Raw genomic sequence first — 144179 nt, 5'->3', positions numbered from 1 at the left:
CGGCAAGACTTGTACAGCAGACCCTTCTCCATCTCTCACCATAGTTACCCAGTGCCCTGTCAGCGACATGTAATGCCCCTGTCCTTGCTTACTGGTGCAAGTATCTGTGGTGAAATGCACCCTGTCACACACAGTTTCTCAAGGAAACGGTGATGTGTGCGACATGCTGGTGTAGCGCAGGCACACCTTTCTTGGAGAAGTAGTGGCGACTGGGCATCTGGTACTGGGGCACTGCGACGGGCATAAGGTCTCAAAATCCTGTGTGTCCCCCAGGCGGAAAGGCAGCATTTCTGTAGCCAACAGCGTGCAGATGCTGAAAGTCAACCTCTTAGCTTTGTCATGGCTAGGAGGAAATGGTCTTTTACTTGTCCACATCTGAAGGACCGAGGGCTGGCTGCTGTGCTGAGACGGCGTTGAGTAGGGTGTCCCTGGAAAACTGCTGGTCTGTGAGGAAAGTGCAGGCGGAGACATAATGTTGCCTTCATCCAAAGGTGGTGCTCTCGATGTCTGAGAGAGCTCAACACCAGCAGCTGTTTCCACTTCCAAAACAACTGACGACCTGCCAATCACACTGCCTGTTCGGGTAAAAGGGTGGAAGGTCTGCGTCGAAAAGCATGTGTGACTGCTGTCCCCAGTCACAGAGGATGAAGAGTGCACGGATGCACTTGAAGGGGCAGACGGTGGTTGGCCCGCTCCACTAAGCCGCATTGTAGCACAGTGAGCTTCCCACTGCGACTTATGCTTCATATCCATGTGACGGCTCATGGACGAAGTACTCAAACTAGTGAGTTTTTGGTCTCTACTTAGAGATTGGCGACAAATCTTACAGATGACATGAGTTGGGAGATCCTTTGCGATGTCAAAAAAGGACCAGGCTAGGCAAGGCTTAGAGCCCATGCGACCTGCAGAGCCACCACAACTTCTGCTCAGAGGCAGAGTTGTGGCTGAGGATGCAGTTGTTGACGTGCTTCCAGTTCTCCGTCTCTGTCCAGAAAGATGCAACCTATCCTCGTCGTCAATAGCATCCTCCTCCACCTCCTCTGCTCACCTCATCGAGTGCCTGACTGTGGGTTGACAGTAAGTGGGATCTACAATCTCATCATCACCCTGTGTGTTTGCACTCCCCTCGTCCTCAAAGCCAACCTCTTCCTGCCCTGACCGAATACTTAAGTTGTCATTCCAATCAGGTATCTGAGTCTCATTGTCATCAGCATGTTCCTCATTGTCTCCACCAAGAGGAGTTACAGTTTGGGAATGAGAGTCTACATTATGCTCAGAACCTTCTTCATCTGGGCCTGGATCCGACTCACAAAGCTTATGGGCATCACTGCAGACCATTTCCTTGTCTGGACTCACTGCAGCTTTGGAGCAGACCTCTGATTCCCAGGCTATAGTGTGACGGAACAGCTCTGCGGACTCAACCATCTCTGTTACCCCATACTCTGCAGAGCGGGTGGAGACTTGAGAGCTGGTAGGAAGCAAGTGCGATTGGGGTGACAACTCAGAGGACTGGAGTCTTTGGGATGTTGAATTTCAGGTGGAGGAGAGGCCACTTGATGGAGCACTTGAGGCACAAAAACAGCAGATGCTTGAATGGATCTCATCTACCTTTGGTAGCAGTGGTCGTTTCCGTAACAAAGGGATCATATCGGATTGTCCATGGAAAGTAGTAGACATCTTACTTTGGTTGGAAGATGGTCTTTCTTCAGCAGATATTACTGTTGCTTTACCACCTATCTCACGGACATAAACTTTTTTTTCCCTTTCCAACACGCCTGTTCCCCTTTCCACCAGCATCTGTCCTTTTGCCACTCATTTTGTTTGTGAACAAATTGGACACTGTTTGTTGCAGTTAACAATCAATTAGATAGTAGAATAGTAGGATACGGTAGTAGAAATGGAGAGGTGGTGTAGAATGGAGAGGTGGTGGACAGCAGAGGTACGTCACTGACTATCACAGACACTGATACTATTCCCCAAGGAATTGCCTGAGCTGATTTAGACAGACGCTGTGAAAAAGCCTTGCACAGCACTGGCACAGACCTGCCTAGCAAAAATGGCTATGAACTGCTCTAATCTAGCCCTGAAAAGGGCTGAAATTACAAGTAGTCCCTAATCCCTAAACCGATGTGTAGATTGCACTTTTTAAGTCTATAGCGCCCACAGCAACAGCGGGAGTGGTGACTGACACACACCCGCAGCAGTGAGATGATGGCGGCGATGGGGAAAATGGCCGGGTCATATAGGGCAAGGACATGTGAAATGCACAGCCAATGACACATGCCCTTGCTTGTCTGGCAAAAATCCACTTAGCTGTGTGTGTCTGTGATTGGCTGACAGCCTGGCCCGCCCCACTGTACACGCGGTTAGGAAAAAAAAAATGGCGATCGCCATTCTTTTAGTGCTCAGCAGCACTGATCTAAACCCCGTCCTCCCCGCACACTATACGCTGAATTTTGATAATATCATTAGTAACAGTGACTGACAGTATTACAGTGAAAAGCCAGCTCGTAACTAGCTACACTTTTGGTGATCGAACCGTTATCGAACGGTAACTCGAACTGCCGAACTGGAAGCAAATCGTCCGAGTTCGTCAAACGACTCGAACGTCGCCCAAAACAACTCGAATTTGAAATTGGCGAACCTCGAACCTTGCTTATTTCACTTAAGATCGGATTGGATTAGAACTGGAGCAGACATGAAACACTCTTTCAATTCTTTAAAAGCCCAAATAGCATCTGGTGACCAATCCTTGAGATTCATCTCCTTACGTGTGAGGTCAGTACATGGGCCTGGTGAGACTTCAGATGTGGAGACAAAAAGATATCATCAAGGTAAATTACAATGAATCTTCCAATGCTATCAGAAAACATTTCATTTATCAAGGTTTGAAAAATGTCTGGCGCATTGGTTAACCCAAATGCCATGACAAGATGAAACCCTCGGACGTTAAAACTGCTGTTTTCCCACTCGTCACCCATCCTCGTGTAAGAGTCTGTACGCCGTGCTACGATCAAGCTTGGAAATCCACTTGGCCCTCATAGGCTGCGTATGTGAAGTGGGTATGTATTCTTAACCATGACTTTCTTCAGGTCTCAGAAATTGAAGCAAGGATGGAGGCCACCATCTTTCATTTTTTAGAATGAAAAATCCAGCGGCTAAAAGAGGAGGAAGGACGGATATGACCTTTACATTCACATACGTTTTCATGCCGGTGCATTCAGACCTAGACTTATTATAAAGGCGAGCTTTAGGTAGTTTGGCATTAGGGATAAGATTAAAAGCACAATCATAAGGACGATGGGGAGGTAGTAAAGTGTGTATGGAAAGTATTCAGACCCCTTTACATTTTTCACTCTTTATTTCATTGCAGCCATTTAGTATTTTTTTCTCATTAATGTGCACTCTGCACCCCAAGAAAACAAATGTAGAAATTTTTGCAAATTTATTAAACAAGAAAAACTGAAATGTCACATGGTCATAAGTATTCAGCCCCTTTCCTCAGTATAAACACATGGTCATAAGTATTCAGCCCCTGTGCTCAGACTCTCATATGTAAGTCACATGCTGTCCATTTCCTTGTGATCCTCCTTTAGATGGTTCTCCTCCTTCATTGGAGTCCAGCTGTGTGTAATTAAACTGATAGGACTTGATTTGGAAAGGCGCACACCTGTCTATATAAGACCTCACAGCGCACACTGCATGTCACACCAAATGAGAATCATGAGGTCAAAGGAACTGCCCAAGGAGCTCAGAGACAGAATTGTGGCAAGGCACAGATCTGGCCAAGGTTACAAAAGAATTTCTGAGTACTCAAGGTTCCTAAGAGCACAGTGGCCTCCATAATCCTTAAATGGAAGAAGTTTGGGACCAGCAGAACTCTTCTTAGACCTGGCCGTCCAGCCAAACTGAGCAATTGTGGGAGAAGAGCCTTGGTGAGAGAGGTAAAGAAGAACCCCAAGATCACTGCGGCTGAGCTCCAGAGATGCAGTAGAGAGATGGGAGAAAGCTCCACAAAGTCACCTATCACTGCAGCCTCCACCAGTCGGGCCTTTATGGCAGAGTGGCCTGACGGCAGCCTCTCCTCAGTGCCAGACATATGAAAGCCCACATAGATTTTGCAAAAAAAAAACCACATGAAGGACTCCCAGACTATGAGAAATAAGAATCTCTGGTCTGATGAGATGAAGATAGAACTCTTTGGTGATAATTCTAAGCGGTATGTGTGGAGGAAACCAGGCTCTACTCATCACCTGTCCTATACAATCCTAACCGTGAGACATGGTGGTGGCAGCATCATGCTATGGGGGCAGGGACAGGACGACTGGTTACAATTGAAAAAAAAAATGAATGCGGCCAAGTACAGACATATCCTGGAAGAAAACCTCTTTCAGATGCTCTGGACTTGGCTGAAGGTTCACCTTCCAACAAGACAATGACCCTAAGCACACAGCTAAAATAACAAAGGAGCGGCTTCAGAACAACTCTGTGACCATTCTTGACCGGCTCAGCCAGAGCCCTGACCAAAACCTAATTGAGCATCTCTGGAGAGACCTGAAAATGGTGTCCACTAACGTCCACCATCCAACCTGACGGAACTGGAGAGGATCTGCAAAGAAGAATGGCCGAGGATCCCCAAATCCAGGATTCCAAGAAGACTCATGTCTGTACTAGCTCAAAAGTGAGGGGACTTCTACTCAATACTGAGCAAAGGGGCTGAATACCTATGGCCATGTGATATACTGAACAAAGGGGCTGAATACTTATGATCATGTGATATACTGAGCAAAGGGGCTGAATACTTATGACCATGTGATATACTGAGCAAAGGGGCTGAATACTTATGATCATGTGATATACTGAGCAAAGGGGCTGAATACTTATGACCATGTGATATACTGAGCAAAGGGGCTGAATACTTATGATCATGTGATATACTGAACAAAGGGGCTGAATACTTATGACCATGTGATATACTGAGCAAAGGGGCTGAATACTTATGACCATGTGATATACTGAGCAAAGGGGCTGAATACTTATGACCATGTGATATACTGAGCAAAGGGGCTGAATACTTATGACCATGTGAGATTTCAGTTTTTCTTATTTAATAAATTTTCAAAAATCTCTACATTTGTTTTTTTTCTTTCAAGATGGGGGATGGGAAGATGGGGGATGGGGTGCAGAGTGCACATTAATGAGAAAAAAAATGTACCAAATGGCTGCAATGAAACAAAGAGTGAAAAATTTAAAGGGGTCTCAGTATTTTCCGTACCCACTGTATGTCTGCTTCTGTTTCCAAGAACACATCTCAGACGTCTTTCAGGTACCCCAGCAGACCCTCCAGACTAGCAAAGCATGATTGTACCGAACCTAGACATTTCTTATCATTTAGGCTCCCCCTAATCACTTCCTTTCATACATCAATCAATATCAGGATTGTTAATAAGCAGACAAGGAAACCAGTACCACCAGAGCAGGTAACGTATCCACTATAAGACAGGATTCAGCGTGAAGTGCACCCACCTGGAGCCTGAACTCCACCGTTAGGCGCTTGCCAAAGTTCTGACGTAGCAGTGTCGTTGTAATGGCACAAATATGAATGGGTTTCTCCAAACTAACTGTCCCTAATCCTAATTCCAGAACAAGTCCTGAATCAATAATGTTAGCTAAAGACCTGCAGTCGATGAAAGCCAAAGCTGGTAATACCTAGAAGCAGTACTTCATCAGAGGAGAAAAAAGGTACCTGGAAGTCTGGGAGAACCCCTCGTCAATCACCCAGACTTAGGCGTTTCCCGACAGCTGGCATGCTTGAGGGCAAGTTGGACAGTTTTTTAGAAAATGTCCACCGAGTCTACAGTAGAGACAGAGTCCAATATTGTGTCTACGTTTCATATCTGCAGCAGGAGAACTGGTCACGCCAAACTCCGTTTGATTCACCTCAGGTAAGTGGACATGTTCCGGGGTGTATACACTGTACCCATTTGCTCACCACGTCTCTCACAGATTATGCAGTCCTTCCTTATGGGGTGGGTCATGGCCTTCACCAAAGAACAAAGGGGAGCATGACGAGCCAGAGCGTCCTTAAGAACCTCAAAATTGGCTCTATGGAACTGGCACTTGAAGGCTGCATCGTTCCACTGGACTTTTGTGGACCACTGCCAGAATTCGGTGCCATAGTCCTCAGCTGTACATCTCCCCTGTGTCAGGTTTATGACCGTAGTCTCAGTGACCAAGATTGTCAGGCTCATTATGACTTAGTCCTAAGGCTGAAACAGCAACCTGTTCTCTGGCTTATGGGGATAGTGAAAATGTCCACGTCTGAGGACCCCCTCTCAGGAGGAGCATAATTATTACTACCTGCTGGGGTTCTACCCCTGAAGACAGAGATTGCAGGGTAACAAATAGTCTACAGCACTGCCTGGATATCCTAAACTGATTCTTTTCCCATGAAAATGTATCAGGAAAGGCCACTACAGGTTGGGAAGAGGGCAAGTGCACATCTGAAGGTACAGACATCACAGTCCCTGCCAACAGAGGAGAGCAATTAGGAGCTTTCATAAAGCTAGACACCTGGCCCTGCAGCTGGAGCTGCAATCATTCAACGTGCTGGTGCTCCTTATCCAGATCCTGACTCATCTGGGTCAGGTTATCCACCTGATCAGAGTGTGAATGACATTTATACTGGTGAAATAAAAATGTATCTGGGGAGTTATAATGTGATAGAGTCATTGCTCATGGATAAGTCATGGGACAAGAGTCAAGGAGTCCAGGATCAAATACCAGGAGAGCATGTCAAAGGCAAAAAGGTAAGGCAAAAGAATGGTCAAGGGCAAAGTCCGAATTCAGGCAACAAATATTAGTAACACTAAACACTAGGTACACACTACCGAGCCAGGTAATCACCCTGAACACCCAGAGGAAACCCAGCAGACCTGGCCAGATTGGGCAGCTGAGCTGTCTCTCACAATACTGAGAGCCTAGCATGCCCGATTCAATAGGTCGGCTGAGCTGTCACTCACTGAGTCCCTAGGCACCATGAGTGGTGAAATCGTGACACAAAAGAAGGAAAACTGTTATATGAGCAATCACACGGCTTACATGAGATCCTACATTATTCCCTATAACACAGATTTTTCCACAATCCTCTCCCAATATCGGCACACTGTAAAGAAATGTGTTCCTTGTGCAGTTGAAGCTGGAGCGTCACCATCCATCGAGGCACGAGAGGAGTAATTACCTGAATGACACCATTAATCGTTTGCTATTGTAAAAGTTCATAATTACTAAAACTTTGAGAATCGCTATTGAGAATTTGTTGTAGCTGCCGTTGATTTTGACTGGGACATTTGTCCGACGTGCACAACTGTATATAAATAGCACAAGATAAGAATGATCTCCAGTGCACTCAGCGTCTGCTAGAGAAGGCCTTCAGCTATTCTGTAATTAAATATTGGACAGTTGGGGTCAGGGGCTGCGCTCGGTCGTGGATGTCCACAGTAATGGCATAAGGAAATGAGGAATGTCCCAAATAAATAATGCGCCACTGAGAATCGGCTGTGCTCAAAAGGACCCCACACTCCATAATGACCCCACCACAGTGGCCTCACGTGTAAACAAAGTCCTTCATGGAGAACCGTGGAGGATGGTGGTGGAGAACCGTGGAGGATGGTGGTGGAGAACCGTGGAGGATGGTGGTGGAGAACCGTGGAGGATGATGGTGGAGAACCATGGAGGATGGTGGTGGAGAACCATGGTGAATGATGGTGGAGAACCGTGGAGGATGATGGTGGAGAACCGTAGAGAATGATGGTGGAGAACCATGGAGGATGATGGTGGAGAACGGCCTCACTGGTGTCAATGTCCATGGTGGATCGGTGGTTCACCTCCGATTACTAAAATTAAGGTTAACGTTTCACCTAGAATATCAATGGTCCTACAATGACAAGTAAAGACTTGGGGTCTGAGCTGCAGCTGACAGACACGTAAGACCCCAATTTTCAGACAGGTGGACTAACTTGTAGACATCTCCACCGTAATCTTCCCAATCCTGCCAAGCTTCAAGTTCATCTAATTTTTGCTACATACAGTCATATGTAAAAGTTTGGGCACCCCTATTATTGTTACCCTTTTTTCTTTATAACAATTTGGGTTTTTGCTATTTCAGTGTCATATATCTAATAACTGATGGACTAAGTAATATTTCTGGATTGAAATGAGGTTTATTGTACTAATAGAAAATGTGAAATCCGCATTTAAACAAAATTTGACCAGTGCAAAAGTATGGGCACCCTTATCAATTTCTTGATTTGAACACTCCTAACTACTTTTTACTGACTTAGTAAAGCACTAAATTGGTTTTGTAACCTCATTGAGCTTTGCACTTCATAGGCAGGTGTATCCAACCATGAGGAAAGGTATTTAAGGTGGCCACTTGCAAGTTGTTCTCCTATTTGAATCTCCTATGAAGAGTGGCATCATGGGCTCCTCAAAACAACTCTCAAATGATCTGAAAACAAAGATTATTCAACATACTTGTTCAGGGGAAGGTACAAAAAGTTGTCTCAGAGATTTAACCTGTCAGTTTCCACTGTGAGGAACATAGTAAGGAAATGGAAGAACACAGGTACAGTTCTTGTTATGCCCAGAAGTGGCAGGCCAAGAAAAATATCAGAAAGGCAGAGAAGAAGAATGGTGAGAACAGTCAAGGACAATCCACAGACCACCTCCAAAGACCTGCAGCAGCATCTTGCTGCAGATGGTGTCAATGTGCATCGGTCAACAATACAGCGCACGTTGCACAAGGAGAAGCTGTATGGGAGAGTGATGTGAAAGAAGCCGTTTCTGCAAGCACGCCACAAACAGAGTCGCCTGAGGTATGCAAAAGCACATTTGGACAAGCCAGTTACATTTTGGAAGAAGGTCCTGTGAACTGATGAAACAAAGATTGAGTTGTTTGGTCATACAAAAAGGCGTTATGCATGGACGCAAAAAAACACGGCATTCCAAGAAAAGCACTTGCTACCCACAGTAAAATTTGGTGGAGGTTCCATCATGCTTTGGGGCCGTGTGGCCAATGCCGGCACCGGGAATCTTGTTAAAGTTGAGGGTCGCATGGATTCAACTCAGTATCAGCAGATTCTTGACAATAATGTGCAAGAATCAGTGACGAAGTTGCAGTTACGCAGGGGATGGATATTTCAGCAAGACAATGATCCAAAACACCGCTCCAAATCTACTCAGGCATTCATGTAGAGGAACAATTACAATGTTCTGGAATGGCCGTCCCAGTCCCCAGACCTGAATATCATTGAACATCTGTGGGATGATGTGAAGCGGCTGTCCATGCTCGAGACCATCAAACTTAACTGAACTGGAATTGTTTTGTAAACAGGAATGGTCAAATACCTTCATCCAGGATCCAGGAACTCATTAAAAGCTACAGGAAGCGACTAGAGGCTGTGATTTCTGCAAAAGGAGGATCTACAAATTATTAATGTCACTTTTATGTTGAGGTGCCCATACTTTTGCACCAGTCAAATTTTGTTTAAATGCGGATTGCACATTTTCTGTTAGAACAATGAACCTCATTTCAATCCAGAAATATTCCTCAGTCCATCAGTTATTAGATATATGAGACTGAAATAGCAAAAACCCAAATTGTTATAAAGAAAAAAGGTTACATTAATAGGGGTGCACAAACTTTTTCATATGACTGTATAAAGGCCTTAAAAAAGAATCTGTCAGCAGGTTTTTGCTTCCTCATCTGAGACCAGCATAATGTCAGGTCACAGCCCCCGATTTCAGTGACGTATCACTTACTGAGCTGCGTGCTTCAGTTTTGATAATATCTGTTTTTTTTCTTCTGCAGATCTAGTTCTCTGAATGCTGAGCTCTGAATACCCCGCCCACACCACTGATTGACAGCTGTGTGTACATCAGTGGTGGGGAATATACCGAGCTCATGAATATAGAGGAACTATACTAGGTATATTAGGTATATGGCACCATGTTTATTAACCCTCTTGTGATAATCTCGTTTTGATAAAACAATAATTTTATAAAAAACTACAGCAAACAGCCTAGTAAGTGACTTGTCACTGAAATCAGGGTCTCTGTCCCTACATTATGCTGGTGACAGATTACGTCGTAAACCTCTGCTGACAGATTCCCTCCGGTCAACAGCCCCAATTCTTCACCACCACTGAAAAGGTGACCCAGGTTCTGAAAATGCTACGTGCAATTATTTCTGATGGTAAATTTCTTCAGTTCTAGATGATCTGGAAAAACACGTGACAAAAACGAGATGATGCGCCACATTTTTTTCCCTACTGTAATCTGGTCACTGGTTCTGATACAAGAAACTTGCAGCCGCGTAGAGGTGATGAGGAAGGCTGGAGATAACGCTGAGGAAACAAGGCCTTCTCTTCAAAGATCAGGGCCACCAAGCGTCCAGAGGAAAGCACCCTGCGTCCAGAGGAAAGTACCCTGCGTCCAGAGGAAAGCACCCTGCGTCCAGAGGAAAGCACCCTGCGTCCAGAGGAAAGCACCCTGCGTCGAGAGGAAAGCACCCTGCGTCCAGAGGAAAGCACCCTGCGTCCAGAGGAAAGCATCCTGCGTCCAGAGGAAAGCACCCTGCGTCCAGAGGAAAGCACCCTGCGTCCAGAGGAAAGTACCCTGCGTCCAGAGGAAAGCACCCTGCGTCCAGAGGAAAGCACCCTGCGTCCAGAGGAAAGCACCCTGCGTCCAGAGGAAAGTACCCTGCGTCCAGAGGAAAGCACCCTGCGTCCAGAGGAAAGCGCCCTGCGTCCAGAGGAAAGCGCCCTGCGTCCAGAGGAAAGCACCCTGCGTCCAGAGGAAAGCACCCTGCCCCCGGCTTATCTAGCGTGGAGGAAGATTTCAGGGGAAAATGTGTGAAACTCAAGTTTTGTTTTCTCCCTCACCCTAGAGATGTGATGACAAAAAGTCAAATCATCTCCCTCAGGTCAACCAGCAAAGGTCCAATGACCACCAGACAAAGGAGAAGGCTTTATCCGACCTCTAATGACTAAAATAAAACTGTTCCTACCACACGATAATAATCTGAAATTCAAGATTGTGATCAGAAGCTCCATACATCTCCTGTTATGGCCTCAGTCACCCTGACAGACGCCCATTACCATATAGTGATAATCTAACTTCTCAGAAAGGTCTCCGGTCTTCACAGGGTAGGTGCGCAGAGCGGCAAACGTACCAAGCCACCAACTTGCTTAATAGAGCTGAAAATATCCTTTATAGATTCATCCTTACCTTAATTCCTTCTAGTGATCCTGGTTTAGATTCCAGGTCTAAATATTTCAGCCACAAGAAAGGGAGGACAGCTTACTTTGCCCACGGATGGCTTTCTTGATAAGACAGCTTTGGTTGGGTAGATTCACACTTGACCTCTTCCATTAGAAATCCTAAAATGGAATCGAGCTTCCAAGAATCGGGACAGAAAAACTCATCCCCCAAAATCCTGCATTCTGAGCTGGAGGACAGAAACATTTAGGTCTTCGATGGCAGCTTTTCAGTGGAGGGAATAAGTGGCACTTACCCTAGAAGTGGAACGATGTTTCCTCTAATCCACATTCATGTCAAGCGGTCGGTGGGGGTTGCATGCCGGTGACATTTACAATTCGCACAGTGAGTAGCCCTTTGTTGGGCCTAACGACATCATGGCACCGGCACAGTCCACGTGTGGTCATAGGATGCCATCGTTCCATCTATATGAGGAACATCACTACAGACAATATTAAATAAACAGTTATCATCTGCTTCAGTATAGAATTTGGATGATAAGAACGCACTCATCATTTTTCTCATTTAGTCCCTGAGGTTGCACAGCATCACAGGTGTCTTCTCCATGAATCCCGGCTATCGCCAATTCCTGGTGGTGCAGAGACCCTGTGTAAAGCTTCAAATCATAGCATGTTACCTCCAGGACAATCTGCTCAATTACACGGGAGGGGTGTAAACCCGGCATCTACACCAGAGATGAAAATTAGAGAACAACTCACAATTTCCTAAATGTCGCAGTCATTGTCTCGTCCTATGTGATTATCTCCTAAGATGAGGAAACTCGCAGGATTTTCCGCTTATTTCATGAATTAAATTTATTGTAAAGCAAATAATAAAATGTAAATGAGATAAATGAAAAAGACATGGATCAGAATTAGAGAACATTTTCAGATACCTGCAAGGTGTGAGACTCATGTGGGATTAGTGGATGAGGGCAGGTATATCTCACCCCGGTATCGGTCCTATGTGACTTAGCCTGGCCAGGATCACCTGGCTACTAATGGATTAATGGGAGGTGAAGGACGGAGGTAAAAGGAATCTGGGAAGTTGGGGGAGGGTCTCCATCTGGGAACACAGTAAGCCTGGCTGTGTAGGAGACACTTGTGAGGAGCAGTGCCTGATGTTTGTATGGTTTAGCTGGAAGGGAGAAGCCCTCCAGTTGGTAGTTAGGATAACACCGTGTATAGTTAGTGCCGGACAGGCAAGGATTTATTTTGTTGGTGTTTTTTTTCTTTTTGTTTATGCTTCACTGCAATAAACCTGACCAAGCGTCAGTTACACCTTGAATTCGGCTGTCTGCCTGAGGTGAATACGTGCCCTTTGAACCCAGCAAAGGCGATCCCGGAGCGTGTTATCACATTGTGGTGGAGAACGCGGGCAGCACGTTACAGCGCATCATAATGGATGACGTGGTGAAAGCGCTGGTACAATCCGCAGCTGTGCAGCAGGAGGCTAATCGCTTGATGTCGGCACAGTTGAAGGAACTGGTGGAATCGACGGTTAAAGACCGCCAACTTTTGCAGCAGGTGGCGCAGCGTCTGGCGACCGTACCGGAGAATAATGCGGAGGCTGACCAGAGGGTGATTCATGTGAGTCGGTGCTGGCAGAAATTAACCACAGAGGACGATGTGGAAGCTTACCTGACCACGTTTGAACGGACGGCGGAGCGGGAAAAGTGGCCAAAGGAGCGATGGGCCGACTTGCTTGCACCGTTTCTGGCAGGTGAGGCCCAAAAAGCCTACTTTGATCTTGAGCCTGAAGCAGCGCATGACTTTGATAAACTAAAAGCCGAGATCCTTGCCCGGCTGGGAGTGACGACGGCCGTGCGAGCACAGAGAGTTCATCAATGGACTTATCAGCCCGATAAACCACCGCGGTCACAGATGTTTGACCTCATTCACTTGACCAAGAAATGGCTACAGCCCGAGGTTTTGACGGCGCCAGAGATGGTACAAAGAATCGTTCTGGATAAATACCTAAGAGCTCTACCGCCATCTCTGAAGAGGTGGGTAAGCCATGGAAACCCCACGACAGCGGATCAGCTAGTGGATCTAGTGGAGCGTTATTCCTTGGCAGAAGGACTTATGGACGATGCTACACATCCTCGCTCTTCCCCTTCTCGACGAGGATCTGGTAAGACTGTTCCAGGGTCATGGGGAGGAGGAAAATATCCTAAGGCAGTGGAGGAGGAAAACAGGACTGCTGGCCCTGTGAGGGCTAAGGTGCCAAACTATGGTCTCAGCAAGGGGCCCGTGAGGTGTTTCCGCTGCCAGGAGTTGGGCCACATTGCTGCAAACTGTCCAGTAACTGCAGAACCGATGCAGTGTGATGTCACGGACTTTGAAAAACGCAGGGCTATGGTTGCACGGGTAGTGTGTGTTGCTGCATGTCAAGGCGATATGAAAAAACACCTGTGTGAAGTGTCCATTGATGGCAATACTGTTGTTGCGCTGTTGGACTCGGGGAGTGTGGTGACTCTGGTCAAGGCCAGTCTGGTAACAGTCCCGATGGGACCGTCAGATAAATTTTCTGTGACATGTGTGCATGGAGACACCTGCTCGTACCTCACAACGGTCTCCTGCATTACTACGCCCTATGGGTCTGTGCATCATAAGGTGGGACTAGTACCAGCACTATTGCATGATATCATTTTGGGCAGGGATTTTCCCCACTTCTGGCAGTTGTGGGAGAACCAATTAGTACCCCAGGGTAGCCGCACGGATGATCCTTCTCCCACACCTTGTGTGGGCCCGGAGCCACTAGAGGATGCCCCACAAGAGGGTTCAGAGGAGGAATCCGCTGAAAACAACCCCCAGTTCCCCTTTTCAGTTCTGGCGGGTGATTCCGATGAACCCGGGGCAGAGGCGGACACGGGTGGCTGTCCCCCTTCCTCTTGGCTGAATTTGGAAGTCCAGAAAGATGACTTCCAAAGTGAGCAAATGAGAGATCCTACCCTTACTCAGGCTATAAAAAATGTTAAAATGATAAACGGGGTGCAGGTGGATGCAGGTACTAGGCTGGCTTACCCCTACATGGCCCTGGAGAATGACTTTCTCTATCAGATAGAGAAGAAGGGGGATGACACAGTACAACGATTGGTTGTGCCGAGAGCCTACAGGCGGAGAGTGCTGGACCTGGCACACGGACACATGATGGGGGGACACCTGGGGGTCCAGAAAACTACCGAAAGGATATTACACTGTTTTGTTTGGCCCGGCATGCATCACGATATTCGCACCTATTGCGAGTCTTGTCCCGACTGCCAAATGTCTGCGCCTAGGCCCCGTTTCTGTAGCCCCTTAGTACCTCTGCCTATCATCGAGATCCCATTTGAGAGAATTGGGATGGATTTAGTTGGACCCCTCCCCAAGTCTGCACGAGGACACCAGCACATCCTTGTCATCTTGGATTATGCCACTCGTTACCCCGAGGCCATCCCTTTGCGTAACACGGCCACCAAGACCATTGCCAAGGAGCTGGTCCATGTGTTTAGTCGGGTTGGTGTCCCAAAACAAATACTCACAGACCAAGGAACCCCCTTTATGTCTAAAGTAATGAAAGAACTCTGCAGGCTGTTACAAATAGCACAGTTACGCACCTCCGTGTATCACCCTCAAACGGACGGACTGGTCGAACGGTTTAACAAAACTTTGAAACAGATGCTCCGTAAGGCGATAGACAAGGACGGGAAGAACTGGGACTACTTACTCCCGTATTTGCTTTTTGCCATCCGGGAGGTGCCCCAGTCTTCCACCGGGTTCTCTCCTTTCGAGCTTCTGTACGCCCGACGTCCCCGTGGACTGTTAGATGTCGCTAAAGAAACCTGGGAGGGACAGGTCACCCCGTTCAAAAGCGTAATAGACCATGTAACCCAAATGCAGGACCGTATTGCGGCGGTGATGCCCATCGTTAAAGAGCATATGATACAGGCTCAAGGAGCACAGAAAAGGATTTATGATAGGGGGGCCAAGATCCGTACTTTTGCACCCGGAGATAGGGTGTTGATCCTGGTCCCCACGGCAGAAAGCAAATTTCTGGCAAAGTGGCAAGGCCCCTTTGAAATTAAGGAACGGGTGGGTGAGGTAAACTACAAAGTGTACCAGGCTGGTAAAAGGAAGCCTGAACAGATTTATCACGTGAATCTGATAAAACCCTGGAAGGACCGTCCAGCTCTGTCAGCAGGTCTGGCCCTTCCGGTCTGCAAGCAGACCATACCGGATGTCGGGACGGCGGAGACTCTGTCGGAGCGGCAAAAGACCGACGTCAAGCAGTTTGTAATCAACAATCACGAGTTTTTCTCGGAAAAGCCCGGGCAGACCACTCTCATTAAACATGACATCATAACAGAGCCTGGGGTAACAGTTCAGGTAAAGCCCTACCGAATACCGGAGGCTCGGCGGGAAGCTGTCTCCCGAGAAGTGAAGACCATGTTAGAGTTAGGTGTAATCGAGGAATCGCATAGCGCCTGGTCGAGTCCGATTGTGTTAATACCGAAACCAGACGGCTCCATTAGATTCTGCAATGACTTCAGGAGATTAAATGCGGTCTCCAAATTTGATGCATACCCTATGCCACGGGTCGACGAATTAATAGATCGGCTTGGAAAAGCCCGGTATATCACGACCCTAGACTTAACGAAGGGCTATTGGCAGATCCCGCTAACAGAGGCCGCTAAAGAGAAAACCGCGTTTTCTACACCGGAAGGTTTATACCAGTATGTGTATATGCCGTTTGGACTACACGGGGCACCGGCAACCTTTCAAAAGGTTGATGGACCGAGTCCTGAGGCCCCATAGGCACTATGCTTCTGCGTATTTGGATGACATAGTCATATATAGCCTGGACTGGGAGACGCACCTCCAGAAACTAGAGGCTGTGATTGAGGACCTGCGGGAGGCGGGTCTAACAGCAAACCCCAAGAAATGTCATATCGGGCTGGAAGAAGCCCGGTATTTGGGATACGTAATTGGGAGGGGAATTGTTAAACCCCAGATTGACAAGATACAAGCCATTCAGAAATGGCCGCAACCAGTCAACAAGAAGCAGGTGAGAGCGTTTTTGGGAATAGCCGGCTACTACCGACGGTTCATTCCCAATTTTGCGGCTACCGCTGTTCCCCTGACGGACCTTACCAAAGGGAAAGACTCTGTCATGATCAAATGGACCACGGCAGCCGAAGAAGCCTTCCATAACTTAAAACTAGCTCTTTGCTCTCAACCTGTGCTAATGACTCCTGACTTCCGCAGCGAGTTCGTGGTCCAAACGGACGCTTCTGATGCCGGTATCGGGGCTGTATTGTCACAACTGAAGGACGGAGAGGAACATCCGGTCCTTTATCTTAGTCGGAAACTTAATAAGCATGAACGCAACTATGCCATAGTGGAAAAAGAATGCTTAGCCATTAAGTGGGCTCTAGAGTCCCTTAAATATTACTTGATTGGAAGGAAGTTCCGGCTGATCACTGACCATGCCCCTCTCAAGTGGATGCACTTGAATAGGGAACGGAATGGCCGAGTGACCCGGTGGTTCCTTGCACTTCAGGCCTACCGTTTTACAGTGGAGCACCGCCCGGGGGTGCGGATGGGGAATGCTGATGCCCTGTCTCGTGTGCACTGTTTTGTGGGTGCCGTTGCTCAGCCGAGGTGGTCTGAGCAGAGGGGGGGGATATGTGAGACTCATGTGGGATTAGTGGATGAGGGCAGGTATATCTCACCCCGGTATCGGTCCTATGTGACTTAGCCTGGCCAGGATCACCTGGCTACTAATGGATTAATGGGAGGTGAAGGACGGAGGTAAAAGGAATCTGGGAAGTTGGGGGAGGGTCTCCATCTGGGAACACAGTAAGCCTGGCTGTGTAGGAGACACTTGTGAGGAGCAGTGCCTGATGTTTGTATGGTTTAGCTGGAAGGGAGAAGCCCTCCAGTTGGTAGTTAGGATAACACCGTGTATAGTTAGTGCCGGACAGGCAAGGATTTATTTTGTTGGTGTTTTTTTTCTTTTTGTTTATGCTTCACTGCAATAAACCTGACCAAGCGTCAGTTACACCTTGAATTCGGCTGTCTGCCTGAGGTGAATACGTGCCCTTTGAACCCAGCAAAGGCGATCCCGGAGCGTGTTATCACAAAGGTAATAATCTGAAAATATTAGGTGTTAATCTGCACCTGGTGGTAATTTCCTTAATAATCTGACAATCCCTATGTAACTGGCAGCATAATTTTCCAGTTTTCACTGACTTTGCAAAAATGGTGTGCCGTTCCAAAGTGACTGAAACCCTCTGGCAGCAGGTTGTACAAATTAAGGCCAAAGGAGTGACCCTATCAGCCATAGCAAGAGAAGTTGGTCGTTCCTAGTCTCTGATTGCAAGAATATTGCATCTTTACAACATCACAAACTCTCTCAAGTCCCCCAAGAAGGCTGGTCGCTCTCGAAAGACAAATGCAAGAGAGGACAGGATAATGCGGAGAATCTCCATGGGTAATCGTTCCCACACTACAGCTGGAATTGCCACCAGTTCAGGAATGAACAGGGTAAGGCTCTGTCTCGTCATACAGTGTCATGACGTTTAAGTGCATTTGGACTGAAAACCCACTCTGCAATGACCAAACCTCTCACTAGCAGAAAAAATCACAATCAGCTTTGGTGAGGAGCATGTTGTGTGGACAGAGGAGAAGTGTCCACAGGTCATTTTAGTGAAGAAAACAAGTTGGCCTCCATGCAGTGGTAGATACCGCGCTTTCCAAGCCAGCACTCACCCCTTAATGTGCAACTGATGAAGGTCCAGTAGGACCAAAAACATTTTATACACATAAATAAAAACACATTGCAGCAAATTTGGGAGTGCCTTGTCTGTATCTTGAAGAAACCCACAACAGTCAAAGAACTGTGGGAGAGACTGGAAGAAGAGTGGACCAAAATCCCCCCAGAGCAGTGTGAGACACTAGTGATGTCCTGTGGAAGAGACTGGTAGAAGAGTGGACCAAAATCCCCCCAGAGCAGTGTGAGAGACCAGTGATGTCCTGTGGAAGAGACTGGTAGAAGAGTGGACCAAAATCCCCCCCAGAGCAGTGTGAGAGACTAGTGATGTCCTGTGGAAGAGACTGGTAGAAGAGTGGGCCAAAATCCCCCCAGAGCAGTGTGAGAGACTAGTGATGTCCTGTGGAAGAGACTGGAAGAAGAGTGGACCAAAATCCCCCCCAGAGCAGTGTGAGAGACTAGTGATGTCCTGTAGAAGAGACTGGAAGAAGAGTGGGCCAAAATCCCCCCAGAGCAATGTGAGAGACTAGTGATGTCCTGTGGAAGAGACTGGAAGAAGAGTGGACCAAAATCCCCCCCAGAGCAGTGTGAGAGACTAGTGATGTCCTGTGGAAGAGACTGGAAGAAGAGTGGACCAAAATCCCCCCCAGAGCAGTGTGAGAGACTAGTGATGTCCTGTAGAAGAGACTGGAAGAAGAGTGGGCCAAAATCCCCCCAGAGCAATGTGAGAGGCTAGTGATGTCCTGTGGAAGAGACTGGAAGAAGAGTGGGCCAAAATCCCCCCAGAGCAATGTGAGAGGCTAGTGATGTCCTGTGGAAGAGACTGGAAGAAGAGTGGGCCAAAATCCCCCCAAAGCAGTGTGAGAGACTAGTGATGTCCTGTGGAAGAGACAGGAAGAAGAGTGGGCCAAAATCCCCCCAGAGCAGTGTGAGGGACTAGTGATGTCCTGTGGAAGAGTCTGGAAGAAGAGTGGGCCAAAGTCCCCCCAGAGCAGTGTGAGAGACTAGTGATGTCCTGTGGAAGAGTCTGGAAGAAGAGTGGGCCAAAGTCCCCCCAGAGCAATGTGATAGACTAGTGATGTCCTGTGGAAGAGACAGGAAGAAGAGTGGGCCAAAGTCCCCCCAGAGCAATGTGATAGACTAGTGATGTCCATCCTACTGATTGTTGTTACCTGCACACCATTTACTGATCATCTTTCTCTGTGCTACATGGCATGGTGCACACCTTACCCTGTGCAAGTGGCATGGTGCACCCTTTACACAAAACCTGTAAATTTTCCATTGCTAAAACGACCAGGTCCCATTGCATCTTTCACATTTGGATTGCTTTCTAGGCTTTACGAGGGGTGTTTGAAGGGGTTTTGTTTGGTCATTTGTCTTATCTGGCTCATTTTCAATATGGTGCCCATCTTTATAGGTAGGTGACCTAATAACCGCATTCAGATGGCCGGGGATATATGCGAAACAAAACGAGTTTTCTTTACCTTTTTGGGGCTGATTGAGGTCTCTTTCGGGATAACCCCACTGTTTCAATCTGTATGCCACCTGTTTATGAAAACCTTCAATCACTGCTGTCAATGCGGTGTAATCTTATGGCCCGGCTATACCGGATGGAACTCTTGGTATATGGAGGTCCCGTTGCTTTCCAAAGGAACTCTCTACCACCTGGTACCTTCCACCAATCTGACTAGGTCATCAGCATTCCGGAGATCTCCCTGGGCAACCCAGCCCTGCTACGGGAATGCGTGAACAAACTGTTCCATTACAAACCTCCATCTGCGCTGGAGGACTCTGGTGGCAACCCTATTTGGACCAGGTGCAGCAAGTCTGAGAGTGAAGGGGTTTGTCACCAACATATGCCCATTGGTGGTCCCGTTGTGCCCTCACAGTCATAGTGACACCCATGTGCAGCAAAATTTTAGTTAATTTCTCATACTCCTCTAGCGTCCTGTAATGGGTACTTTATACACTGCGACATCGCTAGCGATCTCGTTAGCGATGTGAAATTCTAGATCGCAAGTGCGATCTTTCGAGATCGCACATAGGTCATTTTACGCATGTGCTATCTCGAAAGATCACACTTGCGATCTAGAATTTCACATCGCTAACGAGATCGCTAGCGATGTCGCAGTGTGTAAAGTACCCTTAAGGCCAAAACGTGGGAGTCCTTTTGTGGCTTTCTACTTAAATATGGTGCCAGCACCTCCGCCCACTGTCCAAGCGGGAGTTTCTCCTGATCAGCGACTCTTTCGAACAGTGTCTAAGGCCTTGACATCATCCCCTGGGACCATCCTTTGTAATGCTCATCTTACAACCTTCCGGATGTGGGAGTCATCACCTGGACTTGGGGTAGTCGTCCTGTCACGGATTACCTCGGCTGGGAGATCTGTCTGCCACTGCTCCTGATTGAATGCCTACTGCATCTGTTGTATCATCAGCTTAAGGTGGTGTCACAAATAGCGTCGACGACAACGACGTCGCTGCTAAGTCACCATTTTCTGTGACGTAGCAGCGACGTCCCGTCGCTGTCGTTGTGTGTGACATCCAGCAATGAGCTGGCCCCTGCTGTGAGGTCGCCGCTCGTTGCTGAATGTCCAGCTTCATTTTTTGGACGTTGTTCTCCCGCTGTGAAGCACACATCGCTGCATGTGACAGCGAGAGAGCGACAAACTGAAGCGAGCAGGGAGCAGGGAGCCGGCGTCTGGCAGCCTGCGGTAAGCTGTAACCACGGTAAACATCGGGTAACCAAGAAGCCCTTTCCTTGGTTACCCGATATTTACCTTAGTTACTAGCGTCCGCCGCTCTCACGCTGCCAATGCCGGCTCCCTGCTCCCTGCACACGTAGCTGGAGTACACATCGGGTAATTAACTCGATGTGTACTCTGGCTAGGAGTGCAGGGAGCCGGCACTGGCAGCGGGAGAGCGGCGGACGCTAGTAACTAAGGTAAATATCGGGTAACCAAGAGAAGTGCTTTCCTTGGTTACCCGATATTTACCTTAGTTACGCTTCCACGCGTCCCTGCTAGCTGGGGGCTGGTCACTGGTGAGATCTGCCTGTTTGACAGCTCACCATGACCATGTAACGATGCAGCAGCGATCCAGATCGCTGGTCGTGATCGCTGCTGCGTCGCTATGTGTGACACCACCTTTAGTCATCTCCTACTGCACCAGGTGTTTGATCAGGTCCTCCATGCTGTCTGACCGTGCTTCCTGGCTTACTGCTGCCTTCACCCAGTTCCTCTGTAGCAGTCACAGGTGCTCTCTGGGAATCTTGCCCACACTTCTGCACCAGCTATGGTAGATCCACTCAGCGGCCGTTCGAGGTAGTCACAGGAATGTTTCTGGTTTAAATTTTTCAGCTGGTTTATTGTATCTTATAGACCAGCCCAAAAAAGTGAAACAAAAACAAGAAAAAGTCTTTCTGGCGCAAAGAAAATTAAAGATCATAATCACGGTTCATACAACGGCGCTAAACTTCGGGGTTCCACTCTACTCAATCAGAGCACCATGGTGGAGGTCTGCTACCTCCAAACACAGAGCTCAGAGGGTTTCCAGAGGCCTTACTTTAACCTGCTAGACCCCACACCCTGAGGTGGAGATATGATGAACAGCCATGTCACCCATCTCTTTAGCGGTTCACAAAAACACGGCCCTGGTAAAAGCCATTTAACCCTCTCAGTACCTAGCATACTAGAGCATACATTTGGGTTCACATCACTGAGGCTAATAATCTCAGCAATATATACCTCCCCTCTTGTATTTTATCAGTGATCACCTTACACTATCTTCATCTTATAGACAATCATCTTGGCTTCTCATACAGAAACATGACTTGCAGCTATTTAGCAGTTGTTTAGTTATGCAGATTCTGGTCAGGTCTCTGCATTGTTACGGTTTTGCTCCTGGTGGTGGATAAATCTTTTCTTCCTGTATACCACAAATCACAACCTGTTCTCATATTCCCTAATAGCTCAGTGTGTTATTAGGTTGATTCCCAAGTGAAAGTCACTGGTTCAAATCAAGGAACAGCCCTGAAGATTTCCCAAGAAAAGAGAAACCGCATCATCCAGCTCATCGATAGCGGTCTCTCTGCCAAGAAAATTAACAAACTGAATCATGTGAGTCCATGACAGGTGGAAGAATACAAAATGAAGTTTGTCCATCCATTCAAAAGCCAAGAGGTATCAGTTCTGGGGTGACAAACTCAGCCGTGTAGGCGGATCATCTGCTCCATAATAGTGACATCACAGACGTCCATGCAAGCAGCGTGCCACACGTTACACAAGTCTAGAATGGTGGCCCGAAAAAAGGTGAAGAAGCCTCAACATCAATATCATCATAATAAGCGTTGGGCCTGACAAATCGAGAAATTGAAGACACTTTGGAGGAAGCCGGATGATATGGGTGTGTTTCACAGCCAAAGGCGTTGGATACTTGACCAGGACGGATGGTGGTCTCAATGCTGAGCTATGTGTGAGGATCCTACAAGACGAGTTACATTAAACACAAAAAGTGCAAGTTTGTAATCGCCACATCCGAAACGGTCCACGCTATAAACAGCCATATAACCCTTACAATGAATTCCAAAATAAAATAAACAAGCGAAAACTGTTCAAAAACAGTGATGAAAGGTGCATAAAAAAAATATAGTATCACTAAAAATGTCACTGTGTCCTGCAAAGAACGCGCCCCCCCCCCCACCAAACTGAAATATTTTCTATGTGCGGCCTGTATGCCCTGCCGAGTTTGAGACCCCTGCCCTAGAGAGTAAAAGTTACACAATGAACGCCTCCATAACCAAGAAGGAATGAAAATCGTGTATCTCAGCTGTGACACGTGTCTCGGGGTAGAGCGGGCCAACATCTGTACACCATTACTGCACACGCCAGCCATACATTAGAAACAGACGGAGCTCTGACGAGACCACGATGAAGGTGACAATGGAGGCTGTGTGCCTGGAGGACATCCACTAGTCATGTATGAGCCTGATAATGCACCTAACATTGGGGAGACCATTATACCGACATCTTCAGATCGGAATATGATGGCATCGGGTAGGGTCTCATTGCAGGCCGGCGCTGTCCGGAGAACCCATCTGGACACAGGTCTCCATTGTATTTCAATCTTTTTGCATCTTCTTTCGAATCAGCGAGAATAAAATCAGGGACAATCAAACTGGCCTTGATGTCTCACATTACAGTGAGGGGAATCCACCGCTCTGTGACGTGGCACAAAGATGCTGTGCACCATTTATCATTTGGATTTACAAGCCACGTGTCATGTGCAGTGTCAGGAGCTGTCAGCACATGATCCGTGTTATGCAATCTCATCCATGTGTCAACATTCCTAAAAACACAATAACATGAATATCCCAGCCTGAGATTCCTAACCACAGACTATGAGACCGAGAGCACACATGTAAGGGCCAAAATACACGGTTGACCCGAGCCCAGTATTCACGTGATGGTACCAATCACTGCCGCCAGTGTATCCACGTATCACCAGTGTGCACAAACCACGAGCACCAGTCTATTCCAGCATCGATATCATACAGACACCACCACCACCAGTCTATTCCAATATCACCATCGTACAGATACCACCACCACCAGTCTATTCCAGTATCACCATCGTACAGATACCACCAACACCAGTCTATTCCAGTATCACCATCGTACAGATACCACCAACACCAGTCTATTCCAGTATCACCATCGTACAGATACCACCAACACCAGTCTATTCCAGTATAGCCATCGTACAGACACCACCAACACCAGTCTATTCCAGTATAGCCATCGTACAGACACCACCACCACCAGTCTATTCCAGTATAGACATCGTACAGACACCACCACCACCAGTCTATTCCAGTATAGCCATCGTACAGACACCACCACCACCAGTCTATTCCAGTATAGCCATCGTACAGACACCACCACCACCAGTCTATTCCAGTATCACCATCGTACAGATACCACCAACACCAGTCTATTCCAGTATCACCATCGTACAGATACCACCAACACCAGTCTATTCCAGTATAGCCATCGTACAGACACCACCACCACCAGTCTATTCCAGTATAGCCATCGTACAGACACCACCAACACCAGTCTATTCCAGTATCACCATCGTACAGACACCACCACCACCAGTCTATTCCAGCATCACCATCGTACAGATACCACCAACACCAGTCTATTCCAGTATAGCCATCGTACAGACACCACCAACACCAGTCTATTCCAGTATAGCCATCGTACAGACACCACCACCACCAGTCTATTCCAGTATAGACATCGTACAGACACCACCACCACCAGTCTATTCCAGTATAGCCATCGTACAGACACCACCACCACCAGTCTATTCCAGTATAGCCATCGTACAGACACCACCACCACCAGTCTATTCCAGTATCACCATCGTACAGATACCACCAACACCAGTCTATTCCAGTATCACCATCGTACAGATACCACCAACACCAGTCTATTCCAGTATAGCCATCGTACAGACACCACCACCACCAGTCTATTCCAGTATAGCCATCGTACAGACACCACCAACACCAGTCTATTCCAGTATCACCATCGTACAGACACCACCACCACCAGTCTATTCCAGCATCACCATCGTACAGATACCACCAACACCAGTCTATTCCAGTATAGCCATCGTACAAACACCACCAACACCAGTCTATTCCAGTATCACCATCGTACAGATACCACCAACACCAGTCCACACGCCCCCTGACGAAGGCATCTCGCCGAAACGGCCGTCGGGAAGGACGCGGACAACACCCACTGACTACCAATATTCAGGTATAGTGCTGTACCATATGTGTGCCACGATTGGGGTATGGTTTCCCTTGTATGTAGGTACTTGAGCTATAATAAGCGGACCTACATGATTGAGATACTTACAAATGTCTCTCTCTCTTTCCAGCACACATAGTGGTGCAGACCGCTTATATTGGTTTGTTATGGTTGTGTACCATCTATGATAGTTAGGATCACAGTCTATTAATAAGGCCAATTGTGGCTGTTACTAAGTAGAATTTTTTGGACTGTGTATACAGTATTGATTACATCATTCCTTCAGGCACTGTGGGATTCCCTTGTGAAACATTAACATACTGTTGTTAAGTGGACATCTTTGATGGCTGGGAGATGTGGGGAAATTTTTCCTCTTTTTTGTGACCATCAAATCTGTGGTACACATCTTTTCATTTTTCTATAGATCCTTTCAGCTTAGTTTCTGATACCCAGTATGTCAGTTTGAGATTGACAACAGCACATGCTATGTATATAATGCGATTTTATTAATTAACACATATCTGGGATATTCTGGATTCTATAATACATCCTGAGGGACATAATAGCAATCCTTCCCTCCCCTGTGACAATTTGTCCACTTTTTTGAATTTCATACTTCTAAATCTGTATACACAATCAAGGGTCTCCCATATGCACTAGAGATTGGAGTTATGTGATCTGTACATAGATGCTTCTACAATTTGTGTTATACTGTGCACATATTGTCAGTGTTTGTTGTCTGTGGTTCCACTTGTATTGTGCCGCCCTGCACCTACCCTCAATAAAGATCTCACTTTTTGCACTTTGGATGTTGGTCGTATTGTTCTCTCTCTTCTCAGTATAGACATCGTACAGACACCACCACCACCAGTCTATTCCAGTATAGACATCGTACAGACACCACCACCACCAGTCTATTCCAGTATAGCCATCGTACAGACACCACCACCACCAGTCTATTCCAGTATAGCCATCGTACAGACACCACCACCACCAGTCTATTCCAGTATCATACAGACACCACCACCACCAGTCTATTCCAGTATCACCATCGTACAGATACCACCACCACCAGTCTATTCCAGTATAGCCATCGTACAGACACCACCACCACCAGTCTATTCCAGTATAGCCATCGTACAGACACCACCACCACCAGTCTATTCCAGTATAGACATCGTACAGACACCACCACCACCAGTCTATTCCAGTATAGCCATCGTACAGATACCACCACCACCAGTCTATTCCAGTATAGCCATCGTACAGACACCACCAACACCAGTCTATTCCAGTATAGCCATCGTACAGACACCACCACCACCAGTCTATTCCAGTATAGACATCGTACAGACACCACCACCACCAGTCTATTCCAGTATCACCATCGTACAGACACCACCACTACCAGTCTATTCCAGTATAGCCATCGTACAGACACCACCACCACCAGTCTATTCCAGTATCACCATCGTACAGATACCACCACCACCAGTCTATTCCAGTATAGCCATCGTACAGACACCACCAACACCAGTCTATTCCAGTATAGCCATCGTACAGACACCACCACCACCAGTCTATTCCAGTATAGACATCGTACAGACACCACCACCACCAGTCTATTCCAGTATCACCATCGTACAGACACCACCACCACCAGTCTATTCCAGTATAGCCATCGTACAGACACCACCAACACCAGTCTATTCCAGTATCACCATCGTACAGATACCACCAACACCAGTCTATTCCAGTATAGCCATCGTACAGACACCACCACCACCAGTCTATTCCAGTATAGCCATCGTACAGACACCACCACCACCAGTCTATTCCAGTATCACCATCGTACAGATACCACCACCACCAGTCTATTCCAGTATAGCCATCGTACAGACACCACCACCAGTCTATTCCAGTATAGACATCGTACAGACACCACCACCACCAGTCTATTCCAGTATAGACATCGTACAGACACCACCACCACCAGTCTATTCCAGTATAGCCATCGTACAGACACCACCACCACCAGTCTATTCCAGTATAGCCATCGTACAGACACCACCACCACCAGTCTATTCCAGTATCATACAGACACCACCACCACCAGTCTATTCCAGTATCACCATCGTACAGATACCACCACCACCAGTCTATTCCAGTATAGCCATCGTACAGACACCACCACCACCAGTCTATTCCAGTATAGCCATCGTACAGACACCACCACCACCAGTCTATTCCAGTATAGACATCGTACAGACACCACCACCACCAGTCTATTCCAGTATCATACAGACACCACCACCACCAGTCTATTCCAGTATAGACATCGTACAGACACCACCAACACCAGTCTATTCCAGTATAGCCATCGTACAGACACCACCACCACCAGTCTATTCCAGTATAGACATCGTACAGACACCACCACCACCAGTCTATTCCAGTATCACCATCGTACAGATACCACCACCACCAGTCTATTCCAGTATAGCCATCGTACAGACACCACCACCACCAGTCTATTCCAGTATAGACATCGTACAGACACCACCACCACCAGTCTATTCCAGTATCACCATCGTACAGATACCACCACCACCAGTCTATTCCAGTATAGCCATCGTACAGACACCACCAACACCAGTCTATTCCAGTATAGCCATCGTACAGACACCACCACCACCAGTCTATTCCAGTATAGCCATCGTACAGACACCACCACCACCAGTCTATTCCAGTATCATACAGACACCACCACCACCAGTCTATTCCAGTATAGCCATCGTACAGACACCACCACCACCAGTCTATTCCAGTATAGCCATCGTACAGACACCACCAACACCAGTCTATTCCAGTGTAGACATCGTACAGACATCACCATCACCAGTCTATTCCAGTGTAGACATCGTACAGACACCACCACCAGTCTATTCCAGTATAGCCATCGTACAGATACCACCACCACCAGTCTATTCCAGTATCACCATCGTACAGATACCACCACCACCAGTCTATTCCAGTATCACCATCGTACAGATACCACCACCACCAGTCTATTCCAGTATAGCCATCGTACAGACACCACCACCACCAGTCTATTCCAGTATCATACAGACACCACCACCACCAGTCTATTCCAGTATCACCATCGTACAGATACCACCACCACCAGTCTATTCCAGTATAGCCATCGTACAGACACCACCAACACCAGTCTATTCCAGTATAGCCATCGTACAGACACCACCACCACCAGTCTATTCCAGTATAGACATCGTACAGACACCACCACCACCAGTCTATTCCAGTATCATCATCGTACAGATACCACCACCACCAGTCTATTCCAGTATAGCCATCGTACAGACACCACCAACACCAGTCTATTCCAGTATAGCCATCGTACAGACACCACCACCACCAGTCTATTCCAGTATAGCCATCGTACAGACACCACCACCACCAGTCTATTCCAGTATAGCCATCGTACAGACACCACCACCACCAGTCTATTCCAGTATCATACAGACACCACCACCACCAGTCTATTCCAGTATAGCCATCGTACAGACACCACCACCACCAGTCTATTCCAGTATAGCCATCGTACAGACACCACCAACACCAGTCTATTCCAGTGTAGACATCGTACAGACATCACCATCACCAGTCTATTCCAGTGTAGACATCGTACAGACATCACCATCACCAGTCTATTCCAGTGTAGACATCGTACAGACACCACCACCAGTCTATTCCAGTATCACCATCGTACAGATACCACCACCACCAGTCTATTCCAGTATCACCATCGTACAGATACCACCACCACCAGTCTATTCCAGTATAGCCATCGTACAGACACCACCAACACCAGTCTATTCCAGTATAGCCATCGTACAGACACCACCACCAGTCTATTCCAGTGTAGACATCGTACAGACACCACCACCACCAGTCTATTCCAGTATAGCCATCGTACAGACACCACCAACACCAGTCTATTCCAGTATAGCCATCGTACAGACACCACCAACACCAGTCTATTTCAGTGTAGACATCGTACAGACACCACCACCACCAGTCTATTCCAGTATAGCCATCGTACAGACACCACCAACACCAGTCTATTCCAGTGTAGACATCGTACAGACACCACCACCACCAGTCTATTCCAGTATAGACATCGTACAGACACCACCACCAGTCTATTCCAGTATTATACAGACACCACCACCACCAGTCTATTCCAGTATAGCCATTGTACAGATACCACCACCACCAGTCTATTCCATTATAGCCATCGTACAGACACCACCACCACCACCACCACCAGTCTATTCCAGTATAGCCATCGTACAGACACCACCACCACCAGTCTATTCCACTATAGCCATCGTACAGACATCATCACCACCAGTCTATTCCAGTATAGCCATCGTACAGACACCACCACCACCAGTCTATTCCAGGATAGCCATCATACAGACACCACCACCACCAGTCTATTCCAGCATCGCCATCGTACAGACACCACCACCACCAGTCTACTCCAGTATAACCATCGTACAGACACCACCACCACCAGTCTATTTCAGTATAGCCATTGTACAGACACCACCACCACCAGTCTATTCCAGTATAGCCATCATACAGATACCACCACCACCAGTCTATTCCAGTATAGCCATCGTACAGACGCCACCACCACCAGTCTGTTCCAGTATAGCCATCGTACAGACACCACCACCACTAGTTTATTCCAGTATAGCCATCGTACAGACACCCACACCACCTATCTATTCCAGTATAGCCAACATACAGACACCACCACCACCACTCTATACCAGTATCACAACTATTCCTGTATTCACACCATGCAGATATCAGAGTTGCCTAAAAATGTTTGTGGTTTTTGCTTAAATATTCTTAGATGAAGCCACATTCAATCATTTTATATACAGCGTCAAGAAACATAACCATGAGATAGATCACATCCGATTCCGACCCTCACCATCTCACTGCAGCCAGGTCTGCCTACTCTAAATGCTAACCTTTTAAGATGGATCTTCAAAGCATCCCTAGCTTGTATGTTTCATGAGCGAGGTTCCTATGTAACTGTTCTCTTGATGGTGAGGGACTTCTTTGAAGTCCAGGTTTGTTCTTTATGAGGCTGTGTTTTCACTAGTGTACTCATTTTCTCTGACTACGTTACTGCTCTCTTGGTGGTGAGGGACTTTTTTGAAGTTTTGGTTTGTTCTTTGAGGTTGTATTCGCGCTCGTGGACTCATTTGCTTGGACTACGTTACTGCTCTCTTGGTGGTGAGGGACTTCTTTGAAGTTCAGGTTTGTTCTTTGAGGTTGTGTTTGCGCTTGTGGACTCATTTGCTCAGACTACGTTACTGCTCTCTTGGTGGTGAGGGACTTTTTTGAAGTTCAGGTTTGTTCTTGAGGTTGTGTTTGCACTCGTGGACTCATTTGCTCTGATTATGTTACTGTTCTCTTGGTGGTGAGGGACTTCTTTGAAGTCCAGGTTTGTTCTTTAAGAGATTGTGTTTGTGCTCATGGACTCATTTGCTCTGACTATGTTACTGCTCTCTTGGTGGTGAGGGACGTCTTTGAAGTCTAGGTTTGTTCTTGGAGGTTGTGTTTGCGCTCGTAGACTCATTTGCTCTGACTATGTTACTGCTCTCTTGGTGGTGAGGGACGTCTTTGAAGTCCAGGTTTGTTCTTGAGGTTGTGTTCGCACTCGTGGACTCATTTGCTCTGACTATGTTACTGCTCTCTTGGTGGTGAGGGACGACTTTGAAGTCTAGGTTTGTTCTTGGAGGTTGTGTTTGCGCTCGTACACTCATTTGCTCTGACTACGTTACTGTTCTCTTGGTGGTGAGGGACTTCTTCGAGGGCCAGGGGGGCTTGTTGTAGTGTGTGTACAGGTTTGGTCGTCTTTGTGGAAATGTCTTTCCTCTCTTTTTCCCGATCTTCTGAGCTGAGCTTTGGTGATCATGCATTGGTGAATATTGGACTTTACATTTTGGGTCATGGACTTTATTGTTATCTCATTGTAGTTTCCTATATAACGCTGGCCTATTCTGCAGCGCTGTACAAAGACCATTATAAGTCGCTGTCCCAATCGGGGTTCACAATCTAATGGCCCAGAAGCACCACACAACTGGGGGTAACAGAGTAATGATAGACACCGTGCAGAGGTGGTCCTTGTTCAGATTCGATCCCCGGACCCCAGACCCGACCACTAGAAAGAAGTTGTGCTGCCCGCAGAAGAGTATCTTAGAAAAAAAGCGCATGGTAATATTTTTTAACGTGACAAAATAAGTCCCGTAGTGGATGAAAGAGTCCTCCCAGCAGCGCAGAGTATGTCAGGAGATAGGACGTGTAGGTATCCTCTGAGGGAGGGGTGACAGTGGCACAGAGTGTTTCAGGAGACAGGGAGTGTCACGATGTGTGGAGGGGGATCAGTGTCACAGCTGGAGCAGCATTCAGTGTCACATGGCCGCTCTTCATGTTATTTCTGTGCCTCGGCCCGGAGTCTGTGAAGTATTTATAAACCTGTAATCCATCTGCTCTAGTAGAAGGCGGACGATCCACATACATAGTGCCGCCATATGAAGATGTATAGACGTGCCCAATACTGCAAAATGAGGCTCAGGAGCAGCACCGTGTGGTGGACAGGATACGTCTGGCATCGCCCCCCAACACTGGCGCCTGGGACAGGAACGTACACAGGGGGGGGCAGAGAATATTATGTATCTTCTATATTACACATATCCGGGGGCAGGAGGTGTGTACTCGGTACATCCACCTCTCCCCTATGTGTGCATGGTTATATGGGGGGTGGACAGGATACGTCTGACACCTCCCCCCCAACACTGGCGCCTGGGACAGGAACGTACACGGGGGGGGGGGTATGCGATGGCAAAGAATATTATGTATCCTCTATATTACACATATCCGGGGGAGGAGCTGGGTACTCGGTACATCCACCTCTCCCCTACGTGTGCATGGTTATATGGGGGGTGGACAGGATACGTCTGGCATCGCCCCCCAATACTGGCGCCTGGGACAGGAACGTACACGGGGGGGGGGGGGGGGCAGAGAATATTATGTATCCTCTATATTACACATATCCTGGGGCAGGAGCTGTGTACTCGGTACATCCACCTCTACCCTACGTGTGCATGGTTATATGGGGGGTGGACAGGATACGTCTGACATCGCCCCCCAACACTGGCGCCTGGGACAGGAACGTACACGGGGGGGCAGAGAATATTATGTATCCTCTATATTACACATATCTGGGGGCAGGGGGTGTGTACTCTGTACATCCACCCCTCCCCCAGGTGTATGCGGTTATATCGGGGGTGGTCAGGATATGTCCCGCGGCAGGAGCTGCGTACTCGGTACATACACCCCTCCCCCAGGTGTATGCGGTTATATCGGGGGTGGTCAGGATATGTCCCGCGGCAGGAGCTGTGTACTCGGTACATACACCCCTCCCCCAGGTGTGCGCGGTTATATCGGGGGTGGACAGGATACGTCCCACGGCAGGAGCTGGGTACTCTGTACATCCACCCCTCCTCCAGGTGTACGCGGTTATATCGGGGGTGGACAGGATACGTCCCACGGCAGGAGCTGGGTACTCGGTACATACACCCCTCCCCCAGGTGTATGCGGTTATATCGGGGGTGGACAGGATACGTCCCACGGCAGGAGCTGGGTACTCGGTACATACACCCCTCCCCCAGGTGTATGCGGTTATATCGGGGGTGGTCAGGATACGTCCCGCGGCAGGAACTGTGTACTCGGTACATCCACCCCTCCCCCAGGTGTACGCGGTTATATCGGGGGTGGTCAGGATACGACCCGCGGCAGGAGCTGTGTACTTGATACATCCACCCCTCCCCCAGGTGTACGCGGTTATATCGGGGGTGGTCAGGATACGTCCCGCGGCAGGAGCTGGGTACTCGGTACATCCACCCCTCCCCCAGGTGTACGCGGTTATATCGGCGGTGTACGGAGTCTCTACAGCTGCACATATCGGATGATCTCGTTCAGGTCATAGCCGGTCACAGCAAATGCGGATCCCTGGGGGTCACAGAATCGCGCCCCACAGATCTGGGTGTCTGTCACACACTCCGAGTGCCGGTGCTCCACCTGCGCAGAAGAAAATGCCAGAATTAATGGAGGAGAGAAATGTCCCCGACCCAAATACCACCCAACACCTCACCTCAATAACCCCGGACTCCTCACAGCGACTCAACTGCCAGATCTGCACGAAGGAGTCCTCCGCCCCCGAGAGGAGCTGCAACACATAGCAGCGCCAGCATCAGTGCAGGCAGATTATACACAGCAGCGCCAGCATCAGAGCAGGCAGATTATACACAGCAGCGCCAGCATCAGAGCAGGCAGCTTATACACAACAGCGCCAGCATCAGAGCAGGCAGATTATACACAGCAGCGCCAGCATCAGAGCAGGCAGATTATACACAGCAGCGCCAGCATCAGAGCGGGCAGATTATACACAGCAGCGCCAGCATCAGCACACGCAGATTATACACAACAGCGCCAGCATCAGAGCAAGCAGATTATACACAGCAGCGCCAGCATCAGAGCGGGCAGATTATACACAGCAGCGCCAGCATCAGAGCGGGCAGATTATACACAGCAGCGCCAGCATCAGCGCACGCAGATTATACACAACAGCGCCAGCATCAGAGCAAGCAGATTATACACAGCAGCGCCAGCATCAGAGCAGGCAGATTATACACAGCAGCGCCAGCATCAGAGCAGGCAGATTATACACACAGCAGCGCCAGCATCAGAGCAGGCACTCAGATTATACACAGCAGCGCCAGCATCAGCGCACGCATGCAGATTACCGTATACACAAATATGTATATACACTACTGTGAGCGACAGATATCAGGTATAGTGTGTATGTAAACACACCACTGTGAGCGGCACATATCAGGTATACTGTGTATATATACACAACTGTGAGCGGCACATATCAGGTATACTGTGTATATATACACCACTGTGAGCAGCAGATATCGGGTGTACTGTGTATATACACACACCACTGTGAGCGGCAGATATCGGGTATACTGTATATACACACACCACAGTGAGCAGCAGATATCAGGTCTGTATAATGTGTCCCTCCCCCGCTTTCGCTCATGGTGTAATAGTCTGCCTCTCCTTGACTGTCCTGTATGTACTACTGGTGGGGGATTGTTTGTTCTTCTCAGAATGGGACTTCTCCAATCCACAACTTGGTAAACAAGAAAGAGCCAGGACTTCTAAAGTCCATTCATGTATCAAGTGTCCAGGCGGAGTTGGACTTTTCTGCCCACCTAAGGGGCTGATCCCAGGAGAGAAGAACAATGAGACCCATGTTAGTTCAGTTAGTTGGATCTCGGCTGGAGAAGGACTAGGATCTATTGCTGAGGCTGGATCCTAGAGCCTGTGTATGGACTGTTACAGACTGGAGATTAGTGGCCACATGGGATTGTGTTTTGTTGTTCACCCTGTTGGACTCAAGGAACTCATATAAGGACCATTGCCATATTTTCCCTGGCGTTTGAATACCGGGCGGTGCCCCTGGATCTTTTGTTTGTTGTGGACTCCTTGTAGACTTTAAGGATTTATATTTATGTTTGGTGCTTTATCTTTGTGGTTCCAATAAAGCCCTTTGGATTGTTCTTTGGCCTGGCGTCCCTTACTGCTCTGCCGCATACCCCGTCACAAACTGGTTGGCAGTGGCGGGATCAGAGCAGAAAGAATGGAGGGCAATGGCCCATTAACATCTGGAATCAGAACCTCAGGATACAGGAACTGGACTGTGGGGAGCCTACAAACAAAGGCCCGTGAATTAGGAGTTGGCTACAAAGGACTCTCTAAGGAGCAACTAATTGAGGCATTGAAAAATGCTTGCCTGCAAGATGGCACCGAGGAAGGATTTCCACAGCAAGGGGAGGAAAGACGGGAGCTGGAGGTAAATACCCAAAAAAGTCAATGGGTTGTGTGGTATGAGGAGGAGATCGCACTGCTTGGAGATGAGGCCACCATAGAAGATAAGAGGGAGGCCATTTGCAGAGCTCAAGAGAGGGCAGCATTGCTGGAGAGGAGGCTTGCTGTGGAAGCACCTAGAGGCTCCAGACAGACTGTAACCACAGCACCAACTATGAAGGAATCCTCCAGAGTGTCCCGCAAGGACTTTAAGCCATTTAATGAAGCTGCAGACAACATTGTGGGCTTCTTCCAGGACTTTGAGCATCAGTGCCTGTCACAAACCACCGGGGGGGTCACTCAAAAATCCCCCGCGCTGGCTACCAGTACGTCACAATCGGGGGGTAACAAGTGGGGGTCACCCCTCCTTTATACCTCCCGACCGACAGACAGAGCACGTGACGCGCTCTCTAGCGCCCCTCTTATAGTCAGGCCAATTATGGAATTGCCCGACAATAAGCAAGGAGGCCGCTATACTACTTATGCCGATTATTGAAGGGTCCCCGGTGAGAGTAGGGTATATATTCCCCCGACCTCCGCGGGCGGAATATATAATATCTTCCCGAATCTCACTGGCCTCCCCACAATAATCCTTGGCACAACTCGCTGCCACCAACCGCTTCACGGTAACTATTAGCCGAACACACAGACGTGGGATTCAAGATCGAGATAACAGAACAGCCCAAGATTAATTATATAATTTAATCAGCCTAAAGCACACTAGAAACTACAATATATACAATAGGGAATCTACAGAATATACATATGTCAGAGTACAGTTACAGATAAAGCATGGTTTACAAACAGGTATGCAATTCAATCAGTTACCTTGTGCGTCTGGCCACAGGGGGGCGCTGTAGACCAGGTTTCCAGGAACTCCCACAGATGTTTCCTACACGTGACCCCCAGCGAAAGAACACTGGAAAATGGCCGAAGTAGGGTTATCAACCTGGGCAAATCCAGGTCCCCTCCTACCTTAGTGACCTCAGAGGGAGCACTGCTCCACCCCTGGCTGGAGTTATGGACAATCCACAACATGGAATATGGGCCATAACTTTGCCTGGGAGCGTCGTAGGCGGACGCCAATGCTCTCATTGTGACAGTTATGAATTTAGCTACAGAACGAGGGGACTCATGACCTGTCTGCCAGTTCCCCATTGGCTGATATCACGCCTGGGGCATTTCCCAATGTCCTGCTCCCATAAAAAGGGTGTGCCGGCATCGTCCGCATGCGGAGACACCATTTTTATGGTTGCCATATTTATCGGAAATATGGCTTGCGAGATATGAACCATTTTTTACTGGAGTCGTTCTGTCTGGCTACTTCCAGAGCCTTGCTAATTAGATACAACTCTTGTTACAGGGTGACGGCAGGGAGTCATCCTGTGTCCATTGTTCCCACATCACCTCATCTCCATATCACAGGACATGGCCATGGAGGTGTAAGTGGAACACTGAGAACAAGAAGGGAGGGGGCACTGCCAGGGAGTGATGAGGGATTATGACTGGAGTCATAATTCATCTTCATATCCCGGGATTTGCCTCACACCTCCCCCCTTTTGAGGGCGCTAGGGGGCAGCACACTCCGGTGTTCCCCCGTGCGCCCGTCCGCGACCTCTCCTTGTCGGGACAGCCCGTCTGCGTTACCGTGGTCACGGCCCCTTTTGTGGCGAATGGTGAAGTTGTATTGCTGGAGCGCAAGGCTCCATCGCAACAATCGCCCATTCGTCCCAGAGACGGTGTGCAACCAGCTGAGGGGATTGTGGTCCGTCTCCACGATGAAGTGGCGCCCGTATAGATAGGGTTGCAGACGCTGCAGGGCCCACACTATGGCCAGGCACTCCTTCTCCATCGTGGAATAGGCAACTTCCCTTGGTAACAGCTTCCTGCTCAGGTACAAGACTGGGTGCTCTTGGCTCGCAGAGTCCACCTGGCTGAGCACCGCACCGAGGCCGAAGTCACTGGCGTCGGTCTGTACTACAAACGGCCGCGTGAAGTCGGCTGCCTGTAGCACGGGCGGGCTGGACAGGGCGTCCTTTAGGGCCCGGAAGGCTGTGTCGCAGTCCATTGTCCAATCGACTGCAGAGGGCAGCTTCTTCTTGGTGAGGTCCGTCAAGGGCTTTGCCAGGCTACTATAGCATGGAACAAACCTCCTATAGTACCCAGCGGTCCCCAAGAAGGACATCACCTGCTTCTTGGTCCTGGGGGTGGGCCAGGATGCGATGGCTTCCACTTTCTCAGGCTCGGGCTTCAGTGTTCTCCCACCTACCCGGTGACCGAGGTACTGGACCTCGCTCATGGCCAGCTGACACTTTCCCGGCTTGATGGTCAAACCTGCCCGGTGGATCCGCCTGAGCACCTGTGCTAGATGCTCTAGGTGGTCCTCCCAGGTGGGACTGAAGACGGCAATGTCATCCAGGTACGCGGCCGCGTACCCTTCAAGTCCCTTGAGCAGGGTGTTGACCATCCGCTGGAAAGTGGCAGGGGCATTCCTCATCCCGAATGGCATCACCGTGGACTCGTACAGTCCAAATGGGGTAATAAAGGCAGAGCGTTCCCTGGCCTTGCGAGTCAGGGGGATCTGCCAATATCCCCGGCTCAGATCCATGATGGTCAGGTACTGAGCCCCGGCCAACTGATCGAGCAGGTCATCGATGCGTGGCATTGGGTACGCATCGGCGACCGTGACCGCATTGAGCCCCCTGTAGTCCACGCAGAACCGAGTGGTTCGGTCCTTCTTAGGGACGAGGACTACAGGCGAGGCCCAAGCGCTGTTGGATGCCTGGATCACCCCCAGCTTCAGCATCTCGTCAATCTCCTGGCGCATGTGTTGCTGCACCTCCAGGGAGACCCGATATGCTGAACGCCGGATCGGGGGATGATCCCCAGTGTCCACGTGATGGACAGCCAAGTCAGTCCTTCCGGGCTGGTTGGTAAACAACCCCCGGAAGGGGTGTAGGGTGGCCCACAGCTGGGACCGTTGGTCCTCCAAGAGCTGGTGGCCAACCTCCACATCCTCAATGGATCCGCCTGCCCTAACCTGGGCTAGCATATCCAAGAGGGTTTCCGCTTCTCCCTCCTCGGGCAGGTTGCACACGGGGAGCGCACATGCCTCCCGCTCATGATGTGCCTTCATCATGTTCACATGGAAGGGCTTCCGCCTTCCACGGGCAGGGTCCAGGGTGACCAGGTACGTTACAGGGTTGAGCTGCTGGTACACGAGGTATGGGCCTTCCCAGGCTGCCTGAAGCTTGTCCTGTGGTACGGGGACCAGTACCCACACCTTTTGACCCACTTGGTAGGTCCTCTCACAAGCGTTCTGGTCGTACCAACGCTTCTGATCGGCCTGGGCTTGAGCCATATTGTCGTGTACCAGTTGCGTCAAGGCCTGCATTTTGTCCCGGAAGCGCATGACATACTCGATAACCGACACTCCAGGGGTGGCCAAATCCCCTTCCCAAGCCTCTTTCACCAGAGCCAGGGGGCCCCGCACACGTCGCCCGTACAGGAGCTCAAACGGTGAGAATCCTGTTGAGGCCTGTGGAACCTCCCGGTAAGCAAATAACAGGTGTGGGAGATACCGCTCCCAGTCACGCCCATGGGAGTCGACCAACATCTTAAGCATCTGCTTTAAGGTGCCATTGAACCGCTCGCACAGGCCATTAGTCTGTGGATGGTACGGGCTGGCCACCAGATGTCGCACCTGGACTTGCTTACAGAGGGCCTCCATCAGCTGGGACATGAATTGGGTCCCCCGGTCAGTGAGCATTTCCTGGGGAAAACCCACTCGGGAGAAAATCTCCAGCAATGCGGTGGCCACCTTGTCAGCCCGAATGGACGACAAGGCCACTGCTTCCGGGTACCGGGTGGCATAGTCCACTACCGTCAGTATGAAGCGTTTCCCGGAGCTGCTGGGGATGGCCAGCGGGCCGACCAGATCCACAGCCACCCTCCTGAAAGGCTCATCGATGATTGGCAGAGATACCAGTGGGGCTTTGGGGTGTGGCCCCGCCTTCCCCACTCTCTGACAGGTTTCACACGAACGGCAGTAGGCAGCCACATCGGCCCCCATTTTTGGCCAGTAGAAATGCTGGTTTAACCTGGCCTTGGTCTTAGCGATCCCTAGGTGTCCGGCCATCGGAATCTCATGTGCGATCCGCAACAACTCCGTCCGGAACGGATAGGGTACCACCAACTGTCGGTCCCTGGGCCACGCCTCCGGTGAACCCTGCTGGACCGTGGCCCGGTACAGCCGTCCTTGGTCCCAGACCACTCGCTCCGGGTCCGAGTCCGAGGGAGGCTGTGCCGCCTGCTCCTTAAGAGCTTTCAGGCTGTCGTCAGCTTCTAACGCTGCCTGAAACCCCTGACTAGATGTGGCCAGAATCGACGAGACTGTCACATCTTCAGTCAGTACCCCGGGACCTGTGTCCTGGCCTCCACCTGACTCGGCTGCCACTTGGTCAGAAGGGGAAGAGCTATCGGACCTCCGGGAGGCCCCTTGGCTTCCAGCACTCCCACTGCGGGTGACAGCGGCCACAGCCGCTGCGACCGTGGGTCGTGCCTGCTCCTCCTCCGTTCCTGACCAAGTCGCCGGTTCAGGCAGACCTACCTGGCTTCCTGACACCCCGGTTGTGGGGGAACCATGCACCGAGATCTTACCTGGGAGCACTTCCGCTCCTGGACCGGCCCCAATCTCACCTGCCTGTTCCCCTCCTGCAGCAACAGAACCCCGCTGTGAAATCTCTGGGGACCCCACATTTGCTGTGGTAGCCCCCACCCCACACACTGGTCCTCCCCCTGCAGCACCCTGCTCTCTGCTTATCCCTTCAGAGGGCAACAGATCCCAGCTCACAGGCTGATTACTTGTAGAGGCATTGTCACACCTTTCTCTGACCCCCTCCCCTGTCACAGCTGCAGCTGAGTGTGTGTCTATGGTGTCTATGCAAGCAGAAATATCAGAGTTCACTCCCTCCTCCCTTACATCATTCATAGATAACACATTAACATTGTCCGGAGGCATGTCAGTACTGGCTGAAGGTTCAGCCCTTGGTTGGGGCCCAAACTGGGAGGTTATCTGCCCCAAATCTGTCCCAAGTAGCACGTTTGCAGGGATCCGATCAGTTACCCCCACCTCCCTCACCCCTCGCCCTGCGCCCCAGTCCACATAAATGTCAGCAACAGGCAGCGCCGGGTCAGTGCCTCCAATCCCGGAGACAGCGAGGGTTTTTCCAGGGATCAAGTCTTGGGGGGACACCATCTCAGGCCGCACCAGAGTCACCTCCGAGGCGCTGTCTCGCAGTCCTATGGTCACAGACCGGCCGACGGTGACAGGTTGGAAGCTGTCCAGGGACCTACCACCACCCCCACCCACACAATACACCTTGGGCGGCCCTTGGGACGGGGACGGAGCCGGGGCCTTGGGACGCTGAGGGCACATGGCCTTGAAGTGTCCAGGTAGGTTGCACTGGTGGCACCGTCTTGGCTCTGCCACGGGCCTGGAGAGGGGAGTTGAGGGGGACACCCCCTGCAGTCTAGGGGCAGGTGGGGCAGTCGTAGAATTCATCTTACCCCCTCTCCAGGTGCTGCTGGTGGCTGCTCTCCTGGCCTCAGGAGCACGATTGTTGGTGTAGTCATCGGCCAGGGCAGCTGTAGCCGTGGACCCCTTTGGCTTCTGGTCTCGGATGAACTGGCGGAGATCCTCAGGGCAGTTCCACAAGAGTTGCTCCGTGATGAACAAGTCCAGGATCTCCGGTCCGGTGGAAAGCTGCAGGCCTTGGGTCCAGTGGTCGGCAGCTCGGGCAAGTGCCCGCCGGTGGTCAGCCCAGGAGTCCTTTGGTCCCTTCTGTAGGCTCCGGAACTTCTTGCGGTAGGACTCTGGAGTGAGGTTGTACTGTTGGATCAGGGCCCGCTTGATGGTGTCGTAGCCCTGATCTGCCTCAGCAGGCAAGTCCCCAAGGATATCCAGGGCCTTACCCCTTAAACGGGGGGTCAGGTATTTGGCCCACTGGTCCTTGTCCAGATGGTGCTGCAAGCAAGTCCGTTCAAAAGCAGTCAAGAAAGAGTCCAAGTCTCCATCCTTCTCCAGCACTGGGAAGTCCTCAACACGGACCTTTGGAAGTTTGGTGTCTCGAAGGTCACATGTGGCTGATGAGGGCCGGAGCTGAGCTAGCTGCAGCTGGTAGTCACGGTCTGCCTGTCGCTCTCGCTCTTCACGCGCTGCCTGCCGCTCTCGCTCCGCAGCCTCACGCTCTGCGTGCCGCTCCGCAGCCTCAGCGTCACGCGCTGCCTGCCGCTCTGCCCTGCGCTCTGCCAGGAGTTCCTTGTAGCCCTTCTGGTCTCCAGCCTGGAGAAGGGCCATAGCCATTTGAAGAAGGCTATCCGAGCCTCCCAGGCTCGGTGGAATGGCACGTGGTGATCTGCGGCACGCTGCAGAGCTAGGCGATTCACTGTCCCTTTCAGAGCGGAGGGCTGGCATCTGGCTCGTTGAGGAACCTTGGGTGAGCTCCTCCTCATCTTGTCCAGCAGTGCCAGGTTGCGCAATGTCCTCGGCAGAACGGTTTTCTGGCGTCGAGCTCCTGGAGGACTCGTGGGCAACCTCCTCATTGCTGTCCACAGCACCGTCCTCCCTCTCTTCGGCTCCTGCCTTAGCATTGGCCAGTTGCATAGCTCTGCTCCTGGTGCCATCAGCCATTCTTGCAGACTTTTGGTCACTGACACAGAACTGACACCTGATGCCTCCACACACCTTACAGTATCTGCACTCTGACACTCTAGTGTTGAGCTAGTCTGAAGACCCCAGCAGCCACAGCTGCTGCAGGCAGTCTTTAGTGTCTGGGAGTATGGGTCTCACACTCACACACACTATTATCTCGATCCCACCGCTATGCCACCAATATGTCACAAACCACCGGGGGGGTCACTCAAAAATCCCCCGCGCTGGCTACCAGTACGTCACAATCGGGGGGTAACAAGTGGGGGTCACCCCTCCTTTATACCTCCCGACCGACAGACAGAGCACGTGACGCGCTCTCTAGCGCCCCTCTTATAGTCAGGCCAATTATGGAATTGCCCGACAATAAGCAAGGAGGCCGCTATACTACTTATGCCGATTATTGAAGGGTCCCCGGTGAGAGTAGGGTATATATTCCCCCGACCTCCGCGGGCGGAATATATAATATCTTCCCGAATCTCACTGGCCTCCCCACAATAATCCTTGGCACAACTCGCTGCCACCAACCGCTTCACGGTAACTATTAGCCGAACACACAGACGTGGGATTCAAGATCGAGATAACAGAACAGCCCAAGATTAATTATATAATTTAATCAGCCTAAAGCACACTAGAAACTACAATATATACAATAGGGAATCTACAGAATATACATATGTCAGAGTACAGTTACAGATAAAGCATGGTTTACAAACAGGTATGCAATTCAATCAGTTACCTTGTGCGTCTGGCCACAGGGGGGCGCTGTAGACCAGGTTTCCAGGAACTCCCACAGATGTTTCCTACACGTGACCCCCAGCGAAAGAACACTGGAAAATGGCCGAAGTAGGGTTATCAACCTGGGCAAATCCAGGTCCCCTCCTACCTTAGTGACCTCAGAGGGAGCACTGCTCCACCCCTGGCTGGAGTTATGGACAATCCACAACATGGAATATGGGCCATAACTTTGCCTGGGAGCGTCGTAGGCGGACGCCAATGCTCTCATTGTGACAGTTATGAATTTAGCTACAGAACGAGGGGACTCATGACCTGTCTGCCAGTTCCCCATTGGCTGATATCACGCCTGGGGCATTTCCCAATGTCCTGCTCCCATAAAAAGGGTGTGCCGGCATCGTCCGCATGCGGAGACACCATTTTTATGGTTGCCATATTTATCGGAAATATGGCTTGCGAGATATGAACCATTTTTTACTGGAGTCGTTCTGTCTGGCTACTTCCAGAGCCTTGCTAATTAGATACAACTCTTGTTACAGGGTGACGGCAGGGAGTCATCCTGTGTCCATTGTTCCCACATCACCTCATCTCCATATCACAGGACATGGCCATGGAGGTGTAAGTGGAACACTGAGAACAAGAAGGGAGGGGGCACTGCCAGGGAGTGATGAGGGATTATGACTGGAGTCATAATTCATCTTCATATCCCGGGATTTGCCTCACAGTGCCGAATAATGGAAGTCCCAGAAAGAGAGCGAGTCAAACATCTGGTGGGTCTCTTGGAGGGTGGAGCTGCCGACGCCTATAGAGCTATGGACCCTCAGTGGAATTGTGAGTATGGGGAGATAAAGAAGGGAATTTTGTTACTTACCGTAAATTCCTTTTCTTCTAGCTCTTATTGGGAGACCCAGACGATTGGGGTATAGCTACTGCCCTCCGGAGGCCACACAAAGCACTACACTAAAAAGTGCAAGGCCCCTCCCCTTCTGGCTATACCCCCCCGTGGTATCACGGGTTCTCCAGTTTTAGTGCCAAAGCAAGAAGGAGGAAGCCAATAACTGGTTTAAACAAATTAACTCCGAATAACGTCGGAGAACTGAAAAACCGTTCAACATGAACAACATGTGTACCCGCAAACAACCAAGAAATCCCGAAGGACAACAGGGCGGGTGCTGGGTCTCCCAATAAGAGCTAGAAGAAAAGGAATTTACGGTAAGTAACAAAATTCCCTTCTTCTTCAGCGCTCTATTGGGAGACCCAGACGATTGGGACGTCCAAAAGCTGTCCCTGGGTGGGTAAAGAGATACCTCATGTTATAGCTGCAAAACAGCCCTCCCCTACGGGGATGTCACTGCCGCCTGCAGGACTCTTCTACCTAAGCTGGCATCCGCCGAAGCATAGGTATGCACCTGATAATGTTTGGTGAAAGTGTGCAGACTCGACCAGGTAGCTGCCTGGCACACCTGTTGAGCCGAAGCCTGGTGTCGTAGCGCCCAGGACGCACCCACGGCTCTGGTTGAATGGGCTTTCAGCCCTGAAAGAACCGGAAGCCCTGCAGAACGGTAGGCTTCCAGAATTGGTTCTTTGATCCATCGAGCCAGGGTGGCTTTAGAAGCCTGCAACCTCTTGCGCGTACCAGCGACAAGGGCATCGGAACGGCGTATGGGCGCCGTGCGGGAAATGTAGATTCTGAGTGCTCTCACCAGATCTAGCAAACGTAAACATTCTCATACCGGTGAACCGGATGAGTGCAAAAGGACGGTAAGGAGATATCCTGATTAAGATGAAACGAGGATACGACCTTAGGGAGAAACTCCGGAATGATGCGCAGCACTACCTTGTCCTGGTGAAACACCAGGAAGGGAGCCTTGGATGACAGAGCTGCCAGCTCAGACACTCGCCGAAGCGATGTGATCGCAACGAGAAACGCCACCTTCTGTGACAGGCGAGAAAAGGAAACTTCCTTCAGAGGCTCGAAAGGCGGCTTCTGGAGAGGAACTAGAACCCTGTTCAGATCCCATGGATCTAACGGCCGCTTGTACGGGGGTACGATATGACAAACCCCCTGCGGGAACGTGCGCACCTTAGAAAGACGTGCTAGACGCTTCTGAAAAAACACGGATAGTGCTGAGACTTGCCCTTTGAGGGAGTCTAGCGACAAGCCCTTTTCTAACTCCTATTGTAGGAAGGAAAGAAAAGTAGGCAATGCAAATGGCCAGGGAGACACTCCCTGAGTAGAGCACCAGATTAAGAAAATCTTCCACGTTCTGTGGTAGATCTTAGCAGACGTGGGCTTCCTAGCCTGTCTCATGGTGGCAACGACCCCTTGGGATAATCCTGAAGACGCTAGGATCCAGGACACAAAGGCCACACAGTCAGGTTCAGGGCCGCAGAATTCCGATGGAGAAAACGGCCCTTGAGACAGTAAGTCTGGTCGGTCTGGTAGTGACCCCGGTCGGCCGACCGTGAGCTGCCACAGATCCGGGTACCACGATCTCCTCGGCCAGTCTGGTGCGACGAGTATGACGCGGCTGCAATCGGATCTGATTTTTGCGCAGTACTCTGGGCAAGAGTGCCAGAGGTGGAAACACATATGTGAGCCGGAACTGCGACCAATCTTGCACTAAGGCGTCTGCCGCCAGAGCTCTGTGATCGCGCGATCGTGCCATAAATGCCGGGACCTTGTTGGTGTGCCGAGACGCCATTAGGTCGACGTCCGGCACCCCCCAGCGGCAACAGATTTCCTGAAACACGTCCGGGTGAAGGGACCATTCCCCCGCGTCCATGCCCTGGCGACTGAGGAAGTCTGCTTCCCAGTTTTCTACGCCCGGGATGTGAACTGCGGATATGGTGGATGCTGTGTCCTCCACCCACATGAGGATTCGCCGGACTTCCTGGAAGGCTGCTGACTGCGTGTCCCTCCTTGGTGGTTGATGTATGCCACCGCTGTGGAGATGTCCGACTGGATTCGGATCTGCTCTCTTTCTAGCCACTTCTGGAAAGCTAATTGGGTAAGATACCCTGCCCCGATTTCCAGAACATCGATCTGAAGGGTGGACTCCTGCTGAGTCCACGTCCCCTAAGCCATGTGGCGGAGACAAACTGCTCCCCACCCTGACAGACTCGTATCTGTCGTGACCACTGCCCAGGATGGGGGCTATGACAATGAGGTGGGAATAAGCCACTATTGCAGAGAGTCCTCGGCCGTCAGGGAAAGGGAGACTTCCCGTCCAGGGAGGTTGACTGCCCATCCCATTGGCGGAGAATGTCCCATTGCCGTTGGCGCAGATGAAACTGCGCAAAGAGAACTGCCTCGATGGCTGCCACCATCTTCCTTAGGAAGTGCATGAGGCGCCTTAAGGGGTGCGACTGGCCTTGAAGGAGAGACTGCACCTCTGTCTGCAGTGAACACTGCTGGTTCAGCGGAAGCTTCACTATGGCTGATAGAGTATGAAACTCCATGCCGAGATACGTTAGTGATTGAGTCGGAGACAGATTTGACCTTGCCAAATTGATGATCCACCCGAAAGTCTGGAGAGTCTCCAGCGTAACATTCAGGCTGCGTTGGCATGCCTCGAGGGAGGGTGCTTTGACGAGAAGATCGTCCAAGTACGGGATCACCGGGTGTCCCTGAGAGTGCAAGACTGCTACCACTGCTGCCATGACCTTGGTGAACACCCGTGGGGCTGTCGCCAGACTGAATGGCAGAGCTACGAACTGAAGATGTTCGTCTCCTATCACAAAACGTAGAAAACGTTGGTGCTCCGTAGCAATTGGCACGTGGAGATAGGCATCTTTGATGTCTGTTGAGGCAAGGAAGTCTCCTCGAGACATTGAAGCAATGACGGATCGGAGGGATCCCATCCGGAACCGCCTGGCGTTCGCATGCTCGTTGAGCAGTTTCAGGACCAGAACAGGACGGAAGGAACCGTCCATTTTTGGAGCCACAAAGAGATTGGAGTACAAACCCTCGCCCTCGTTCCTGAGGGGGGACAGGGATCACCACTCCTTCTGCTCTTAGAGCGTCCACCGCCTGCAGCAGGGCATCTGCTCGGTGGAGAGGTGGGGCCGTTCTGAAGAATGGAGTCGGAGGACGAGAACAGAACACTGTCCTGTGCACGTGAGCACAATGTCCGTCACCCACCGGTCTGTGACCTGTGGCAGCTAAATGTCGCCAAAGGCGGGGGAGTCTGCCATCAACCGCGGATGCGGAGAGAGAGAGAGCTGAGAGTCCTGAGGAGACCGCCTTGGTAGCGGTTCCTCCGACTGCCTTCCTTGGGCGAGATTGAGCCCGGCCGGAATCTGAGCCCGTATGAGGTTTTGTAGCCCTTTTGCACGAGGACAATTGGGACCTGCCGGAGCTTGGGAAGGACCGAAACCTCGACTGTACTTTTAGGACAGTATTAACAGGGTAAGTCGCAGTGCAGACATTGCGGGCAAGAACAGCTGAAAAGGTTAGGTTGCCAATACGGCTGTGGATGCCGGAGCAACCGACACGCCGATAGCCTCCTAGACAGATTTCAACCAGAGTCCATCTGTCTGTGAATGGCATCTTTAAGTGAAGCCCCATCTCCAGTGCAACTATGGCTCTATATGCAAGCCTGGAGATTGGAGAATCCACCTTTGGACCCTGGGTCCAGCGCTGACCACGTCAGGGGAAAAGGGATAACGTGTATCCTAAAAAAACGTTTGGAGAAGACGCTTATCTGGTAAGCGTGGTGTTCCTGGACTGCTTCTCTGAAGTCAGCGTGGCCAGAAAAATACTCAATATCTGCGTGAGATACTGAAAAGGAACTTCTCCTGTTCGTCTCCTATCTCCACTGGGGGAGCTGAGGGAGAAAGATCCAACCTTCCATTGATGGACGGTATAGGATCATTCCGTATGGCGTTACCACCCGGTGTATCCGGATTGAGAGCAATGTCAGTATCAAAGCCCTGAAGAGCTGCCCTTTTGGTCAAGAAGATTGCCCATGGGTGCAAGTCTCTATATTATGACTACTCCGTCCCTGTCCATGGACAGGGTTGACAGGAGGTTTCTTTGGCCACAACTAGTAGAGCCCCGGCAGACGAAGTGCTAGAGACCCCGGCAGACGACGTGCTACAGGGGAGCATGCACACAATGGGACGGTGTCATGAACAGCATCCCATGTAGTAAAAACAGCACTGAAATCTGTGTTGCTTTTTTGCCGCTGCCGACTAGCTATCTAGAAGTATATAGCCAAGATTGGTGACCGTACATTGCAATGTATAGCATACAGGCATAAAGTACAAAAGACCACTGCAGCACAAGCAATACAAGCAGCATAGAAGCCTGTGCCCTGGCACCCCTGCTCTTCTGCTGCTGCATACTAGTCATCTAGGGGAATATAGCCCAGAAGAGTGACCCTACAGTGCAATGTATAGCATACAAGCACAAGTACAAATGAGCACTGCAGCACATGCAAAACAAGCAGCATAGAAGCCTGTGCCCTGGCACCCCAGCTCTTCTGCTGCTGTAGACTAGTCATCTAGGGGAATATGGCCCAGAAGAGTGACCATACAGTGCAATGTATAGCATACAAGCACAAGTACAAATGCACACTGCAGCCCATGCAATACAAGCAGCATAGAAAAAAACCTGTGCCCCAGCACCCTTGGTTTTCTGCTGCTGTAGTCTAGCCATTCCAGGAGAATATAGCTAAGACTAGCGACTGTATGCTGCTGATGTGTCGCTCCCCAAGCGGGCATATAGCGACCTATGCAGTAAAAAACAACACATGTACACACTGCAGTTATATCGTGGTCAGCACTATGTGTGCCTCTTACCGCCCGCCTATAAGCGGGTGTATGATCGCCACCGTCCTGCCTTGGTGCCGAAAGTCCGAGCTCGGACTGCAGTAATGGCTGCCGGCTTCTTCCCCAGCTCGTGTGAGGAGGGGCGGGCCGTGGGCGTGCCCCCAAGGCAGAGCGGGAATCCGGCGTCCGACAGTGTGCAGTGAGAGGGCTGGAGCATGTAAAAAGGCTCCAGCCCTCGGCGCTGCTGATTGCTCAGCGTCTGTCCCCTTCCCTGAGTGACAGGGAGGGGGCGGGAACGAAGCGGCACTAGGCCGCAGAAGCCGGGGACTGGATTTATAAGCGCCGCCGCCGTAAAAGCGCGGTCGGCGCCCAGTCCCCGGCGAACTACAAGTCCCAGCCGCGCCGCCGCTCCCGGAGCGTCCGGCGCGGTAGTTCCCAAAACACAAAGTCACTCAGCAAAGCTGCAGTGACTGTAACCCTTTACTGTCCCCGGCGCACTAGCACACCCAGCAAGTCTGGAGTGTGCTGTGCCTGTGTGTACGGGGACACAGAGTACCTGTAATGGTGCAGGGCCATGTCCCTGAACGGTACTCCAGCTCCGTATCCAGCAGGTTCAAATGGGTCTGTGGATGGAGCCCGGCGTCAGAGCTTTGAGGCCGGCAGGATCCCACTTCCTCAGAGCCCCTCAGGGGGATGTGGAAGGAAAGCAGCATGTGGGCTCCAGCCTCCGTACCAGCAATAGGTACCTCAACCTTACAACACCATCCACGGGTGAGAAGGGAGCATGCTGGGGGCCCTATATGGGCCCTCTTTTCTTCCATCCGAAATAGTCAGCAGCTACTGCTGACTAAAATCTGTGGAGCTATGCGTGGATGTCTGACCTCCTTCGCACAAAGCTTGAAAACTGGAGAACCCGTGATACCACGGGGGGGTATAGCCAGAAGGGGAGGGGCCTTGCACTTTTTAGTGTAGTGCTTTGTGTGGCCTCCGGAGGGCAGTAGCTATACCCCAATCGTCTGGGTCTCCCAATAGAGCGCTGAAGAAACAGACCATTCTAGAACATTATGCCGTGACCCCAGATACTTATAGGACTCAGTTCCGTATGTTAGCCTGTGATGGGAAAGTGTCTTTCAAGATGTATGCCCACAGACTGAAACAAGTATGCCATCGCTGGCTGGAGGGAGAGGGGGCCTTAACTTGGGAGACCTTCCTCCAGGTCATCCTGAAAGAGCAGTTTTATGCCAGGTGCCCTGCTGAAATCAGGGAATGGGTGCGCGAGAGGAGACCAGAGACAGTGAAACAAGCTGCCGCTCTAGCTGATGAGCTTCTCACCATCAAGCCTCAATGGAAAAGGCTACTAGTCAGTGAGAAAAAAACTACCAGCTCCCCAACACCAGTGGTCCCTTTTCCTTTGGCCTCCAATGTTCACCGTCCCATTACACTACCAACACATGGCGGACCCCGTGTGAATGTGCCTCCTACTACTCCTGCCTCCTCTTTGGGAGTACGACGTGGAGAAAGACTCATAGAACGTAGATGTTATGGATGTGGGCAGCTGGGTCATCTGCAAGCTCACTGTCCAGGTGTTCGGAGGCAAAACAGTTACAGACCACCTTTGCCTGTCCATTATCTACAGCCACCCTCAACAGGAGAACAGCTGGATTCACTCCCTGATGATTCGACAAAAGACTCTGATATGTTGACTTCCCTACCAGGAGTCTATGGGGTAAGAGCCACAGCCGCCCGTTCTTCTGATCTTCAGCATAAACATCTACAGGAGGTCGTGCTGGATGGCCAAAAAGTTGTTGGCTTTCGTGACGCTGGAGCTTTTCTTACCATCGCAGATCCCTGAGTAATTCAACCAGAAGCAATGCAAAAGGGACCAGGAATTGCCATTGAATTGGCTGGAGGTACTCAAAGATACATTCCAAGAGCGAGTGTGACCCTGGATTATGGCTTTTGGGGCAAAACAATGCATGATTGGTGTGATGAGCGGCCTTCCTGCAGACATTCTTCTAGGGAATGATGTGGGAAATCTTCAATGCCACTTTGTCGGTGCGATAACCAGAAGTCAAGCCAAGAGAGCAGCAGATGTGGACGTGTTCAACCCATCAATGGAAATGAGGCCACCCGAACCGCCTTCACAGCCGGTGAGTGATTCTTCTTGTGGGTCTCATCTGAATGTCACTTGGGATAAAGTTCAGTTTAGACAAGAGGTAGAGACTGACCCCACCCTGGCTAGCTTTAGAGCTCGGGCTGAAGTAGGGCAGTTAGGAGAAAATGGGGAAAAAATTATCAGAGAAAATGGACTTCTATATCGGGTTACCAACGCTGGCTCCCTAGATAAGCCCTGGACTTATAGCAAACAGCTGATTGTTCCTCAGAAATACAGAATTTCCCTATTACACCTTGCTCATGACATTCCTACTGCTGGCCATCAAGGGAAAACCCGCACCGAGAGACGATTGACTCAAATTTTCTATTGGCCTGGAATTTCTCAAGCAGTGGCGCATTTCTGCCGAACTTGCGACATATGTCAGCGTAGAGGGCGACCCAGAGATCACCCAAAGGCACCCTTGCAACCACTCCCTATCATAGAAGAACCTTTTCAAAGAGTAGCTGTCGATATCATTGGACCTCTGGCTAAACCAAGTAAATCTGGAAAGCAGTATATTCTCACTGTTGTGGACTACGCCACCCGATATCCAGAAGCCGTGGCCTTGTCAAGTATTTCTGCAGCCAAGGTGGCCGAGGCCCTTGTTACCATTTTCACCCGAGTAAGATTCCCAAGTGAGATCTTATCGGACCAAGGCTCCCAGTTCATGTCAGAGTTGGTGCAGTGTCTGTGGCGCTCCTGTGGAGTACGAGCAATTCGAACTACAGCATACCATCCTCAAACCAATGGACTTTGTGAACGGTTTAATCAAACACTGAAAAATATGCTAAGGGCCTTCACTGATAGGGATTCCGACTGGAAGAAGTACCTACCCCATCTCCTGTTCGCCTATCGGGAAGTTCCCCAGGAGTCCACTGAGTTTTCCCCCTTTGAACTACTCTATGGAAGAAAGGTCAGAGGACCCTTAACTCTGCTAAAGGAATATTGGGAGGAGCAAGCTGAAGATACAGGAACCCCTGTTGTTCCATATGTCCTCAAGCTTCGGGAAACCCTGGCTCAACTTGCTAGTTTGGCTCAGGATCATGTGCGGATGGCTCAAACCAGACAGAAGACATGGTATGACCGCAAAGCACGCTATCGAGAATTTGTAGTGGGACAACAAGTCTTAATGATTGTTCCCCATTGGCAAAATAAACTCCAGACAACATGAGAGGGTCCCTTCCGGGTTCTCAGAAAACTAAACGACACCAATTACCTTCTTGCTCTAGATGATCAGGGTCTAAGACAAAGGACTGTCCATGTGAATATGATTAAGGAGTACCATGATCGCTCATTACCTATGATAGCAAGCTATCGGCTGGCTTCAGAAGATGGTCAGGAGGATGAGGACCCATCACCTGATCTTGTTGAAGATGCCAGAGCCCCATCCACTGTGGAACAGGTTCCTCTGAGAGATCACTTGGATTCCTTAGAGAAAAAACAAATGCTGGGAGTGCTCCATCAGAGACAGGCTGCTTTCTCATCCCGACCAGGTCGAACCACAGTAACCCAACATCATGTGGACACTCAGGGCATCCGTCCCATACAACAGGCTCCCTACCGGGTACCAAAATCAGTTAGAAACACCATGCAGCATGAGCTGGAGGAGATGTTACAGCTGGGGGTGATTAAGGCCTCCCATAATCCTTGGGCCTCTTCTATTGTGTTAGTACCCAAGAAAGATGGGAGTACTCAATTTTATGTGGACTACTGACGACTAAATGACCATACCATCAGTGATGCTTACCCAATGCCCCGCATTGATGAACTTCTACATAAGCAAGGATGATTGACCTTACGGAGATCAACATCCAGCACCACGGAGACACGATGACGTGTTTCTCAACACAGTGATTCTAGAACAAGGCCCCCTGGGATAATATGCAAAACAAGACTGCCGTGGAAACACCATCACGTCTCAACGCTGGCAGGAAACTAGCCAGGTCTTTCACCGGGGAGGAACAACCATGGGAAGGGCAGTCTCCAGTCAAGGAAACCGCCTATGCCAAAACATGGTATCCATCCACAGACAGCTGTTTCGGGGTATTTGCCCCTCATCAGTGTGGAGTAAGAAACTGGCTAGTGGGAGCAATGCCTAGTAAAAGACTACATAAGCAAGGATGATTGACCTTAGGGAGATCAACATCCAGCACCACGGAGACACCATCACGTGTTTCTCAACACAGTGATTCTAGAACAAGGCCCCCTGGGTAAATATGCAAAACAAGACTGCCGCGGAAACACCATCACATGTCTCAACGCTGGCAGGAAACTAGCCAGGTCTTTCACCGGGAAGGAACAACCACGGGAAGGGCAGTCTCCAGTCAAGGAAACCGCCTATGCCAAAACATGGTATCCATCCACAGACAGCTGTTTCGGGGTATTTGCCCCTCATCAGTGTGGAGTAGGAAACTGGCTAGTGGGAGCAATGCCTAGTAGAAGACTACATAGGTAAGGATGGGGGGCAAATACCCCGAAACAGCTGTCTGTGGATGGATACCATGTTTGGTATAGGCGGTCTCTTTGACTGGAGACTGCCCTTCCCGTGGTTGTTCCTTCCCGGTGAAAGACCTGACTAGTTTCCTGCCAGCGTTGAGAAACATTTGATGGTGTCTCCGCGGCATTCTTATTTTGATGAACTTCTAGACCAGCTAGCTTGGGCACGATACGTCACCACCTTTGATCTCAGTAAAGGATACTGGCAAATTCCCCTAACGGAGGAAGGTCGGCTTTTATAACCCCCTTTGGTCTGTATGAATTTCTAAACATGCCTTTCGGAATGAAAAAACGCCCCTTGAACCTTTCAAAGAATGGTGGACAAGATCCTCCGGGGATGTGGCGACTTCACTTGTGCCTACCTGGATGATATCGCCATCTTCAGCCACACATGGGAGGAACATCTGAATCAAGTAGCACTTGTTCTTGACCGGATTCTCGCAGCAGACCTAACTATTCGACCTGATAAATGCCAATTGGGGATGGGTCAAGTGCAATACCTAGGGCATCGAGTAGGAGGAGGGAAGTTACGTCCTGAACCTGCCAAAATCCAGGCTATTAGAGACTGGCCCGTACCCCAAACCAAGAAACAAGTTATGGCTTTTTTGGGCACCGCCAGTTATTACCGAAAATTTGTTTCTCATTGCAGCTCTGTGGCCAAGCCCCTAACAGACCTCACGAAGAAAACGATGCCCCGGCTGGTGATCTGGACTCCAGCCTGTGATGAGGCTGTTAAACGGCTGAAGGACGCCCAGGTCTGTGACCCTGTTCTGGCTGCTCCAAACTACAAGCGGAGATTTATTGTGCAGACGGACGCCTCTTCTTATGGATTGGGAGCTGTACTCAGCCAGGGGAATGCAGCCGGGGAGGAGCACCCCATCGCCTATCTCAGCCGGAAACTGCTGGACCGAGAAGTGGCCTATGCAACTGTTGAGAAGGAATGTCTGGCTGTAGTATGGGCCCTTAGGAAACTAAGGCCGTATCTGTATGGACGAGCATTCACTGTGGTTACTGATCACAATCCCCTCACCTGGCTGAGCAGAGTCTCTGGGGACAATGGACGATTACTACGATGGAGCCTGGCTCTTCAACCCTATAACTTTACAATACAATATAGAAGGGGCAGCCAACACCAAAATGCAGATGGATTGTCCAGGCAAGAGGAGCCCTGAGTCAGGTTCGGCATGTTTACGTGTACTTGACAAGCGACCTGTTGAGGTCACTAGTCCGTACACAAACTGAGGGGGGAAGGGGTTATAACAGTATGTCCCTCACCTGCCTTTGCTCATGGTGTAATAGTCTGTCTCTCCTTGACTGTCCTATATGCACTACTGATGGGGGATTGTTTGTTCTTCTCAGCATGGGACTTCTCCAATCCACAACTTGGTAAACAAGAAAGAGCCAGGAGTCTAAAGTCCATTCATGTATCAAGTGTCCAGGCGGAGTTGGACTCTTCTGCCCACCTAAGGGGCTGATCCCAGGAGAGAAGAACAATGAGACCCATGTTAGGGCAGTTAGTTGGATCTCGGCTGGAGAAAGACTAGGATCTATAGCTGAGGCTGGATCCTAGAGCCTGTGTATGGACTGTCACAGATTGGAGATCAGTGGCCACGTGGGATTGTGTTTTGTTGTTCACCCTGTTGGACTCAAGGAACTCATATAAGTACCATTGCCATATTTTCCCTGGCGTTGGAATACCGGGAGGCGCCCCTGGATCTTTTGTTTGTTGTGGACTCCTTGCAGACTTTAAGGATTTATATTTATGTTTGGTGCTTTATCTTTGTGGTTCCAATAAAGCCCTTTGGATTGTTCCTTGGCCTGGAGTCCCTCACTGCTCTGCCGCATACCCCGCCACAAGGTATACTGTGTATACACACACCACTGTGAGCGGCAGATATCGGGTATACTGTGTATATACACACCACTGTGAGCGGCAGATATCAGGTATACTGTGTATGTACACACACCACTGTGAGCGGCAGATATCGGGTGTACTGTGTATGTATACACACCACTGTGAGCGGCAGATATCAGGTATATGGTGTGTATATATACACCACTGTGAGCGGCAGATATCAGGTATACTGTGTATATAGACACCACTGTGAGCGGCAGATATCAGGTATATGGTGAATATATACACCACTGTGAGCGGCAGATATCAGGTATACTGTGTATATATACACACCACTGTGAGCGGCAGATATTGGGTATACAGTATATATATACATCACTGTGAGCGGCAGATAATGGGTATACGGTATATATATACATCACTGTGAGCGGCAGATATTGGGTATACGGTATATATACATCACTGTGAGCGGCAGATATTGGGTATGCGGTATATATATACACATCACTGTGAGCGGCAGATATTGGGTATACGGTATATATACATCACTGTGAGCGGCAGATATTGGCTATACGGTATATATATACACATCACTGTGAGCGGCAGATATTGGGTATACGGTATATATATATATACATCACTGTGAGAGGCAGATATTGGGTATACGGTATATATATACACATCACTGTGAGCGGCAAATATTGGGTATACGGTATATATACACCACTGTGAGCAGCAGATATAAGGTATATGGTGTATATGTACACACACCACTGTGAGTGGCAGATATCAGGTATACAGTGTGTTCACCCATATCCTGTCCACCGCCAGTAACTTGAGAACGGCGGCAGCTATAGGCATAGAAGTGGTGTCTAGGTATAGTAAAGTAGCCATGCGCTACGCAATGAAACCACCTATAGCGCCACCTGGTGGAAAACAACGGAGTTACCATTTTTATTTCGAAAACGGAACAAGATAGAGAAAAAAAGTGAATTACAAAGTTGCAGGGCATCATCAATTCAATACGAATCCACACCTTGCATCCAGAAATGCTAAGATATGAAACCCATGACCCCCTAAACATTGAATGTTGGTCACACATATGGCGCTCATTAGTGGCCCCCGTCAGCTGCAATGCACATCTGGCCTCTGCACAGCATACTGTATCTTGCTGCAATGCACATCTGGCCTCTGCACAGCATACTGTATCTTGCTGCAATGCACATCTGGCCTCTGCACAACATACTGTATCTTGCTGCAATGCACATCTGGCCTCTGCACAGCATACTGTATCTTGCTGCAATGCACATCTGGCCTCTGCACAGCATACTGTATCTGGCTGCAATGCACATCTGGCCTCTGCACAGCATACTGTATCTGGCTGCAATGCACATCTGGCCTCTGCACAGCATACTGTATCTGGCTGCAATGCACATCTGGGCTCTGCACAGCATACTGTATCTGGCTGCAATGCACATCTGGCCTCTGCACAGCATACTGTATCTTGCTGCAATGCACATCTGGCCTCTGCACAGCATACTGTATCTTGCTGCAATACACATCTGGCCTCTGCACAGCATACTGTATCTTGCTGCAATGCACATCTGGACTCTGCACAGCATACTGTATCTTGCTGCAATACACATCTGGGCTCTGCACAGCATACTGTATCTGGCTGCAATGCACATCTGGGCTCTGCACAGCATACTGTATCTGGCTGCAATGCACCTCTGGCCTCTGCACAGCATACTGTATCTGGCTGCAATGCACCTCTGGCCTCTGCACAGCATACTGTATCTGGCTGCAATGCACATCTGGCCTCTGCACAGCATACTGTATCTTGCTGCAATGCACATCTGGCCTCTGCACAGCATACTGAATCAGGCTGCAATGCACATCTGGCCTCTGCACAGCATACTGTATCTTGCTGCAATGCACATCTGGCCTCTGCACAGCATACTGTATCTTGCTGCAATGCACATCTGGCCTCTGCACAGCATACTGTATCTGGCTGCAATGCACATCTGGCCTCTGCACAGCATACTGTATCTGGCTGCAATGTACATCTGCACTCTGCACAGCATACTGTATCTTGCTGCAATGCACATCTGGACTCTGCACAGCATACTGTATCTGTCTGCAATGCACATCTGCACTCTGCACAGCATACTGTATCTGGCTGCAATGCACATCTGGGCTCTGCACAGCATACTGTATCTGGCTGCAATGCACATCTGCACTCTGCACAGCATACTGTATCTGGCTGCAATGCACATCTGGCCTCTGCACAGCATACTGTATCTGGCTGCAATGCACATCTGGGCTCTGCACAGTATACTGTATCTGGCTGCAATGCACATCTGGCCTCTGCACAGCATACTGTATCTGGCTGCAATGCACATCTGGCCTCTGCACAGCATACTGTATCTGGCTGCAATGCACATCTGGACTCTGCACAGCATACTGTATCTGGCTGCAATGCACATCTGGACTCTGCACAGCATACTGTATCTGGCTGCAATGCACATCTGGACTCTGCACAGCATACTATATCTTGCTGCAATGCACATCTGGCCTCTGCACAGCATACTGTATCTTGCTGCAATACACATCTGGCCCCTGCGCAGCATACTGTATCTGGCTGCAATGCACATCTGGCCTCTGCGCAGCATACTATATCTGGCTGCAATGCACATCTGGACTCTGCACAGCATACTGTATCTGGCTGCAATGCACATCTGGCCTCTGCACAGCATACTGTATCTTGCTGCAATGCACATCTGGCCTCTGCACAGCATACTGTATCTTGCTGCAATGCACATCTGGCCTCTGCACAGCATACTGTATCTTGCTGCAATGCACATCTGGCCCCTGCGCAGCATACTGTATCTGGCTGCAATGCACATCTGGCCCCTGCGCAGCATACTGTATCTGGCTGCAATGCACATCTGGCCTCTGCACAGCATACTGTATCTTGCTGCAATGCACATCTGGGCTCTGCACAGCATACTGTATCTTGCTGCAATGCACATCTGGCCTCTGCACAGCATACTGTATCTTGCTGCAATGCACATCTGGCCCCTGCGCAGCATACTGTATCTTGCTGCAATGCACATCTGGCCTCTGCACAGCATACTGTATCTTGCTGCAATGCACATCTGGGCTCTGCACAGCATACTGTATCTGGCTGCAATGCACATCTGGCCTCTGCACAGCATACTGTATCTGGCTGCAATGCACAACTGGGCTCTGCACAGCATACTGTATCTTGCTGCAATGCACATCTGGCCTCTGCACAGCATACTGTATCTGGCTGCAATGCACATCTGGACTCTGCACAGCATACTGTATCTGGCTGCAATGCACATCTGGACTCTGCACAGCATACTGTATCTTGCTGCAATGCACATCTGGCCTCTGCACAGCATACTGTATATTGCTGCAATGCACATCTGGGCTCTGCACAGCATACTGTATCTTGCTGCAATGCACATCTGGCCTCTGCACAGCATACTGTATCTGGCTGCAATGCACATCTGGCCTCTGCACAGTATACTGTATCTGGCTGCAATGCACATCTGGCCTCTGCACAGCATATTGTATCTGGCTGCAATGCACATCTCGCCTCTGCACAGCATACTGTATCTGGCTGCAATACACATCTGGACTCTGCACAGCATACTGTATCTGGCTGCAATGCACATCTGGACTCTGCACAGCATACTGTATCTTGCTGCAATGCACATCTGGCCTCTGCACAGCATACTGTATCTTGCTGCAATGCACATCTGGCCTCTGCACAGCATACTGTATCTTGCTGCAATGCACATCTGGCCTCTGCACAGCATACTGTATCTTGCTGCAATGCACATCTGGCCTCTGCACAGCATACTGTATCTGGCTGCAATGCACATCTGGCCTCTGCACAGCATACTGTATCTTGCTGCAATGCACATCTGGGCTCTGCACAGCATACTGTATCTTGCTGCAATGCACATCTGGGCTCTGCACAGCATACTGTATCTTGCTGCAATGCACATCTGGCCTCTGCACAGCATACTGTATCTTGCTGCAATGCACATCTGGCCCCTGCGCAGCATACTGTATCTGGCTGCAATGCACATCTGGCCTCTGCACAGCATACTGTATCTGGCTGCAATGCACATCTGGGCTCTGCACAGCATACTGTATCTTGCTGCAATGCACATCTGGCCTCGTCACAGCATACTGTATCTTGCTGCAATGCACATCTGGCCTCTGCACAGCATACTGTATCTTGCTGCAATGCACATCTGGGCTCTGCACAGCATACTGTATCTTGCTGCAATGCACATCTGGCCTCTGCACAGCATACTGTATCTTGCTGCAATGCACATCTGGCCTCTGCACAGCATACTGTATCTTGCTGCAATGCACATCTGGACTCTGCACAGCATACTGTATCTGCTGTAATGCACATCTGGCCTCTGCACAGTATACTGCATCTGGCTGCAATGCACATCTGGCCTCTGCACAGCATACTGTATCTGGCTGCAATGCACATCTGGCCTCTGCACAGCATACTGTATCTGGCTGCAATGCACATCTGGCCTCTGCACAGCATACTGTATCTGGCTGCAATGCACATCTGGCCTCTGCACAGTATACTGCATCTGGCTGCAATGCACATCTGGGCTCTGCACAGCATACTGTATCTGGCTGCAATGCACATCTGGCCTCTGCACAGCATACTGTATCTGGCTGCAATGCACATCTGCACTCTGCACAGCATACTGTATCTGGCTGCAATGCACATCTGGCCTCTGCACAGCATACTGTATCTGGCTGCAATGCACATCTGGCCTCTGCACAGCATACTGTATCTGGCTGCAATGCACATCTGGACTCTGCACAGCATACTGTATCTGGCTGCAATGCACATCTGGCCTCTGCACAGCATACTGTATCTTGCTGCAATGCACATCTGGGCTCTGCACAGCATACTGTGTCTTGCTGCAATGCACATCTGGCCTCTGCACAGCATACTGTATCTGGCTGCAATGCACATCTGGGCTCTGCACAGCATACTGTATCTGGCTGCAATGCACATCTGGCCTCTGCACAGCATACTGTATCTGGCTGCAATGCACATCTGGGCTCTGCACAGCATACTGTATCTGGCTGCAATGCACATCTGGGCTCTGCACAGCATACTGTATCTTGCTGCAATGCACATCTGGCCTCTGCACAGCATACTGTATCTTGCTGCAATGCACATCTGGCCTCTGCACAGCATACTGTATCTTGCTGCAATGCACATCTGGCCTCTGCACAGCATACTGTATCTTGCTGCAATGCACATCTGGGCTCTGCACAGCATACTGTATCTTGCTGCAATGCACATCTGGCCTCTGCACAGCATACTGTATCTTGCTGCAATGCACATCTGGACTCTGCACAGCATACTGTATCTGCTGCAATGCACATCTGGCCTCTGCACAGTATACTGCATCTGGCTGCAATGCACATCTGGCCTCTGCACAGCATACTGTATCTGGCTGCAATGCACATCTGGCCTCTGCACAGCATACTGTATCTGGCTGCAATGCACATCTGGCCTCTGCACAGCATACTGTATCTGGCTGCAATGCACATCTGGCCTCTGCACAGTATACTGTATCTGGCTGCAATGCACATCTGGACTCTGCACAGCATACTGTATCTGGCTGCAATGCACATCTGGCCTCTGCACAGCATACTGTATCTGGCTGCAATGCACATCTGGACTCTGCACAGCATACTGTATCTGGCTGCAATGCACATCTGGCCTCTGCACAGCATACTGTGTCTTGCTGCAATGCACATCTGGCCTCTGCACAGCATACTGTATCTGGCTGCAATGCACATCTGGGCTCTGCACAGCATACTGTATCTGGCTGCAATGCACATCTGGCCCCTGCACAGCATACTGTATCTGGCTGCAATGCACATCTGGCCCCTGCGCAGCATACTGTATCTTGCTGCAATGCACATCTGGCCTCTGCACAGCATACTGTATCTTGCTGCAATGCACATCTGGCCTCTGCACAGCATACTGCATCTGGCTGCAATGCACATCTGGCCTCTGCACAGCATACTGTATCTTGCTGCAATGCACATCTGGACTCTGCACAGCATACTGTATCTGGCTGCAATGCACATCTGGACTCTGCACAGCATACTGTATCTGGCTGCAATGCACATCTGGGCTCTGCACAGCATACTGTATCTTGCTGCAATGCACATCTGGCCTCTGCACAGCATACTGTATCTTGCTGCAATGCACATCTGGCCTCTGCACAGCATACTGTATCTTGCTGCAATGCACATCTGGCCTCTGCACAGTATACTGCATCTGGCTGCAATGCACATCTGGGCTCTGCACAGCATACTGTATCTGGCTGCAATGCACATCTGGACTCTGCACAGCATACTGTATCTGGCTGCAATGCACATCTGGCCTCTGCACAGCATACTGTATCTGGCTGCAATGCACATCTGCACTCTGCACAGCATACTGTATCTGGCTGCAATGCACATCTGGCCTCTGCACAGCATACTGTATCTGGCTGCAATGCACATCTGGCCTCTGCACAGCATACTGTATCTGGCTGCAATGCACATCTGGCCTCTGCACAGCATACTGTATCTGGCTGCAATGCACATCTGGACTCTGCACAGCATACTGTATCTTGCTGCAATGCACATCTGGCCTCTGCACAGCATACTGTATCTTGCTGCAATACACATGTGCGGATGGCTCAAACCAGACAGAAGACATGGTATGACCGCAAAGCACGCTATCGAGAATTTGTAGTGGGACAACAAGTCTTAATGATTGTTCCCCATTGGCAAAATAAACTCCAGACAACATGAGAGGGTCCCTTCCGGGTTCTCAGAAAACTAAACGACACCAATTACCTTCTTGCTCTAGATGATCAGGGTCTAAGACAAAGGACTGTCCATGTGAATATGATTAAGGAGTACCATGATCGCTCATTACCTATGATAGCAAGCTATCGGCTGGCTTCAGAAGATGGTCAGGAGGATGAGGACCCATCACCTGATCTTGTTGAAGATGCCAGAGCCCCATCCACTGTGGAACAGGTTCCTCTGAGAGATCACTTGGATTCCTTAGAGAAAAAACAAATGCTGGGAGTGCTCCATCAGAGACAGGCTGCTTTCTCATCCCGACCAGGTCGAACCACAGTAACCCAACATCATGTGGACACTCAGGGCATCCGTCCCATACAACAGGCTCCCTACCGGGTACCAAAATCAGTTAGAAACACCATGCAGCATGAGCTGGAGGAGATGTTACAGCTGGGGGTGATTAAGGCCTCCCATAATCCTTGGGCCTCTTCTATTGTGTTAGTACCCAAGAAAGATGGGAGTACTCAATTTTATGTGGACTACTGACGACTAAATGACCATACCATCAGTGATGCTTACCCAATGCCCCGCATTGATGAACTTCTACATAAGCAAGGATGATTGACCTTACGGAGATCAACATCCAGCACCACGGAGACACGATGACGTGTTTCTCAACACAGTGATTCTAGAACAAGGCCCCCTGGGATAATATGCAAAACAAGACTGCCGTGGAAACACCATCACGTCTCAACGCTGGCAGGAAACTAGCCAGGTCTTTCACCGGGGAGGAACAACCATGGGAAGGGCAGTCTCCAGTCAAGGAAACCGCCTATGCCAAAACATGGTATCCATCCACAGACAGCTGTTTCGGGGTATTTGCCCCTCATCAGTGTGGAGTAAGAAACTGGCTAGTGGGAGCAATGCCTAGTAAAAGACTACATAAGCAAGGATGATTGACCTTAGGGAGATCAACATCCAGCACCACGGAGACACCATCACGTGTTTCTCAACACAGTGATTCTAGAACAAGGCCCCCTGGGTAAATATGCAAAACAAGACTGCCGCGGAAACACCATCACATGTCTCAACGCTGGCAGGAAACTAGCCAGGTCTTTCACCGGGAAGGAACAACCACGGGAAGGGCAGTCTCCAGTCAAGGAAACCGCCTATGCCAAAACATGGTATCCATCCACAGACAGCTGTTTCGGGGTATTTGCCCCTCATCAGTGTGGAGTAGGAAACTGGCTAGTGGGAGCAATGCCTAGTAGAAGACTACATAGGTAAGGATGGGGGGCAAATACCCCGAAACAGCTGTCTGTGGATGGATACCATGTTTGGTATAGGCGGTCTCTTTGACTGGAGACTGCCCTTCCCGTGGTTGTTCCTTCCCGGTGAAAGACCTGACTAGTTTCCTGCCAGCGTTGAGAAACATTTGATGGTGTCTCCGCGGCATTCTTATTTTGATGAACTTCTAGACCAGCTAGCTTGGGCACGATACGTCACCACCTTTGATCTCAGTAAAGGATACTGGCAAATTCCCCTAACGGAGGAAGGTCGGCTTTTATAACCCCCTTTGGTCTGTATGAATTTCTAAACATGCCTTTCGGAATGAAAAAACGCCCCTTGAACCTTTCAAAGAATGGTGGACAAGATCCTCCGGGGATGTGGCGACTTCACTTGTGCCTACCTGGATGATATCGCCATCTTCAGCCACACATGGGAGGAACATCTGAATCAAGTAGCACTTGTTCTTGACCGGATTCTCGCAGCAGACCTAACTATTCGACCTGATAAATGCCAATTGGGGATGGGTCAAGTGCAATACCTAGGGCATCGAGTAGGAGGAGGGAAGTTACGTCCTGAACCTGCCAAAATCCAGGCTATTAGAGACTGGCCCGTACCCCAAACCAAGAAACAAGTTATGGCTTTTTTGGGCACCGCCAGTTATTACCGAAAATTTGTTTCTCATTGCAGCTCTGTGGCCAAGCCCCTAACAGACCTCACGAAGAAAACGATGCCCCGGCTGGTGATCTGGACTCCAGCCTGTGATGAGGCTGTTAAACGGCTGAAGGACGCCCAGGTCTGTGACCCTGTTCTGGCTGCTCCAAACTACAAGCGGAGATTTATTGTGCAGACGGACGCCTCTTCTTATGGATTGGGAGCTGTACTCAGCCAGGGGAATGCAGCCGGGGAGGAGCACCCCATCGCCTATCTCAGCCGGAAACTGCTGGACCGAGAAGTGGCCTATGCAACTGTTGAGAAGGAATGTCTGGCTGTAGTATGGGCCCTTAGGAAACTAAGGCCGTATCTGTATGGACGAGCATTCACTGTGGTTACTGATCACAATCCCCTCACCTGGCTGAGCAGAGTCTCTGGGGACAATGGACGATTACTACGATGGAGCCTGGCTCTTCAACCCTATAACTTTACAATACAATATAGAAGGGGCAGCCAACACCAAAATGCAGATGGATTGTCCAGGCAAGAGGAGCCCTGAGTCAGGTTCGGCATGTTTACGTGTACTTGACAAGCGACCTGTTGAGGTCACTAGTCCGTACACAAACTGAGGGGGGAAGGGGTTATAACAGTATGTCCCTCACCTGCCTTTGCTCATGGTGTAATAGTCTGTCTCTCCTTGACTGTCCTATATGCACTACTGATGGGGGATTGTTTGTTCTTCTCAGCATGGGACTTCTCCAATCCACAACTTGGTAAACAAGAAAGAGCCAGGAGTCTAAAGTCCATTCATGTATCAAGTGTCCAGGCGGAGTTGGACTCTTCTGCCCACCTAAGGGGCTGATCCCAGGAGAGAAGAACAATGAGACCCATGTTAGGGCAGTTAGTTGGATCTCGGCTGGAGAAAGACTAGGATCTATAGCTGAGGCTGGATCCTAGAGCCTGTGTATGGACTGTCACAGATTGGAGATCAGTGGCCACGTGGGATTGTGTTTTGTTGTTCACCCTGTTGGACTCAAGGAACTCATATAAGTACCATTGCCATATTTTCCCTGGCGTTGGAATACCGGGAGGCGCCCCTGGATCTTTTGTTTGTTGTGGACTCCTTGCAGACTTTAAGGATTTATATTTATGTTTGGTGCTTTATCTTTGTGGTTCCAATAAAGCCCTTTGGATTGTTCCTTGGCCTGGAGTCCCTCACTGCTCTGCCGCATACCCCGCCACAAGGTATACTGTGTATACACACACCACTGTGAGCGGCAGATATCGGGTATACTGTGTATATACACACCACTGTGAGCGGCAGATATCAGGTATACTGTGTATGTACACACACCACTGTGAGCGGCAGATATCGGGTGTACTGTGTATGTATACACACCACTGTGAGCGGCAGATATCAGGTATATGGTGTGTATATATACACCACTGTGAGCGGCAGATATCAGGTATACTGTGTATATAGACACCACTGTGAGCGGCAGATATCAGGTATATGGTGAATATATACACCACTGTGAGCGGCAGATATCAGGTATACTGTGTATATATACACACCACTGTGAGCGGCAGATATTGGGTATACAGTATATATATACATCACTGTGAGCGGCAGATAATGGGTATACGGTATATATATACATCACTGTGAGCGGCAGATATTGGGTATACGGTATATATACATCACTGTGAGCGGCAGATATTGGGTATGCGGTATATATATACACATCACTGTGAGCGGCAGATATTGGGTATACGGTATATATACATCACTGTGAGCGGCAGATATTGGCTATACGGTATATATATACACATCACTGTGAGCGGCAGATATTGGGTATACGGTATATATATATATACATCACTGTGAGAGGCAGATATTGGGTATACGGTATATATATACACATCACTGTGAGCGGCAAATATTGGGTATACGGTATATATACACCACTGTGAGCAGCAGATATAAGGTATATGGTGTATATGTACACACACCACTGTGAGTGGCAGATATCAGGTATACAGTGTGTTCACCCATATCCTGTCCACCGCCAGTAACTTGAGAACGGCGGCAGCTATAGGCATAGAAGTGGTGTCTAGGTATAGTAAAGTAGCCATGCGCTACGCAATGAAACCACCTATAGCGCCACCTGGTGGAAAACAACGGAGTTACCATTTTTATTTCGAAAACGGAACAAGATAGAGAAAAAAAGTGAATTACAAAGTTGCAGGGCATCATCAATTCAATACGAATCCACACCTTGCATCCAGAAATGCTAAGATATGAAACCCATGACCCCCTAAACATTGAATGTTGGTCACACATATGGCGCTCATTAGTGGCCCCCGTCAGCTGCAATGCACATCTGGCCTCTGCACAGCATACTGTATCTTGCTGCAATGCACATCTGGCCTCTGCACAGCATACTGTATCTTGCTGCAATGCACATCTGGCCTCTGCACAACATACTGTATCTTGCTGCAATGCACATCTGGCCTCTGCACAGCATACTGTATCTTGCTGCAATGCACATCTGGCCTCTGCACAGCATACTGTATCTGGCTGCAATGCACATCTGGCCTCTGCACAGCATACTGTATCTGGCTGCAATGCACATCTGGCCTCTGCACAGCATACTGTATCTGGCTGCAATGCACATCTGGGCTCTGCACAGCATACTGTATCTGGCTGCAATGCACATCTGGCCTCTGCACAGCATACTGTATCTTGCTGCAATGCACATCTGGCCTCTGCACAGCATACTGTATCTTGCTGCAATACACATCTGGCCTCTGCACAGCATACTGTATCTTGCTGCAATGCACATCTGGACTCTGCACAGCATACTGTATCTTGCTGCAATACACATCTGGGCTCTGCACAGCATACTGTATCTGGCTGCAATGCACATCTGGGCTCTGCACAGCATACTGTATCTGGCTGCAATGCACCTCTGGCCTCTGCACAGCATACTGTATCTGGCTGCAATGCACCTCTGGCCTCTGCACAGCATACTGTATCTGGCTGCAATGCACATCTGGCCTCTGCACAGCATACTGTATCTTGCTGCAATGCACATCTGGCCTCTGCACAGCATACTGAATCAGGCTGCAATGCACATCTGGCCTCTGCACAGCATACTGTATCTTGCTGCAATGCACATCTGGCCTCTGCACAGCATACTGTATCTTGCTGCAATGCACATCTGGCCTCTGCACAGCATACTGTATCTGGCTGCAATGCACATCTGGCCTCTGCACAGCATACTGTATCTGGCTGCAATGTACATCTGCACTCTGCACAGCATACTGTATCTTGCTGCAATGCACATCTGGACTCTGCACAGCATACTGTATCTGTCTGCAATGCACATCTGCACTCTGCACAGCATACTGTATCTGGCTGCAATGCACATCTGGGCTCTGCACAGCATACTGTATCTGGCTGCAATGCACATCTGCACTCTGCACAGCATACTGTATCTGGCTGCAATGCACATCTGGCCTCTGCACAGCATACTGTATCTGGCTGCAATGCACATCTGGGCTCTGCACAGTATACTGTATCTGGCTGCAATGCACATCTGGCCTCTGCACAGCATACTGTATCTGGCTGCAATGCACATCTGGCCTCTGCACAGCATACTGTATCTGGCTGCAATGCACATCTGGACTCTGCACAGCATACTGTATCTGGCTGCAATGCACATCTGGACTCTGCACAGCATACTGTATCTGGCTGCAATGCACATCTGGACTCTGCACAGCATACTATATCTTGCTGCAATGCACATCTGGCCTCTGCACAGCATACTGTATCTTGCTGCAATACACATCTGGCCCCTGCGCAGCATACTGTATCTGGCTGCAATGCACATCTGGCCTCTGCGCAGCATACTATATCTGGCTGCAATGCACATCTGGACTCTGCACAGCATACTGTATCTGGCTGCAATGCACATCTGGCCTCTGCACAGCATACTGTATCTTGCTGCAATGCACATCTGGCCTCTGCACAGCATACTGTATCTTGCTGCAATGCACATCTGGCCTCTGCACAGCATACTGTATCTTGCTGCAATGCACATCTGGCCCCTGCGCAGCATACTGTATCTGGCTGCAATGCACATCTGGCCCCTGCGCAGCATACTGTATCTGGCTGCAATGCACATCTGGCCTCTGCACAGCATACTGTATCTTGCTGCAATGCACATCTGGGCTCTGCACAGCATACTGTATCTTGCTGCAATGCACATCTGGCCTCTGCACAGCATACTGTATCTTGCTGCAATGCACATCTGGCCCCTGCGCAGCATACTGTATCTTGCTGCAATGCACATCTGGCCTCTGCACAGCATACTGTATCTTGCTGCAATGCACATCTGGGCTCTGCACAGCATACTGTATCTGGCTGCAATGCACATCTGGCCTCTGCACAGCATACTGTATCTGGCTGCAATGCACAACTGGGCTCTGCACAGCATACTGTATCTTGCTGCAATGCACATCTGGCCTCTGCACAGCATACTGTATCTGGCTGCAATGCACATCTGGACTCTGCACAGCATACTGTATCTGGCTGCAATGCACATCTGGACTCTGCACAGCATACTGTATCTTGCTGCAATGCACATCTGGCCTCTGCACAGCATACTGTATATTGCTGCAATGCACATCTGGGCTCTGCACAGCATACTGTATCTTGCTGCAATGCACATCTGGCCTCTGCACAGCATACTGTATCTGGCTGCAATGCACATCTGGCCTCTGCACAGTATACTGTATCTGGCTGCAATGCACATCTGGCCTCTGCACAGCATATTGTATCTGGCTGCAATGCACATCTCGCCTCTGCACAGCATACTGTATCTGGCTGCAATACACATCTGGACTCTGCACAGCATACTGTATCTGGCTGCAATGCACATCTGGACTCTGCACAGCATACTGTATCTTGCTGCAATGCACATCTGGCCTCTGCACAGCATACTGTATCTTGCTGCAATGCACATCTGGCCTCTGCACAGCATACTGTATCTTGCTGCAATGCACATCTGGCCTCTGCACAGCATACTGTATCTTGCTGCAATGCACATCTGGCCTCTGCACAGCATACTGTATCTGGCTGCAATGCACATCTGGCCTCTGCACAGCATACTGTATCTTGCTGCAATGCACATCTGGGCTCTGCACAGCATACTGTATCTTGCTGCAATGCACATCTGGGCTCTGCACAGCATACTGTATCTTGCTGCAATGCACATCTGGCCTCTGCACAGCATACTGTATCTTGCTGCAATGCACATCTGGCCCCTGCGCAGCATACTGTATCTGGCTGCAATGCACATCTGGCCTCTGCACAGCATACTGTATCTGGCTGCAATGCACATCTGGGCTCTGCACAGCATACTGTATCTTGCTGCAATGCACATCTGGCCTCGTCACAGCATACTGTATCTTGCTGCAATGCACATCTGGCCTCTGCACAGCATACTGTATCTTGCTGCAATGCACATCTGGGCTCTGCACAGCATACTGTATCTTGCTGCAATGCACATCTGGCCTCTGCACAGCATACTGTATCTTGCTGCAATGCACATCTGGCCTCTGCACAGCATACTGTATCTTGCTGCAATGCACATCTGGACTCTGCACAGCATACTGTATCTGCTGTAATGCACATCTGGCCTCTGCACAGTATACTGCATCTGGCTGCAATGCACATCTGGCCTCTGCACAGCATACTGTATCTGGCTGCAATGCACATCTGGCCTCTGCACAGCATACTGTATCTGGCTGCAATGCACATCTGGCCTCTGCACAGCATACTGTATCTGGCTGCAATGCACATCTGGCCTCTGCACAGTATACTGCATCTGGCTGCAATGCACATCTGGGCTCTGCACAGCATACTGTATCTGGCTGCAATGCACATCTGGCCTCTGCACAGCATACTGTATCTGGCTGCAATGCACATCTGCACTCTGCACAGCATACTGTATCTGGCTGCAATGCACATCTGGCCTCTGCACAGCATACTGTATCTGGCTGCAATGCACATCTGGCCTCTGCACAGCATACTGTATCTGGCTGCAATGCACATCTGGACTCTGCACAGCATACTGTATCTGGCTGCAATGCACATCTGGCCTCTGCACAGCATACTGTATCTTGCTGCAATGCACATCTGGGCTCTGCACAGCATACTGTGTCTTGCTGCAATGCACATCTGGCCTCTGCACAGCATACTGTATCTGGCTGCAATGCACATCTGGGCTCTGCACAGCATACTGTATCTGGCTGCAATGCACATCTGGCCTCTGCACAGCATACTGTATCTGGCTGCAATGCACATCTGGGCTCTGCACAGCATACTGTATCTGGCTGCAATGCACATCTGGGCTCTGCACAGCATACTGTATCTTGCTGCAATGCACATCTGGCCTCTGCACAGCATACTGTATCTTGCTGCAATGCACATCTGGCCTCTGCACAGCATACTGTATCTTGCTGCAATGCACATCTGGCCTCTGCACAGCATACTGTATCTTGCTGCAATGCACATCTGGGCTCTGCACAGCATACTGTATCTTGCTGCAATGCACATCTGGCCTCTGCACAGCATACTGTATCTTGCTGCAATGCACATCTGGACTCTGCACAGCATACTGTATCTGCTGCAATGCACATCTGGCCTCTGCACAGTATACTGCATCTGGCTGCAATGCACATCTGGCCTCTGCACAGCATACTGTATCTGGCTGCAATGCACATCTGGCCTCTGCACAGCATACTGTATCTGGCTGCAATGCACATCTGGCCTCTGCACAGCATACTGTATCTGGCTGCAATGCACATCTGGCCTCTGCACAGTATACTGTATCTGGCTGCAATGCACATCTGGACTCTGCACAGCATACTGTATCTGGCTGCAATGCACATCTGGCCTCTGCACAGCATACTGTATCTGGCTGCAATGCACATCTGGACTCTGCACAGCATACTGTATCTGGCTGCAATGCACATCTGGCCTCTGCACAGCATACTGTGTCTTGCTGCAATGCACATCTGGCCTCTGCACAGCATACTGTATCTGGCTGCAATGCACATCTGGGCTCTGCACAGCATACTGTATCTGGCTGCAATGCACATCTGGCCCCTGCACAGCATACTGTATCTGGCTGCAATGCACATCTGGCCCCTGCGCAGCATACTGTATCTTGCTGCAATGCACATCTGGCCTCTGCACAGCATACTGTATCTTGCTGCAATGCACATCTGGCCTCTGCACAGCATACTGCATCTGGCTGCAATGCACATCTGGCCTCTGCACAGCATACTGTATCTTGCTGCAATGCACATCTGGACTCTGCACAGCATACTGTATCTGGCTGCAATGCACATCTGGACTCTGCACAGCATACTGTATCTGGCTGCAATGCACATCTGGGCTCTGCACAGCATACTGTATCTTGCTGCAATGCACATCTGGCCTCTGCACAGCATACTGTATCTTGCTGCAATGCACATCTGGCCTCTGCACAGCATACTGTATCTTGCTGCAATGCACATCTGGCCTCTGCACAGTATACTGCATCTGGCTGCAATGCACATCTGGGCTCTGCACAGCATACTGTATCTGGCTGCAATGCACATCTGGACTCTGCACAGCATACTGTATCTGGCTGCAATGCACATCTGGCCTCTGCACAGCATACTGTATCTGGCTGCAATGCACATCTGCACTCTGCACAGCATACTGTATCTGGCTGCAATGCACATCTGGCCTCTGCACAGCATACTGTATCTGGCTGCAATGCACATCTGGCCTCTGCACAGCATACTGTATCTGGCTGCAATGCACATCTGGCCTCTGCACAGCATACTGTATCTGGCTGCAATGCACATCTGGACTCTGCACAGCATACTGTATCTTGCTGCAATGCACATCTGGCCTCTGCACAGCATACTGTATCTTGCTGCAATACACATCTGGCCTCTGCACAGCATACTGTATCTGGCTGCAATGCACATCTGGCCTCTGCACAGCATACTGTATCTTGCTGCAATGCACATCTGGCCTCTGCACAGCATACTGTATCTTGCTGCAATGCACATCTGGACTCTGCACAGCATACTGTATCTGCTGCAATGCACATCTGGCCTCTGCACAGTATACTGCATCTGGCTGCAATGCACATCTGGCCTCTGCACAGCATACTGTATCTGGCTGCAATGCACATCTGGCCTCTGCACAGCATACTGTATCTGGCTGCAATGCACATCTGGCCTCTGCACAGCATACTGTATCTGGCTGCAATGCACATCTGGCCTCTGCACAGTATACTGTATCTGGCTGCAATGCACATCTGGGCTCTGCACAGCATACTGTATCTGGCTGCAATGCACATCTGGCCTCTGCACAGCATACTGTATCTGGCTGTAATGCACATCTGGCCTCTGCACAGCATACTGTATCTTGCTGCAATGCACATCTGCACTCTGCACAGCATACTGTATCTGGCTGCAATGCACATCTGGACTCTGCACAGCATACTGTATCTGGCTGCAATGCACATCTGGACTCTGCACAGCATACTGTATCTGGCTGCAATGCACATCTGGCCTCTGCACAGCATACTGTGTCTTGCTGCAATGCACATCTGGCCTCTGCACAGCATACTGTATCTGGCTGCAATGCACATCTGGGCTCTGCACAGCATACTGTATCTGGCTGCAATGCACATCTGGCCTCTGCACAGCATACTGTATCTGGCTGCAATGCACATCTGGCCCCTGCGCAGCATACTGTATCTGCTGCAATGCACATCTGGCCTCTGCGCAGCATACTGTATCTGGCTGCAATGCACATCTGGCCCCTGCACAGCATACTGTATCTGGCTGCAATGCACATCTGGGCTCTGCACAGCATACTGCATCTGGCTGCAATGCACATCTGGCCTCTGCACAGCATACTGTATCTGGCTGCAATGCACATCTGGACTCTGCACAGCATACTGTATCTGGCTGCAATGCACATCTGGGCTCTGCACAGCATACTGTATCTTGCTGCAATGCACATCTGGCCTCTGCACAGTATACTGCATCTGGCTGCAATGCACATCTGGGCTCTGCACAGCATACTGTATCTGGCTGCAATGCACATCTGGACTCTGCACAGCATACTGTATCTGGCTGCCATGCACATCTGGCCTCTGCACAGCATACTGTATCTGGCTGCAATGCACATCTGCACTCTGCACAGCATACTGTATCTGGCTGCAATGCACATCTGGCCTCTGCACAGCATACTGTATCTGGCTGCAATGCACATCTGGCCTCTGCACAGCATACTGTATCTTGCTGCAATGCACATCTGGCCTCTGCACAGTATACTGCATCTGGCTGCAATGCACATCTGGGCTCTGCACAGCATACTGTATCTGGCTGCAATGCACATCTGGCCTCTGCACAGCATACTGTATCTGGCTGCAATGCACATCTGGACTCTGCACAGCATACTGTATCTGGCTGCAATGCACATCTGGGCTCTGCACAGCATACTGTATCTTGCTGCAATGCACATCTGGCCTCTGCACAGCATACTGTATCTTGCTGCAATGCACATCTGGACTCTGCACAGCATACTGTATCTTGCTGCAATGCACATCTGGCCTCTGCACAGCATACTGTATCTTGCTGCAATGCACATCTGGACTCTGCACAGCATACTGTATCCTGCTGCAATGCACATCTGGCCTCTGCACAGCATACTGTATCTGGCTGCAATGCACATCTGGGCTCTGCACAGCATACTGTATCTGGCTGCAATGCACATCTGGCCTCTGCACAGCATACTGTATCTTGCTGCAATGCACATCTGGCCTCTGCACAGCATACTGTATCTGGCTGCAATGCACATCTGGCCTCTGCACAGCATACTGTATCTGGCTGCAATGCACATCTGGGCTCTGCACAGCATACTGTATCTGGCTGCAATGCACATCTGGCCTCTGCACAGCATACTGTATCTGGCTGCAATGCACATCTGGGCTCTGCACAGCATACTGTATCTGGCTGCAATGCACATCTGGGCTCTGCACAGCATACTGTATCTTGCTGCAATGCACATCTGGCCTCTGCACAGCATACTGTATCTGGCTGCAATGCACATCTGGGCTCTGCACAGCATACTGTATCTGGCTGCAATGCACATCTGGCCTCTGCACAGCATACTGTATCTGGCTGCAATGCACATCTGGGCTCTGCACAGCATACTGTATCTGGCTGCAATGCACATCTGGCCTCTGCACAGCATACTGTATCTTGCTGCAATGCACATCTGGCCTCTGCACAGCATACTGTATCTGGCTGCAATGCACATCTGGCCTCTGCACAGCATACTGTATCTGGCTGCAATGCACATCTGGGCTCTGCACAGCATACTGTATCTGGCTGCAATGCACATCTGGCCTCTGCACAGCATACTGTATCTGGCTGCAATGCACATCTGGGCTCTGCACAGCATACTGTATCTGGCTGCAATGCACATCTGGGCTCTGCACAGCATACTGTATCTTGCTGCAATGCACATCTGGCCTCTGCACAGCATACTGTATCTGGCTGCAATGCACATCTGGGCTCTGCACAGCATACTGTATCTGGCTGCAATGCACATCTGGCCTCTGCACAGCATACTGTATCTGGCTGCAATGCACATCTGGGCTCTGCACAGCATACTGTATCTGGCTGCAATGCACATCTGGCCTCTGCACAGCATACTGTATCTGGCTGCAATGCACATCTGGCCTCTGCACAGCATACTGTATCTGGCTGCAATGCACATCTGGCCTCTGCACAGGATACTGTATCTTGCTGCACGCTGTGCAATATGGTAGGTGACACGTCTGCACATCTGTGATACGCGGTGGTAGGTCCTGCAATGTTGGGGGAGGAGTCGCTGCTGTTTGATGTGACCTCACAGAAAGAAGTCCAATGGGGTGAGGTCAGGTGAGCGGAGGCCACACAGCCTCCATACCCAGTGACTTGTAGGAGGCCTCCATGAGGTGTGGCTTCTCGTCCGCAGTCTTGTGAGCTTTACACGTCCTAATCACAGCATTTCTGTATATAAGGTGTCGATTCGTATTGAATTGATGACGCCCAAAACTTTGTAATTCACTTTTTTTCTCTATCTCGTTCCGCTTTTGAGATAAAAATGCTAACTCCGCTGTTTTCCACCAGGTGGCGCTATAGGTGGTTTCATTGTGTAGCACATGGCTACTTTACTATACCTAGACACCACTTCTATGCCTATAGCTGCCGCCGTTCTCAAGTTACTGGCGGTGGACAGGATATGGCTGGACACGCTGTATATAGGTGCGGTGTATACAGGATATGGGTGGACACACTGTATAGAGGTGCGGTGTATACAGGATATGGGTGGACACGCTGTATATAGGTGCGGTGTATACAGGATATGGCTGGACACGCTGTATATAGGTGCGGTGTATACAGGATATGGGTGGACACACTGTATAGAGGTGCGGTGTATACAGGATATGGGTGGACACGCTGTATAGAGGTGCGGTGTATACAGGATATGGGTGGACACGCTGTATATAGGTGCGGTGTATACAGGATATGGGTGGGCACACTGTATATAGGTGCGGTGTATACAGGAGATGGGTGGACACGCTGTATATAGGTGCGGTGTATACAGGATATGGGTGGACACGCTGTATATAGGTGCGGTGTATACAGGATATGGGTGGACACGCTGTATATAGGTGCGGTGTATACAGGATATGGGTGGACACGCTGTATATAGGTGCGGTGTATACAGGATATGGGTGGACACGCTGTATATAGGTGCGGTGTATACAGGATATGGGTGGGCACACTGTATAGAGGTGCGGTGTATACAGGATATGGGTGGACACGCTGTATATAGGTGCGGTGTATACAGGATATGGGTGGACACGCTGTATATAGGTGCGGTGTATACAGGATATGGGTGGACACACTGTATATAGGTGCGGTGTATACAGGATATGGGTGGACACACTGTATATAGGTGCGGGGTATACAGGATATGGGTGGATACACTGTATATAGGTGCGGTGTATACAGGATATGGGTGGACACACTGTATATAGGTGCGGTGTATACAGGATATGGGTGGACACACTGTATATAGGTGCAGTGTATACAGGATATGGGTGGACACACTGTATATAGGTGCGGTGTATACAGGATATGGGTGGACACGCTGTATACAGGTGCGGGGTATACAGGATATGGGTGGACACACTGTATATAGGTGCGGTGTATACAGGATATGGGTGGACACACTGTATATAGGTGCGGTGTATACAGGATATGGGTGGACACACTGTATATAGGTGCGGTGTATACAGGATATGGGGGACACACTGTATATAGGTGCGGTGTATACAGGATATGGGTGGACACACTGTATATAGGTGCGGTGTATACAGGATATGGGTGGACACACTGTATATAGGTGCGGTGTATACAGGATATGGGTGGACACACTGTATATAGGTGCGGTGTATACAGGATATGGGTGGACACACTGTATATAGGTGCGGTGTATACAGGATATGGGTGGACGCACTGTATATAGGTGCGGTGTATACAGGATATGGGTGGACGCACTGTATATAGGTGCGGTGTATACAGGATATGGGTGGACACACTGTATATAGGTGCGGGGTATACAGGATATGGGTGGATACACTGTATATAGGTGCGGTGTATACAGGATATGGGTGGACACACTGTATATAGGTGCGGTGTATACAGGATATGGGTGGACACACTGTATATAGGTGCGGGGTATACAGGATATGGGGGGACACACTGTATATAGGTGCGGGGTATACAGGATATGGGTGGACACACTGTATATAGGTGCTGTGTATACAGGATATGGGTGGACACACTGTATATAGGTGCGGTATATACAGGATATGGGTGGACACACTGTATATAGGTGCGGTGTATACAGGATATGGGTGGACACGCTGTATATAGGTGCGGTGTGTACAGGATATGGGTGGACACGCTGTATATAGGTGCGGTGTGTACAGGATACGGGTTGACACACTGTATATAGGTGCGGTGTATACAGGATATGGGTGGACGCACTGTATATAGGTGCGGTGTATACAGGATATGGGTGGACACACTGTATAGAGGTGTTGTGTATACAGGATATGGGTGGACACACTGTATATAGGTGCGGTGTATACAGGATATAGCTGGACACACTGTATATAGGTGCGGTGTATACAGGATATGGGTGGACACACTGTATAGAGGTGTTGTGTATACAGGATATGGGTGGACACACTGTATATAGGTGCGGTGTATACAGGATATGGGTGGACACACTGTATATAGGTGCGGTGTATACAGGATATGGGTGGACACACTGTATATAGGTGCGGTGTATACAGAATATGGGTGGACACACTGTATAGAGGTGCGGTGTATACAGGATATGAGTGGACACACTGTATATAGGTGCGGTGTATACAGGATATGGGTGGACACACTGTATATAGGTGCGGTGTATACAGGATATGGGTGGACACACTGTATATAGGTGCGGTGTATACAGGATATGGGGGACACACTGTATATAGGTGCGGTGTATACAGGATATGGGTGGACACACTGTATATAGGTGCGGTGTATACAGGATATGGGTGGACACACTGTATATAGGTGCGGGGTATACAGGATACGGGGGGACATACTGTATATAGGTGCGGGGTATACAGGATACGGGTGGACACACTGTATATAGGTGCGGTGTATACAGGATATGGGTGGACACACTGTATATAGGTGCGGTGTATACAGGATATGGGTGGACACGCTGTATACAGGTGCGGGGTATACAGGATATGGGTGGACACACTGTATATAGGTGCGGTGTATACAGGATATGGGTGGACACACTGTATATAGGTGCGGTGTATACAGGATATGGGTGGACGCACTGTATATAGGTGTGGTGTATACAGTCTATGGGTGGACACACTGTATATAGGGGCGGTGTATACAGGATATGGGTGGACACACTGTATATAGGTGCGGGGTATACAGGATATGGGTGGACGCACTGTATATAGGTGCGGTGTATACAGGATATGGGTGGACGCACTGTATATAGGTGCGGTGTATACAGGATATGGGTGGACACACTGTATATAGGTGCGGTGTATACAGGATATGGGTGGACACACTGTATATAGGTGTGGTGTATACAGGATATGGGTGGACACACTGTATATAGGTGCGGTGTATACAGGATATGGCTGGATACACTGTATATAGGTGCGGTGTATACAGGATATGGGTGGACACACTATATAGGTGCGGGGTATACAGGATATGGGTGGACACACTGTATATATGTGCGGGGTATACAGGATATGGGTGGATACACTGTATATAGGTGCGGGGTATACAGGATATGGGTGGACACACTGTATATAGGTGTGGGGTATACAGGATATGGGTGGATACACTGTATATAGGTGCGGGGTATACAGGATATGGGTGGATACACTGTATATAGGTGCGGGGTATACAGGATATGGGTGGATACACTGTATATAGGTGCGGGGTATACAGGATATGGGTGGACACACTGTATATAGGGGCGGTGTATACAGGATATGGGTGGATACACTGTATATAGGTGCGGGGTATACAGGATATGGGTGGATACACTGTATATAGGTGCGGGGTATACAGGATATGGGTGGATACACTGTATATTATTACTGCACACTATATCACATGGGCTGATTTGGCCTCACCCGTCCAGTCTCGGGGGCGATGTCCAGGGTGTAGATCCATCTGGCATGAGAGTCCAGCTCCGCACTGATGGCTCCAGTGCTGGCGTCATACAGCCGGATCTGCCCGGTGCCGTAAGCCGCTGCGATCACTCCGTCCCATAACTTCACCGAGGAGCAGGTGACCCTGGAGGAGGCAGAGGACGGGTCAGCACCGGCACCACATTCACCCGAAACACTCACATCCACTCACCCGTACGCCGAGATCTTCATCACCAACCGGAAATCATCCCCCGACTTCCAGACACACAGGACCCCCGAATCATCCGCCGTCACAAGGTCCACATCCCGGTCCTGCCGAGTATACAGGAAGATACAGTGTGTATGGGAGGATCCGGTATACAGGGGGACAGGATGATACAGTGTATAGGGGAGGATCCGGTATACAGGAGGGGGAGGGGACAGGAGGATACGGTGTATAGGGGAGGATCCGGTATACAGGAGGGGGACAGGAAGATACGGTGTATAGGGGAGGATCCGGTATACAGGAGGGACAGGAGGATACGGTGTATAGGGGAGGATCTGGTATACAGGGGGACAGGAGGATACGGTGTATAGGGGAGGATCCGGTATACAGGAGGGACAGGAGGATACAGTGTATAGGGGAGGATCCGGTATACAGGGGGACAGGAGGATACAGTGTATAGGGGAGGATCCGGTATACAGGAGGGACAGGAGGATACGGTGTATAGGGGAGGATCCGGTATACAGGAGGGACAGGAGGATACGGTGTATAGGGGAGGATCCGGTATACAGGAGGGACAGGAGGATACGGTGTATAGGGGAGGATCCAGTATACAGGAGGGACAGGAGGATACGGTGTATAGGGGAGGATCCGGTATACAGGAAGGGGAGGGGACAGGAGGATACGGTGTATAGGGGAGGATCCGGTATACAGGAAGGGGAGGGGACAGGAGGATACGCTGTATAGGGGAGGATCCGGTATACAGGAGGGATAGGAAGATACAGTGTGTAGGGGAGGATCCGGTATACAGGGGGACAGGAGGATACAGTGTATAGGGGAGGATCCAGTATATAGGGGAGGATCCGGTATACAGGAGGGGGACAGGAAGATACGGTGTATAGGGGAGGATCCAGTATACAGGAGGGATAGGAAGATACGGTGTGTAGGGGAGGATCCGGTATATAGGGGAGGATCCGGTATACAGGAGGGGGAGGGGACAGGAGGATACGGTGTATAGGGGAGGATCCGGTATACAGGAGGGATAGGAAGATACAGTGTGTAGGGGAGGATCCGGTATACAGGAGGGATAGGAAGATACGGTGTATAGGGGAGGATCCGGTATACAGGAGGGATAGGAAGATACGGTGTGTAGGGGAGGATCCGATATACAGGAGGGGGAGGGGACAGGAAGATACGGTGTATAGGAGAGGATCCGGTATACAGGAGGGATAGCAAGATACGGTGTATAGGGGAGGATCCGGTGTATAGGGGGGGCAGGAGTATACAGTGTATAGGGGAGGATCCGGTATACAGGAGGGATAGGAAGATACGGTGTATAGGGGAGGATCCGGTGTATAGGGGGGGGCAGGAGTATACAATGTATATGGGAGGATCCGGTATACAGGGGGGACAGGAGGATACAGTGTATAGGGGAGGATCCGGTATACAGGAGGGACAGGAGGATACGGTGTATAGGGGAGGATCCGGTATACAGGGGGGACAGGAGGATACAGTGTATAGGGGAGGATCCGGTATACAGGAGGGAGAGGAAGATACGGTGTATAGGGGAGGATCCGGTATACAGGACGGACATGAGGATACAGTGTATAGGGGAGGATCCAGTATAAAGGAGGGACAGGAGGATACGGTGTATAGGGGAGGATCCAGTATAAGGAGGGACAGGAGGATACGGTGTATAGGGGAGGATCCGGTATACAGGAGGGACAGGAGGATACAGTGTATAGGGGAGGATCTGGTATACAGGAGGGACAGGAGGATACGGTGTATAGGGGAGGATCCGGTATACAGGAGGGACAGGAGGATACAGTGTACAGGGGAGGATCTGGAATACAGGAGGGACAGGAGGATACGGTGTATAGGGGAGGATCCGGTATACAGGAGGGACAGGAGGATACGGTGTATAGGGGAGGATCCGGTATACAGGAGGGGGACAGGAGGATAGTGTATAGGGGAGGATCCGGTATACAGGAGGGGGACAGGAGGATACGGTGTATAGAGGAGGATCCGGTATACAGGAGGGACAGGAGGATACGGTGTATAGGGGAGGATCCGGTATACAGGAGAGACAGGAGGATACAGTGTATAGGGGAGGATCCGGTATACAGGGTGACAGGAGGATACGGTGTATAGGGGAGGATCCGGTATACAGGGGGACAGGAGGATACGGTGTATAGGGGAGGATCCGGTATACAGGGGGACAGGAGGATACAGTGTATAGGGGAGGATCCGGTATACAGGAGGGACAGGAGGATACGGTGTATAGGGGAGGATCCGGTATACAGGAGGGACAGGAGGATACAGTGTATAGGGGAGGATCTGGTATACAGGAGGGGGACAGGAGGATACAGTGTATAGGGGAAGATCCGGTATACAGGAGGGGGACAGGAGGATACGGTGTACAGGGGAGAATCCGGTATACAGGAGGGACAGGAGGATACAGTGTATAGGGGAGGATCCGGTATACAGGAGGGACAGGAGGATACAGTGTATAGGGGAGGATCCGGTATACAGGAGGGACAGGAGGATACGGTGTATAGGGGAGGATCCAGTATACAGGAGGGACAGGAGGATACGGTGTGTAGGGGAGGATCTGGTATACAGGAGGGGGACAGGAGGATACAGTGTATAGGGGAGGATCCAGTATACAGGAGGGGGACAGGAGGATACGGTGTATAGGGGAGGATCCGGTATACAGGAGGGACAGGAGGATACAGTGTATAGGGGAGGATCCGGTATATAGGAGGGGGACAGGAGGATACGGTGTATAGGGGAGGATCCGGTATACAGGAGGGACAGGAGGATACAGTGTATAGGGGAGGATCCGGTATACAGGAGGGGGACAGGAGGATACGGTGTATAGGGGAGGATCCGGTATACAGGAGGGACAGGAGGATACGGTGTATAGGGGAGGATCCGGTATACAGGAGGGACAGGAGGATACGGTGTATAGGGGAGGATCCGGTATACAGGAGGGACAGGAGGATACGGTGTATAGGGGAGGATCTGGTATACAGGAGGGGGACAGGAGGATACAGTGTATAGGGGAGGATCCAGTATACAGGAGGGGGACAGGAGGATACGGTGTATAGGGGAGGATCCGGTATACAGGAGGGACAGGAGGATACAGTGTATAGGGGAGGATAAGGGGTTTCGGTAGTCAGTACGGGAGGGGGTTTCGGTAGTCGGAGGTTTGGGTGGTCAGTACTGGAGGGGGTCTCAGTGGTTGGAGGTTTGGGTGGTCAGTACTGGAGGGGGTTTCGGTAGTCGGAGATTTGGGTGGTCAGTACTGGAGGGGGTTTCGGTAGTCGGAGGTTTGGGTGGTCAGTACTGGAGGGGGTTTCGGTAGTCGGAGGTTTGGGTGGTCAGTACTGGAGGGGGTCTCGGTGGTCAATGCGGGACACCGGGTGTTACCATCTCACCTTGCCCTCACACGTCTCGCAGGCGATGTCGGTGATGGCGTCCCGGTGCTCGGCTAGGACTTCGGCCAGTGTGATGTTGGTGCCTTTGGTGGGGATGTCAAACACCAGGACAAGACCGGAGGACGTCCCTGCAGAGAGTGGAGGAGCCAGGGTGAGGACGACCTCTCTGTAGTGACTCCCTCATACCCGGCCTCACTGAGAAGTCTCAGGGTATCCATCCCACAGCTCCACAGAGGTGACTGTGCCTGAGCTGCAGTCTCAGCACCGCACAGCGGGAGCACCGGTGACCGTACTGCAGGTCCCCCATCACTGCCCGCCATCCGGGGCCCGGCTGGTAACACGCATTATTGGAGCCGCCCATCACTATGGTGTGGAGGTGTCAGGATGTCTGGTGTCACTGACACATGTACCCCCCACATATCCCGGGTATCTCACCTACACAGATGTACCGTCCTCCAGCCGGGGCGATGCCACGAGCAAACACGGCCTGAGCTGTGCATGGAGGAAACTGAGAATTACACCACAGCATACATGTGAGGATTGCCTGGCCCCCGCCCCCACATCATACATGTAAGGATAGCCCGGTACTGCCCCTCCACCCACATTGTACATGTAAGGATAGCCAGGCGCTCTCACTCAGACACTCACCCTGTGGCGTCTCCAGGGCATCCAGGGCGTGCCAGTACACCATGATGGAGCCGTCAGACTCATACATCTATCAGAAAGGCACAAAAATAAGAGGTTAGTAAATCCAATAAAGGGAAACCCAGCCGCAGCGCTGAGCAATGTGCGACACCAGAACCCACCTGAATCCCTTTCTGAGAGGTCAGAACCAGCAGAACCCGGGATGGCAGAACACACCAGGAGGCCTGGAAATACCAGAGAACAAAATGAGAGGCAGTAGAGCAGTGTGGAGGCTCAGCGGGGGCGGGCACTGACCTGGGTGATGAGGGCAGTAGAGCAGTATGGAGGCTCCGCGGGGGCAGGCACTGACCTGGGTGATGAGGGCAGTAGAGCAGTATGGAGGCTCCGCGGGGGCGGGCACTGACCTGGGTGATGAGGGCAGTAGAGCAGTATGGAGGCTCCGCGGGGGCAGGCACTGACCTGGGTGATGAGGGCAGTAGAGCATTATGGAGGCTCAGCGGGGGCGGGCACTGACCTGGGTGATGAGGGCAGTAGAGCATTATGGAGGCTCAGCGGGGGCGGGCACTGACCTGGGTGATGAGGGCAGTAGAGCAGTATGGAGGCTCCGCGGGGGCGGGCACTGACCTGGGTGATGAGGGCAGTAGAGCAGTATGGAGGCTCCGCGGGGGCGGGCACTGACCTGGGTGATGAGGGCAGTAGAGCAGTATGAAGGCTCCGTGGGGGCACACACTGACCTGGGTGATGAGGGCAGTAGAGCAGTATGGAGGCTCCGCGGGGCGGGCACTGACCTGGGTGATGAGGGCAGTAGAGCAGTATGGAGGCTCCGCGGGGGCGGGCACTGACCTGGGTGATGAGGGCAGTAGAGCAGTAAGGGGCCTCTGCAGGGGTGGGCACTGACCTGAGTGATGAGGGAGGAGCTCAGCGCCACGCTCCCCTCCTTGGACTGCAGCTGGCGGTGGGAGAAGTTCAGGCCGTCGGCGGAGGCGCTCACCATGTTGACGGTGTTAGCGTGGACAACAGTGAAGTAGGTGAGGCTCTTGTCGCTGATGGGCAGCACGCTAAGGTTGTTGTACAGGGAGGAGGCGCTGCTCTTCATCTGGATACTCTTATCCTTACGATACATGGCGGCTGCAAGGAAACCAGTATCATCAGGAAAAGTAAATGAACCCCTAACACTGGTCCTGATAATATCACAGTATCACAGAATCCGAGGGGAACCGCAGCGAGGAAGAGGGGAGCACAAGAGCAGGAACTACAGGTATAGAGGCTAAAAAATGACAAGAGGAGAGGTCTCCTTATAAAAACTGAAAAATAACAAAAGGGGGGTCTCTGTATACACCGTGTGCAGAATTATTAGGCAAATGAGTATTTTGATCACATGACACTATTTATACATGTCGTCCTACTCCAAGCTGTATAGGCTGAGAGCCAACTACCAATGAAGTAACTCCGGTGATGTGCATCTCTGTAATGAGGAGGGGTGCGGTGTAATGACATCAACACCCTATATAAGGGGGGCTTCATTATTAGGCAACTTCCTTTCCTTTGGCAAAATGGGTCAGAAGAGAGATGTGACGGGCTCTGAAAAGTCCATATTGTGAGATGTCTTGCAGAGGGATGCAGCAGTCTGGAAATTGCCAAACCTTTGAAGCGTGATCAACAAACAATCAAGTGTTTCATGGCAAATAGCCAACAGGGTCGCAAGAAGCGTGTTGGGCAAAAAAGGCGCAAAATAACTGCCCATGAATTGAGGAAAATCAAACGTGAAGCTGCCAAGATGCCATTTGCCACCAGTTTGGCCATATTTCAGAGCTGCAACGTTACTGGAGTATCAGAAAGCACAAGGTGTGCCATACTCAGGGACAGGCCAAGGTAAGGAAGGCTGAAAACCACCACCTCTGACCAAGAAACAGAAGATAAAACGTCAAGACCGGGCCAAGAAATATCTGAAGACTGATTCTTCACAGGTTTTCTGGACTGATGAAATGAGAGTGACTCTTGATGGCAGATGGATGGGCCCGAGGCTGGATCAGTAAAGAGAGCTCCACTCCGACTCCGACGCCAGCAAGGTGGAGGTGGGCACTGGTATGTGCTGTAATCATCAAAGATCAACTTGTGGGACCTTTTCGGGTTGAGGATGGAGGAAGCTCAACTCCCAGACCTACTGCCAGTTTCTGGAAGACAACTTCTTCAAGCAGTGGTACAGGAAGAAGTCGCTATCGTTCAAGAAACACATGATTTTCATGCAGGACAATGCTCCATCACATGCATCCAACTACTTCACAGCATGGCTGGCCAGTAAAGGTCTAAAACAGGGTTCCCCAACTCCAGTCCTCAAGGCCCACCAACAGTGCATGTTTTCAGGATTTCCTTAGCATTGCACTGCTGTTGGAACCAGCACCTGGGCAGGTAATTACATTAACACCTGTGCAATACTAAGGAAATCCCAAAAACCTGCACTGTTGGTGGGCCTTGAGGACTGGAGTTGGGGACCTCTGGTCTAAAAGATGAAAAATTAATGACATGGCCTTCTTGTTCACCTGATCTGAACCCCATAGAGAACCCGTGGTCCCTCATAAAATGTGAGATCTACAGGGAGGGAAAACAGTCCACCTCTGGGAAGAGTGACTGGAGTAGAGATGAGCCAACCTCTAGAGGCTCGAGTTCGGTTCGGTTCGTCGAACGAAGCCCGCGTTCGAGTTCGGTTCGGCGAGCCGTTCGACGAACCTCTCGAACCCCATAGAAAACAATGGGAAGCAATCACAAACACATAAAAACACCTAGAAAACACCCTCAAAGGTGTCCAAAAGGTGACAAACAACTCACAACATAACACAAACACATGAGAAAGTGACAAGGACAAATACTCATGCGAAAACAAAAGAGCAGGACAAGGAAAAAGAGGAGGAGACACAGATATAGGCATGGCACGCCATTCTAAAATCATGTAAAACACAGCAAGGGGACTCCAAGTGGAGTCTCCCTTTTTTCCAAAAATTGGGCCACACACACACCCACCCCTTTAGTGGCAGCACTTGTGCCCCAGTTGTGCACTTCACAGGTAGATTTGCATCAAGCACATTCCAAATCCACAAGCATTTACTCTCCCCAGGATGACACAGGGGTAGTAAATTCCTTGTGGATCCATGACTTGTTCATTTTGATGAACGTTAGTCTGTCCACATTGTCACTGGACAGACGCGTGCGCTTATCTGTCAGCACACACCCAGCAGCACTGAAGACACGTTCAGAGACAACGCTGGCAGCTGGACACGACAAGATCTCCAAGGCGTAAGTGGAGAGCTCAGGCCATTTTTCAAGATTTGAAGCCCAAAATGAGCAAGGCTCCATTTGCAAAGTCATGGCATCGATGTTCATTTGGAGATACTCCTGTATCATCCTCTCCAGCCGTTGACTATGTGTCAGACTTCTTGTCTCTGGTGGCCTTGCAAAGGAGGGTCTAAAAAATTATGAAAAGATTCCATAAAATTGCTGTGACCAGCACCAGATACGGTGCTACTGGTACGGGTAGACTGTTGAAGATGACGAGACCGTCCCATGTTTGTCAAGTTACAACTGGGAGATTCACTCCGTGCACCTGCACGGTTGTTTGGTGGAAAAGCCGATCTAAGATCGAGTAACAGCTTCTGCTGATACTCCTGCATACGTGCATCCCTTTCTATGGCTTCTGCTGATACTCCTGCATACGTGCGTCCCTTTCTATGGCTTCTGCTGATACTCCTGCATACGTGCATCCCTTTCTATGGCTTCTGCTGATACTCCTGCATACGTGCATCCCTTTCTATGGCTTCTGCTGATACTCCTGCATACGTGCGTCCCTTTCTATGGCTTCTGCTGATACTCCTGCATACGTGCGTCCCTTTCTATGGCTTCTGCTGATACTCCTGCATACGTGCGTCCCTTTCTATGGCTGGAATTATGTCACAAAATTTGGACTTGTACCGGGGATCTAATAGTGTGGCAAGCCAGTAGTCATCATCACTTCTAATTTTGACAATACGAGGGTCATGTTGGAGGTAGTGCAGCAAGAAGGCACTCATGTGTCTTGCGCAGCCATGCGGACCAAGTCCACGCTGTGTTTGTGGCATAGAGGTGCTACCCGTTCTTTCTTCCTCTGACATCTCCCCCCAACCTCTTTCAACTGAAATTTGACCAAGGTCTCCCTCATCCGCTGAGTCTTCCATGTCCATGGACAGTTCGTCCTCCATTTCTTCATGTTCTGCACCTTCCTCAACATTTCGCCTGCTACCATGTGCCCTTGTTGATCCCTGTCCCCCATGGTCCCATGCCTGCCGCGTTGGTGATGATGAACGTCTGGACCTTGGTGATGTTGTTGTCCTTTGCGCATATGAATCCTCCTGTAGTTCCTCCCCTTCCTGTTGTCCCACCCCCTGACTCCGAATAGTGTTTAGCGTGTGCTCCAGCATGTAAATGACTGGAATTGTCATGCTGATAATGGCATTGTCAGCGCTAAACATATTCGTCGCCATGTCGTAACTGTGCAGAAGGGTGCATAGGTCCTTGATCTGAGATCACTCCATCAGGGTGCTCTGCCCCACCTCTGCATCTCGTTGGCCCAGGCTATACGTCATGACGTATTGTACCAGGGCTCGGCGGTGCTGCCACAATCGCTGTAACATGTGGAGAGTCGAATTCCAGTGTGTCGGCACATCGCATTTCAGGCGATGAACCGGCAGGCCGAAAGACTTCTGGAGCGATGCAAGTCGCTCAGCTGCGGCGGTTGAACGGCGGAAGTGAGCAGAAAGTGACCGTGCCCTGTGCAAAAGGCCATCTAGGCCAGGATAGTGGGTTAAAAATTGCTGGACAACAAGGTTCAACATGTGAGCAATACAAGGCACGTGTGTCACCTTGCCCAGGCGAAGGACCGCACCCAGGTTTACAGCATTGTCGCACACGGCCTTACCTGGCTGCAGGTTGAGTGGAAACAACCATTTACGAAACTTGCTCGCAAGCCGCTGTGTGACTCTTATTTCCAAGACATTTCAAGCTAAAGACCGCCTGAAGCCGTTGCGCTCTGCTGCCAGCATAGTAAGGAGGTGTGCGTGATTCCTTGTGCGCAGTTACAACGCGGGTTGCCTGACCAGGCAGGCTTGGGGCGGAGGTGGAGGACCCAGACGAGGTGGAAGAGGCAGAAGCAGTGGAGGAACTTCTACATAAAGAGGATTGACACACAAGTCGTGGGGACGGCAAGACTTGTGCAGCAGACCCTTCACCATCTCTCACCATAGTTACCCAGCGCCCAGTCAGAAAACATGTAACGCCCCTGTCCATGCTTAGGCTGCTTTCACACATCCGGCTTGAGCTCTGCGGCTCAATCCGGCTGTGCAAGCTATGCAACGGATGCGGTGAACACACCGCATCCTTTGCATAAGTTTTTCCTTTGCGGCCAGTCCGGTTTTTGCCGCTTGCAGCATGCTACTGAGCATGCGCAGTGGCAAAAACCGCATGCGGCGGCCGGATGCGGTTATTGCCGCATCGCGCCGCATCCGGCCGCCATAGGCATGCATTGAAAAATGCGCCGCATCGGGCGAATGCGGCGCGATGTGGTATTTTTTGCCGCACGAAAAAACGTGCCAGGCAACGTTCCGTCCGGCCGCCGCATCGGCTAAATCTGCCGCATGCAGCAAAAAACGGACGGAACGCAAGGCCATGCGGCACAATGCGGCACTAATTAAAGTCTATGCAGGAAAATCGCAACCGGCAGCAAAAAAAAACGGTTGCGATTTTCCTGCAAAGTGCCGGAGTGTGCCGCATTGCAGAAACCGGAGGTGTGAAAGCAGCCTTACTGGTGCAAGTATCGGTGGTGAAATGCACCCGGCCACACACAGAGTTTCTCAAGGAAATGGTGATGTTGTGTGCGACATGCTGGTGTAGCGCAGGCACACCTTTCTTGGAGAAGTAGTGGCGACTGGGCATCTGGTACTGGGGCACTGCGACGGACATAAGGTCTCGAAAATCCTCTGTGTCAACCAGGCGGAAAGGCAGCATTTCGGTAGCCAAGAGCTTACAGAGGGATAGAGTCAACCTCTTAGCTTTGTCATGGGTCACAGGAAATGGCCTTTTATTTGTCCACATGGGACAGAGATCTGGCTGCTGTGCATAGACGGTGTTGAGTAGGGTGTCCCTGGAAAAATGCAGGTTTGTGAGGAAAGTGCAGGCGTAGACATGATGTTGCCTTCATCCAAAGTTGGTGCTCTCGATGTCTGAGAGAGCTGTACACACGCACTTGTTTCCCCTTCCAAACCAACTGACAACCTGCCAAGCAAACTGCCTGTTGCAGTTAAAGTGGTGGAAGTTGTGCGTGGAAAACCAGGTGTGACAGCTGTCCCCACAGTCCTAGAAGATGAATAGCGCACGGAAGCACTTGAAGGGGCAGACGGTGTTTGGCCCGCTCCGCTAGGCCGCATTGCAGCACGGTGAGCTTCCCACTGGGACTTATGTTTGTTATTCATGTGACGATTCATGGAAGAAGTTGTCAAACTGGTGAGTTTTTGGCCTCTACTTATAGATTGCCGACAAATTTTACAGATCACATGATTTGGGAGATCCTTTGCAAGGTCAAAAAAGGACCAGGCTAGGCAAGGCTTAGAGGCCATGCGACCTGCAGAGCCACCCCGACTAGTGCTCAGAGGCAGAGTGGTGGCTGAGGATGTAGTTGTTGACTTGCTTCCAGTACTCCGACTCTGTCCAGGAAGGCGCAAGGTAACTTCGTCGTCAGTCACTTATTTGTTGTGAATGTCAGTTATGCTTTGGCTGCTGTGAGGCTCCCTCTTGTGGCCAGGAATGGGGTGGACAGAGACCAGGTGTGTTGAGCTATGGGCGTTTCCATTGCTAACTCTCTGCTTCTTTAAATCCTGGTCTGATTGCAGGCTGTTGCCGGATGTCAGTTGTTCTTTGTTCACCAGCCTGCTTCATCCTGCTCCTGACCACATCTACCCCAGATAAGTGCTTTGCTCTTTATTTTTGTTTGGTTCTTTTTGCTCTTATCTGAGTTTATTTACTGTGGTTATTGTCAGTTTATTTGCATGCAGGGATCTTCCCTCTCAGTTGCTTAGCTGGGAAGCTCCCTGCAGCTATGTTTGGAGTATTGCTCCTATAAGTCCATGTGTTTGTGGCTTCTTGAAATTGTAATGATTCCTGCTTTCTACGTATGTTAAAAACGGCAGCGCTCAGGCACTAAGTAAGGGAACTGTGTGGAGCTGCAGTAGGTCAAGGGAGGGTTGCGTGCAAAACACCCTCTGGATGCAGACTAAAGAATAGATAATGAAGACCACTGCGCTACCCACATGAGCATATAGTGGGAGAAACTTAAAAGTGAGTCAAGGGGCTCCTAGTGACTTTGACCAAAATACGATGATCTGTATATATACACAGTATATGCAAAAAAATCAGATAAATTAAAAGTCAGATTAGGTAATAATATGAGCAGCAATATTCAAAATCAGCAAAATAATTAAATACCTGAAATGGTGACTCTGCAGATGCCTTGTGAACAGGTATGGTGGTTTAATCAGTAAACCAGTAGGGCAGCTGATAATAGTTTTAAGAAATAAAGTTCAATAAATTGGAGAATAAATATTGAAAAAATATAGTTTTCCAATATAAAAGATACATCAATACAAATGTCCAGTTCAGGACTTGGAGTTAAATGGTCGTTGTGAACAAGATGTATACTACTAGTGGTGACTAGTCTGAAATAATAGGTTATACAACCAATTTGGTTGATCCCCAGTGAGCCTCTGTAGCTCATTGCGTTCAACGTGCGTGTGACGTCACTCGGTTAGTTGATTGCGCGCTAGGTGTCTGGAATTATATCCGGCAGGTGTGCCCAGACACAGCCAGCGCACATCCATCCCCAGCAGCCTAGCTCCTCAAAGTCCTGGTCTGTACTCACTGTAGCTTGGGAGCAGACCTCTGATTCCCAGGCTATAGTGTGACTGAACAGCTCTGCAGACTCAGCCATCTCAGTTCCACCATACTGTGCAGGGCTGATGGAGACTTCAGAGCTGGGAGAAAGCAAGTTTGATTGGGATGACAACTCAGAGGACTGGTGTTTTTTGGATGTTGAAGTTGAGGTGGAGGAGAGGGCACTTGTTGGAGCACTTGAGATCCATTCAAGCACGTTCTTTGTGTGTGCATCATCTACCTTTGTTCCAGTTGTTTGATTCCGTAAAAAAGGGAGCACATCGGATTGTCCACGGAAAGTAGTAGACATCTTACTTTTGCTGGAAGATGGCCTATCTTCAGCAGATGTTAATGGAGCTTTCCCACCTTCCCCATGGACACAAACTTATTTTCCTTTTCCAACACGCCTCTTCCCCTTTCCACCAGCATCTGTCATTTTGCCACTCATTTTGTTAGCGACAAGATTGGCTACTTAAAATGTGGTAGTAAAAATTGAGAGGTGGTGTAGATTACAGCGGTGGTCTAGCTTTATTGACAGCTGAAGAACCAACACTGAGTATCCCGGTCAATTTTAGTATGGCCCTAACAGTGGCAGCACAGTTTGCAATTAGAATTGCGTAGAAAAACTGGGCAGGAGGGTAGAGTGCTTGGGTTCTGTGGGTTAGTGGACGGGAAAGGAAGCCTCACTTTCTATACCTCCTAATGGTGAAATGCAGCAAGGAATTCCCTGAGCTGAGGTACACAGACGCTGTTATCTGAAGCTGTATACAGCATTTGCACGGACTTTCCTAGCAGCTATGGCTCTGAGCGCCTGGAAATCAGCCCTGACAAGGGCTGAAATAACCAGCAGTCCCTAATCCCTACAGCGGTGTGTGTATAGCGTACACAGCAGGAGTGGCGCCAGGAGATGCGTGAGCAGTGACTGTCACCCAGACGCAGAAGGCAGATAATGGCGCCGTGAGGGAAAATGGCCGTATTTATAATGCAGGGACATGTGACATGCACAGCCTATGACACATGCCCTTGCTTGTCTGGCAAAAATGCACTTAGCTGTGTGTGTCTCTGTGATTGGCTGACATGCTGGCCCTCCCCACTACACACGCGCATAAGGAAGGAAGAACAGAAAATGGCGATCGCCATTTTCTCAGCACCACAGATCTAAACCGCACCCCACTCCCCCGCACACTATACGCTGAAATTTGATAATAGTGTGAATCACAGAGTGACTCACTATTACAGTGAAAAGCCAGCTAGTAACTAGCTAGGTTTTTTGCTGATCGAACTGTTCTCGAATGTAACTCGAGCTGTCGAGCTTTTAGCAAAAAGCTTGCGTTCAAGTTCGATCTCGAGCACCCCCAAAAATCACTCGAACATGAAATTGGTGAACCTCGAACATCGCTCAACAGTGGCTGGAGGCTGTGGTGGCTGGAGGCTGCGGTGGCTGGAGGCTGTGGTGGTTGGAGGCTGTGGTGTCTGGAGGCTGTGGTGTCTGGAGGCTGTGGTGTCTGGAGGCTGTGGTGTCTGGAGGCTGCGGTGTCTGGAGGCTGTGGTGTCTGGAGGCTGCGGTGGCTGGAGGCTGCGGTGGCTGGAGGCTGTGGTGGTTGGAGGCTGTGGTGTCTGGAGGCTGCGGTGGCTGGAGGCTGCGGTGGCTGGAGGCTGCGGTGGCTGGAGGCTGCGGTGGCTGGAGGCTGCGGTGGCTGGAGGCTGCGGTGGCTGGAGGCTGTGGTGGCTGGAGGCTGTGGTGGTTGGAGGCTGTGGTGTCTGGAGGCTGTGGTGGCTGCTGCATGCAATGTGGATGGTAAACAGATCAAGCAATGACAGAATCTATGGATGGTCGGCTGTTGAGTGTCATCAGAAAGAAAGGGGGCGATATTGGGCACTCGTTTTTTGGGTTTTGTTTTTGCAGTCAGGAATGTTTATTTCTATATTGTGTGCAGTTATATTGGTTTCCTGGTGACAATAAACAAGTGAGGGGAATAGATTTGGTTTTTATGAAGTTGCCTAATAATTCTGCACAGTAATAGTCACTGCACAAACAGATCCACCCAAGAAGCCAAATTTAAACCCCTCCAACTGCCAAAATATTAACCCCTCCAACTGCCAAAATATTAGCCCCTCCAACTGCCAAAAATATTAAGCGCTGATATTTATGAGTCTTTTGGGTGATTGAGAACATAGTTGTGATCAATAAAAAAAAAATCCTCTAAAATACAACTTGCCTAATAATTCTGCACACGGTGTAGAGGTAGGAATATAACAGGGAGGTCTCTGTATAGAGGCTGATATATAACAGGGGGGTCTCTGTATAGAGGCCGATATATAACAGGGGGGTCTCTGTATAGAGGCTGATATATAACAGGGAGGTCTCTGTATAGAGGCTGATATATAACAGGGAGGTCTCTGTATAGAGGCCGATATATAACAGGGGGGTCTCTGTATAGAGGCTGATATATAACAGGGGGGGTCTCTGTATAGAGGCCGATATATAACAGGGAGGTCTCTGTATAGAGGCTGATATATAACAGGGAGGTCTCTGTATAGAGGCTGATATATAACAGGGGGGGTCTCTGTATAGAGGCTGATATATAACAGGGGGGTCTCTGTATAGAGGCTGATATATAACAGGGGGGGGTCTCTGTATAGAGGCTGATATATAACAGGGGGGGTCTCTGTATAGAGGCTGATATATAACAGGGGTTCTCTGTATAGAGGCTGATATATAACAGGGAGGTCTCTGTATAGAGGCCGATATATAACAGGGGGGTCTCTGTATAGAGGCTGATATATAACAGGGAGGTCTCTGTACAGAGGCTGATATATAACAGGGAGGTCTCTGTATAGAGGCCGATATATAACAGGGGGTCTCTGTATAGAGGCTGATATATAACAGGGAGGTCTCTGTATAGGGAGGTCTGATATATAACAGGGGGGTCTCTGTATAGGGAGGTCTGATATATAGGGGGCTGCTGTGTGTATATTTATACATACAGGGGCGTCTGTGTAAATGGGGGTTGTCTGTGTATATAGGGGTCTGGTCTCTGTACATAGGGGGATGGTCTCTGTATATAAGGGTCTGGTCTCTGTATATAGGAGGCTGGTCTCTGTGTATGGGGGGGGTCTCTGTATATAGGGGTCTGGTCTCTGTATGGGGGTCTCTGTATATAGGGGGCTGGTCTCTGTGTATAGGGGGCTGGTCTCTGTGTATAGGGGGCTGGTCTCTGTGTATATAAGGGGCTGGTCTCTGTGTATATAAGGGGCTGGTCTCTGTGTATATAAGGGGCTGGTCTCTGTGTATATAAGGGGCTGGTCTCTGTGTATATAAGGGGCTGGTCTCTGTGTATATAAGGGGCTGGTCTCTGTGTATATAAGGGGCTGGTCTCTGTGTATATAAGGGGCTGGTCTCTGTGTATATAAGGGGCTGGTCTCTGTGTATATAAGGGGCTGGTCTCTGTGTATATAAGGGGCTGGTCTCTGTGTATATAAGGGGCTGGTCTCTGTGTATATAAGGGGCTGGTCTCTGTGTATATAACGGGCTGGTCTCTGTGTATATAACGGGCTGGTCTCTGTGTATATAAGGGGCTGGTCTCTGTGTATATAAGGGGCTGGTCTCTGTGTATATAAGGGGCTGGTCTCTGTGTATATAAGGGGCTGGTCTCTGTGTATATAAGGGGCTGGTCTCTGTGTATATAAGGGGCTGGTCTCTGTGTATATAAGGGGCTGGTCTCTGTGTATATAAGGGGCTGGTCTCTGTGTATATAAGGGGCTGGTCTCTGTGTATATAAGGGGCTGGTCTCTGTGTATATAAGGGGCTGGTCTCTGTGTATATAAGGGGCTGGTCTCTGTGTATAGGGGGCTGGTCTCTGTATATAGGGGGCTGGTCTCTGTATATAGGGGGCTGGTCTCTGTATATAGGGAGGGGGTCTCTGTATATAGGGGGTCTCTGTATATAGGGGGCTGGTCTCTGTATGGGGGTCTCTGTATATAGGGGGCTGCTCTCTGTATATAGGGGGCTGGTCTCTGTATATAAGGGACTGGTCTCTGTATATAAGGGACTGGTCTCTGTATATAAGGGGCTGGTCTCTGTATATAAGGGGCTGGTCTCTGTATATAAGGGGCTGGTCTCTGTATATAGGGGTCTGTTTTTTGTATATAAGGGTCTGGTCTCTGTATATAGGGGTCTGGTCTTTGTATATAGGGGTCTGCTGTGTGAATATTTATATATACAGGGTGATCTCTGTATAAAGGGTTTGGTCTCTGTATGGGGGGGGTCTCTGTATATAGGGGGCTGGTCTCTGTATATAGGGGGCTGGTCTCTGTATATAGGGGGGCTGGTATCTGTATATAGGGGGGCTGGTCTCTGTATATAAGGGTCTGGTCTCTGTATATAGGGGGCTGCTGTGTGAATATTTATATATATACAGGGTGATCTCTGTATATAAGGGTCTGGTCTCTGTATGGGGGTCTCTGTATATAGGGATCTGGTCTCTGTGTATAGGGGCTGGTTTCTGTATATAGGGGTCTGGTCTCTGTATATAGGGGTCTGGTCTCTGTGTATAGGGGCTGGTTTCTGTATATAGGGGGCTGGTCTTTGAGTATAGGGGGCTGGTCTTTGTGTATAGGGGGCTGGTCTTTGTGTATAGGGGGCTGGTCTTTGTGTATCCCTATCCCAGCTGCTGTGTGAATATTTATATATACAGGGTGATCTCTGTATATAAGGGTCTGGTCTCTGTATGGGGGTCTCTGCATATAGGGGTCTGGTCTCTGTGTATAGGGGGCTGGTCTCTGTATGGGGTCTCTGTATATAGGGGGCTGGTCTCTGTATATAGGGGCTGGTCTCTGTATATAGGGGGCTGGTCTCTGTATGGGGTCTCTGTATATAGGGGGCTGGTCTCTGTATATAGGGGGCTGGTCTCTGTGTATAGGGGGCTGGTCTCTGTATGGGGTCTCTGTATATAGGGGGCTGGTCTCTGTATATAGGGGGCTGGTCTCTGTGTATAGGGGGCTGGTCTCTGTATGGGGTCTCTGTATATAGGGGGCTGGTCTCTGTATATAGAGGGCTGGTCTCTGTGTATAGGGGTCTGGTCTCTGTCTATAGGGGGCTAGTCTATGTGTATAGGGGGATGGTCTTTGTGTATAGGGGGCTAGTCTATGTGTATAGGGGGCTGGTGTTTGTGTATAGGGGGCTAGTCTATGTGTATAGGGGGCTGGTCTTTGTGTATCCCTATCCCAGCTGCTGTGTGAATATTTATATATACAGGGTGATCTCTGTATATAAGGGTCTGGTCTCTGTATGGGGGTCTCTGCATATAGGGGTCTGGTCTCTGTGTATAGGGGGCTGGTCTCTGTATGGGGTCTCTGTATATAGGGGGCTGGTCTCTGTATATAGGGGCTGGTCTCTGTGTATAGGGGGCTGGTCTCTGTATGGGGTCTCTGTATATAGGGGGCTGGTCTCTGTGTATAGGGGGCTGGTCTCTGTATGGGGTCTCTGTATATAGGGGGCTGGTCTCTGTATATAGGGGGCTGGTCTCTGTGTATAGGGGGCTGGTCTCTGTATGGGGTCTCTGTATATAGGGGGCTGGTCTCTGTATATAGAGGGCTGGTCTCTGTGTATAGGGGTCTGGTCTCTGTCTATAGGGGGCTAGTCTATGTGTATAGGGGGATGGTCTTTGTGTATAGGGGGCTAGTCTATGTGTATAGGGGGCTGGTGTTTGTGTATAGGGGGCTAGTCTATGTGTATAGGGGGATGGTCTTTGTGTATAGGGGGCTAGTCTATGTGTATAGGGGGCTGGTGTTTGTGTATAGGGGGCTAGTCTATGTGTATAGGGGGCTGGTGTTTGTGTATAGGGGGCTAGTCTATGTGTATAGGGAGATGGTCTTTGTGTATAGGGGGCTAGTCTATGTGTATAGGGGGCTGGTCTCTGTCTATAGGGGGCTAGTCTATGTGTATAGGGGGATGGTTTGTGTATAGGGGGCTAGTCTATGTGTATAGGGGGCTGGTGTTTGTGTATAGGGGGCTAGTCTATGTGTATAGGGGGCTAGTCTATGTGTATAGGGGGCTGCTGTGTGAATATTTATAGATAATAATGTGTAATTACCGGAGTCGCTGCGGTGATCGGTACACGGAGCCTTGGTTGCTATGGTTACACCGATGACGTCATCTTCCATCGTCTGGTCATGTGATCGGCTCCAGCAGTGATTACTTCTGTAGCTGTAGGCGACCGCTTACGTCATCATTCTGCGCCGCTGCGTCCTTGTATCCTAGTTACACCTTGTGACATCATTTCCTGCGGCCGCGGAGTCCTCGTTGCCTGGTAACGCCTCACAGCCCGGACGTTTCAACCAAAATGAGCAGCAAAACCGGAGAGCGGGTCCGCGGCGGCCCCTCCGGCCAGGTAACGCGTGCGGCGGCCCCTCCGGCCAGGTAACGCGTGCGGCGGCCCCTCCGGCCAGGTAACGCGTGCGGCGGCCCCTCCGGCCAGGTAACGCGTGCGGCGGCCCCTCCGGCCAGGTAACGCGTGCGGGGTCTGTCACTCGATGTGCAGCGTAAGCGGATAACCGAGACCCCCATACACTGCAGTGCGGGGCCCGGACCTGTGGCCCTCCCTCCTCCCCTGCACCATCCCCCGTGGCCCTCCCTCCTCCCCTGCACCATCCCCCCGTGGCCCTCCCTCCTCCCCTGCACCATCCCCCGTGGCCCTCCCTCCTCCCCTGCACCATCCCCCCGTGGCCCTCCCTCCTCCCCTGCACCATCCCCCCGTGGCCCTCCCTCCTCCCCTGCACCATCCCCCGTGGCCCTCCCTCCTCCCCTGCACCATCCCCCGTGGCCCTCCCTGCTCCCCTGCACCATCCCCCGTGGCCCTCCCTCCTCCCCTGCACCGTCCCCCGTGGCCCTCCCTCCTCCCCTGCACCGTCCCCCGTGGCCCTCCCTCCTCCCCTGCACCGTCCCCCGTGGCCCTCCCTGCTCCCCTGCACCATCCCCCCGTGGCCCTGCCTCCTCCCCTGCACCATCCTCCGTGGCCCTCCCTCCTCCCCTGCACCATCCCCCTGTGTGTGACAGCGAGAGAGCGACAAATGAAGCGAGCAGGAGCCGGCAGCACAGGCAGCGTGAGAGCTGCGGAGGCTGGTAACTAAGGTAAATATCGGGTAAGCTGTCACGCTGCCTGTGCTGCCGGCTCCGGCTCTCTGCACATGTAGCTGCTGTACACATTATTATTATTATTTATTATTATAGCGCCATTTATTCCATGGCGCTTTACAAGTGAAAGAGGGTATACGTACAACAATCATTAACAGTACAAGACAGACTGGTATAGGAGGAGAGAGGACCCTGCCCACGAGGGCTCACAGTCTACAGGAGGAGAGAGGACCCTGCCCGCGAGGGCTCACAGTCTACAGGAGGAGAGAGGACCCTGCCCGCGAGGGCTCACAGTCTACAGGAGGAGAGAGGATCCTGCCCGCGAGGGCTCACAGTCTACAGGAGGAGAGAGGACCCTGCCCGCGAGGGCTCACAGTCTACAGGAGGAGAGAGGACCCTGCGCGCGAGGGCTCACAGGCTACAGGAGGAGAGAGGACCCTGCCCGCGAGGGCTCACAGTCTACAGGAGGAGAGAGGACCCTGCCCGTGAGGGCTCACAGTCTACAGGAGGAGAGAGGACCCTGCCCGCGAGGGCTCACAGTCTACAGGAGGAGAGAGGACCCTGCCCGCGAGGGCTCACAGTCTACAGGAGGAGAGAGGACCCTGCCCGCGAGGGCTCACAGTCTACAGGAGGAGAGAGGACCCTGCCCGCGAGGGCTCACAGTCTACAGGGAATGGGTGATGGTACAATAGGGGAGGACAGAGCTGGTTGTGCAGTGGTCTACTGGGCTGAGGGCTATTGTAGGTTGTAGGCTTGTTGGAAGAGATGGGTCTTGAGGTTCCTCTTGAAGCTTTCCACGGTAGTGGAGAGTCTGATGTGCTGAGGTAGAGCGTTCCAGAGTATGGGGGATGCGCGGGAGAAATCTTGTACACGATTGTGGGAAGAGGAGATAAGAGAGGAGCAGAGAAGGAGATCTTGTGAGGATCTAAGGTTGCGTGCAGGTAGGTACCGGGAGACTAGGTCACAGATGTAGGGAGGAGACAGGTTGTGCATGGCTTTGTATGTCATGGTTAATGTTTTGAACTGGAGTCGTTGGGCGATGGGAAGCCAGTGAAGGGATTGGCAGAGTGGCGAGGCTGGGGAGTAGCGAGGGGAGAGGTGGATTAAGCGGGCTGCAGAGTTTAGGATAGATTGGAGGGGTGCAAGAGTGTTGGAAGGGAGGCCAGAGAGCAGGAGGTTGCAGTAATCGAGGCGGGAGATGATGAGGGCATGCACTAATGTTTTTGCAGATTCTTGGTTAATTAACCCGATGTGTACTGTAGCTAGGAGAGCAAGGAGCCAGCGCTAAGTAGTGTGCGCGGCTCCCTGCTCTCTGCACATGTAGCTGCATTACACATCGGGTTAATTAACCCGATGTGTACTGTAGCTAGGAGAGCAAGGAGCCAGCGCTAAGCTAAGCGGTGTGCGCTGGTAACTAATGTAAACATCGGGTAACCATACCCGATGTTTACCTTAGTTACCAGTGTCCGCAGCTTCCAGACGCTGGCTCCGTGCAAGCGCAGCGTCGCTTGCACGTCGATGCTGGCTGGGGCTGGTCACTGGTCGCTGGTGAGATCTGCCTGTTTGACAGCTCACCAGCGACCATGTAGCGATGCAGCAGCGATCCTGACCAGGTCAGATCGCTGGTCGGATCGCTGCTGCATCGCTAAAGTGTGAAGGTACCCTTAGGCTATGTGCCCACGCTAGAATGTCCCTGCGGATTTTTTTGCCTGAAAATCCGCGACTTTCGCGGCAAATCCGCACCCGCGGATTTGCCGCGGATTTACCGCGGATTTGCCGCGGATTTTGATGCGGATTTTTTTTTTTTTTCTCCCCATTCAAAGCCAAAAATCCGCACCAAATCTGCACCAAACAATTGACATGCTGCAGATTTTTCCGGATCAAAATCCGCGGCAAATCCGCCGCGGAAAAATCCGCAGCATGGGCACAGCATTTCCAAAATGCCATTGAAATGGCTTGGAAGTGCTGCTGCTGCAGATTTTCGGCAAATCCGCGGTAAATCCGCGGCAAAATCCGCGGTAAATCCGCGGTAAATCCTGTAGCGTGGGCACATAGCCTTAGGAGTTTTGTGTTAAAGTTCTTGTTGACTCATGTAATTGCCTTGGCCAGTGAAGGTCAGATACCCAGACAAATCAATTATGCAAACCTCCCATTGTATGTGATGTAACTTGGCTGTTTCTCTCGTCTCTGCCAGAGACCATTACTACTAGGGATATTTTGTATACGGCTTGAAATCTAGCCAATAAGAGTCCAGTCTTTTTCACCAATCGTGAAGACCCCTGTAGTCTGTATGGAGAGCTCAGGGGTATAAGAAGGAGGACTGTCCATTGCCCGGGTAGACTCTTGCTACATGATACCAACCTAGGACCTGCGGATCCGATTGGCAAGCCATAACCAAACCTGGATTATAATGCTACATGGACTTCAGCATCGAATGCAAGGATTCGGCTGAGATATCAAGGACTACCTAAGGAAGGAATCCAGCTTGGGACAGCCCAGTCGTCTGACTACAGGCTTTGCAATCCTCAGGCGGCTTCCTAAATCTGGCGCTATTCCTTTCTCGGTGGGTGCCCGCCGAAAGCGGGGTGCTGCTGGTTTGGAGTAAGTAGCCCTGGAAGCTCTGAGGCACGGACATTCTAATCCCTGGTGAGCCAGCGGAAGGGTGAGACTCTGTTGCCTGTTACATTTGTGTGTTTTGCTGGTTATGTGTTATGTGCCGTTAATTGTTTGGGATCCAATAAAGTCTTAATATTGTGGTTCCCTCACCCTGTGTTGTCTGAGTAGTGTTCCGCCCACGGTTAAGGAGGTCGGACGTTCAGTTGGGATGAGCCCTGGGTCATGCTGTCTTTCTAAAGGCAGCCGGGCCAGCGGACGAGAGCACCCACTGACCCCCGTGCGTGTCTCCACAGGAGAGCACCCACTGACCCCCGTGCGTGTCTCCACAGGAGAGCACCCACTGACCCCCGTGCATGTCTCCACAGGAGAGCACCCACTGACCCCCGTGCGTGTCTCCACAGGAGAGCACCCACTGACCCCCGTGTCTCCACAATTGATGGCAGTGGTGGGATACTAATCAGCCTGTTTTTTCCAGAGAAGGTGCAGAGGACTGGTGTTCTTGGACACTGTCCAGGGCTAAACAACCAGGGAGGCACAGGAGAATACCCAGCAGGCCATAGGGGAGGCATTCAGGTTTCGGACGCTGCCATGTCCAACCCCACCAGCTCAGCCATGGGACAAGGACCGGAGAGGAGTTACGACCGCAGCAGTAAATGGATGTTACAGGATCTGTGCCAGATGCGAAAGATTGAATACAGGAACGCTGACACTCGGTCGGACTTGATCCGGAAATTGGTCCATTGGTAGACCCAGAATGATGCTGAGGATGATGAGGACACCGCCGCCGATGTGGTATCAGAGGATGTAAACCATGTGTCTCATCCTAGATCCAGTGGAAACAAATCAAACCCAAGCAGACCGAGTCAGGGAATTGTTGACTGCATTGGGGCCTGAAGCTTCTGCAATAAGTGTTGGGAGTTCCTATTTCCTTACCAAAAGCACCTACCTCCAGGATAAACCACCACAAGAAAGTTATCTTCGCTACAGGGACGTGCTAGTGTTTAATGATTCCAGCACTGACATAGATGAACTCTTGCAAAACTTTGAGATGCTAATGCGTATGCACCAGGTGCCCACAGCTGAGTGGTCCAAATACCTGTGGAGAAGCTTGCCTGTCCGGGCCCAGGAGGCTGTCCGATCACTTGGGCCTCAGGTCTGCTTGGACTACGGAATTATTAAGGACACTTTGTTGGCCCTTTTTACCATAAACCCCGAGAGACATCGTACTAAGTTCCGGACTATGTCTCGCCAGGGTGTCTCATATGTCGAATTTGGCAGTCAACTCCGACGACCCTAACCGCTGGCTCGATGGTCGGACTGCGCACTCCGCTGATGCCCTCCGGGATGTGATGGTGTGATGGTGCTCGAACATCTGCTGGAAAAGATGGACCCGGAAATCCGAGAATGGGTTGCTGACAGGAAGCCCGATATGCCAGAGCAAGCAGCGCGATTGGCTGACAAGTTTATAGCCAACCGACCCAGCTGGAGACCCGATAGGCCCACCGATCCCAGGAGGTCCCTCAAGCATGGATCCAAGCGACCTCCAGACTCCCGTGCTCGACTAACTCATTACACCACAGAAGCCCCAACAAGACAAAGGTTTACCAACAGGGCCGGTGACTTGTCTAACCCACGGCGTTGTTATAGGTGTGGGCGCCTTGGACACATGGCCAAAGAGTGTCTTCAAAGTCGGGGCCCCATGCCTGGAGCCCGTCTGCCAGTCCAACCAGTCAACCTATGCCGAGATGAACCAACGAGACCTGAGGAATGCTACTCCTGAGAAACACCAATAGCTGAGGAAGTGGTTTACCCAGTCCACACCCTACGGCAAGCTGGACATCGTACACCAGCCAACCTCCATCATCACATCCAGACGGTCAAGGTCGGTGATATACAGGCTCTGGGACTTGAACACACTGGATCTTCCATCACCCTGGTTAGCCCAGACATTGTTCCCACAGAACAACATTTACCTGGCCGCCAAGTGACCATCTCCCTTGCAGGGGGCCAGCGCTCGAACATCCCTCTGGCACGAGTGCAGTTGGACTAGGGAACTGACCAAGGAGAGGTTGAACTGGGGCTCATGGATGGCCTCCCCACCCCTGTTATTTTGCGAAATGACCTAGGACAAAGGCTATTCAGCCAGTTTGCCATCACCTGCAGCCAAGCCAATCACCATCCTGGTGCAGGTCTTTCTACCAACCCGAGGAGAACCCTCCTCCTCAATCTTCAGCCTCCTCATCGGAGCCAACGAATGTGAGTACATCAGACCCAAGTGTGGCCATTCACTGGGGGGTGATAGATCGTAAGGAATTCAGGGAAGCCCAACTAACAGACCCCTCCCTAGAGCTTATCAGACAAGTGGAGAAGGATGATCGGAAGCCTATCCTGTCTGGCTAATGTTAAGAAGGGGGAGGAATGTAATGACCTGGACTCTGTCAGTGCCTAGCATGGGTTAAGGTTCTTAAAATTCAGCCAGATATGATGATGGTTTGTTTATAAACGGGGGATAAGCCCCTCATTGTTTCTACAAGACTCTTAGGAGTCTAGTGTTAAAGTTCTTGTTGACTCATGTAATTGCCTTGGCCAGTGAAGGTCTGGTCAGATACCCAGACAAATCAATTATGCGAACCTCTCATTGTATATGATGTAACTTAGCTGTCTCTCCCTCGTCTCTGCCAGAGACCATTACTATTAGGGATATTTTATATATGCAGCTTGAAATCTAGCCAATAAGAGCCCAGTCTTATTCCCCAATTGTGAAGACCCCGGTGGTCTGAATGGAGAGCTCAGGGGTATAAGAAGGAGGACTGTCCATTGCCCGGGTAGACTCTTGCTACATGCTACCAACCTAGGACCTGCGGATCCGATTGGCAAGCCATAACCGAACCTGCATTATAATACTATATGGACTTCAGCATCGAATGCAAGGATTTGGCTGAGATATCAAGGACTACCTAAGGATGGAATCCAGCTTGGGACTATCCAGTCACCTGACTACAGGCTTTGCGGTCCTCTGCTGGCTTCCTAAATCTGGTGTTCTTCCATTCTCGGTGGGTGCCCGCCGAAAGCGGGGTGCTGCTGGATTGGAGTAAGTAGCCCTGCAAGCTTTGAGGCACAGACATTCTAATTCCTGGTGAGCCAGCGGAAGGGTGAGAAACTGTTGCCGGTTATATTCTGTGTTTTTGTTGGTTATGTGCTATGTTCCGTTAATTGTTTGGGATCCAATAGAGCCTTAATATTGTGATTCCCTCACCCTGTGTTGTCTGAGTAGTGTTCCACCCACGGGTAAGGAGGTCGGGCGTTCAGTTGGGATGAGCCCTGGGCCATGCTGTCTTTCTAAAGGCGGCAAGGCCAGTGGACGAGAGCACCCACTGACCCCCGTGTCTTCACAGGAGAGCACCCACTGACCCGCGTGTCTCCACAGCTTACACTCCAGGGTGACCAGCCAGGACAGAATCATGATGTTCCCCCAGAATCTTAAAAGTGAAGATTCAAAGGGACAAACGACTTGTTAGCTGGAACCCCATTTGGTGCCTCATCCCGGACCTCTGCAATCTCCGCTTCAACCTCCGTACTGAGCGCTGACACCACCACTCCCCTTTTCAGGATGGGCTCAGGTTCCTCACAAGGTTCTCTTCTACCAGCCCGAAAAACTCCTGGACACTGCATCAACCTTTGTGTTTTGTAGACCCTGAATGATAAGTTACAAAAAAGTGAAACCTATTAAAATTGAGATTTGGTGGATATCTATGAGACACAGATCCCTAGTAAGTCTTCATTGTAGTAAGAGCTCCCTATTATGTCCTGGGTTTTCCAGTCAACAACCGGGTTATGTAATATAAACCAAGAGAAGTCTTACACAATTGTGCAGGAAGGTCTCTGAGCACATAGCATGTAATCCGCTCTGAATGGAGGACCCCTATACAGACTTCCATACACTTCATAAAGACCCCTTGGGAGAGAAGTGACGAGTCAGTGGTAAAAATTCGGACTGGATTAGATAACTCGTTCACCCTTATCCCAGAGGAGCGAGAAATCTGTTCATAGACTGTTTGCCCCAGAACCACTATCTAGAAATACCTTAATAGTAACATCCCTTTATTTTAACCTTGGCAGGTAACAAACACTGAGACACCATGGTGGAGGAGATGCGTAGACCCAGGCTGGAATCCCCCAATCGCCCAGTGTCTAACATGGCCTCACCCAAGCCCATGAAGCTTGGAGAGACATCCCATGTGAGGTTACTGTACTGACATTACCTCCGAAGGCCTCACCCAAGCCCATGAAGCTTGGAGGGACATCCCATGTGAGGCTACTGTACTGACATTACCTCCGAAGGCCTCACCCGAGCCCTTGCAGCTTGGAGGGATGTCCCATGTGAGGAGGTTACTGAACAGACATTACCTCTGGAGGCCTCACCTGAGCCCATGCAGCTTGGAGGGACGTCCCATGTGAGGAGGTTACTGTACAGACATTACCTCCGGAGGCCTCACCCGAGCCCATGCAGCTTGGAGGGACGTCCCATGTGAGGGGGTTACTGTACAGACATTATACCTCCGGAGACCTCACCTCAGCCCATGCAGCTTGGAGGGACGTCCCATGTGAGGAGGTTACTGTACAGACATTACCTCCGGAGGCCTCACCTGAGCCCTTGCAGCTTGGAGGAACGTCCCATGTGAGGAGGTTACTGTACAGACATTACCTCTGGAGGCCTCACCTGAGCCCTTGCAGCTTGGAGGGACGTCCCATGTGAGGAGATTACTGAACAGACATTACCTCTGGAGGCCTCACCTGAGCCCATGCAGCTTGGAGGGACGTCCCATGGGAGGAGGTTACTGTACTGACATTACCTCCGTAGGCCTCACCCGAGCCCATGCATCTTGGAGGGACGTCCCATGTAAAGAGGTTACTGTACAGACATTACCTCCTGAGACCTCACCCGAGCCCATGCAGCTTGGAGGGACGTCTCATGTGAGATGGTTACTGTACAGACATTACATCTGGAGGCCTCACCCGAGCCCATGCAGCTTGGAGGGACGTCCCATGTGAGGAGGTTACTGTACAGACATTACCTCTGGAGACCTCACCTGAGCCCATGCAGCTTGGAGGGACGTCCCATGTGGGGAGGTTACTGTACGGACATTACCTCCGGAGGTCTCACCTGAGCCCATGCAGCTTGGAGGGACGTCCCATGTGAAGATGTTACTGTACTGACATTACCTCCGGAGACCTCACCCGAGCCCATGCAGCTTGGAGGAACGTCCCATGTGAGGAGGTTACTGTACAGACATTACCTCTGGAGGCCTCACCCGAGCCCATGCAGCTTGGAGGAACGTCCCATGTGAAGAGGTTACTGCACAGACATTACCTCTGGAGGCCTCATCCGAGCCCATGCAGCTTGGAGGGACGTCCCATGTGAGGAGGTTACTGTACGGACATTGCCTCCGGAGGCCTCACCTGAACCCATGCAGCTTGGAGGAACGTCCCATGTGAGGAGGTTACTGTACAGACATTACCTCCGGAGGCCTCACCCGAGCCCATGCAGCTTGGAGGAACGTCCCATGTGAGGAGGTTACTGTACAGACATTACCTCTGGAGGCCTCACCTGAGCCCATGCAGCTTGGAGGGACGTCCCATGTGAGGGGGTTACTGTACTGACATTACCTCCGGAGGCCTCACCTGAGCCCATGCAGCTTGGAGGGACGTTCCATGTGAGGAGGTTACTGTACAGACATTACCTCTGGAGGCCTCACCTGAACCCATGCAGCTTGGAGGAACGTCCCATGTGAGGAGGTTACTGTACAGACATTACCTCCGGAGACCTCACCCGAGCCCATGTAGCTTGGAGGAACGTCCCATGTGAAGAGGTTACTGTACCTGCTTGCCTACGGAGGCCACACCCACCCACTGCGCCTCACTCCCAGAGGAATGAGGACAAAGGCAAAAAAATAATTTACATGCCTCCTGTGATGGGGTCCTTCTCCCATATCACACAACAGAGCGAGAGATGGCTGTACAATCCAAAGAACATTTATTCTAAGCAACTCAAATGGTCCATAACAGAATCCACTAAACAAAGGGTAAAATTAGTCCAGTAATATGAATATAATCCAATAAGCGATAAATGTCCCGGTCTCTCTGAGAAGCCAGTTTCTCCCAGAGGTTCAATCTTCCTGCTTCACTCTTGAAGTTCTCAAACAGCCTTCCTCTTCGCCCCCAGGTAAGCAGAGAGTTTACAGTAGTTGGACTCTAGGCCCCTTCCCCCACACCCAGGGACGGAAGCGCCTCAAGAGGCTATAACCTTGCACTATAGGAGGTGATTACTTACAAACAATACAATGTACACAGAAGCAGTACAAATAATGAACAGTGAACCAAGCTTAAAATAGGAATCTGTACAGCAAGATACACCTCCCTAAATGTGACAAACCAGCTGCAATCTCCTGAAACTCTCTCCGGCAGTGGCAGTTTGCGTTCTGGCCAACAACACGGATTGCGCCGGAGTAGCAGACTGAACCTGTTGCTGCAACTGCCCTGAAAATATAGCAATGGGGCCCATAAAGAAATTTAAATTGGGCTGACTATAATGTTATGGGGTGGGATGGGATAACAAGGGGCTCCTAAACTGGACCTCAGGCTAGGGGGGCCATAGCAGTCCCTGATCCCAGAGATATGTCTGATGGTGATGATGTTTGGGCCACTTTCCTTGCCCTGCTCCTGTGCAGCTCTGATCTATTACCCCTTATCCCTCACCCCAGTGGAGGGCCAGTATAGGAGTGGTAGAACCCACAGATAGGGACAAACAGGGGCAACCAAAAGTCGATCACACAGCACACTAACACAAAGGTATTAGAAAACAAGTGATAAGGAGGAAAATAAGAGCAGGAAGGAAGCAAGACGATGAGAGAACTCCACAACAACTCCATGTACAAAGTAATGCAATTACCAGGAGGACTAGGATACAACAGCACATGGACCAGTGTAGCCAAAGCTATAGTTGGAATGGGAAGAGAGGATACTCCATTTTAAAAAGGTGGGGAGTAACAGTGATAGGGTCTCTCAGAACATGTGATCCAAGAGGTAACCGGCAGGCTAATGAGAACACAGCTGGTCAATGCCTGAGCCTGTGTGTGTAACTCAGAAGACCCAAAGGAGGCAAAGTGAGGCGTGTCAGACTCTGCAGTGTGAACAGTGTCAGATGCTGCCATGACACTCGATGCATTTTGAGCCAAACACCATGTGACACTCCCAGTCCCGCTCTTCTTCCCCCCCGCTCCCCGCTCTTCTCCCCCCCCGCTCCCCGCTCTTCTCCCCCGGGCCCACTCTTCTCCCCCGCTCCCCGCTCTTCTCCCCCGCTCCCCGCTCTTCTCCCCCGCCCCCCGCTCTTCTCCCCCGCTCCCTGCTCTTCTCCCCCGCTCCCCGCTCTTCTCCTGGTCCCGCTCCCAGCTCCCGGTCTAGCATGCCTCATCACCTGTCAGTCACGGTCTTTTTTCTGTTGCAGTTTTGTGACAGGTTCTGGACCATAATCTCACTTTACCTTGTGAGACTTGCTGATGAAATGGATTCCCTTTGCTTTGGGGAGGAGAGAGTTAATGTTAATTTACCTTCAAGCAGCTCCTGGTCAGGTGTTTCCGGTCTGGACCATGCCCAGGTTCTATATATACCCTATATTCCCTGTGCTTCCAGCAGAGGGGGCCGTTACTGTCATACATGTGGAAGCTTGGCCAGGAGGAGTAAGGAGCTGGAGAGACCCCCTATCTGTGACTTTCCCTGTGGGCTGCAGCATTGGTGTTGACTGCAGCAGTTCTAGGTGTGGCTGTTGTACGGTATGGATGTTCCCCAGTAGTCTGTTCCCCCCCCCTTCCCCTTTATGTTGTGTCCCCTTGTGCACTATTAGTGGCTCCTTTGTGTGCAGTTGCCGTGTGTACGAGTTGTTGTAGTCTTGACCACTGATAATCTTTATTTGTCGGTGGGGTTGTTGACTTCTGTTCTTGCCCCTTACCCCGGGTGGTGGGTTGTGGAGGGGGTCTTACCATCAGGGACAAGGACAGGAGATAGGGCCAGAATGGGGGCCCGGACCTCCCTACCTCCAAGGGTACCTCCGGGTGTGAGGGTGAGCGCAGGGGCCCCAGCCTTAGGGCCAGCATAGGTTACCCTGTGTTCCCTGGGCACCCGTGACCTTGTCCTGCCTGCAAGCTGCCTGTCATTGGCACACTGCTCCCATCTACTTCTATGGGAAATTCAGAAGCAGCTGAGCAGGAGGCACTGTACTCCCATTCACTTCTATGGCAGGCAATGTCCAGAGGTCCAGCACAGGGGTATGGAGCCTCTGCCCCGATCCATAATAGAAGTGATGGTAGTGACAGTCTGATGTGTGTAAGTGCTGTATATGCTGACGCCTGGATGTGATCCGCCCGGAGCCACCTGTGCACCGGCTCCTTATCCTGCCCGGCTGCTCCAGGATCTCCTGTCTGCCCGGAGCTGCAGATCATGTGCCGCACACGTCCTCCACCCCGAGGAGTCTGCGTGTGGATACTGGGGTACACCCGGCATAGCACCCCAGGACTGGACCTGACACACCCTTCTCATCATCACACTTCTTGACTCTGTCAATCCTTAGGCTTATTTTTTTCTTAGATATTTTCTGTTCCAAGGCTTTATTCACACTGAGAAAGGAACTCTCCAAAAACCAGGAGTTTTTATTGAAGAGTTGGAGAGTCTCCTCTCCAAAAACTGAGCAAATTAACTCATTGTTCACACATCGTAAGGGTATGTTCACACCTACCTGACCCCTCTGATCTGATAATTAGGGCGCAGTCTGGCGACCCCCCCCCCCCTCCCTCCAAGCTGCCTTGTGCATCACTTTCTGTGTAAGGCCGGGGCCACACGAGCGTAAGGCATCAAATGCGACTTTCTGCTCCCGCTGTGCTGAGAGTGTAATCCGAGTGTCATGCCACTGTGCTGTGATCAGATCACTTCTGCGGAGGAGAAGGCGGACACTGCGCAGCAGAGGGACAGATTAATTTCCCCATTTCCCTTTTTGCCAGCTGATGCGATTATCGCACTGCACTCCAGTGTAATGTGAGTGCGGTGCAATGTTTCTCTCGCACCCATAGACTTGTATGGGTGTGAGTGAACATGGATCGGATTCCACCGGCAGCATGCTGCGACTGTTTTCTCGGTCCGATTAGGGCTGAGAAAATAATTGCAGATGGGAGCAGGCCCATAGAGTAACATGGGTCCAGGTGGAATGCGATTATTTTATTTATTTTTTTGCATTCCACTCAGAACGTTTTACTCAGCGTCTGTCCTAGCCCTAAAAACTAAGCTCAAGCTCCCACTTCCATCCCGCAACAATGGGGTTCCCAAGGAGGGTTGTGGGTTAAGACCAGTTCCAGATACCGATCATGGTTTCTCTGCTGTCTGGAAAAGCCCTACTCTGGGCAAATCCTATTTGGGAGTGGTCCGGAGACTTGTGATGTTGGGAAGTTTCTGGAGACCTTCCAAGCGGTATTCGAGATTCCTGGCTGCAGCTCCTCAACTGCTTTGTCCCTTTTGTCCCTGAAAAAGAACTCGGACATCATACCCAGTATGCCTTACTCTTCCATACCTTGATGGTGGAGCTGACGTTTAACGAAGAAGCTCTGGTAGTAACCTTCTGGCAAGGCCTGTCATATCAAGGATGAGTTAGTTGGACGATAACTACCATCCTCACTTGACTCCGTGATTCACTTGGCCACCAGGATCGGTCTCCACTTCCACGAGAGTGCCTCGAACAAGATTCAGTGTCGTCTTGTGCCAGAAAACCACCCAGACTGGCCCCCAACTTTCAGTTTCCTTTGCAAGTCATACCACCAGCCACTGAGCCAACGCAGGTTGAGCAGGTCAAGCCTTCTATGCAGGTACAAAAGTGGCGATACACCGAGAATGTTTGTATGTACTATGGAGGTGTAGCGCCCCACGGGACCTGCAGGGCTACTCGTCACTGGGCCACTGGTTTTTAGGGTTGCTGTGAATGGCCTGACCCGGCTTCGTGGCTGCGTCAGCTACATAAAAGAAGGTGCAAGGTGACTGGTAGTAGGGGATGGGGGTTTGCTTTGCAGCGCCACCCGTGGTATGTGACCAGGGATTAGCAGCCGCTGCGAAATGTCGCTCTCCTCCGGGGCTGATGTTACCGCAGCTCAGATAGTCCAGCTCCCCACAGGTGGAGCAAGCCCCAGAGAGGACGGTGGTGATGGGGGAAAAAGGCCATTAGCGCCGAAGCGCGGGGGGCGGCCCTGCCAAATCAGAGTCTCACACAGGAGCTGCGGTTCCAGGTGTTTTACTCACAGATCGTGTGCTGCTTGAAGCTACTTGGGGACCCCAGTGTCCTTGGATTTAGTTTCCGTCCCATACGCAGGCAGCACAAAACTTGTTATGGACCCGACCGTGGCCGTGGCTCCTTTCTCTATATGCTGCTGGTGCCCCGGGACTTTTGGAGGTGGGCAATGGGACGTGAAATCCCCCTTCCCTGTAGATTCTGGTAGTCAAACGTGAAGCATGCACTAACCTAGGGCTTTTGCACCCTGTGTAGCGCCGGTCCCGAAGGGGCTGTTAGGGCTCACCCTCCGGCTACCGAGTTGTTCCTCTGTCTCACAGCTCCACCCATTCGTCTCCTGCTTCTCTCTCTCGGTCTGCCCGGTACCCGGTCGGCCCCTCTGGGGGGAGCCTTTCAGCATCCCCCCAGAGGCCTTGCTCTTCTCTGCCTCAAGCTGTTCTCTCTCCTGCGTCCAAACTGTTCTGAGCTAAAACTGTTCTGAAGTGCAACTGTGTGTGCTCATTCACTTCCCCAGTCAAACCCCACCTTCTTGATGACTCACCAGTGCTGGGGAAAACACGTTGCTATGGTGCCCACTTGCAGTCTGGCGTGAAACCACCTTAGTTTATTGTGTAACTGCTGACTCATTGTGTTGAGTAAGCTAGAAAACACCAGTGTTTAATAGTGATGGGCAGTCCGGCTCTTTTTGGTGATCCGGTTCCCATGGCTCCGCTCACCCAAAAGAGTCGGATCTTTCAGATCGTTCTCGGCTTCTTATTAAATATGTTCACCCCAGGGGAACACATATTTAAGATTATAGTAACGCCAAAACCCCGCCCACCTGTGGCTAAGCCCCGCCCACTTACAAGCACCCAATTAGGTTGTTGAGTAGGCGGAGTTTAGCCTCGTGTGGGCGTGGTTTCAGTGGCGAAAAGAGCAGTTTAGAGATTTTAGTGGCTCACACTGGTGATCCGGCTCCTGTCAGTCACAGCATTGAGCCGGATCTTTGTGTTGGATCGTTCACGACCGACACATCACTAGTGGTTAACCTCCTCTTACCCAGGATGAGCATTGCACCTTAAGTCAGATGCAATACCCTGTGGTGACTGAAGCCTCAGGGGCACCTGCCACAGAGGCAAGGGACATTTTGTTTGCCAGCTCCCTGTGAGTCCGGGAAGGAAGCTCAAAGTACTTAGTGTTGGTCGGAAAGATAACCATAGGTGAGAGTAATTGCTCTCAAAAGCTATTGAGTGAAGTAACTGTGGCCTGGCTCCATGGGCACCTTCATCTGTCAGGATTTGGTCCGTCAACTTCAGCTTCCTACACGATGGCTGAATTATCCCAGACCATTAACAGGTAACTCCTGGCAGAGCCTTTGTCTTGCAGACAGTAACGCTATGGATTGGATTGCTGCATTCGGAAAAAATCTTGTTCTTCATGCTATCCAGATCTGGAATTCTGTTCTCTTGGTTTTTCCATTACTGCTTCTTCACTTGCCGGTTATTGACTGGTCTACCAGTCAGGTGCTTCACTGAAGAATGTACTGTGCAGCCATCTGCCTCGCCAAGGTCACGGCAAAGACACTGCCCACCGTGCCATCTTACTTTGCTTCCCTACTAGTCCATTTTCGTGCCTTTGCTGATGTCTTCTGAGAAAAGAAGGCTGAGGTCTTGCCACCCCACAGACCTTATGACTGTCCCATTGATCTTCTACCTGGCATTTTACCTGGTACTATCAGCTTTACCTGGAAATATCTGCTATCCCTGCCTGAGACTCAGACCATGTCCAAATACGTTCAACAAAAAATGGCCAAGGGATTGATCCGTAATCTTCTTTGGCTGGAGCCAGCTGCTTTTTTATGTCAAAGAAGGATGGTTCTCTAGGGCCCTACATCGATTATTGATTTTTCAACAAAATCACCATCTCTACAAGTGCCGTGTGCCATTGATCTCCGAGTTATTTGACCGAATCCATGGGGCAAAGATCTTCACTAAATTGGATCTAAGAGGAGGCTTATAACGTGATCTGAAACCACAAGTGTGACAAATAGAAGACAGCCTTTAGTCCCCCTAATGGTCATTATGAGTATCTCATCATGCCCTTTGGTCTGTGCAACGTGCCTGCCATTTTTAAGGAATGTTTCAGACCTTCTCTGTTTCTGTGGTCGTATATTTGGATGACATCCTGATATTCTCCTCTGATTTTCCTACCCACAGTAGTCACGTCCGTCAAGTTCTCCAGCGTCTTTGGGAGAACAATTTGTTTGCAGCGTTGTCCAAATGTTTCTTTAAAAAACCTCTTTGCCCTTCCACGGCTATATTGTCTCCAACCAGGGTTTTGAGAGAGATCCAGAGAAGGCTTCTGCAGTTCTCTCCTGGCCTCGTCCTCGAGATTTGCGTGCCATCCAGCGCTTCATGGGTTTCGCCAACTTCTACAGGCAATTTATTCCACACTTCTCGCCCCTCATGGCTCCCATTTCTGCCTTAACAAAAAAAGGGATGTAGTACAAAATTCTGGTGAGTCTGCCATGTCAGCCTTTCTGCAATTCCAAGAGGCCTTCGTGACAGCTGCAGTGCTGCACCACCCGGACCCTAACAAGCAGTTCCTCCTGGAGGTGGATGCCTCCTTTATTGGTGCTGGAGCAGTCCTTCTGCAAGGTGCTTCTCCTGTGGATTTTCTTCTACGCTATTTAGCCATTAAGATGGCACTTGAAGAATGGAGACATCTATTAGCATATTTCAGCTCACAAGTGATAATATACATGGTCTATTTAACCTTTCTACAGTCCACCAAACGGTTAAATCCTCACCAAGCCATGTAGGTGCACTTCTTTGCTCGGTTTTACTTTTGAGTTGCAGTTTTGTCCTGCAGAGAACGTGAAAGCGGATGCTCTGTCTGGACCCGTTGATGTGGCTGATTAAGAGGAGGAGCCACAGCATATAATTAACCCGGCAAAGTTTGTGGAAGTGGCTTTAGTTCTTTTCAAATTGCTCCTGGTAAAACCTGTGCGCCTTCTGTTAGGAGGAGAATTCTGTCCTGGGGACACGAATCCAAGCTTGCTGGCCATATGGGCATATGCAAGTCCACTTAGCTGATTGCTCGTTGCTTTTGGTGGCCTTCACTGGTCAAGGATTTTCAGAACTTTGTAATGTATCAGATAATGAATTCTGTTTTGTCCATGTTCAGTTTTAGGAATCAAGCAGAGAAAAAGGATGAAATAGCAGACAGACACTGTGGGATTTTGGTTAGTAGGGAGGTAATGTCAGGTCCAGAGAGGTAGATCTGCGTATCATCAGAGTAAAGCCATGAAAGCCATGGGACTCTATGAGCTGTCGCAAGCCAAAGGTGTAGATGGAGAACAGTAGGGGTCCTAAAACTGAACCTTGGGGGACACCGACAGATAGGGGGCGAGATGAGGAAATGATGTGCGAGTGGGAGACGCTAAAAGTTCAGTTGGTTAGGTATGAGGAGATCCAAGATAGGGCCAAGTCTGTGATGCCCAGAGATGAGAGAATCTGTAGTAGGAGGGAATGGTCTACTGTGTCAAAGGCAGAGGACAGGTCCGGGAGGAGGAGGACAGAGTAGTGTAGAAGGCAGAGGACAGGTCCAGGAGGAGGAGGACAGAGTAGTGTTGCTTGGCTTTGGCGGTTAGTAGGTCATTGGTGATTTTAGTTAGGGCAGTTTCAGTGGAATGATGGGGTCGGAAGCCAGAATGTAACCTATCAAAGAGGGAACAGGAGGAGAGGTGTGAGGACAGTTCAAGATGGACATGCTGTTCCAGTAGTTTTGAGGCATAGGGGAGAAGTGATATGGGGTGGTAGCTAGACACAGAGGCTGGGTCAAGGGAGGGCTTTTTGAGGATGGGTGTGATGGAGGCATGTTTAAATCATGAAGGGAATACACTAGTTGTTAGTGATAGGTTGAAGAAATGGGTTAGGGCTGGTATGAAGCCTGTCGGGAGATTGGGGATGAGGTGGGATGGGAGTGGATCAATCAGGCAGGTGGTGAGATGTGATCTTGAGAGTAGAGTGGAAAGATGATCTTCGGTCATGGTGGAGAAGCTGGATTTAGAGGAAGAAGGCTGAGTAGTTTGAAAAAAGAGGCAAAGTCTTCAGATGAGAGGAGAGGGAGGTTGTGCTGGGGGACAGAGGAGAGAGTTGAGTGTTGAATAGCTGTTTAGGGTTGTGAGACAGAGAGGATATGAGGGATGAGAAGTAGGTTTGTTTTGCAGCAATGAGTGGAGACTTGAAAGTGGTGAGGGCCTGTTTTGTATGTGATGAAGTACTCAGTGGAATGAGACCTCTTCCATCTGCGCTCAGCAATACTGGAAGCCCGTCTCAGCTCTTTAGTCTGACTCGTGTGCCAGGGTTGCCTGTTGATTGTGCGGGTTTTTGGTGTGTGTGAGAGGGGCAGCTGATTCGAGAGCTGCAGAGATGGTGGTGTTGTATAAAGTGGTGGGAGCAGCATCTGCATCGTGTAGAAATGCAATGTCTGCAAGAGGGAAAAGAGACTGAGAAAATGAATGTAAGTCAAGGTGTTTGATATTTCTGCGAGGGTGTGAAAGTTTGTGTAGGGGGGGTTGTGTACTTGGAGAAGAGAGGGAAGAGAATGTGAGTAGGTTGTGGTCAGACAGGGGGAGAGGTGAGTTAGGGAATAGAGGTGAATGAAGATGAGGCCATCTTTGTGAGTAGCTGCAGAGGACCATAGAGTGAGGCCGAAGGAGGAAGCGAGTGATCGTTTAGAGACAGATGAGTGAGAAGTGTCAATGGGGATGTTAGTCACCCATGATGATGCTGGGGATGTCGGTGGAAAGGAAATAAAGTAGCCAGTGGTGAAGTCCTTGAGAAAGCTGGTGGCTGGCCCTGGAGGGCGGTAAATGACAGCCAGTTGGAAGTTGGAGGGGAAATAGATGCGGACAGAGTGCACCTCAAAAGAGGGTAGAGTAACGGAGGGTGGCAGTGGGAGTGGGGTGAAGGAGCATTTTTCTGACAGGAGGAATCCAACTCCTCCACCATGCTTTTTTCTGGGGTGGGGGGTGTGATATGGAGGCCACTATAAGAAAGTGATCGCCTGTCTCTATGTTTTTCTTACCCTGGGGTCTCCCTATTTTCTCAAGCCGTGACTAGAAATGACACCTGATCTTTGTGATTGTTAATCCTTTATTTCAGATATACAAGTCTGGGTGCTAATAAATTGGTGTAATGATACCCGCTGTATACAGGGATCCTACTCCGCAGTCGCACACTCTTCTGATGGGGCAATGCAGTGATCAGGCTGAGCTTTCTGCAGATGTTCTGTGTATTCTGCTGAATGGATATTGTATTCCCTCCATGATAGGAGGGCGTTGGCCACTGGCAGTGATGGGCTTCTTCTGATCAGCCCAAGAGCAGACATACTTGCATGTTTTCCTTGTACATGTCCACCATCGTTGCTCCTCTTCCTGGAGTGATCTTCAGTCCGTCATAGTATTTATAGATTACACGGTGTTATCATGTAGAGACGACGCCATAGACGCCTGCGGTCATTATCCGGTACATTCACATCACATAAGTCGGGGAGTCATCGTCCATTATATCTTGTGTCCTACAGGTCGTGCCACGTGCCTCTGTCTCCAAGTCTCGGGGGGACAAGTCCCGAACTGTGACAGTGGCTCCTCTCCCACCTGTGACCGTGGATATCATACCAGGACGTTTCACCGAGGATGACTGGATGTCCATGGTGACGGCTGAAGATGGAGAAGATGTGGTGGGAGACATAGTAGATTCTCTGCTCAGCCACGTCATGGAGGAGTGCCTGGTGGTCTATCTCCAGCACCAGGTACATGTGAACAATACAAAGAATTACGTGGACTAATAGAAGGGGTTACGTGTAGTGTATATGGAGTAATGGAAGGGTTTATCTCGCGAAGCCGGAGGACGTCATATGGAGTAATAGGAGGACTTTGCATCATTTGTCCTATTACAATAGCCCCTGTACCAAGGGACCACACCAAATTATCTATAGAACCACAAAAAGCTATTTGGGACGGTGCATAACCTTAAAATTACGACTTTATTAAATTGATTATTAAAATAATCTTTTGCAGCTATATATGTATATCATGGAGTCATCAAAAATATCACAGTGGACATATCATTCTGCCAAGATAAGACATAACAGTAGAAAACAGCGGCTTTACCTCATATATACCGTATTTTTCGGACTATAAGACGCACTAGACTATAAGACGCACCCTGGTTTTAGAGGAGAAAAATAGGAAAATAAAACTTTAAGCAAAAAAATGTGGTCATGACACACTGTTATGGGGCGAGGATCTGCTGCTGACACTGTTATGGGGGTAATGTCCCCAAATTCTCTACTAAGGTACCCCATCCTGGTAATGATCCTCCTGCCTTGTATATGATCCTGCTATAAACCCCCATCCTGCTCATATACCAGCATCCTGCTCATATTCCCTCATCCTGTTCATATACCCCCATCCTATTGATATACCCCCCCATCCATCCTATTGATATTTCCCCCATCCATCCTGCTCATATACTCCCATCCTGCTCATATACCCCCATCCTGTTCATATACTCCGATCCTGTTCATATACCCCCCATCCTGTTCATATACCCCCCATCCATCCTGCTCATATACTCCCATCCTGCTATATGCCCCCATCCTGTTCATATACTCCAATCCTGTTCATATACCCCCCCATCCATCCTGTTCATATACCCCCCATCCTGTTCATATACCCCCCATCGATCCTGCTCATATACTCCCATCCTGCTATATGCCCCCATCGTGCTCATATACTCCCATCCTGTTCATATACCCCATCCTGCTCATATACTCCCATCCTGTTCATATACCCCCATCCTGTTCATATACCCCCATCCTGTTCATATACCCCCCATCCTGTTCCTATACCCCCATCCATCCTGCTCATATACTCCCATCCATCCTGCTCATATACTCCCATCCTGCTCATATACCCCCCATCCATCCTGCTCATATACTCCCATCCTGCTCATATACCCCCCATCCATCCTGCTCATATACTCCCATCCTGCTATATGCCCCCATCGTGCTCATATACCATCCTGGTATATGGCCTGTATCCTATAGCACACAGAAAAAAAAATAAACGTTTATACTCACCTTTTCCTCACTCCCTCCAGCACCGATCATCTTCCTCTCAGCGGCAATGACCTGTGTGTGTGGAGCCGTTCCCCTGCAGCATCGCGATGTCTTCCTGTCTGTGCCGATCAGCTGATCAGCACAGATCAGCTGACCGGCACAGACAGGAAGACATCGCGTGCTGCTGGGGAACGGCTCCACACACGGGGACGGGTGAGTGTACTGATTCACTGCACCCCGTGCTGATGATGACGCGCGGGGAGCAGTGAATACAGCCGCACATGATCACTCCAGGCTGTAATTGCCAGGGGTGATCATGCGGACCGGCTCTTTACTATGCGCGCGTCCCCGCTCATCCTCCAAACCACCTGTCAGTGCCGGCTTCAGCGCTGAGAGATGGGCGGGAGGATGGGCATGCATATGTAATGAGCGGGCACACGTGGTCATGGCAGGTGCTGCTACAGCCTGCTCGTGCCCCCGATGACCCGCTCCACCGCAGCACCCTCGTTCCCGGCCACAGCCCTATAGTCAGACCATAAGACGCACCCCCAACTTTCCCCCAACATTTGGGGGAAAAAAAGTGCGTCTTATGGTCCGAAAAATACGGTAATATATAACCCAATAACAAGTTATCAAGAACAGTTGATCTAATTAATAGCTTGTGCGTACTTGGGTATGTATAATATATCCACTACAATTCTATATTCTCTGCACGGAACGTGCTTCAGGATATACAGCTTAGTATGGTTTACCTAAGGTGGGTACTCTCGTTACATGAATCGCTGGACCCTGAGTTGTTAATAATTGCAAATCTATATGCAGCGTTTACTGACCTGACTGTTGCAGTGGCTGGCCTGAATGTCCTGTATCCCGACGCACGTTTCCCTATTCTTCAGGGGACGTGTGTATGTATCTTTGAAAAGTGCGCCTTTTTATAGCGGTGCATGTGACTCTAAATTTCTATCACGTGTGTGGTGACGTATGTACGGCAGTGGAGGGGGAGACGTATAAATTATACAGCTTTTTAATTATTACTTATTAGTTTGGTAAGGACATTTAAGGCCACCATTTCATCAACCCCATAGCATAATAACACTCCCAATTTATTTTAAATTTAAGGCTTGACTGAAGACCATGCACAAATCTACCTCCAGAAGCTTTCACCACAACCCCCTTAAATCACTTATTAACTGATACAAAAAAAACATAAATTGAGTATTTTTTGTATATACCCCTTCTAGACTCCCTTATCAATATCCTATTACATAGCCACCTAACATCATACCAAAACCTCATGTGACACATGCCCTTATTGCATTTGACCCCAACCGTCTCTTCTTCACGGGGAAATGGAGGTTTGTCTTTCTCTTTGTTGATTGTAGTTAGTATTTTTCTAATTCATTAACGACCATAAAGATCTTGTGGATTTGTGAAGCGTCAAGCAACCAAAATTTCATGAGAATCAATTTTACTAGGGCAAATTCAGAGACCATCAGTTAATACTTATTAGCATTTATCCTGCGCTACCAATGTTTGCTCTGCCTTTTAGAGTCCTGCATCCGCTATATTCTAATTGATATCATCATATGAATGTATAGTAACATCATGGTAAAACCATAAATTAACTTAAAAGGAAGGACTAATTGTAGAACCTCTATAGTCTACAATTATTCTATATAGAAGGAAGTCTATAGCGTAATAGGAGGACGTCTATAGAGTAACAGGAGGACGTCTATAGAGTAACAGGACGACGTCTATAGAGTAACAGGAGGACGTCTATAGAGTAACAGGAGGACGTCTATAGAGTAACAGGAGGACGTCTATAGAGTAACAGGAGGTCGTCTATAGAGTAACAGGAGGTCGTCTGTAGAGTAACAGGAGGTCGTCTGTAGAGTAACAGGAGGTCGTCTATAGAGTAACAGGAGGTCGTCTATAGAGTAACAGGAGGACGTCTATAGAGTAACAGGAGGTCGTCTATAGAGTAACAGGAGGACGTCTATAGAGTAACAGGAGGACGTCTGTAGAGTAACAGGAGGTCGTCTATAGAGTAACAGGAGGACGTCTATAGAGTAACAGGAGGACGTCTATAGAGTAACAGGAGGTCGTCTGTAGAGTAACAGGAGGTCGTCTATAGAGTAACAGGAGGTCGTCTATAGAGTAACAGGAGGGCGTCTATAGAGTAACAGGAGGACGTCTATAGAGTAATAGGAGGACATCTATAGAGTAACAGGAGGACGTCTATAGAGTAATAGGAGGACATCTATAGAGTAACAGGAGGACGTCTATAGAGTAACAGGAGGACGTCTATAGAGTAATAGAAGGACGTCTATAGAGTAATAGGAGGTCTTCTATAGAGTAATAGGAGGACATCTATAGAGTAATAGGAGGACGTCTATAGAGTAATAGGACGACGTCTATAGAGTAATAGGAGGTCGTCTATAGCGTAATAGGAGGGGATATCTGGAATAATAGGAGGACGTCTATAGCGTAACAGGAGGACGTCTATAGAGTAACAGGAGGACGTCTATAGAGTAACAGGAGGACGTCTATAGAGTAACAGGAGGACGTCTATAGAGTAACAGGAGGTCGTCTATAGAGTAATAGGATGTCGTCTATAGAGTAATAGGAGGTCGTCTATAGAGTAACAGGAGGACGTCTATAGAGTAACAGGAAGACGTCTGTAGAGTAATAGGAGGACGTCTGTAGAGTAACAGGAGGTCGTCTATAGAGTAACAGGAGGTCGTCTATAGAGTAACAGGAGGACATCTATAGAGTAACAGGAGGACGTCTGTAGAGTAACAGGAGGACGTCTGTAGAGTAACAGAAGGACGTCTATAGAGTAACAGGAGGACGTCTATAGAGTAACAGGAGGACGTCTATAGAGTAATAGGAGGACGTCTATAGAGTAACAGGAGGACGTCTATAGAGTAACAGGAGGGGTTATCTGGAGTAATAGGAGGACGTCTATAGAGTTATAGGAGGATGTCTGTAGAGTAATAGGAGGGGTTATCTGGAGTAATAGGAGGTCATCTATAGAGTAATAGGAGGTCGTCTATAGAGTAATAGGAGGTCTATAGAGTAATAGGAGGTCGTCTATAGAGTAATAGGTCGTCTATAGAGTAATAGGTCGTCTATAGAGTAATAGGAGGACGTCTATAGCGTAACAGGAGGTCGTCTATAGAGTAATAGGAGGACGTCTATAGAGTAATAGGAGGTTGTCTATAGAGTAACAGGAGGGGTTATCTGGAGTAATAGAAGGACGTCTATAGAGTAACAGGAGGACGTCTAGAGAGTAACAGGAGGACGTCTATAGCGTAACAGGAGGTCGTCTATAGAGTAATAGGAGGACGTCTATAGAGTAATAGGAGGTTGTCTATAGAGTAACAGGAGGGGTTATCTGGAGTAATAGGAGGTCATCTATAGAGTAACAGGAGGACGTCTGTAGAGTAACAGGAGGACGTCTGTAGAGTAATAGGAGGTCGTCTATAGAGTAATAGGAGGACGTCTATAGAGTAATAGGAGGTCGTCTATAGAGTAATAGGAGGACGTCTATAGAGTAACAGGAGGACGTCTATAGCGTAACAGGAGGTCGTCTATAGAGTAATAGGAGGACGTCTATAGAGTAATAGGAGGTCGTCTATAGAGTAATAGGAGGACGTCTATAGAGTAATAGGAGGCCGTCTATAGAGTAATAGGAGGACGTCTATAGAGTAATAGGAGGGGTTATCTGGAGTAATAGGAGGACGTCTATAGAGTAACAGGAGGACGTCTATAGCGTAACAGGAGGTCGTCTATAGAGTAATAGGAGGACGTCTATAGAGTAATAGGAGGTCGTCTATAGAGTAATAGGAGGACGTCTATAGAGTAATAGGAGGTCGTCTATAGAGTAATAGGAGGACGTCTATAGAGTAATAGGAGGGGTTATCTGGAGTAATAGGAGGACGTCTATAGAGTAACGGGAGGTCGTCTATAGAGTAACAGGAGGTCGTCTATAGAGTAACAGGAGGTCGTCTATAGAGTAACAGGAGGTCGTCTATAGAGTAACAGGAGGTCGTCTATAGAGTAACAGGAGGTCGTCTATAGAGTAACAGGAGGTCGTCTATAGAGTAACAGGAGGACATCTATAGAGTAATAGGAGGGGTTATCTGGAGTAATAGGAGGTCGTCTATAGAGTAACAGGAGGTCGTCTATAGAGTAACAGGAGGTCGTCTATAGAGTAACAGGAGGTCGTCTATAGAGTAATAGGAGGACATCTATAGAGTAATAGGAGGGGTTATCTGGAGTAATAGGAGGACGTCTATAGAGTAACGGGAGGACGTCTATAGAGTAACGGGAGGACGTCTATAGAGTAATAGGAGGGGTTATCTGGAGTAATAGGAGGACGTCTATAGAGTAACAGGAGGACGTCTATAGCGTAACAGGAGGTCGTCTATAGAGTAATAGGAGGACGTCTATAGAGTAATAGGAGGTCGTCTATAGAGTAATAGGAGGACGTCTATAGAGTAATAGGAGGTCGTCTATAGAGTAATAGGAGGACGTCTATAGAGTAATAGGAGGGGTTATCTGGAGTAATAGGAGGACGTCTATAGAGTAACGGGAGGTCGTCTATAGAGTAACAGGAGGTCGTCTATAGAGTAACGGGAGGACGTCTATAGAGTAACGGGAGGACGTCTATAGAGTAACGGGAGGTCGTCTATAGAGTAACGGGAGGTCGTCTATAGAGTAACGGGAGGACGTCTATAGAGTAACGGGAGGTCGTCTATAGAGTAACAGGAGGTCGTCTATAGAGTAATAGGAGGACGTCTATAGAGTAACAGGAGGTCGTCTATAGAGTAACAGGAGGTCGTCTATAGAGTAACAGGAGGTCGTCTATAGAGTAATAGGAGGTCGTCTATAGAGTAACAGGAGGTCGTCTATAGAGTAACAGGAGGTCGTCTATAGAGTAACAGGAGGTCGTCTATAGAGTAATAGGAGGACATCTATAGAGTAATAGGAGGGGTTATCTGGAGTAATAGGAGGACGTCTATAGAGTAACGGGAGGACGTCTATAGAGTAACGGGAGGACGTCTATAGAGTAACGGGAGGACGTCTATAGAGTAACGGGAGGTCGTCTATAGAGTAACGGGAGGTCGTCTATAGAGTAACGGGAGGACGTCTATAGAGTAACGGGAGGTCGTCTATAGAGTAACAGGAGGTCGTCTATAGAGTAATAGGAGGACGTCTATAGAGTAACAGGAGGTCGTCTATAGAGTAACAGGAGGTCGTCTATAGAGTAACAGGAGGTCGTCTATAGAGTAACAGGAGGACATCTATAGAGTAATAGGAGGGGTTATCTGGAGTAATAGGAGGTCGTCTATAGAGTAATAGGAGGACGTCTATAGAGTAACAGGAGGTCGTCTATAGAGTAACAGGAGGTCGTCTATAGAGTAATAGGAGGACGTCTATAGAGTAATAGGAGGTCGTCTATAGAGTAATAGGAGGACGTCTATAGAGTAATAGGAGGGGTTATCTGGAGTAATAGGAGGACGTCTATAGAGTAACGGGAGGACGTCTATAGAATAACAGGAGGTCGTCTATAGAGTAACAGGAGGTCGTCTATAGAGTAACAGGAGGTCGTCTATAGAGTAACAGGAGGTCGTCTATAGAGTAACAGGAGGTCGTCTATAGAGTAATAGGAGGTCGTCTATAGAGTAACAGGAGGTCGTCTATAGAGTAACAGGAGGACATCTATAAAGTAATAGGAGGTCGTCTATAGAGTAACAGGAGGTCGTCTATAGAGTAACAGGAGGTCGTCTATAGAGTAACAGGAGGTCGTCTATAGAGTAATAGGAGGACATCTATAGAGTAATAGGAGGGGTTATCTGGAGTAATAGGAGGACGTCTATAGAGTAACGGGAGGACGTCTATAGAGTAACGGGAGGACGTCTATAGAGTAACGGGAGGACGTCTATAGAGTAACGGGAGGACGTCTATAGAGTAACGGGAGGACGTCTATAGAGTAACGGGAGGACGTCTATAGAGTAACGGGAGGTCGTCTATAGAGTAACGGGAGGTCGTCTATAGAGTAACGGGAGGACGTCTATAGAGTAACGGGAGGTCGTCTATAGAGTAACGGGAGGTCGTCTATAGAGTAACGGGAGGTCGTCTATAGAGTAACGGGAGGTCGTCTATAGAGTAACGGGAGGTCGTCTATAGAGTAACGGGAGGTCGTCTATAGAGTAACGGGAGGTCGTCTATAGAGTAACGGGAGGACGTCTATAGAGTAACGGGAGGACGTCTATAGAGTAACGGGAGGTTGTCTATAGAGTAACAGGAGGTCGTCTATAGAGTAATAGGAGGGGTTATCTGGAGTAATAGGAGGTCGTCTATAGAGTAACAGGAGGTCGTCTATAGAGTAACAGGAGGTCGTCTATAGAGTAACAGGAGGTCGTCTATAGAGTAACAGGAGGTCGTCTATAGAGTAACAGGAGGTCGTCTATAGAGTAACAGGAGGACATCTATAGAGTAATAGGAGGGCGTCTATAGAGTAACAGGAGGTCGTCTATAGAGTAATAGGAGGGGTTATCTGGAGTAATAGGAGGTCGTCTATAGAGTAACAGGAGGTCGTCTATAGAGTAACAGGAGGTCGTCTATAGAGTAACAGGAGGTCGTCTATAGAGTAACAGGAGGTCGTCTATAGAGTAACAGGAGGACATCTATAGAGTAATAGGAGGGCGTCTATAGAGTAACAGGAGGTCGTCTATAGAGTAATAGGAGGGGTTATCTGGAGTAATAGGAGGTCGTCTATAGAGTAACAGGAGGTCGTCTATAGAGTAATAGGAGGACGTCTATAGAGTAACAGGAGGTCGTCTATAGAGTAACAGGAGGTCGTCTATAGAGTAACAGGAGGTCGTCTATAGAGTAACAGGAGGTCGTCTATAGAGTAACAGGAGGACGTCTATAGAGTAACAGGAGGTCGTCTATAGAGTAACAGGAGGACGTCTATAGAGTAACACGAGGTCGTCTATAGAGTAATTGGAGGGGTTATGTGGAGTCCATATTAATAGCTGGCTATGTTTGGTCACAGGTGATCCCATATACCGTAAGTCAGGCGCGAGATGCCATGTTGCAGATCGTACAGTGGACATTTGTGCCCAGAGATGAGGGGAACCATGAGCCGGGCACAGAGAGCACCTGGCAGGAGGAGCCGCAGCCTTGTCCACATGACTCCTGGGCACAAGGGTGTGTCCCCGTAACCCATCCTGCCCGCACAACCCCCTCCAGTCAGTCTCAGGTAAGTGAAGGTCTCACCCTTATTGTCATATACGACTATACAGAATACTGTAGCCCCCATGTTGGATATTACTCACCTTATGTCTTTTCTCAGGTGTCCCCTGAGCACCCCATTACTAATATCACAGAGGAAACGTCACAGATAGTGGAAACTCCAGGGGCTGATGAGGACCCTCCACAGTCTTCACAGGAGCAAGTACCCATCCCCCAAATCTTTGCACCCCAAATACATCAGCCAGTTATAAAACCTACCCCCCCTACTGCTCCTCCAAAGACCAGACCTGGTTACCGTCCCCATCGTGGTCCCCTCCGATCAGCCGGCCTGAAGAATATCACTAAATCTCTGGAGGAAACGGAGAAGGAGATGTTACTGAAGCAACTGGATAAGAAGGAAAGTCCAAATTATGAGACCATTGACTTCCTGCCCACCTCCCTCCACAACATCCTAAAAATCCAGCTAGGGAGACCCCCACAGAAGAAAGACGTCATCTATGACCATGCTGGCAATGTCCTTTCTGTACCTAAGGTGGAGCTGTACCAACTCCCCCAGCATCATGTCCAGCCGCGGATAGAAGTCCTGGACATCAGTAAAGAGTCCGGAAAATCACTGATCAGCAGAAAGCACAGAGAGGCGGCCATCAGGAGATCTCATGCCAGCGCTTCATCTACTAAACCCCCTACTGTCCATAAGATGATGGCGTCACAGTCCACCACTGCAATAGAGGATGTCCGGGCCTCTACAGCCATACTATTGGACACCATGCCACTGACTCGCGGGGTGATACTGAAAAAGGGGGACGCCACAGAACGAGGGTCTGTGTACAGTCTGCGACAGGGGGAGCTCATCAGCAAGAGGGACAAGAGAGATCTGAGGCCAGTCCAAGCCTCCGTTACTTTACCAAGCCTTGCTGTGGAGCACCTCCTTAAGAACAATGTCCCTCAGGTCCAGCCGCTCATCTCCTTCATGTCTCAGTGAGCCTCATGTCCATTGTCCATATATCCCACAGTCCTCACACTTGTCCGTGCCATAGAGCCCCATGTAACCTGTACTGTTAGGAGGCCAACTGTAAATCAGCAGATTTAATAAAGATTATGCCCTCTCTGACTACATCACTGTAGAAAGGATAACATGGAGCAACACAGAGGCTTTCAGGAGGAGCATGTCGCTATTATGGGAAGTCACAGACCAAAGACCAGCTTTTGGTGTGCTGTTCCTTATCTGATAGCCCCTGCAGTGCTGCTCTCACACGCCGACTTCTGTTCAGCTCCTCCCTCCAACCAGCTCCTGGTGTGCTCCTCCCAACCGATGGCCCCTGGTGTGTCGCTCCCATACTATAGCACCTGGTATACCACGCCAATACACCAACCCTTGGTGTGCTCCTCCTGTGCACCTGCCTATTATGGGCCTCAGCTGCTGACTCCCGGTGTGCTCCTCCCATACGCCGTCCCCTGGTGTACCACTCCAATCCTTCGGCCCTTGGTGGGTTCCTCCTGTACACACAACCCTGGATGATCTCAGCTGCTGACCCCTGGTGGGCTGCTCCCGTCCACTGTCCTCTTGTATACCACTCCAGTCCTTCGGCCCTTGGTGGGTTCCTCCAGTTCACATGCCCCTGTTGGGCCTTAGCTGATGACTCCTGGTGGGCTGCTCCCTTCCACTGTCCCCTGGTGTGCTCATCACCTCAGTCTCATCTTGGTGGGCTTTTCCGGTGCACCCGCCCCTTTTGGGCTTCACTGCTGGCTCCTGGTGTGTTCCTCTCATCCGCCATCACCTGGTGTGCTCCTCCTGTCTGTGTGCCCTTGGTGGGCTCCTCCCATGCACCCACCCCTGGTGGTCTTCCCCTGCTGGCTCCTGGTAGACTGCTCCCGTCCACCGTCACTTGGTGTGTTCCTTCTGTCCATCTGCCCTTGGTGTGCTCCTCCTGTGTACCCACCTGCTGGCTCCTGGTGGGCTCCTCCTGCCAGTCTACCCTTGTTGGGCTTCTCCTGTGCACCCATCCTTGGTGATCTTCAGCTGCTGGCTCCTGGTGGTCCACTCTCATCTGCTGTCTCCTGGTGTACTCCTCCTGTCTACACTTGGGCTCCTCCTGTGCACTCACCCCTGGTGGTTTTCAGATGCTGGGTCCTGGTGGGCTCCTCCTACCTGTCTGCCCTTGTTGGGCTCCTCCTGTGCACCCACCCGTGGTGATATTCAGCTGTTGGCTCCTGGTATGCTCCTCCTGTCCATCTGCCGTTGATCGTCTCCTCCTGTGCATCCACCCCTGGTCATCTTCAGCTGTTGGCTCCTCCTGCCCGTCTGCCGTTGATGGTCTCCTCCTGTGCACCCACCCCTGGTGATCTTCAGCTGTTGGCTCCTGGTGGGCTCCTCCTTTCCATCTGCCATTGGTGGGCTCATCCTTTCTATCTGCCCTTGATGGGCTCCTCCTGTGCACCCGGCCCTGGTGATCTTCAGCCGTTGGCTCCTGGTGGGCTCCTCCTGCCCGTCTGCCGTTGATGGTCTCCTTATGTGCACCCACCCCAGGTGGTCTTCAGCTGTGGCTCCTGGTGGGCTGCCCTCCTAGTACACACGCCATGTACTTGATTTGGCACATTTTCTGGGTGCCAGAGTCAGCCGTCTACTCTACCGATGAGCTGGAGGACATTTCTGTAATTTGCGCCTCTTCATGCTGGGAAGCTGTGACAACTTTTCAGACAATTGTAGGTTATGCCATATCTCGCGGTATTGTCAGATAAAATGCTTGATGAATCCCTGTAGCATTGATTATCCTGCTCCAAAGTGTCCCGTGCATAAGAGGTTAAACCCTTCCTGCGGTGTGTGGTGCGGTGTGTGTTGTGGTGTGTGTGCGCCTCCGCCCTCCCCACAGTGACAGAAGGGGCTGGTTACTCTGGTATCTAGAGAGTTAACACTCCGGTCATTCACCTAAATCCTGTCACACACTGTACGCCTGACTCCAGCAGGAGCGAATGTCACATGACCAAGAATGCCACCAGTCACATCTGTGGGAGTACCACCATGCCGAGCTGCTATCACATCAGGTCTTATCCTCCAGTCACCTCCAGAGCTGCAGTCACTATTCTGCTGTTACATCATGTCTTATCCTCCAGTCACCTCCAGAGCTGCAATCAGTATTCTGCTGTTACATTGTGTCTTATCCTCCAGTCACCTCCCGAGCTGTAAAACAAGAATGCCGCGGAGACACCATCACATGTTTCTCAACGCTGGCAGGAAACTAGCCAGGTCTTTCACCGGGAAGGAAAAACCACAAGAAGGGCAGCCTCCAGTCAAGGAAACCGCCTATGCCAAACATGGTATCCATCCACAGACAGCTGTTTTGGGGTATTTGCCCCCATCCTTACTTATGTAGTCTTCTACTAGGCATTGCACCCACTAGCTAATTTCCTACTCCACACTGATGAGGGGCAAATACCCCGAAACAGCTGTCTGTGGATGGATACCATGTTTACTATAGGCGGTTTCCTTGACTGGAGGCTGCCCTTCCCGTGGTTGTTCCTTCCCGGTGAAAGACCTGGCTAGTTTCCTGCCAGCGTTGAGAAAAATGTGATGGTGTCTCCGCCACATTCTTATTTTGCATATTTTCCCAGGGGGCCTTGTTCTAGTGTCACTGCGTTGAGAAACACGTGATGGTGTCTCCGCGGTGTTGGATATTGATCTCCCTAAGGTCAACCATCCTTACCTATGTAACCTCCAGAGCTGCAGTCACTATTCTGCTGTTACATCATGTCTTATCCTCCTGTCACTTCCAGAGCTGTAGTAATTAGTCTGCTGTTACATCCTGTCTTCTCCTCCAGTCATCTCCAGAGCTGCACTCACTATTCTGCTGTTACATCATGTCTTATCCTCCAGTCACCTCCAAGGCTGCAGTCACTATTCTGCTGTTACATCATGTCTTATCCTCCCGTCACTTCCAGAGCTGTAGTCATTAGTCTGCTGTTACATCCTGTCTTATCCTCCAGTCACCACCAGAGCTGCGGTCACTATTGTGCTGTTACATCGTGTCTTATGGTCATGCGGTATTCGGCGTTGCACTCTGTGGGTGTCATGGCGGCGTCGGACTCTGTTCACACTGCAGAGTCTGCTGACAAGCAGCCTGGGATTTCTTCGTTGTGCAGCCTGTCACGGGTGTCAGCTGTGCTTTGCTTCACTGCTCTCCAGTACAGTAGGAGTTAATTCCTGCTGGTTTGTGAATGGTTGCTAGAAGCTCAGGCTGCTATTGACCATTTACAGCCGCCTTCACCTTTTATAGGGTTCTGATCCTGATGCTGGTCGCCGGATATAGCTTCAGCGTTGCTCCCGTGTATCGGTCCTTATTGTTGTGATCCACAGCCTGGTGATCTGTTGTGTGCTGTGGAAGTATTCCCGTTGTTAGTTTATTTTCTCCCTGTGTTTATTTCCTCCTGGGTACGTGTTGTCTCTCCCTGGTGTCTGGTTGCTGTGTGCATGCGTTTTGGTTCTCTTCCCAGTCTGTGGTATTTGTGGGGTTTGCTTCTACTTTCCTGACCCTCTCCTGGGATGGGGGAAAGGGGGTGTAAGATCAGGGCTTTAACAGGATTTTAGGGACACGCTGGGGGCCCAGACCTAGCTACTGTCAAGCTTACCTCTGGGATAAGGGACAGCTTAGGGTCCCTAGTTGGAGAGTCAGCTTAGAAGTCCATCTTCTGTCACCCTGATTCTCGGTGACATTATAGCCGGCCTCCTCGTATTTTTCTAATGCATCCTGTTATCGGTCTCTCCAAAAAGATGCAGGCGCTGACACTCCAGGTAGCAGAGCTCAAAAGGGCGATGCAGCTACAAGCTCAATCGTCAACTGCGGTACAGGGCACAGTGGTGATCAGTGCCCCTGAGCTTAAACTGCGTCTTCCTGAGCAGTTTTCGGGGGATCGCAGTCGGTTTGCCTCCTTCTGGGAGGCATGCATGCTGTATTTCCGCCTGCGTCCCCTCTCCTGAAGGAGCGAGGCTCAGCATGTAGGCATAGTGGTGTCCTTACTTAGTGGTGACCCACAAGCATGAGCCTTTTCCTTGCCTCCCGATTCCCCAGTGTTTGGGAGAGTGGACTTTTTTTTTCTGCGCTTGGCCTGATTTATGAAGACCCCAATAAGGTGTCTTTGGCTGATTCCAAAATCTGGTCACTTAAGCCCGCTTTACACAATACAATATATCTCATGATGTGTCGGCGGGGTCACGTCGTAAGTGACGCACATCCGGCATTGTAAGGTACATTGCAGTGTGTGACAGGTACGTGCGATTGCGATTGAACGTTAAAACGTTCATCGCATACACGTCTTTGAATCCTGACGAATTGCACGTCTGGTTGTTCAATGTTCCCGAGGTAGCACACATCGCAGTGTGTGACACCCTGGGAACGATGAACAGATCTTACCTGCCTCCCGCGGCTCCAGCCGGCAATGCGGAAGGAAAGAGGTGGGCGGGATGTTTACGTCCCGCTCATCTCAGCCTCCACTTCTATTGGCCGGCTGCCGCGTGACGTCAATGTGACGCCGAACGTCCCTCGAACTCCAGGAAGTGGACGTTCGCCACCCACATCGAGTTCGTATGGACGGGTAAGTACGTGTGACGGGGGTTAATAGTTTGTGCGGTACATTCAACAAAATTGAACGTGCCGCACATACGATGGGGCCGGTTACGATCACATACGATATTGTCTGCAGAATCGTAACATGTAAAGCAGGCTTTAAACAGGGGAATTGACCGGCAGAGGATTACTGCGCTGAGTTCCGGCGCTGGTCGGTAGACCTGCTATGGAACGACCCTGCGCTCAGGAGCCGGTTTCTTCTGGGCGTTTCTGAGAGGGTTAGAGGCATTGGTGATGTACAAGACCCCTCCCTCTCTGGAGTCTGCTGTGGCGCTGGTAATCCATATTGACCGCCAGTTTCGTCAGAGGACTCATGATACTACATCTTTCTGGGAGGGTGCAGCTGCTCCAGTACCTTCCTCGGAGACCTCTGTCAAGCCCATGCAGCTCGGTGGGACAACCCAGGTTAAAAGAGAATCTCGTGCTCTTAGAGCAGGAGAGTTATGTTTTTTCTGCGGGAAAAGAGGACTTTTTATCCTTGTTTATCCCCTGGTGCCTAAGAGAGACCGGCCGTCACAAAACTACTAAGCCCAGCTCATGATGGTCATTAAGGTGTTTCTGAATAGTGGTGTCGTGGTCAATATCATTGATGAGCACTTTGCCCGATCATCTGGGTTAAGGGTAGACAAATTTCCCAATCCTGTCTGGATTGTTGCCATCGACTCGTCACCCCTGTCCCAGGGGGTTTTCAAAGAATGCGTACATGATTTGGAACTCCGCATTGGGGTCCTGTATTCTAAGTCTGTCACCTTTCATGTGCTCAAAAACCTACCTGCGCCCATTGTGTTGGGATTTCCTTGGCTCTCATTACACAACCCAGTAGTTGATTGAAAGACTCAGGACATCGTTCAGTGGAGCCCGTACTGTAAGGAACACTGTCTGGGCACCTGTGTCTCGGCCGTTAATCTCAGTGTCCCTGAGTCGTCTGAGTTTATGGATGGATTATCAGAAAAAGGTTGTCAGGAGTTACTCCGCCCAGGTCTTACAACTGCACCATTCTTGAGAAGCTAGGGGCTATGTTGCCCAAGTGCAGATTGTGCAATCTGTCCGGTCCGGAGAGACTGGCTGTCAAGGAATATATTGCTGATAGATTGGCCAAGGGTCACATTAGACCTGCATCCTCTCCAGTTGCGGCAGGTTTTTTTTTTTTTTTTTTTTTTGTTAAAAAGAAGGATGGTGGATTACGACCATGTCTGGCCTTTCGGGAGCTCAACCAGATTACGGTCCGTGATCCATATTCTATACCACTTTTTCCAGACCTTTTTAACCAGATTTCAAGAGCAAAGTGGTTCTCCAAACTCGACCTCAGGCTGGCTTTTAAACTTATCAGGGTCCGTGAGGGAAAGACATCGTTCAATACTTCAGAGGCCAAACAGAAAGGGCTAGGCCCCACCTTTTCTCGTGTACAATACTTCAGAGGGTCATTATGACAACCTGGTGATGCCCTTTGGTTTAACTAACATGCCTGCTGTATTCCAATATTTTGTGAATGATGTGTTTGCTCACCTTTTGGGTAAATTTGTTATTGTTTACCTGGATGACATCCTTATTTACTCTCATGATCTAAGGTCTCACATGGGCACATTAAACAAGTGTTGCAGTTATTCAAGGCAAACAAGCTTTACGCTAAGCTTGACAAGTGTGTATTTGCGGTTCAGGAGCTACCTTTTCTAGGCTACATAATTTCCGTGACTGGTTTCAGGATGGATCCCTCGAAGGTGCAGGCTATTTTAACCCCTTAAGGACGAAGCCAGTTTTGTACTTAATGCCCAGGCCATTTTTTGTCATTTTGACCAGTGTCCCTTTATAAGGCAATAACTCTGGAACGCTTCAATGGATCTCGGTGATTCTGAGATTGTTTTTTCGTGACATATTGGGCTTCATGTTAGAGGTAAATTTAGGATGATATTTTTTTATTTTATTTGTGAAAAAATCTGAAATTTTTATGCCCATAAACCAGAGAGTTATGTCACACAAAATAGTTAATAAATAACATTTCCCACTTGTCTACTTTACATCAGCGCAATTTCTGAAACACATTTTTTTGGGGTTAGGAAGTTAGAAGGGTTCAGAGTTCATCAGCAATTTCCCATTTTTTCAACAAAATTTACAAAACCATTCTTTTAGGGACCACATCACATTTGAAGTGACTTTGAGAGGCAGAGGTGAAAGAAAATACCCAAAAGTGACACCATTCTAAAAACTGCCCCCCTCAAGGTACTCAAAACCACATCCAAGAAGTTTATTAACCCTTCAGGTGCTTCACAGGAACTAAAGTAATGTGGAATGAAAAAAAAAAATAAAAATTAACATTTTACCTAAAAATGTTGCTTTAGCACTAATTTTCTTACTTTTTCAAGAGGTAACACCAAAAATTGGACCTCACACTTTGTTACCCACTTTCTTATGAGCGCGCCAATACCCCACATGTGGTCAGAAACCTTTGTTTGGGTAAATGGTAGGGCTTGGAACGAAAGGAGCAATATTTGAATTTTGGAAAGCAAAATTGGCTGAAACAGATTGCGGGCACCATGTTGCATTTACAGATCCCCTAAGGTACCTAAACAGCAGGAACCCCCCTCAAGTGACCCCATTTTGCAAACCAGATCCCTTAAGGCTTCTATCGAGGGGTATAGTGAGCATTTTGGACCCACAGGTACTTCACAGATTTTGATAACGTTACGTTGTCATATTGAAAATTGACATTTTTTTCTCAAAAATGTTGCTTTAGCATCAATTTTCTCACTTTTTCAAGAGATAATTCCAAAAATTTTACCCACATGTTTGTTACCCACTTTTTTATGAGCGCAGTGATACGACACATGTGGTCTGAAACCTTTGTTTGGACAAATGGGAGAGCTTGGAACGGAAGGAGCAATATTTGAATTTTGGAAAGGAAATTTGGCTGAAAAAGATTGCGAGCACCATGTCGCATTTGGAGGACCCCTAAGGTACATAAACAGCAAAAAACCACCACAAGTGACCCCATATTGGAAACTAGGCCTCTCAAGGGATTTATCTAGATGTTTGGTGAGTACCCTGAACCCCCAGGTGCTTCACAGAAGTTTATAACATTGCACCATGAAAATATAAAAATAAAATTTTACCACAAAATTGTTACTTCAACCAGGTAGCTTTTTTTTCCACAAGGGTAACAGGAAAAATCACCATGAAATTTATTGTGCAATTTCTCCTGAGTTTGGGGATATCTTATATGTGGTGGAAATCAACTGTTTGGGCACACGGCAGGGCTCGGAAGGGAAGGAGTGCAATTTGACTGCAATCAATAGCGGACACCATGTTGCATTAGGAGAGCCCCTGAGGTGCCTAAACAGTGTAGGTCCCCCACAAGTGACCCCATTCTGGAAAATAGACCCCTCAAGGAATTTATCTAGATGTTTGGTGAGTACCCTGAACCCCCAGGTGCTTCACAAAAGTTTATAATGTTGAGCTGTGAAAATAAAAAAAATTCATTTTTACCACAAAATTGTTACTTCAGCCACATAGCTTTTTTTTTTTTTACAAGCGTAAAAGGAAAAAAATTCAGCATAATTTATTGTGCAATTTCTCCTGTGTATGCTGATACCTTATGTGTGGTGGAAATCAACTGTTTGGGTGCACGGCAGGGCTCGTAAGGGAAGGAGCGCCATTTGACTGCACAATAGGCTGGAATCATTAGTGGACGCTCTGTCGCATTTGGAAAGCCCCTAAGGTGCCTAAACAGTGGAGGTCCCCCACAAGTGACCCTTATTCTGGAAACAAGACACCTCAAGGCTTTTATGTAGGTGTATATTGAGCATTTTGAATCCACGAATACTTCACAGAATTTGATAAGCTTAGGTTGCCATATTGAAAATTTTAATTTTTCATTTATTTCAAAAATGTTTCTTTAGCATCACATTTCTCACTTTTTCAAGAGGCAACAACAAAATGTGGACCCCACAGGTTGTTATCCAATTTCTTGTGAGCACAGGGATACCCCATATGTGGCCAAAAACCTCTGTTTGGATAAATGGGAAGGCTTGGAATGGAAGAAGCACCATTTGAATTTTGGAAAAGTTGAAATAAATTGTGCGCACCATGTCACATTAGCAGGGCCTCTTGGGTACCTATACATCAGAAACCCCCCACAAGTGACCCCATTTTGGAAAATGGACCCCTCAAGGATTTTATTCAGGAGTATAGTAAGAATTTTGAATCCACAGGTACTTCACAAAAGTGTTGCTGTAGCAACAAATTTCTCACTTTTAGGCTATGTGGCCATGATCCAGCGACACGGCGTCTAGTACACAGTGTCAGTCTTCCTGCAGAGATGTGAGTGTTGTCCACGGGAGAACGCAGCTGCCCATGCCCACGATTTGGGTTCAGGCTGCTGTGGATTTTAGCTCTATTCCACCTGCAGAGAGCACGCTTGTCTCCGCAGCATAAATTGACATGCTGAGGCTCGGGAAGCTGCGCCACAGGTCAGTTTATGCTGTGGAGAAAAGAAGCACAGTGGGCATGATGATATTTCTAAAAATCCTTCCACTGTGCTTCTACTGCACAACACAGAGTTATGGACGCAGGGAAAAAACACTCTGTGCCCAAAACGCTGCAAACCCTGATTGTGGGCACACAGCCTAAAATGCTACAGTGGATGATTGGAAAGATGTCAAACATATATAACATCCCACCCCCTGCATATTCTAAGCTGGCGCCCTTTAGTGCCTTTCATGTGGCACTAAAGGATGTCTAGCCTTGTATTTAGCCCAAAAAGAAAAAAATGATGTGGGGTCCCCCCTATTTTTGATAGCCAGCTAGGGTAAAGCAGACAGCTGTAGCCTGCAAACCACAGCTGACAGCTTCACCTTTTCTGGTGATCAATTTGGAGGGCTCCCCAAGCTGTTTTGTTTTTTGTTTTTTTAAATTATTTATAAATAAAAAAACAAAAAACAAAACGTGGGATCCCCCCCAAATTAGATAACCAGCCAAGGTGAAGCTGACAGCTGGGGTCTGGTATTCTCAGGGTGGGAAGAGCCATGGTTATTGGACTCTTCCCAGCCTAAAAATAGCAGGCTGCAGCCGCCCCAGAAGTGGCGCATCCATTAGATGTGCCAATCCTGGTGCTTCGCCCCAACTCATCCCGTTGCCCTGGTGCGGTGGCAAACGGGGTAATAAATGGGGTTGATACCAGATGTGTAATGTCACCTGGCATCAAGCCCAGCAATTAGTGATGTCACGGCGTCTATTTGATACCAAACATAACTAATTGACAGTAATAAAAAAAAAAAAAAAAAAATTGACAACAAAAGAAAAATTTGAAAAAAACACTCCCCAAAATATTCCCTCTTTCACCAATTTATTGAAAAGAGAAAGAAAAAAAAAAAAAAAAAAAAAAAAAAAAAAAATCGGGTGCCTGTAATCCATTCTGAAAGTCCCGCGCGAATCTGGATCTTCAAGAATATGGGGGCACGTTCAGGGAACGTATCCCCCATTTTCTAGGAGTGCAGACCCTCCATTTGAGGAGAGTGGGTGCAAAGAATTTGCACCCACCCTCCCCGGGTCACAGCTGCAGAGTGCGAGCAGTGAGCCAGCGTCTCTGAAAGCAAAGCAGGAAGCTGAGCTGACAGCCGTGCTCTGCACGTGTGACCAGCGTCTGCTGTGAAGAAGGAGGGGGCCACGGGGGATCAGCGCTCCGACAGGTACGGCGGACACTGGGGTGGGTGACCTGGCAGGGCCTGGGGAGCAGTTTTGTGTGTCGTATGTGTCATAACACATGCGACAGAAACCAGAGAGATGCAGTGCGCGTGGCCATCTTGGATTTTCGGGAGGGGGGGGGGGAAGAAATCGGGGGGGGGGGACACTTTGGCGACACCGGGGGACTGGGGAGGACATTTATCTTCCTTCTGACATGTTTGTTTATGCCAGATGGGAGATAAAAATTAATTTTTTACCGGCGCTGTCATTTACTGTAACCTGATCATCGGTATACGGTGTATATCGGTGATCACGTGAGCGGGGACCGGAAAAACCGGCCTGAATCATGATCTCTGGGGTCTCAGCTACCCCCGGCAGCTGAGACCCCAGAAATTTACCGACTCTGGGGGGACGCTAGACCCTTTTTTCCGACTGCCATTAAAAAACGGCGGTTTGGAAGAAGTACCCCAATTTGTCGCCGTTAAAAGGCGTATCGGCGGTCGTTAAGAGGTTCAATTTGGACCATTCTGAGAACCTGAATGCGCTGCAGCGGTTCTAAAGGTGGCTTTACACGCTACGATATCGCTAAAGCAATCTCGTTGGGGGGTCACGGAATTTGTGACGCACATCCGGCAGCTTTAGCAATGTTGTTGTGTGTGACACCTATGAGCCATTTTGAATAATCGCAAAAACGTTCAAAATCGCTGATCGGTGACATCACCCCCTATTCCCAATTATCGTTGCTGCTGCAGTAACAATGTTGTTCGTCATTCCTGCGGCAGCACACATCGTTACGTGTGACACCGCAGGAACGAGGAACCTCACCTTACCTGTGTCCCACCAGCAATGAGGAAGAAAGGAGGTGGGCGGGATTTTCGTCCCGCTCATCTCCGCCCCTCCAGTTTGATTGGGCGGCCTCTTAGTGACGTCAAACGAACCCCCACCTTAGAAAGGAGGCGGTTCGCCGGTCACAGAGACGTCGCTAGCCAGGTAAGTAGTGTGACTGTTCCTAACAATATTGTTCGCCACGGGCAGCGATTTGCCCATGTCGCACAACCGATGGGGGCGGGTACGCACGCTAGCACGTTAGAACGTTCATTAAAAAAATTTCAGCTATTGCGGCTTGTCTGACTGGTCTAAAAGTGTGTTGTGCGCAATTGATTGTCTAAAAGGTGCTTGGCGTGAGCTCCGGTACTTATACAGCCCAATCGGTCTCTTCCTTTTACAGTGGCGGTGGACGCGTCTGAGATGAGGGTAGGGGCTGTATTGTCTCAGGGTCCGTCACTTGGTAAGCTCCGTCCTTGTGCCTTCTTTTCTAGGAAGCTGTCACCAGCTGAATCTAACTACGACATAGGTAATAGAGTGTGCGGTTGCACAGTTCACTCACTGTATAATGGGGCTTTACACACTTTCCTGTGATGCGAGGTGACTCAGGAACACTGTCTCTTTAAACATCTAGCAGGTTTATTTAAACAGGCACATAAACTGCTCTTGCAACATAAACATGAGCTTCTTCCAGCCCTAAAGGAACATGCACAAGGTATTACAGGTCATTTCACTGTGGTGTCATAGAATTGGATCCAGTCCTTCACAGACTGGTCCCACACACGGCTTCCAATTCCATTACCTTCACCAGAGGTTCCTCTCCAGGACATTGCAGCCCTCCATACACTGACCCCAGTCACTATTCACACACTGCTTCCAATTCCATTACCTTCACCAGAGGTTCCTCTCCAGGACATTGCAGCCCTCCATACACTGACCCCAGTCACTATTCACACACGGCTTCCAATTCCGTTACCTTCACCAGAGGTTCCTCTCCAGGACATTGCAGCCCTCCATACACTGACCCCAGTCACTATTCACACACGGCTTCCAATTCCGTTACCTTCACCAGAGGTTCCTCTCCAGGACATTGCAGCCTCCATACACTGACCCCAGTCACTATTCACACACGGCTTCCAATTCCATTACCTTCACCAGAGGTTCCTCTCCAGGACATTGCAGCCCTCCATACACTGACCCCAGTCACTATTCACACACGGCTTCCAATTCAGTTACCTTCACCAGAGGTTCCTCTCCAGGACATTGCAGCCCTCCATACACTGACCCCAGTCACTATTCACACACGGCTTCCAATTCCGTTACCTTCACCAGAGGTTCCTCTCCAGGACATTGCAGCCTCCATACACTGACCCCAGTCACTATTCACACACGGCTTCCAATTCCATTACCTTCACCAGAGGATCCTCTCCAGGACATTGCAGCCCTCCATACACTGACCCCAGTCACTATTCACACACGGCTTCCAATTCAGTTAGCTTCACCAGAGGTTCCTCTCCAGGACATTGCAGCCCTCCATACACTGACCCCAGTCACTATTCACACACGGCTTCCAATTCAGTTACCTTCACCAGAGGTTCCTCTCCAGGACATTGCAGCCCTCCATACACTGACCCCAGTCACTATTCACACACGGCTTCCAATTCAGTTAGCTTCACCAGAGGTTCCTCTCCAGGACATTGCAGCCCTCCATACACTGACCCCAGTCACTATTCACACACGGCTTCCAATTCCGTTACCTTCACCAGAGGTTCCTCTCCAGGACATTGCAGCCCTCCATACACTGACCCCAGTCACTATTCACACACGGCTTCCAATTCAGTTACCTTCACCAGAGGTTCCTCTCCAGGACATTGCAGCCTCCATACACTGACCCCAGTCACTATTCACACACGGCTTCCAATTCCGTTACCTTCACCAGAGGTTCCTCTCCAGGACATTGCAGCCCTCCATACACTGACCCCAGTCACTATTCACACACGGCTTCCAATTCAGTTAGCTTCACCAGAGGTTCCTCTCCAGGACATTGCAGCCTCCATACACTGACCCCAGTCACTATTCACACATGGCTTCCAATTCCGTTACCTTCACCAGAGGTTCCTCTCCAGGACATTGCAGCCCTCCATACACTGACCCCAGTCACTATTCACACACGGCTTCCAATTCAGTTAGCTTCACCAGAGGTTCCTCTCCAGGACATTGCAGCCTCCATACACTGACCCCAGTCACTATTCACACACGGCTTCCAATTCAGTTAGCTTCACCAGAGGTTCCTCTCCAGGACATTGCAGCCTCCATACACTGACCCCAGTCACTATTCACACACGGCTTCCAATTCAGTTAGCTTCACCAGAGGTTCCTCTCCAGGACATTGCAGCCCTCCATACACTGACCCCAGTCACTATTCACACACGGCTTCCAATTCCGTTACCTTCACCAGAGGTTCCTCTCCAGGACATTGCAGCCTCCATACACTGACCCCAGTCACTATTCACACACGGCTTCCAATTCAGTTAGCTTCACCAGAGGTTCCTCTCCAGGACATTGCAGCCCTCCATACACTGACCCCAGTCACTATTCACACACGGCTTCCAATTCCGTTACCTTCACCAGAGGTTCCTCTCCAGGACATTGCAGCCTCCATACACTGACCCCAGTCACTATTCACACATGGCTTCCAATTCCGTTACCTTCACCAGAGGTTCCTCTCCAGGACATTGCAGCCCTCCATACACTGACCCCAGTCACTATTCACACACTGCTTCCAATTCAGTTAGCTTCACCAGAGGTTCCTCTCCAGGACATTGCAGCCCTCCATACACTGACCCCAGTCACTATTCACACACGGCTTCCAATTCCGTTACCTTCACCAGAGGTTCCTCTCCAGGACATTGCAGCCCTCCATACACTGACCCCAGTCACTATTCACACACGGCTTCCAATTCCATTACCTTCACCAGAGGTTCCTCTCCTGGACATTGCAGCCCTCCATACACTGACCCCAGTCACTATTCACACACGGCTTCCAATTCCGTTACCTTCACCAGAGGTTCCTCTCCTGGACATTGCAGTCCTCCATACACTGACCCCAGTCACTATTCACACACGGCTTCCAATTCAGTTACCTTCACCAGAGGTTCCTCTCCAGGACATTGCAGCCCTCCATACACTGACCCCAGTCACTATTCACACACGGCTTCCAATTCCATTACCTTCACCAGAGGTTCCTCTCCAGGACATTGCAGCCCTCCATACACTGACCCCAGTCACTATTCACACATGGCTTCCAATTCAGTTAGCTTCACCAGAGGTTCCTCTCCAGGACATTGCAGCCCTCCATACACTGACCCCAGTCACTATTCACACACGGCTTCCAATTCCATTACCTTCACCAGAGGTTCCTCTCCTGGACATTGCAGCCCTCCATACACTGACCCCAGTCACTATTCACACACGGCTTCCAATTCAGTTAGCTTCACCAGAGGTTCCTCTCCTGGACATTGCAGTCCTCCATACACTGACCCCAGTCACTATTCACACACGGCTTCCAATTCCGTTCCCTTCACCAGAGGTTCCTCTCCAGGACATTGCAGCCCTCCATACACTGACCCCAGTCACTATTCACACACGGCTTCCAATTCCGTTACCTTCACCAGAGGTTCCTCTCCTGGACATTGCAGCCCTCCATACACTGACCCCAGTCACTATTCACACACGGCTTCCAATTCCATTACCTTCACCAGAGGATCCTCTCCAGGACATTGCAGCCCTCCATACACTGACCCCAGTCAGTCTCTACACAGGCCTCTCTCAGAGGCTCCTTCCTTCAGCCCACCACTATCCTTGCTGGCTGCAGCCTCTCCACATGTCAAACACACAGACTCCATTTTATCTGTATCATGTGACACAGACACACCCATAGGTGGGCTATGTGGGTGACCAGTCCCACCCATCTCTAGGCCATCCATAATCCTAACCCTGTGAATACTATAGCAAACATTTGTGGCACTAAAAGTACCAGCACACTCTCTTCCAGGATCACACCACTTATGTGGTACATACCGGCCCGTAACAGTGTAGCCGGTCGCCTTCTCACAGGAGTTACTTGCCATCAAGTTGGCATTTGAGTAATGGCGGCACTTCCTGGAGGGGCTGTTCACCCGGTTACTGTCATCACTGACCATAGGAACCTCTTATATCTTGAGTGGGTCAAGCGCATTTCTCCGAGACCAGCTCAGTGTTTTTCAACAGGTTTAACTTTTATGTCACCTACCGTCCTGGGTCTAAGAACATCAAGGCGTATGCATTATCCAGGTGATTTCCAGGTGGAGAACCTCAGGAGGAACCGTTGCCCATCCTGCAGAAAGGGGTGGTAGTGTCTGCTCTCAGTACTGAGGTGGAGGGTGAGATTGCTGAGGCCCAGGATGAGGCACCATCTGGGATTCCAGCGACCAAGTCATTTGTTCCCCTGAAACTTCGTCTTAAGGTTTTAAGGGAGCATCATGATTCGATTCTATTTGGTCACCCAGGGGTGAATGGTACTCTGGACCTATGTTGCATCGTTTTTTGATAGCCTAAGTTACGTAGGGATGTTGTCTAATTATGTGTCTGCATATTCCATCTGTGCGCGAGCCAAGCCATTGCACTCCCTTCCGTCTCGGTGTTTGCTACCGCTGTCTGTTACTAGCAAACCATGGATGGATATCTCGATGGATTTCATTACGGATCTGCCCTCCTCTGCTGGTAATACGGTGATTGTAGTTGTGGTTGACAATATTCTCTAAAATGACCCACTTTGCTAGTTTGTCATCTCTGCCTAATGCCAAGATATTAGCCCAGGTGTTCATACGTGAAGGGGTCAGACGCCATGGTGTTCCATCTGATATAGTCTCTGATAGGGGTACACAATTCATTGCTAATTTTTGGAACGCGTTCTGCTGTCGACTGGGGATCACACTGTCTCACTCATCTGCTTTCCAGCCACCGTCTAATGGTAAAACTGAGCGTATAAATAAAAACCTGGAACAATATCTACTGTTCTGCTCACCGGGCAAGCAGAGATGTTAGTGAACCCACTGGGCCGCAGCACACAGAAAACCCACAGGGGCTTGACTACGGACCTGAGCCTGGTCTTCTCCAGAGCCTCTAAGGGTGAGGGTGTTACGCTGGAGGTATGAGTCCGGGTGCTAGGAACACTGGTGCTGCGTCGGCTGGTCCCAAGGGTGTGGGAGCGACAGTCTCTGACAATAGGTTGCGGCAGCAGCAGGTGTTGAGAATCCGCAGGGATGGATGATACAGCAGCAGCATCCGGTTTGGATACTTGTACAGACGGGTATCATGTAAGCCGGTGGATGTGGACACTTGCGGCTGCAGGGGATGAGACTTCATGGCAGTGGGTATTGTGGTAGGTGGCCGGGGTAGCGGCTCGCAGCAGCGGCAGCAGGTAGGGATACGGCAGTGGCACTCTGAAATGCAAACAGAACTAGCACAATGCATCAGTGGCACAGCGCTAGGGGACCTGAGAACTAGCAATGTATTAGATCGTTGCCCAGACATCACTGATAGGGCAGAGGTGCATCCATGAATAAGACTCTGTGACAATGTAATATGGCGAAACGTGTTGGATGATGTCTTCTACCATGTGCCTTGTATCTGCTGAATTCATACCAAGGATTTTTAAAAGTAAGGAATAAAGTTTTTTGAATTTTCGCTGCCTGTGATCCGCTGCATAATTTGGTTTCTACATGGATCGTGGACATCCTCACCTGGGATAATCCGTGCTGGATCAAGTGATTTAGTCCCACCTGCATTGTGGGCAGTGAGCCGGCATTTGTGTATGTTTTTATACATGTCGTCCTACTCCAAGTTGTATAGGCTGAGAGCCAACTACCAATGAAGTAACTCCGGTGATGGCATCTCTGTAATGAGGAGGGGTGCGGTGTAATGACATCAACACCCTATATAAGGGGGGCATTATGAAACTTCCTTTCCTTTGGCAAAATGGGTCAGAAGAAAGATTTGACGGGCTCTGAAAAGTCCAAAATTGTGAGATGTCTTGCTGAGGGATGCAGCAGTCTTGAAATTGCCAAACTTTTGAAGGGTGATCACTAGTGATGAGCGAGTACTAAAATGCTCGGGTGCTCGAGGCTCGGGCCGAGCATCCCAAGATACTCGTGTACTCGGCCCGAGCACCGAGCCCAATGTTATCCTATGGGAGACCCGAGTATTATTCTGAAATGACCCCGGCAGCATGTAGAAACCATAAAACTGTAAATAAAAAAAAAAAAACGTGCGTTTGTGTGTAAGCGTGCATATATATATACACGTGGAGTGGAGTGCGGGAGGGGCCGTAGCCAAGCAGGGAAGTGTCGGGCTAAAGGCAGGTCATGCTGTGAGGGCCGGCCAATCACTGCATAAGGGCTGGCTCTAAAAAGAGCGCCAACATGCAGGACCACGAGTACAGCACGAGTATCGCGAAATTACTCGGTCCCCGCCGAGTAGCCCGAGTACAGTGATACTCGTGCGAGTACCGAGTACTGACAAGCATACTAGCTCATCACTAGTGATCACCGAACAATCAAGCGTTTCATGGCAAATAGCCAACAGGGTCGCAAGAAGCGCTGGGCAAAAAAGGCGCAAAATAACTGCCCATGAATTGAGGAAAATCAAGCGTGAAGCTGCCAAGATGCCATTTGCCACCAGTTTGGCCATATTTCAGAGCTGCAACGTTACTGGAGTATCAAAAAGCACAAGGTGTGCCATACTCAGGGACAGGCCAAGGTAAGGAAGGCTGAAAACCACCACCTCTGACCAAGAAACATAAGATAAAACGTCAAGACTGGGCCAAGAAATATCTGAAGACTGATTCTTCACAGGTTTTATGATGAAATGAGAGTGACTCTTGATGGGCAGATGGATGGGCCAGAGGCTGGATCAGTAAAGGGCAGAGAGCTCCACTCCCACTCAGACCCCAGC

General features: G+C 49.9%; 2 protein-coding genes across 4 annotated transcripts; one reads left to right on the top strand and one right to left on the bottom strand.

The window, feature by feature from the left end:
• Positions 1 to 29366: 29366 nt before the first annotated feature.
• WDR54 (WD repeat domain 54) lies at positions 29367 to 96827 on the bottom strand. 2 transcript variants are annotated; one of them, XM_075345496.1, is made up of 10 exons: positions 96718 to 96827; positions 83574 to 83803; positions 82837 to 82899; positions 82679 to 82745; positions 82466 to 82522; positions 82031 to 82158; positions 78600 to 78700; positions 78371 to 78533; positions 33157 to 33231; positions 29552 to 33083 (listed from the first exon to the last, which is right to left on the bottom strand). In XM_075345496.1, the coding sequence occupies exons 1-10, from the start codon at positions 96785 to 96787 to the stop codon at positions 32952 to 32954; spliced, it is 1086 nt and encodes a 361-aa protein (XP_075201611.1). In that variant the 5' UTR covers positions 96788 to 96827; the 3' UTR covers positions 29552 to 32951. The 2 variants fall into 2 exon arrangements, with proteins under 2 accessions (XP_075201620.1, XP_075201611.1); XM_075345505.1 differs by lacking the exon at positions 33157 to 33231 and having other exon boundaries at positions 29367 to 33083.
• Positions 96828 to 96839: 12 nt separating this feature from the next.
• C1H2orf81 (chromosome 1 C2orf81 homolog) lies at positions 96840 to 126183 on the top strand. 2 transcript variants are annotated; one of them, XM_075345476.1, is made up of 4 exons: positions 96840 to 97014; positions 116263 to 116490; positions 124868 to 125074; positions 125168 to 126183. In XM_075345476.1, the coding sequence occupies exons 1-4, from the start codon at positions 96967 to 96969 to the stop codon at positions 126047 to 126049; spliced, it is 1365 nt and encodes a 454-aa protein (XP_075201591.1). In that variant the 5' UTR covers positions 96840 to 96966; the 3' UTR covers positions 126050 to 126183. The 2 variants fall into 2 exon arrangements, with proteins under 2 accessions (XP_075201591.1, XP_075201598.1); XM_075345483.1 differs by lacking the exon at positions 96840 to 97014 and adding an exon at positions 97062 to 97130.
• The last annotated feature ends 17996 nt before the right edge of the window (positions 126184 to 144179 follow it).

Source organism: Anomaloglossus baeobatrachus, chromosome 1 (assembly GCF_048569485.1).
Source record: "Anomaloglossus baeobatrachus isolate aAnoBae1 chromosome 1, aAnoBae1.hap1, whole genome shotgun sequence".
Lineage (NCBI taxonomy): Eukaryota > Metazoa > Chordata > Amphibia > Anura > Aromobatidae > Anomaloglossus > Anomaloglossus baeobatrachus.
Note: the sequence above shows the minus strand (reverse complement) of the source record. Positions and strands in the feature narration are given on the sequence as shown.

Excerpts from the sequence above, each read along its gene's own strand:
- WDR54 (XM_075345496.1), bottom strand. The coding sequence starts at position 96,787 with ATGGAAGATGACGTCATCGGTGTAACCATAGCAACCAAGGCTCCGTGT. Across the intron at positions 82,159-82,465 it reads AGGACGGTACATCTGTGTAG|GGACGTCCTCCGGTCTTGTC; the intron begins GTGAGATACCCG and ends CACTCTCTGCAG. Across the intron at positions 33,084-33,156 it reads AGGAGTCCGGGGTTATTGAG|GTGGAGCACCGGCACTCGGA; the intron begins GTGAGGTGTTGG and ends TCTTCTGCGCAG.
- C1H2orf81 (XM_075345476.1), top strand. The coding sequence starts at position 96,967 with ATGAGCAGCAAAACCGGAGAGCGGGTCCGCGGCGGCCCCTCCGGCCAG. Across the intron at positions 116,491-124,867 it reads TGGTCTATCTCCAGCACCAG|GTGATCCCATATACCGTAAG; the intron begins GTACATGTGAAC and ends GTTTGGTCACAG. Across the intron at positions 125,075-125,167 it reads CCCCCTCCAGTCAGTCTCAG|GTGTCCCCTGAGCACCCCAT; the intron begins GTAAGTGAAGGT and ends GTCTTTTCTCAG.